Raw genomic sequence first — 121896 nt, 5'->3', positions numbered from 1 at the left:
TGGGGTGTATTCTGTGTATGCAAATTGTATGTGGACACTCGCTTATTTGCAGGTGACGTTGTGTCCAAATTTCTTTGGCATTGGTCAAGCGGTTTTGGTGAGAGGTGGAGACCAACACACAACCCCCTTTTACTTACACACACACACACACACACACACTATTTATACATACATACATACCCCACCCATCTGGCACAAGTCCAGCCTTTTTCTGGGATGTATCTAGAAAATATACCAATGTATGCTTTCAGAAATTCCCATTTTGAATGAGCAATTTCTGTTTAGGTGTTTAGGAAATCTTTAATGACACATTATACTCGCTACTGAGTATAATCCAATGTACACCAAATTACAACCATAAACATTAAATCCTCATTAACTGGTATCAGTGTCTAAAGATTAATCTTTGTTTTTTAAATATATATTTCCAAATGTGATTTAATTAGACCATTTACTTTTCTGATTAAGAGCCTATATGATTATTACCCATCTGGTCAGGTAATGACTAAGACTTTAATCTCCCTCCCCCCCTCCCTCCCTTTCCCCCTTTCTTTTTGTTAGTTAATCACAGCTTTAGACAATGTGCACACTTGTCTCTGCTTTCATTGTGTAGCAGAGGATAAAACCCTTAATACTGGATAAGGAAGTGTGACAGTACAGGTAGAGCCTTTTTTTTTTTTTTGGAGGCTCACCGTTTTGTGAATTCTAGAATCTTTCCTTATGAGATAGCTCTGAGCTGAATTTCACTGTTGAGCTTCCACTTCATTCGAAATCCACAGAATGGAGAAGAGCTATGTGAAAAGTGATTGACACACGTAGCAACCGATGCCATGTACTTTTAATTGGGGCTCACAGATGCCTGCAAACTGGGTCAAGAGCACTATATGAACTGAATGGTGTCTATGACAGGCGAAAGTATGCCACATGAACTTCTGCCTGTCACTCAGCTGCTAAACACATAGGACTGTGCCTCGCAGGCACATGTGGAAGGTGCACCCGATACACACCCATACCTTTAAACCAACACTGGGGCAGAAGGAATAAGCACCAGGTAGTAGGGGTGCCAACCTGCCCCACATAATCAATCACATGACATGGCACACGGAAACTATTTGAATGGCAACACCCATTAACTTTGGCGGGCTCCAGGCTCCTCAAATATTTCCTGGCAGGAGGCGGGGTGTCCAAGGCGGGATATAGGTTTGATGAGGCCCTAAACTACTGAAGGTAATAGGGCCCATTATATGTCCAGCTGTCCTTTGCCAACAACAAATTGTTGCTGTTTTTTGTGTACCACTGTATATAGAAATGAGCAAACCAGTGATATTTTAGGGATCGGGTTAGTAGGCAGGGCAAATTACTTACATCATAGGAGCCTACACAACACAAAACACTGTTGCTGTACAGTATGTAGGTTTTTTGTTTTTTTAATCTTATATTTTGGAAATGTACATCCAGGGTTTTTTTGTTTTTTTTGGGGGGGGGCAAGAGAGTGGGGCCCTAAGCTATAGCTTGTTTAACTTATACGTAAATCCGGCACTTTGACCCCTAGGAGTTGGCTCCTATGGAAGGAGGAAGCACCACCTGTTGAATTTCCGCCCACCACACGGATGACAAACGCACTCTGCCAGAAACAGTGACGCGCTTTGCGATAGGTTGCTTGAAATCACTCCGGGGAGGTGATTAGAAGATGACAGCTGGCGCGACCCGCAATCTCTTCCTATCGCTGCTCGGTGCGCGCTTAAGCTCTGGGGCGGCGAGAGGGGGCGGTAGTGGCAGCGGCGGGGTGGGAACGCGACTCCTTGTAGCAGGAGCAGGAGGAGGAGGACGAGGAGGAGAGAAGAAGCCACAGCTCGCCCAAGAGGCAGCCTGTTGCCCACATAGCTGTGCGCCTGCCCGCTCCTCCCTCTGTCCGTCGCCTCCCGCGAACAGCCAAGCAGTAGCAGCAGCATAGGCGGGAGGGAGGACGACAGACGGCGCCCATCCTCATGCCGAACAGGCGGAAGCCTCAGCTGAAGAAAGTACCCCCAGGGACACGAGCAGCAGCGAGTAGAAAGAAGGCAAGGGAAGAAGTGGCCCCGGGGAGGTCTGGAGACATCCTTCCCTCAGGAAAGCGCAGCCGGAGACCACCAGCCCTTTCCCGCTCGTCTCGGACTCAGTCTCTGACAAGGTGGACCTCGCCAAGATGGTTACTGTGGTGACCAAGCTGGTGCACTACCTGCACCTCAGGTAAGGCGGCCGGTGCCTGCGCTCTCTCTCTCGCGCTCCTCGCCGGCTCCTCCAACCAGAAGCCTCGCAGCCTCGGAGGCGGGGGACTCTCCGCGGTTCCCTCTCTCGCGCGCCCATTCGGAGCGCTCCGTTGACTGGGCGCACGCACCGCGCTCCAGCAATTTCACACACGAAGAAGAGCCATTGTCACTCTCTCACAAGCCTGTTTTAACTTCTCTTTTACAAAAACCCACAAATATAGTTATTGCATTTTCTCTATGCACCCCCCACCCCATCGCCCCATTCACATTCTTTCTCTCAGGCATTGGGCACCTTCTTTCCCTCAAAGAATTCTGGGCACTGTAGTTTACTCCTCTCAGATTCACAATTCCCAGCAACCCTTAACAAACGACAGAATTCTTTGAGGGAAATGTTTGTGCTTCTCATGTGTTTAGTGTGTACTCAGTCTATTGTTTCTTTGACACTTAAATGCATAATAATAATAATTGATACTAATATAATATTAATATTATTATTATTAATACTAATAATAATAATAATAATTTATACCCTGCCCATCTGGCTGGGTTTCCCCAGTCACTCTGGGCGGCTCGCAACAGGATATTAATAATAAAAAACAGACAAAACATCCAACATAAAAAACTTCCCTAAACAGGGCTGCCTTCAAATGTCTTCTAAAAGTCAGAGAGTTGTTTACCGTATATTACGGCGTATAAGACGACTGGGCGTATAAGACGACCCCCAACTTTCCCAGTTAAAATATAGTGTGTGGGATATACCTGTACTCACCGTATAAGAAATACGACCTGGCGTATAAGACGACCCCCGACTTTTGAGAAGATTTTCCTGGGTTAAAAAGTTGTCTAAATGCACCCCCTCCTAGCAATTCACCCAACACACTTCACACCCACACACTCCTCTTTTAGGGATACAGCCATTGTCACTATCAGGCAAGTCTCTTGACATAAGACTAAATTGTCAGTTCCATCCCAAACTGGACATGCCATTGGGGAATGGGGGTCAGGACTGCTGGCCCTTGGGAAGGGACAGAAGCAACACAAAACAAAAGCAAGCTGAGAGTGCCTGTGGGGGTGGGTAGCTGAAAAGATATAGGATCAGGACCCTTTTCCCTGTGCAAAAATTTCTGGATTAAATTCAAACCACTTCTTGCATATTCTTAATACATAACACACTCGTTGGAGAAAACATACAGATACCAAACTATACACTCTCTTAGTAGTCACCTGCGGTAGATCCTCTGGGTAGCAATAGGTTTTCAAATGCCTTATCAGTTGGTAAGTCCGTTCTAGGACGACTGCTGCTCTTAAATGTGAGAACTGATATTTTGTAGTGATTTTTTAAAAATAAATATCACTTGTAATGAGGAGGAGTGCAAGAAGAACTTTATTAGTGGAAGTTACAATATGTTTATATAACATAATTTATATGTTTTCATATACAAATAATTGTTGCAGGTGGTCCTAGTATAGAACCATTAAATGAGGATAGCTTCACATAGACTCAAGGGAGTGAGGTAGATTCTACACTAGCAAACTATCTTGGCACATATTTTATTTATTACTTTAAACTTTTCATCCTGATTTCTAGAAAATGTTTTCAGTGCAATCCTACCAACACCCTGTTCATTTTGATGTTTAGAGCCTGTTTGCTTTTCTCTTAATGTAATAATAATATAATAATAATAATAATACTTGGGGGGTATGTTAGTTGAAATGGATTTTTCTGGAATACAAATGATCATAATATGCATATCCTTTGAACTAAAAGAGAGGACCCATTTCAGCCTTTAAGCATTGATATTTGCACAACCGTTTGCTAATGCATGAAGTGGTAGTTCTGATTTCTTTACAAGTAAATTCTTACAAGGCAGTGGTTAACATAGCATGCATTCTGTAAGCAAAAAATGTGTTTCTGAGTGACGATGGAACTCTGTTATTTCTCCAGCTGTACATACTGTATGTATATGTTCCCAATTGCATATGACAGACAGCAAGATAGATAGATTCTGGGCTACTCATATTTGTATCCCTTACTTACTCTGATTATGGTTTAAGCCAGTAGAATAGGAACTCAGCAGTACCTGAAGTCTTTCTGTCCCATGTGCAAATCAGGCTTGTTTTCTGGTAGTGTGCTTTGGAGGAAAAATTTTCAGTATGCATATCAACTCGCTCCAGTATACCTGAACGAGTGTCTCCACCCCCATCGTTCTGCCCGGACACTGAGGTCCAGTGCTGAGGGCCTTCTCACGGTTCCCTCGCTGCGAGAAGCCAAGTAACAGGGAACCAGGGAGAGGGCCTTCTCGGTAGTGGCACCCGCCCTGTGGAACGCCCTCTCACCAGATGTCAAAGAGAAAAACATCTACCGGACTTTTAGGAGACATCTGAAGGCAACCCTGTTTAGGGAAGCTTTTAATGTTTAACAGACCATTGTATTTTAATATTTTGTTGAAAGCCACCCAAAGTGGCTGGGGAAACCCAGTCAGATGGGCGGGTATAAATAAATTATTATTATTATTATTATTATTATTATTATTATTATTATTATTAACTGGTTAAAAATGTGTTTTTCAAACTTACTAGTGATGAGAGTACCTTGAATATTGTTGGACTCTAAAGACCATAACTAGCAGGATTTTTTCTAAAAATACAGTCTCCTGTCATAAACTGGAAAGTCTCCTTAGGTTCAAACATAACTTGCCACGTAACATGAGTAGCTACTGTTGGAGAAACTACCGTAAGTTTAAAGCCCTACCGAACATTCAGAATCAGTTGTTTGGATACTTGCTTTTCTAAATTTCAACTTTCTTTATGATTTGGAAGTGTCCTAGCAAATAACAGATAGCTCAATGAGTCAGGCTGTGAGGGCGAAGTGTCTTTCCATATTTGCTAAGCTAGAAGCGCTTGCATTTTCACTTTTTAAAAAAAGATTATTATTGAAACTAGTATGCATGGTATGTTTGTTGTGCTTTAGAAGTATTTCCTCTCCCATACTTTGCTAAATGCATAGATTTGCAAAAGACTACATCTCATTTTACATTTCTTAAAAGGATTATCTTGCACATTTTAAACTTACTTTAATGACATGGTTATATGTTGAATCATTTGCAATGAAGAAATAAGGATGGAGAAATTTTGCCTGGAGCATACTCATGGCTGCTATATATGGAATGCAGGAGGAACTTACCTATGCTGAGATAGTTTTGCTTGGGTTCATATTATATGCAAAATATTGAGAATGTGTAAAAAATACTGATTGATAAATGCCTGAGTCATTAATCACTCTCAGTTAACTAATTAGACAAGCTTTGGCTATCCTGGCATTGTCAAAGACCCTAGATTGATTACACTCAGAATGTAAGGACTTTTGTAAGCTGAGTCTTGAACACAGTTGCTGAACTGAATAAACCACACTTCAAAAAGGGGAAAAGCCATCAGGGAATGGGGGTCTAGACACTGATATACCTAAACAGGGAAGACAAGTCTGATTTAATTAAACATTATGGTGGAGGCGGCCTATGCAAATGTACTATGTTACTGTGGATTAACATTTTTGTGAGGCTAAAATTTCTCTCTTGACCCGATTTTATGCAGTGCAATGCCTATTTACTGTTATGCTTCTGTGCTTTTTGACTTTAATTATTTATCCTCTTCTATTTACTGTTGTTATGACCTACAGTTACGCAATAAATTACTATGATGCTGCTTGCTTATCTGAAATCATTATGAGCTGACCTGGTAGTTAGAGAATCAGCAGTACTGATGGGAAATAAAAAACAAGAGTAGAACACAATAGTTATGTTTTTAAGGCTTATTTGGCATAGAACTGGAAGGCATAATGTTTTTCCAAGGCTGAGTAGACTAATGCAGCAACATTTAACAAACTCCAGACACTTTCCCAACATCAGCGTCTTTTCCAGGGAGTCTTCTCTTGTCATGAGGTGGCCAAAGTGTTGGAGCCTCAGCTTCAGGATATGTATATGTATATGTATATGTATATGTATATGTATATGTATATGTATATGTGTATGCACACACACACACACACAAAACCTGAGCTTACAATGGAGGGGTTCACAGTATTAATACCTGAAGAGGGTCTTGCTTCTTCCATAGCTGCAGCCTTGGATTTAAACAGGAATCAAACATTGTGCTCAGCCTGCTGCTTCATTTCATATACTGTAACTCCTCACTGTAACCTCTCTACTCTTCCTATATTATCAAAAATACATTATTCAACTAAATTATACCCAATGTGTTTTAGAATAGGACATCCAGTTCAAATTTCTTCTGTACTTCATCTTTAGGGACTGTTGCCCTTGAATCCAGTTTAGTTCTGTCCTTGATCATCTCCTTTCATTAGGTTAACTAGTTGATTAGTAAAAACAACAACAAAGAGCCTTGTGGTTCATTAAAGGCTAATGCATTTATTAAGGCACAAGCTTTCATGCATCTGATGAAGTGAACAGTAGTCTGTCAAAGCTTATGCCATATTGAATGTATTAGTCTCCAAACTGACACAATACTCTTTGTTGGTTTTTCTGCAGCAAACTAAACATGGCTACCTTACTAGGAATAGTAGAAAACTATGGGTTATCAAAGATTTTAGGTTATCAAACATTCAGCTTGAACGGCTTTTGAGGACTGAGCCTGATGGTTCTGGATTTCTCCTTATGTGTCTCTTCTCAATTCCCTTCTAGAAACTGTGGCAACTCTGGGTGGCTCAGAAACAACTTTACTTAGCTGCAGCAAATTAAACTGATTCAATTACACTGATTAACTAACATACTAGATTTGGGCTGCTATAGTTTCTGAAATGGGTGTGCTAATACACTGCTTTAATTGTTCTATATCTATATATCTATATCTATATATCTATATCTATATATTCTGATTTGCGTTAAGCATTCTTGTTCTGTTAACAAAATAATTATGTAGTTTCCAGGATTCCACTACTAATATTTCTATCTAAATTGGGTGTAAGTCAAAAATATACAAATAGTACACCAAAAGTATTTACTTCTATTTTTAGGAAGCTTCCCTGTTGATAAAAATGCTGTACACAATTAAAATATGTTTACATATAATTAAATAAATTCACAGCCAATGTGAAACAATACTTTAGAACAACGAACAAAGGAGACAGAAATGGGTAGAACAGGCTCAAATGACTAATATGAGAAACACTGAACAAACAAAGCAAGACAAAGAAGGGGCAGACCAATAAAAAACAAGACAGTACAGTATTCATAAGCAAAGTGATCACTGATGTTACAAAAGATACTTGTATAGCACATTACATAAGGACGGTGTCAATAATAGCAGGGGGTGGATTTTAAAGGCTGCAATCCTCTACACACACAAATCTCTGAATATGGCTCATTGAAGTCACTGGGAAGCAGACATGTGCAGCACTGGACTGCGATCTATAACTAAATCCACTTACCAGGAAGTAAATGTTACTGAATTCAGTATTTCTTATTACCCCTGTTGGCTGACATTATTATGTTGTGTTGTTTATTTTGTTTATTGTTTTAATAGTTTCTTGGCTGTTAGCCACCCTGAAAGTGTATTAGTGAAGGGTGGGACACTCCCCCCCCCCCAGCTCTCTTATTACACTGATTCTGAGATAAACTGAAGAGTGGTGAACCACATGTACCTATTCTCTCGTAGGGTAGCCTGGGTGCATGGAGCACACATGAGCCTCCATTCTAAGTGGGAGAGGAGTTAAAGGCTCTTTGGAATGAACATCTGCACTGAATTATATTTTTAAGACTATTTAATTGTTACTTGTATTTTCCATTTATAACTCTCATACAACATACTATATCCCGCATTTTTCCGTATATAAGACGCCCCCAATGTATAAGACTATTTTATTGGATCTTCCAAATTAAAAAAAACACCCCTCAGCACCAGCTGTGTATAAGATGAGCACCAATTTTAAACCTACTCTTTTGGTTAAAAAAACATATTATTATACACGGGGGGGGGAACTGTATATCACAGACCAAATAACACCCACTGGTGGCATAATCCACTTTTGGGCACCATTGATTTAATTAATTAATGGATTATTAAGTATATTCTGTTTTGTTCTGGTTGGAATGGTTTTACTTCTTTTTACAATTGCAGCTATTTTATTGTGGTGAAGGGTGGCCAAGTGCTTATCTTTGGATTGCCCAAGTATGCATTTATTAAAAAATTGAAAATTCCTGAACTTTATGACATACATGACGATTTTTTAAAGGACGTCACCTAGATAGATTTAATTTGGTTTCTTATCTATTGAGTATGTAGAGCAAATATTACAAATGATTATAACACAAATGATGAATCACTGCTTAGCAACCAGAGCAAACACCCCCCTCCCCTTTCTGACCACATTTAATTGTTGGTTTGACTAACAGAGCAGACCATTATGCTCTGGTTATCAAATCTGTCCTACCATTGTTGGAAAAGAATTAGGTTTTAGATCACAGGACATCTTGTCTACATTAACATTTCTTTCATTTGCATCCAAATTCAAGAGATGTTTACTATGGTAATAGCAAATTCACTGAAATTTAGATAACACAAAACTCACCAGAATCAGAAAAAACTCTCATATTCAAATTTAAAGGAGGTCTGTGGACTTCAGATAAGTGTTCAAACAATGTTAAATCTTGATTAGATATATGTGTCTAAACTAAACAAAAAAATTACAAATATATTTATAATCTCTTCAAAACAGATCAGACTGTACAGCACAGAAAAGACTGCCTTTCCCTGTGTGGCTTATGAAAACACTTCCCTTTTAAATAAATAAAGATTCATAATGAATAGTGATTAATACTGATTATATCAATAGTTTACAAGTAATATTTATAATCCCCTAGCCATTCTGATTTGGAATTCCACAGGCACTCCAGACTGCCTCACAAAGCAAGGCATGGCTTGATCAGCAGAAAAGAGCTCTGTGATATATCCCAAACAAGCGTGCTCATTTGTTGTAGCATGAGATTTCATATGCATGGGCATTCTTCACCAGAGACACAAGAGGGCACTAGCTCAAGCAGAAGACCCAAGTTCATCCCTTGGTATCTCTTGATAGGACCTATCTGAAATCCCCGAGAGCCGCTTCCATTCAGTGGACAATATAAAGCTAGATGGAACAAGGTGACATCCACACCATACATTTAAAACACATGGCTCTCCCCCAAATAATCCGGGGAGCTGCAGTTTACTCCCACAGAGCTACTATTCCCAGCACTCTTAACAAATGTTCTGGCTAATATGACTGGTGCTTCTCTTGAAGCTCTGGCTAATCTATGGAATGCTGTATGAGAATGGCTCAGGCCATTGACACAATAATCCCTTGTGTCCTCTCCCACTTGTATAACCCACTTGGTACCTTTGTGTACAGGAGAGCTCAGGGCAATGAAACAAGCTGAGAGACAGCTTCAACGCAAGTGGAGGAAAACTCCAGATCATAGCTGCCAAGTTATCCCTTTTTTAAGGGATTTTCCCTTATGCTGAATAGGCTTCCTCGCGAGAAAAGGGAAAACTTGGCAGCTATGCTCCAGATGAATACAATTGAACGCTGCCTACTCAGTGGCAGTGAAAGTGACAACCAATGCATACTTTGCTGCCTCCATTGCATCTTCATGGTGTCCTCTCGCAGAGCTTTTCCAGATAGTATGGGGCCTTTGGGGGCCTTTTACAGAGGGTCGAAGGAGGTGGTAGAACCAATGGTGGCTTTCTGTGGCTCATTTGCAAAGCGTTTTGGGGATAAAATTGCTTGTATCTGCCAGGATCTTGACGGCTGTTACAGCTGATGAATCTCTGGAGGTGTCCAGAACACTGTCTAGTTCTTTTATTTGGGATGAGTTTAAATTTGTAAGGCTCAAGGATGTGGACAAGGTGCTTGGTTCAATCCGGGTTCCATGACTTGTGCCCATGTCTCTTGCCAATCATAATTGAGAAAAACTAGTGGGGAGGGGACAGCCAGCTGCAAGAGGGGTTGGTCCTTGTCTGCTGAAAGGAAACAGTGATAAATATGGCCGTTCCTTAAGAAACCCTACCTAGATTTGGTTACAGGTAGGTAGCCGTGTTGGTCTGGGTCGAAGTAAAATAAAAAAATTCCTTCAGTAGCACCTTAAAGACCAACTAAGTTTTTATTTTGGTATGAGCTTTCGTGTGCATGCACACTTCTTCAGATACAGTGAAATAGGAGTCCCCAGGCACTTATATAGAGAAGGGGTGGGGGAGGGGGTGGGGGATCACTCAGAAGGGTGGTGGAAGTGGGTGATTGACTGACTGATAGCTGTTGAGTGATCCCCCCTCCCCTCCCCATCCCCATCCCCACCCCTTCTCTATATAAGTGCCTGGGGACTCCTATTTCACTGTATCTGAAGAAGTGTGCATGCACACGAAAGCTCATAACAAAATAAAAACTTAGTTGGTCTTTAAGGTGCTACTGAAGGAATTTTTTTATTTTACTTCTACCTAGATTTGGTCAGTCATCTGGTCAGTATAGTGGTACCTCTGGGTATGAACTTAATTCGTTCTGGAGGTCTGTTCTCAACTCGAAACTGTTCTTAACCTGAGATGCGCTTTTGCTAATGGGGCCTCCCGCTGCGCACACGCCTCCAGCGCGTGATTTCCACTCGCATCCTGGGGCAAAGTTAGCAACCAGGAATGCCTACTTCTGGGTTAGTGGAGCTCGTAACCTGAAGCATTCGCAAGGAGGATGGTTCGTAACCAGAGGTATTACTGTAATGCTAATCTCCCCTTTTTGGGCAAGATTCTTGAGTGAGTAGTTGCATGCCAGATACAGGCTATCTTGGATTAAACCAATTTTCTAGATCCATTTTCATTGGGGTTTAGGCCCAATTTTGTTTGGGAAACTTCTTTGGTTGCCTTTTCTGATGACCTTTGATGGGAGAGAGACAGAGGAATGCAGGGCCTCTGGCTTGGCCCCAGGACTGTGTGCCTGGGGCTGCACACACCTTTGTTTGTTTGTTTATGTATTGTAAGTTGCTTTGTATTATCTTTGTTGTTGTTGTTGTTTAGTCGTTTAGTTGTGTCCGACTCTTCGTGACCTCATGGACCATAGCACGCCAGGCACACCTGTCTTCCACTGCCTGCCGCAGTTTGGTCAAACTCATGTTCATAGCTTCGAGAACACTGTCCAACCATCTCGTCCTCTGTCGTCCCCTTCTCCCAGTGCCCTCAATCTTTCCCAACATCAGGGTCTTTTCCAAGGAGTCTTCTCTTCTCATGAGGTGGCCAAAGTATTGGAGCCTCAGCTTCAGGATCTGTCCTTCCAATGAGCACTCAGGGCTGATTTCCTTCAGAATGGATAGGTTTGATCTTCTTGCAGTCCATGGGACTTTCAAGAGTCTCCTCCAGCACCATAATTCAAATGCATCAATTCTTTGGCGATCAGCGTTCTTTATGGTCCAGCTCTCACTTCCATACATTATCTTAGGAAACCCCCCCAAATAAATTTAATTAAATAATAATAATAATAATAATAATAATATCCTGCCTGCCCGAAACTACCATTGCCATTACTATCTGAATGCTTGCTGGAATAGGAACATCTTTCCTTGTTCCTCCTGAACAGATTAGTGGTATTTTGGTTTGGGGTTTGAGAGAGACAGAGTTGTAAAGAGATGGAAAACCCTGCTCATTTCTCCTTTAAAAATTAGGCTGCCTCAGAAATCAAATGAAGTCATGAGTCATGTAAAATACAGCAGGTGGTCAAAATGCCCACCTACCATCTGCCAGTATTAAGGTGTAGGTGATACAGGACAAGAGCTTCATTACTCTCGTTATGTACTGCTGAAATGGTTTGCTAACTGATACTCCAAGTCTTCTCTCATCTGAATTTAACAAACTCCTGAAAGTGCTTTTGCATTGCAGCAGCATTATATTTCAGCCAGCAGATGGCAAGCAACCAATTCAGTGCAACTGCAAACTCTTTCCACCTGGAAACATCTGAAAAGTATTCTAAAATTAGTTCTAGTAATTTGTTCCTCATTACATTTCTCGCTGGAATACAGGAATTGATATTTTTCAAAAGCTGTAGGATTTCTGAGTTATGATTACAAATTGTGAGTTTATCATATAGAGAGTCAGTGAGTGTCTGGAGGCGGTTGGAGGGTGGATGGCAGTTAATGCATTGAGGTTGAATCCCAAGTCAGAATAACTGAGGGATAGGGGGTGAGCAAGGGTGGGGTGGGGGCTCCCTGGTCCTGAATGGGATAACTGTGCCCCTGAACGACCAGGTGCACAGCCTTGGGGTCATGTTGGACTCACAGCTGTCCATGGAGGCACAGGTCAACTCTAGGGTCCAGTTTGTCTACCAGCTCCATTTGGTATGCCGGCTGAGACCCTACTTGCCTATGCACTGTCTCGCCAGAGTGGCACATGCTCTGGTTATCTCCTGCTTGGACTACTGCAATGTGGTTTACATGGGACTACCTTTGAAAGGACCCAGGTGGCACCGTGGGTTAAACCACAGAGTCTAGGGCTTGCTGATCAGAAGGTCGGCGGTTCGAATCCCTGCAACGGGTGAGCTCCCGTTGCTCGGTCCCAGCTCCTGCCCACCTAGCAGTTTGAAAGCACATGAAAGTGCAAGTAGATAAATAGGGACTGCTCCGGCGGGAAGGTAAACAGCGTTTCCGTGTGCTGCTCTGGTTCGCCAGAAGCAACTTTGTTATGCTGGCCACATGACCCGCAAGCTGTCTGCGGACAAACACTGGCTCCCTCGGCCTATAGAGTGAGATGAGCGTCGCAACCCCAGAGTCGGACACGACTGGACCTGATGGTCAGGGGCCCCTTTACCTTTGAAGGTGACCCAGAAACTACAATTAATCCAGAATGCAGTTGCCAGATTGGTGATTGGGAATGGCAGCCAGGACCATATAACACCGGTCCTAAAACTCATTGGCTCCCTGTACATTTCCAAGCACAATTCAAAGTGTTGGTGTTGACTTTTAAAGCCCTTAACGGATTCAGCCCTGTATACTTGAATGAGTGTCTCTGTACCTATTGTTCAGCCTGGACACGGAGGTCTACCTCCGAGGGCCTTCTGCCAGTTCCCTCATTGCGAGTAGCAGGCAGTAGTGGGAAAGGTGGTAGCAACGGGCAGCCCAGCTCTGAAAAGTGAAGTGCCAGGTGAAAAATCCATTGCAGCAGCCACCACCTTAATTTCTCAGAATGCCTCTGAACTGAATGTTGTGGCCAAAAAGCATTCTGGGAAAGTTATTATGGTTGTGGTTGCAGCTACCTCATCAGATGTTTCTTTTTAGAGTTCTGGTATGTAAAATCACTTACTTGTTTTTGGTTTTAAATTAAAAAGGGAGGCTGGCATCAGCATCAACAAGGCCTTTAGGGCCTCTGTGCCAGAGCCCAGCATTTGCTCCACCATGTGGGGTGCTGGTGGTGGAGCTGTGTTTCTGATTCTCATTGTCACAGAGATAGGGTTGTAGACATTGTGCTTCACTCATGATGAGCAGATTGTAGGGGCTCTGTGTCAGCAGAATGAGAGCTAGCAGAGGGATAGGCAAATACATGCTTTGTCCTACCTTTTGGCAAGATGAAGTATACCATTAATGGAGGACAAATTGCCCATTGTCTTGTTTACTAATACTATAGATATGAGTGAAAATTTTGTGAATACCAACTTTCAGCTTGACATAGAGGCATGTATTCTGTGTGTGTGAGAGAGAAATTGGACATGCCTAAAACGGTTGTTGTCTGTGCACTGTACAACTCTAGGCTTGTTGTTGTTGTTGTTGTTGTTGTTTGTTGTGCAACATTCCATTGCAAATGGTTAGATATTTTATGGATCCACAGCACATCCCAGAACTCAGAAAATTCATGCAGGGTCCACCTCCTTACACTTGATTTGGAAAGTGACTTAAATGACAGTGTTTGGAATTCTAGTCCATGGAGCGAGGGCTATTTCCCCCGTTGTTTAACAGGTTCCGGTTTGAAACTATAGGGGCAGAAACAAATGAGAACAAAGGATTGTAAGAAGAGTATTGGGTGTAGTGACCTATTTGGCAGAAGTGAATGGGTGTAGTAATAAAGAGGCATATAGATCAGCTCTAGGGACAAAAACATAACAAGGAGTATAGCATAGAAAATATAAAGTGTTGATGCACTTAGAAGATGAATTCAAGGAGGATGAACTGATTTCAAGAGCATCCTCACAGAGCAGAACCAAATGCACTTGAAAAAGGGCTTTTCTTTCTTTTTGGGGTGCTCTGTCAGACAAAGCGGACCTGCAAACCATCAGACACATTGAATTTATAAAAGAAAAAAAAGGGCAGCGTGGCATATAAAACAGTTCAAAGAAGCTATTTGTAACCCTGTGATGTAAAGCAGCCTGTGGCCTCATTTGCATGTAATACTGAGTCAAACTATAGCTTGAAGAGCAAGTGCATGCAATGATAAAATCATGACTGCTTTGCTTCTCTCCCCACTCCTCCTGTAGTTGCCATGCTACTGAGAGCTAAGCCGCAGTATGGCATAGCAGTATGTCTGAACCCAAGTTTTTTTTTTTTATCTCCCACAAACAAACCACAAGCAATAAGCCAAGAATAAATATTGGTTACTCTTTTTCAGATTATGGCAGAGGCAGTGCAAAGCAGTCTGTTGCATATTGGGATATTTACATACATCTGTCATACAATCTAGCACTGTTCCTGATCAAGGGTAATACATCTTGGTAGGAAATTCCATAGATTTCTATACATATAAGATAGTCATTCATTGCACAATCAAGTGATTACTTGCTGAAGAGTGGCACCCTCTAAATTTTTACTATCTGTTTCCTCTCATCACACTTGTTTATTAAAAATAGTTACAAAAGCAACCACCAGAGTGCACCAACATACCCTTTTAAAATTATCTGTAGGACAAAAGGGTCAAGCTCCATTTATTTGTATATGTTATTTAACGTGTGGACAGAACTTTAATATTGCATTAGCTTTGAATGTGAAGTAAGTCATGTACCAGTATTAAATACAGTTAATTACAATGCATCTACAGCTAAGCCATGCAGAAACAACTGTCTAAACTAGTGGGACTTATTTTGATCACATAAAAGCAAGACTGATTGGTATCTCAATTGATTGGTAGCCTTAACTGCAAGTCAACCTTTTTCTAATTTATTGGTTTATTAATCTGCAAACAGAAATAGCTGATGAGTACTGAGATAATCAAATTTTAAGAAAAGTAGAAACATGGATTATACTTCCCCTCCCCTAATTTCCCCTGTATTACAGGGGTGCTCTTATGTCTGTACTTTACAGCTGTACAATCCTGCCACATTTCACCATTAATCTTTTATATAAGAGAGCAAAGAATGGACAGAAGTTTAAAATGCTGAACATGCAGACCTGCATAACCTCAGTGAAATTCAGTGAAGCTTCCTCCCATGTCACTTTGCTGATATGCCTCTGTTTAATTGCCAGGAGGTGCCAGATTTAGCTTGTAAAAGCACCAGAGTAAATTTGCTTCTTAAATAAATATTGGATTTGCACTACAGAGAGATCACTATCTGTCCCCGCATGCCTGTGGAAAGAGTATTAACCAATATTAATATCACAATTTTTATTGAATTCTTTTACTATCCAACAAAACATGTGTAATACAACCAGATGAAAGAAACAAATGCTCAAGTGTGCACATAACACAATTAAAGAAAATGAGGCAAGTGGCCTTGAGCAGTAGTGCAGGAAGCAAATCATGTTACTGTTAAACCCAGGCAACTCTTTACAAGGTTACATGGCCTAGTTTGTACTGATATTATGTACCTTTGCACTAAGTGTAATTTAATTAGCCAATTTTATGAGCTATGGCTACTGTGATATTCTCTGTGACCCGAAGATCTTTTAAAAGAGAGACTTGGCCCTTGATAAGTCTTTGCAGTTGTTGGTGTTAGTGTGAGCTCTTACAGCTGCCTTTACTGTTCATTCCATTAGAACTCCCAAGTACAGTATATAGACATTTGTGTGCATGGCACAGCTTTCTGTTTACGGTAGGTTGCAGATCTTTGCATGCCACCAGACTTTACATGGCCCCCTAATTCTCGGGAAACTGAGAAGATTGGGAAACTGCTGCAAGTTGGAGACAAAATTGTTGACCCCTGGTGCCTTATCTTCAGACATGGGGTGCTTTGAATTCAACCAATAATGGCATAGTACATCTAGTGAAAAAAATAATGAAAAGCTAATCTTGCTATATTGGTGCTTTTATGTTAATGACGTTCACTGTCGTTAAAAATGAACTGCAGATATTACCACACTGAGAAAGGGCACATGACCTGCTCATAAAGACAGAGAAACGGAAATTTTCTCAGAATTGAAAGGGGAGGAGGGTACTTATGTTAATGCTCAAAACTTGGGAAGGGAAGAAGTAAACAAAGACACATTTCAAATCCATTATGGCAGGCATCCCCAAACTGCGGCCCTCCAGATGTTTTGGCCTACAACTCCCATGATCCCTAGCTAAAAGGACCAGTGGTCAGGGATGATGGGAAGTTTGGGGGTGCCTGCATTATGGTTACAGAAAGTAAAAGCACTCAGCGTTGAAAGTTTTTTTTAAAAGTTTAAAATATGAATGGGTCATAGAATGCAGCTGGCTTGGACAAGGATTTGTGTTGTGCATCACCAGCAACCTCACAGCATAGTTAGGTGTTCTGGGACCACATCACTACATTTGAGATGGCACAGACAATAGCTAACTGCTACTTGACAAAGAATCATAGTGTCTCAGTAGCAGCAGCGACATGTGGTGTGTTGGGGCAAAGATGTTTACAGGCTTATTCCATGCATGTTTACTTGGAAGCAAGTTCCTGAGAGTTTAGTGCACTGTGCAGAAAATTGTAGCCATAGATACATTCCGAAAGGTGCACCAACCTCAATTGTATTTTTTAATGGTAATAAAGCACAGATACATATATCATTCTATCTTTAATGACACATTTCATCCTTGCTTTTCAAGCACACTTTAAAGAGTTAATGAATCCACCAATAAGAAAAAGTTCTTGAATATATTTCGGCATTCCTGTTACTCTCCTCTTAGTGAATTGTATGCACTGAACTTTTTTTTCCATTTCGGGGAGTGTTTCAGTTAAAAACTATGTTTTAAATTACAGAGTAATGAACAATCAAATGCATGCTTTCATCTTCCCAATATTCTCGAATAAAATCTGTTCAGTATCTGCAGACAGGAGTTTTTAATTCTGAAAGTGGCAAATATTTACTGATTCTCTTTAGGTGTCCTTCTAATCCAGGCATCCCCAAACTGCGGCCCTCCAGATGTTTTGGCCTACAACTCCCATGATCCCTAGCTAACAGGACCAGTGGTCAGGGAAGATGGGAATTGTAGTCCAAAACATCTGGAGGGCCGAAGTTTGGGGATGCCTGTTCTAATCCCTCCTGCTTCCCACTGTGCCACCAGCATGTGGTTAGGTGGTTCATCCTTTACCATTTTCAATTCTGTCTCTTCCAGCAGTCCCTAATGACAGCTCAGCTGGATCAAGCTGCGTTTGCATACTCTGACATGTAAAAACTTCGCTTTGTTCAACCTTAGTTGTGGAATCTTTTCAGATTCCTATTAAATAAAAGACAGCTTTTGCATATTTATTTTTAGAATGCCCAATCTGTATCCTGTTTTGGTTTATAGAATTGTATTGTGTTCAAAGGTTTTGTACAACAAAGGCTTGTATTTTTTCTACATTGTGTCTGTATTGCATATTTATTGTAAATTATATACATTTGATTCTATGTTCTTTCCTCCATCAAGTTTTTTTTCTTATTCACTGTAGGATGTTTGGTAACTGAGGACAGCTTTTGGTATGCAGTTAAAACAATGAAACATAGTATCAAAGTTGTAAATCCTTTCAGTGTTGTACACTACATGTTTAAAGAAGAGCTATGGCAAAACAATGTTCTATTAAGGCTGAAATCCTAACTCCCATTTACTTGGAAGTTCAGTCCTACAGAATCCAATAGCACTTACTTCTGAGTTGACATGGTAAGGGCTGTGCTGTACGATGTTTATGATTTCCTTACTTCACTTACACTGTTGGTATATCCTCCAGGAGCTCAGGTAACAGGAAAGATAATTTAAAAAGTTTGTAACACTTAATGACAATGATCACATTGAGGTATGCTTGGTGAGCAGCAGGTCAATTTAGGCTGCAAGTCTCACTGAACTTTTTGAGGCTCACTTTTGAATAACAGATAGGATTGTTCTGTCAGTCCATGGTTTTGACTGAGATGTTAATGCCTGCTTCTGTGTTTGTGTTACCTGCCTTGTTCTTACTTTTTACATAAATAGGCAAATACATATTTATTTTACTTTTTTTTTAAAAAAAAAATCCATATCTCACAGGAGTGAAAGGAAGCTCTCTCTCTCTCCCCCCCACACACAGTACTGTGCAACCCAATCAAGTCTAAGGGCAGATTCAGTCCAATCCCATCTCATATTCTATATGAATATTCATTTGATAGGGACAGGATGGGGGGGGGGACTGCAGCATTAGCAACTGCCACTCCTGTGATCCTGCCGCCTGAGGCAATCGCCTCACCTTCCCTCATGGGTGGGCAGGACCTGACCCCAGCCACTATGGTCAATTTTCAGGGATGATGGGAGTTGAGGCCCAACAATAAATTGGGAGCCATTGCCTGTTCCACATGTCTTATGGTAAGCTGAATCCAAAAACAACCCATCATTCAGCTGGTTGTATAGGAGCAAATTGTCCCAGCTGCTGTTTGTGTCTTGATTCATAAATGATGCACTCCGTTCCAAGACAGGTTGTACAAGAGCATATTCAGGAAATCCCAGACCTATTCTCAAATAACCATAATTGCAGTAGGCATCTTTTAACCCTACCATATGTGTAATGGATGACCACTAGCAAGTAACTCTGAATCTATTTTTAATGCCAGGGCTTGGTCTGCGTAGCAACAAGGAGGGAAAGAAAGAGATTTTGCAGGAGGTTTGACTAGATGACCCTCTTGATCTCTCCCAACTCTACAGGCTATGATTCCATGAATGCCTTTTTCTCATAGCTACCGTACCTGAAGCGACCAAGTGAAGACCGCTTTTCCTAAAGAGAGAGAGAACAACAAAGGATAATAACAATGGCTTGCATAATTACGCACAGCACATTCCTATCAAAAACAAAACCCAAATAGAAACTAAATTCCGCTGAATAGGGTGGTGGATTAGATGCGCCTCTGGCCTCACCCTGTAGGGCTCATCTTATGTTTTTAAAATGTACCCCAAAAGTTCCTTTGTTGCAACAACTTCTTTGAGGAATGCAGAAACTCAAAGTTTTAGTTTGGCTCCTCTCGTTTATAAATGATTCTTTACAAATGTCCGAACCTAGCAAGTCAGTGTGAGCTTAGTGCACCTGACTTAGCACAGTAGCGGGATCAATACTGGTTTCCATGTAGCGAGCAAGGAACGTCCCGCTAAAGCGGCGAGGAAACGCTGGGATGGCCGCGCGTGCCAATCATAGATAGGCTTGTGCCACGGGGTCCTGAGATCCCCGCGGTTCACCGCGCCGCAGGCGCTGAGAGAAGGAAACCTGCGAGCAAGGGGTTAAGAAGCGTTGCACGGAAGACACAATCAGTTGGGAAGGAGCAGGTGGAGGAAAGGGAGAAAAAAAGAAAAGGCAAAGCGACACTCCCGGCTGGGGTGGGGAAAGACCGGCGCAGAACATATGAGCGTAAGCATGTAGCTGACTCATGAAAAGGTCGCCCGAGAGCAAGACTCGCTTGGAAAAAGAGGCGGCCGGGGTACTTGGCCCAGGCTGCGAGGATATAATTGGAGGCGGTCCGGACTGAGGCTGGTCCTTCCCTCGCCCGCGTCGCCCAGTGCGAAGCGCAGCCTCGCCTCCGAGGGGGCGGGCCCGCGGCCAGCTAATAAGCCCCGCGGCCGGGCGAGGCAGGAACTTCGCCGGCGCTGCTCCCAGTCCAGGAACAACGATGCCCTCGCCCGCATCATGAGCCGCTGGTCTGCTTCCCAGGGGGTGGTGCTCACAGCCTATCACCCCAGCAGCGCCGATGCCGAGGCGCCGGGAAGCAGCGCCAAGGAGGCGGCGGGCGCGTCCCCCGTAAGGTAAGGAAGGGGTGCCCGCGGCAACTGGGCGGGTGGTGCTCGTGGGGGAGGACAAGGGAGGGCTGCCTGCTTGCCTGCTTACCTGTTGACGTAGGCAGGGTGGCTGGAGCCAGGTACAAAAGGCTGCCTCTCTCGAAGGGCTGCGTCAGGCCATGTGACCAAAGTTTAAAGGACGGTCAGGAGGAATGCCAGCAGCTCCACCACCCTGGGGCGCGGTTGCCGAGCGTGCAACAGGTGGAAAGCGAAGGCTAATGCCGGCTGCGATTTGTAAACCGCTTTGAGGGCTTGTTTTGTTTTGTTCTGAACGAGCAAGCGGTACAGTATATAAATTTTGTGTGTGGGGGAGAGGAGGAATGAGATAGTGTACCAAATACTACACCCAATGCAAAAGTCCTGAAATTCACCCCCCCCCCCGGCACCAGCATGTTCGATTTCTGGAGGAGAAATAACATCGTCTTGCCCTTGCACTCCGATCCTAAGCATATTTTCCTCTAAATTTTGAGTTACCTTTGATGTAGGCATTATTTATTTCTTGCATGATTAGTACGCTACTTGATGAAACATTAAATATCTAAGAGGTTTACCTAGAATTAGTCTTATTTGAATTTCTCTTATAAATGTAGTTATAAAAAATTATGTGTGAAAAGGGATTTTCCTTCCAAGTTACTACATGGATCGAGCAATGAATGGAAGGTGTTGGTGGGGGAAAGTTGAGCTACCTTATGGCAGCGGGAGGCACTAGCTTTCTTTTCATTCTCTTCTGGGACTGTCTATGGAAAAAAGAAACAGCATTTTATATTGTTAAAAAGAAGAAAAACACACACATTTAAACCTCTTTCAATAATTAATTGTAAGAATAGCAAGAGTAAATTATTAGGCTATTTTACAAGTAGAAATATCCCTTTCCCCTTGCTTGCAGTGGTGCAAACAGTATTTCCTGCAGTGTGCACTTTGGTTCCCCCTCCCCATCATTATTTTCCCCCAATGAGCTCAATACATTTTTATTACTCTGAGGTGTTTGTCAAAATACTGACTGCATAAGCTAGAGGTCATCACAGACAAGAAAGCTTACTTGAAAATAGAATGAATACTCCTGAAGGCACCTATGTGGGGTTTGGGAGGAAAGACAAGTGTGAAGTAGAACAGTTTCAACAGGATTGGGGCATATTCACTATGTCCCGATATATATGTGTGTGTTTCAAGGAAAGCGGGTTTTCTTACAATATCAGGTTTTGGTTTTGTTTGTTTTTTTTTTTAACATACTTTTTATTAATTTTACAAAATACAAAAAAACAAAAAAACGGTACATACTTAAACCCCTTTTCCACCTCCTTCCTACCCACCCACATGGGTCCTCCCCTGCCACAGAAGTATCCCATGTTTGTGAACAGTCAGAAGTGGTCCATTTTATGCTTGGATTTCTGTCCTCCTCCCCCTCCCCTGACCCCAAAGCCCCCCCCTGCCACCAGGGAGCTCCAGCAAACCAGGGCAGTACGCAGGAGGACATCCATCCAACCATCTATTGTTATACCAAAAAAAGAGAAAAATAGAAATAGGAAAAAAAGGGGAAAAAGAAAGGGCGAAGAAAAAAAAAGAAAAAGAAAAAAACAATACAAAACAGAAAAATTTTTCTTGCATTCATAGTTGAAAAACCATATTTTATGGGCTTCCCCTCCCCCCCTTCCCCGGTTTTCATCCCTTTTTTATCATCTGCAACAGTTTCTTACTTTATAAAAATACACCTTTGTATCTTATACAACTTATAAATCAATTGTTAACATTTTCATCTAATATTCAAATCACTGAAAATTCAAACTCCCATTTTCTCTTCCCGTGCCTAATTTTTTTTTCTCCCTCTATAAGCCTCCATATTTTCACATTTTCCAAAATCCATTCACTTTTAAAACTATAACTATTCTCAATTTAACCTTACATCCCCGATTACCGGCTCCACCCCCCCCAATCCAGCAAATTCCAAAATCAGCAGACCAGTTATAAACCTGTTAATCCATCCTTATAATCACAACATCACTTTCCCTTCACCCCACCCCCTGTTTACAGTCTCTTGCCATCCAGGTCACCATACAGGACCCCTGAATTTCTTCTCTTCTCTGCATATTTTTTCCTTCTTCCCTGTGGGCGTTCTGGAGTTCCAATAATACCAATCGTGCCCCCCTCAAAGGCAGGGCACTCCATCCAACTTTTTGTAGAGTAGAGTCATCATTTTTTTCATGGTGTGTTTCATTTTGTGTTGAATCATCACAGTCCTCATCTTCATCTTTTCCTTCCCCATCATTGTCATTCTCACATTGCTCTTTTTCAGTGTCAAAAGCTTCATCTCCTAGAAAATCATATTCCGCCATCACCTCCTGAAATTTCTGCTGTAACTCCTGTCGTCGTGTCTCCTCTTGACATAACTCTATTCTTGTTTCCCACATTAAGGTCAAAACAGACCGCTGGAACTCAGGGGAACACTTTTTTGTTGACATATTTCAGTCCTGCCAAGGTCAAAACTTATCACGTGGGGTGGAATATGATCACAGTTTATTTTCTCGACTCCATTTTAACAAGCTGGCTGCATTCTTCAAGTCTTGTTAACAATAAAGTTCGAACTCACATTTCACAAGCACTTAAGCCAAAAAAGAAATTCCACAAAGTCCAGAAATACAAAGTGAAGTAAAAATTGACTTATAAATCCTGATCAACTCACTGGATTGCCTGGGCTGCCGGCTCCCGAGGGAAAGAAAGGTTTTTCTTAGGCTTTACCTCATTGCTGCAGGGCAGTCATAAACCACAGTCTCTCTCCCCTTTTCACCCTGCATCAAAGGGGATATTCTCTTTGATGCCTTTGAGGGATCCTTTTGAATTACAAATCTTCTGTTTATGGCTTCGGGTTTCTATTTACTGTCTCTTTGTTGCCGTGGGGGGGGGTGGCTTCCTCTTTTCTCCCCTCTCTCCCAGACCAAATTGTTTTATAATCCAAATCGTGAGGTTACTTACAGTCTTTTCCAATCGTTTTATTTTCGGAAGAATCCAGCGCTCTCCGCCTTCGGCTTGAAGCTTCTCCCTGCTAGAATAACGTTGCCGCTCAAAATGGCCCCCGCGACTTCTACCCTCCTCGCTCCGGAGCTCTTATTAGAGCTAACCGAAGAGTTGGGGAGTCCGGATTGGGTCTGTGCCGAGCAAATTGCCCTCGGGACGCCCTTCCCGAGGTTCTAAGGGGCGCAGCGTTGCTCTCGCTGCCCTCCCCACTCCTAGCAGAGACGGGCCGTCTCGGAGACGAGACGAAACCCCGCCGATCGACGCTGGCGCTGAACCCGGAAGCCTTTGGTTTTGTAATAATGATTCTTATTCCAGGGTGGGGGACCTCAGTACTGAAGAGGGCCTATTTGTCTGACCCTCAGGACTCTTCCTGGGCCATGGCCTGCCTCCGGCTACATTCCTCACTGGTACTCACTCAATTCCTTCTTCTCCCTATAATCTGTCTTCAAACTGATCTAATGCCTCTTCCTAGATGGAGAGTCAGTCTCTCTCTCTCTCTCCCTTCCCCCCTCTCTCTGTGTGTGCGTGCGTTTGTGTGCGTATAGAAATGCCTGGCTTTTGTCAGGCTGGAATGGCAATACTGTAGTAGTAATACAAATAAATGGTGTGACTGTACCTGGAATCCTGTGTACATGTCTGGTCACCTCACCTCAAAAAGAATATTAGAGCTGGAAAAAGGGTGTATAAAAGAACAACCAAAATGATTAATGGGTTGGAAGAACTGCCCTTTGAGGAAAAGTTACTATTTTTTAGTTTAGATGAAAGGCAAGTGCTGGACCAGGTAGGTCTTTGACCTGATCCAGCAAGCTCCATTCACTTTTGCCTCTACTCCTTGCATGTTGTTGGCCTGTAAATAAATAAATCCAGATTTATTAAGGCAAGAATCTTTATTACATGAACCAAAAAGTCACAAAGCAGTGTACCAGCTTTTGAATCCCCCTTAATCAGACTAGTTGTTTAAAAAAAGGGGGGAGACCAATCTGCTGGTGGTAATCAAGCCACCTACACCTGCAACCTGTGAGTTTTAAGATGGATCATGGCAGGATCTGGTGGACATTCAAATGAGGCCCCTTCAGGTGCTTTTGGGTTTCATGTTGCACCCATGCCTCTTGAGAAGAAACTTATAGTGGTGGGAGTCCCTGTCTCTGCAGATATAGTAACCAGCTATTGGTACAGCTGTTGCCGCAAATAATCTTGATGAGATCAGCGCCTGTGTTGCTAAATTGAAATTTGGAGTTGAGCATCTGAATCCCATGAGCTTGCCAGCATTGTTACAGTGTCACTAAGCACTTCTTCTGTGGGATGGAAAGGAAGTCACTTCCTCTTGAGCTGCTGCTTTTTCTATTCCTCCCCCATACCAGATGTGCTTAATAAGGCTTCATTCCAAGGAAGCATTTGAGTGCTTTGTTTTACACCGCTTTCCTCATGAGCCTAAATTTATGTCCAGATGCAACATGAGGTTAGTTTGATGTGACATGAAGAAATGTTGTTAGGGTGTTTGAATGCTTAGCATACACTTTTTGTGATAATTTGTGTGGGATTTATTGTGAGAAGCAAGACGCAAGGGTTTCAGGGGTCGTCCCCCCCAGAAGTCCAGCTGGGTTTTCTGTTGCTTTAACTTGGTTAATCAGGTTCTAATCCCATTCATAAAACTTGAGCAATGGAAAATGAAAATGGGGCTTGTGTGTATGGAATCCGTTACGCTAGCAACTGTAAACTTCAGTGTCGTCCAATTACGGTAGAATTCCAAAATAGGGAAAACAGCTGTGTATTGCAGCATAATAGAGTTCTGCTATATTCTGGAAAAGTGCAATCAGATTAGGTACCATTTCAGAGTGTGTATGTTTTGTCCTATTGGGGAATGGCACCTCCAGGAAGTGATTTGGAGTGGGAAAATGACACAGGGTTATCCCTTTTCATTTGGCACCCCCCTCTACCCTTGTATTTGCCCTAAAAAAAAAAAAACCCATTGGGAGTTCCAATCATAGATCTCTTGCTGCCACATTTCGTTTGGTATGGCTGTTTCACATTGCCGTGTGGGATAAGTGCCAACTACTTGGTCTCCAGAAGAACAAGTGAAACAGAATTGGTGAGAATGAATCATGTATCTTATCTGATATGTCAGAGGTTACAGTGATACTTAGACCTGCAGTAAAGTGATGAGATTAAAAATGTGCTAACAAGTGTTGCTCATTGATAAGGTAGCAATGTGATACGTATAGAATCACATCTTCACTTGTAAAGAAATGTGGGTTTTTTTTGGTGCTATACCGTTGTTTATGTCCTTTTAGGATAAAAAGAATGATAGCTGATAGTTCTGAAATGCCTTTGAATTCTACGTGATTATTCTGAAGTAATTGGGGTAGGGTTGCCAGACTCAATAGAGGACAGGACTTCTGTGCCTTTAATTGCCCTGCTCTCTTTTGAGTCTGGAAACTCTAAATAGGGGACACGGGTGGCACTGTGGTCTAAACCACTGAGCCTAGGGCTTGTTGATCAGAAGGTCGGCGGTTCGAATCCCCGCGACGGGGTGAGCTCCTGTTGCTCGGTCCCTGCTGCTGCCAACGTCAAAGTGCAAGTAGATAAATAGGTACCGCTCCAGCGGGAAGGTAAACGGTGTTTCCGTGCGCTGCTCTGGTTTGCCAGAAGCGGCTTAGTCATGCTGGCCACATGACCTGGAAGCTGTACGCCAGCTCCCTCGGCCAGTAAAGCGAGATGAGCGCCGCAACCCCAGTCGTCCGTGACTGGACCTAACGGTCAGGGGTCCCCTTTACCTTTATTTTGAAGTAAATGGTTATATTGGTACATCGTGATACGAGCTGCCTTTTTGCTGTGCAGCTGGATTTCTAAGAGCCATGTGTGCTCTGACAAATAGTGGTTTGTCATGGTTTTATTCCCAGGACAAAAGTACATGTGATGCATGTGATCCTCTGTAGTCAGAGGACTTACTTCTGACTAAACATGTCTCTTGCATAGAGGAGGAAAAAGTTTGTGGAGCACAACTAGGCAGAGGATTATGTTGGTGGGCTGGGAGAAACATATTTTCCTACCTATTCATATATGAAAATGCTACATTGGCTTTTCCAGTCTCTGTTGGGGTCCTTAAAGGATCTCTTGTTGGTTCTGTGGTCTTTCCATGTTGTCCATGGGTGACCTCATCAAATCCCATGCCTTACAGTGCCACCTAAATGCAGATAATGCCCAGCTTCCTCTACCCCAGAACTGCTTCTCCAGAACTTGGGTCTCACATCTCCAACTGCCTCTCTGTTATTTCTGTTTGGATGCTCTCTCTTTTTTTGTGTGCCCAAGACTAGACTTCTTGTCAACCTCCTTGTGCTGTCTGGCCCCCACCACTGGCATTCCTATGAAGGAACGTGGCCTTGGGCTGAAAAAGGTTCACCATCCCTTTTTACCTGCAAGGAAAATTCAGGCAGAATAAACAGAAAGAACTAGAGCAGGGGTTAGCAACCTTTTTCAGCCGTGGGCTGGTCCACCGTCCTTCAGACCTTGTGGGGGGCCGGACTATATTTTGAGGAAAAAAATGAACGAATTCCTATGTCCCACAAATAACCTAGAGATGTATTTTGAATAAAAGCACACATTCTACTCATGTGAAAACACCAGGCAGGCCCCACAAATAACCCAGAGATGTATTTTAAATAAAAGCACACATTCTACTCATGTAGAAGGCGATTGGGCCGCATCTGGCCCCCGAGCCTTAGATTGCCTACCCCTGAACTAGAGGATATGATAGATAATAGGCCTCTTATGATCTTAGGATCTGTTCTGAGGGGAAACATTTTAATAGTATTTTGAGATGAATAGATTTGGTATGAAAGATTTTATGGTAACCTTTCTAATAGAATTTTTTTGCGGAAAGTTTGTCTCAATAATGTCAAGGCCAATGGCTAGTGCTATATTTAATGATGCAAAGAAACTATTATGCTGCAAGCCTGTTTCCACTTATTTATAAAAGATTTCTTACCCACTTTTTCGTGTAAGGTCTCAGAGTGCATTGCAACCATATAATCACATAACATTAAAATCCAATAAAGCAAATGAAAACAAACCAAAGAATGTGCATCGAACACTAGAGGTGGCTCACAAAAAACACCTTAACTGTCAAACGCCTAAGGTAAAGAGTTGTAACTTCAGCAAATGACAGAAACTATGAAGATTAATATTGATGCACCTCCATTGGAAGGGATTTCTGCATTTTGGAAGCTGCCACAAAGAATGCATCCTCTGTGCTTCCAGCGGTAGTTGAACTGCCACCTTAATATCTGAGAGAGTCTGTAGGGTAGGAGGCAGTCCTTCAGATATTTGGGACCTAAATCGTTTAGGGGTTAAACACCAATGTGAGCACTGTTTAGTTGGGCCTGGTAACATATTTAAGAGTAAACCCCCTTGATCTCTGCAGGACTTGTATCTGAGATGTGCATAGTATTGCATTCTTGTAATGCTGTGTGAGAAGGGACAGTGTTTGTGAAGACACAATGAGTAACCTGTTGGCCCTGCGTGCTTGAACTCTGTTCATTTGATAGCCAAATTATGCTAAGCAACCTTTTAACAATAGAACCTGGAGCCAATAGGATAATGGCATGGACAAAAACTGCTGTCTAGGCTGTCCTAACACAGAGACAGATGCTATGAAAACGAAGGGCTGAATTTCTGAACTGCTGACATTTGAATGATCACCAAGCTACTGAATCCTTGATGAAACATTTTCTTGTACCTGTTCAAACTTCTGAACAGTCTTCTTTCATTGACAATTTGTAAATTTTTTCGTCAGGTTGTTGGTGTATTTTTAACATGTGCACTATGTTTTTCACTCACTCACCAACTAATCCGTTAATGCTTTCTCTATCTAGATTTGCCTACAGTTTGCAGGCTCCTGCTATAATCAGCTGTAGATACCAAAATTTCTTGTCTTCTACCTGGCTGTGCTTTTGAACATGAGTGTATTGTAAGATGGAGCCTGGTGTCAGAGGGCACAGGTGTACATTTCCAGTGTAGCCTGATGTTCAGCTCTGAATTGCCAGCGTTCTCCAAACTTGAACAAAGATTTCAGTTGGTTTTCCGCCACTCCTGCCTTCCAATTTTGTAGCAAAAAAATAATGCCAGCTAGATGTCTTTTAATTCCACTGTATCCAGAATTATTTCTGCCCAGTTGCTGATGCATCATCATAAAATACTTTGTTCCCAACTACTGGAAAAAAAACAATTGTTTGGTGTAATAAATCTGTTGTGTAACGGCACACAACTGGTTTTATCATAAACATACCTTGGCATTGTTACTCAAAAATAAATGTATTTGATTTTTTTCCCTTTTAAGGCATTGTTCAGATCAAGTTTTCCTGTTTCCTTTTAAATTAACAATGTAACAATGGCTTCCTCATCTACAGGAAATAAGGTGGATTTTGTTACGAGCATCTGTCCTACAGATCCATAAATAAATAAACACATGTTCATAAAATATGAAGTGGAGGAAGAGGCTATAATTTTTAAAAATAAAAATAAAAATCATAGCCTCTTCCTTCACTTCATATTTTAATGATTTAAGCAAAATGCATTAGGTGAGGTTGATTTACACCACAGGAGAAAGATTGTATGGAACTTGATATAAGCCCTGTGCTCCATGTTCTTAAAAGTGTGTATGCTGAACTTGTGTAAGAGCAAAGGTGGTTTTAGGGTAGTGTGACTGGTTTGGCAGGACTTGGTACCAGTGCCATTGGGACCCACAACAATGATATAGAAAGGAGCTTGATAGGTAAGGGAGCGCTTAATTTTAGCATCACACAGGGCACTGCTGAAATTTGAGAGCTGCTGGCAAGACCAAGATCCTGGCTTGATCAGTGCACTCTCCAATATATGTGACTTCTAAATGCATTTTGTGTGAAAGTTTCTGCCCCTGTTGGCCTGAAACAAAGATTTCACCTTCAGAAGCCAAGAGTAAATATGTGTAAAATTCTGGTCACCTCATCTCAAAAAAGGATATTGTAGAGTTGGAAAAGGTTCTGGAAAGAGTAACCAAAATGATCAAGGGGCTGGAGCAACTCCACCACAATAAGAAGGTTACAACATTTCAACCTTTTTAGTTTAGAAAATTGTGTGTGGTGTGCAGCAAGTGGATAGAGAGAAGATTTTCTTGTTCATAATTCTAGAAACGAGACATTCTGTTGAAGCTGAATATTGGAAGTTTCAGGATGGAGAAAATGAAGTAGTACCGGTACTTCACACAGCACATAATTAAAGTTTTGGAATTTGCTACCAAAAGATATAGTGATGGCTGCTAATGTGGATGGCATTAAAAGGGGATTAGGCAAGTTAATTGACAATAAGGCTATTGGCCATTATGGCTGTGTACTGCCTCCAGTTGAGGCAGTATGTGTTGGACTATCAGTTTATGGAAATCACAAGGGAGGAGAAGGCTGTTGCAGTCAAGTCCTGCTTGTGGGTTTCCCATAAGTGTCTTGTTGACCACTGAGAGAACAGGATGCTGGACTAGATGGAACTTTAGTCTGATCCAGCAAGGTCTTCTCTTATGTTTACAAGCAGAGGGTACGGATTGCATGCTTGATGCTTCATAACCAATTAGTGTAGGAATCCACAGATCATTGCAATTCGATATTGGAGCATGTGTCCTGTGGCAGATGGGTTCCTCCATATACCCTTTTGTGAATGCATTGGTACGGTAGATCTTCAGTGGAAAAGTGCAACGGAAATGAGAATTTTCAGACAGATTTGGAAGTAGGTGATGGCTTTGTCCAACTATTGACGTCTTTGACATCTTGGGATGCTTCAGTTCTTAAACCCTGATCACTGTAAACTCAGTAATAGGTGGTCAGACTTTTTGTTCGGCTTGTATTTATTTGGAAGAGAACCAAAATGTTTAAATATCTTCACCGTGTTTGTTTATTTTAGTACAGAATACAACATTTGTTTAGTTTTGAGTGACAAATTTTAATTTTGAATTTTCCTTTAAGGAACATGGAAGTGTACTCAAGTGCAAATTCAGGATCTTTACTGTCTTTCTGATACCTGAAATCTTCATTGTAAAAACATTTTTTCTTTCAAAAAGCAAATATTTGAACAAGTACCATTATTTGCAAGAGTCAATGAGTAGAGGCAAAATTGTTTTCAATTGTTTGCATTGGCACTTGCCATAAATACTGTACACTATTGGAGTTATAAATTCTTTAGCTACTGAAGGAATACCTGTTAGCAAGACAAATCACAAATCTGGTCTCTATGTGCAGGGGAGGAGTTTGAGTTGCGCTTATTTAACCTTTGATACATGACCTTGCAGTAAAAGTATTTGAAGAAGCAATGTTGAAAGAAGTGTGATTAATAAGATCTGGTTTCCTTTGCAACACTTTGTGGGTCTGACAGGGATAGCTGCTTTTAATGAATTGATTTCTGGCAGACTAAGGAGATTTCCTGATAGATTATTTCTTGCAATTCTGTCCTTATCATCAAATAGCATGAAATATGAATATAGACTTCAAACTTGAATAAGGATTGATATGCATATGGAAAGCTATTGAGAATTTGTGTGTGTGTGTGTGTGTGTGAGAGAGAGAGAGAGAGAGAGAGGAGGAGGAGGAGGAGGAGAGAAAAGAAAGATTTATGTTCTTGTGTTACATGCCTTGTCATTCTATATATGTACTTACAAAATGCCTGTTGGTTTGATAGCGCCAAAGCATTCAGCTACATCCCCAGAGGTTACTGATTTGAAGTGATAACATCCTTCAGTGTTTCTGATTGTATATGCATATGTGAGGCATTGACACCAATCTATGCCTATGTGATTCCTTCACAAGTGAATGTATTTCACCTTCAAACTCCCTTCCTGTGCTTTGGTATGAGGATTTTTTAAAAAACCTAAATGATATGCTGGGAGGGAAGTCTGAGAGAGGAGGCTGTGGCTACAATGGGAAGGGAATCCCATCAGCAGTTTCTGGCAGTCTCAGGCCTTCTGTAAAGAGTTTTCTAAATCCAAAGTATTTGATCTGGAATGAATTAAGCTAATCTGGCATATTTTGAGTGTAACTGTTGTTCTGCACAATCCGTTCCCTTTCTTAGGTTTTCAAATACTGTGGAAGATGTTGGTCAACTAGTAAGGGCTAGTGTGGTGGTTTGTGTTTTTGTGGCTCTTTTTGTGTGTGTGTGTGTGTGTGTGTGTGTGTGTGTGTGTGACTGTGTGGAACCCAGTTCAGCTACTGATTGATTGTGTGACTCAAACATTGTTTATTGTTTTCATTTTATGGATCAATGGTCTCATTTGATAGTAAAATTCATGTTAAATTGCTTTTTGGGGATTGTTATTAAAAGTCTGGAATGGATTAATCTATTTTGCATTACTTTCTATGGGAAAGCGCGCCTTGGTATTGGAACACTTTGGTTTTGGAATGGACTTCCGGAATGGATTACGTTTGAGAACCAAGGCACCACTGTAAGTTAAAGAAGCCTTGTAGAAAGGAATACCTTTGTTTCTTTTTTGTATCAATGTTAATGTGCATGATAGCTGTCAATCACAATTTAATGCTGTACAAGTTGGAGAGGGGCTTCAGCTCAGTGACATAGAGTATATAACAGGGGTAAGCTAACTTTTTCAGCAGGGGGCCGGTCCACTGCCCCTCAGACCTTGTGGGGGGCCGGACTATGTTTTTTTGGGGAAAAATGAACGGATTCCTATGCCCCACAAATAATCCAGAGATGCATTTTAAATAAAAGGACACATTCTACTCATGTAAAAACACAATGATTCCTGGACCGTCCGCGGGACGGATTTAGAAGGCAATTGGGCCGGATCTGGCTCTTGGGCCTTAGTTTGCGTATCCATGGTATATATCTCCAGTTAGGTCTTGGAGTATCCCCTGACTGACAAAAACTTTGGAGAGCAGCTGCCAGCCAGTTCCAACAATACTGAGCTAAATGAGCCAATCGTCTGGCTTGGTATTAGGCAGCTTCCTATGTTCTTGTACCTGAGCAGCACACATTATTTGCATATTCAACTGGTACTGCTGATTTGCAAGAGGCGATGCAAATTTGATGCATGCATAACTAGATAATGCAATGTTATATACTGTGTTTTCTACACAGTGCTCTTCAACATCTTTTCTTCAACCCAATGCTTGGTTTGGAAAGTGGAGAAATGCCAGATTCGGGTGTATTAACATCTCTCTTTCCCTCTTGTTAGCCTTTAGCTCTTTCTAAAAAAAACAAAAGCACAATCTACCTTTAGCCCCTGGGCAATTCGGCTCCAGGGACCACGCATTCGCTCCATAAGACACACAGACAGTTCCTCTTAATTTTTAGGAGGAAAAAAGTGCGTCTTATGTACGAAAAATACGGTATAAGCTAAAACATGGTTTACAACAATGATTTGCATTTTGACATCTTTCTTAGATTGCAAGTTTCATTTCCCCACTCTTAGAGCTCTAGACTGGGTGCCACATGTGCTATATTTCATGTCTATATGCCACTTTACTACTTGCCATCATTATATCATGCATTTGCCTGTTCTCATTTGGCAGCAACCAATGATCTCAAGCGGGTATAAGTGAAAAGCAGTATTGTGGTAGAACCATTGCAGTGAGGTTTACCAGACTCTTTGAAGGGAAACTAACTGCGTGGCTGCTGGTTTTGGTGGCAGCTGTAAATTTAACATCTTTTCTGATTTGGCCCTTTGAGGCAAGTCTCACATAATTAGGGTGTGGTACAGTTCTCATAATTATATGTGTATGTATTTATTGCTTGAAGCAGCCTCATCATGCTGTGTGGAAAGCGAGCATTGGAGAGGTGGTTTCCAGCTTGGCCTTCACCTTTGTATCTTAACTAAACACATGCAGGAATTTCCACCTATCTGCATTTAATATATGAATGGACTCTAGAATAACTTAGGAATCACTGAAACTTTCCATGAGCCAGATAGGATCTCCAAAGAAGGCCAGCGGCCAGGTCCTAGCTAGCTGAGCGCCCAAGAGGACAGAACTGAAATCCAAGAGAAATAGAGCCTCAAAATGGTGCAAAGAAATAATTTTTTAAATCAAACATAGGTCTTTTAAAATACTCAATATGTTTTGGATGAAAGTAACCTTCAGGAGTATTTATAAAAGCAATAACCCTCACTCAGCTCAGTGGGGCTACGATGGCATAAATTCTACTGGAGATAGCATAGGACTAGTACTTTAAGGGATTTATATCTTCTGTAGCAGATTAAAGCCTTTGTCAGGAATATTACACTGGTTTTGTGTGTGCGTATTAAAGCCAATAGATGGGCGAATAACACTGTTAATAACTGTGATTAAAGTTGCTTTAAAACTGTGGTGGCACAGCTGTGGACTGATTTTGTAATATCTGACTGAAACCCCAATATCAGAAAGGAACAAATGTGACTTCTTATCATGACTGTAACAATCAGTTGGGACTCTGTGAAGGATTCTGTTTATCTTGCAACTATGCAAGCAACCGCTGAGGTTTACATGACAGGAAAGCCCCAGAGAGGATTTATGTACATTCCATCAATCTTTAACTGCTTAGCAGTTGGAGTGTGAATACGGTACCGGTAGTTTTATGACAATTTACCCTGAAACTGAGGCTTGTGTGAGTCAAGCAGACACTTGGGTGCTTCCTGGGTCATGTTGTGTCCACTAATACTTCTTCTGCAAACTGGAAAATGTTTGAGTAGTGGGAAGGAGAAGATAATACAAGAATACTCCCCTTGATGTTCACTGTACTTTTGAAAGTTAGTGCTGTGTGTAGATTGCTGGATCTCTACCCAGCTGCTAATGCTGTGCCATAAAGGGCCAAATTAGATGCTATGTGTAAAACTTGTGAATAGTTTTCCAGTGCTTTGATGTGAACTGGAACACAGCATGCAGGTTTGCAGTCAGGAACAGAGGAACAGAAAAGAGGAGTATTTTGTTTGTTTAGAAGTGTTTGCTGCAATACATTCCATCTAAATAGCAGGAACAGGTGAAGTAAAATTCTTATAACACAGGGAAGGAAGTCTGTGAAACTGTTTTGAGATGTGTTAATATGTATTGTGATAGATTCTGATTGTTTTGGTCTATGAACAGCTGCATTATCCATCATCAGCCTTTGAGTAATTTTCAAGATGCATTTTTGTTAATAGCTATTTAAAAATAGAATTGGAACATATGTGTTTAAGAAGATACAACTTTTGTAAAAAAATTTTTTTGCACAAGTCGTTCATTCACTAGTTGCTGATTTTCCCCAGACTTTTTCTTCAGACATCAACTAGTTTAAATTCTTGACAAATTATTTCAGAAAATTGTTTCTTCTGTCTGCCATAGTAAAGCCCAGATTCTAGACCAGCAATTGTATAGGCATTGTGCTTTGCGTGAATGCAGATTTTCTTCTACTGTATCTTCAACATTATATAAATGGTAGCTCAACACACTTGACTTCCATAAGCAAACCAGCCTACAATTAGTTATTTTGCAACTGGAAAATAGGTCTGTAACAAGTGCACTGCTATCCCTTCTGGTTCTACTGGATTAAAATTAGAAAAGGTATATTTAATGTTTTAGGGTCGTATGTCATGAGCTAGGCCAGTATTAGCTACCATTTCTTAAGTTAAACAGTTTCCATATGGATCTAGATTGCGCAGGATATGGCCATGGTAGCAATGCAGTTGGTTTTAGGTTTCCACCAATTTAGTTCATACGTATGTGTATTTTTATTTTTATTTTGTGATTAGTGAGCAACTTCCTTCTCTACCCCAGCCATTATGTCCTGCTAACTTATTGTTACCATGTTGCCTTTAACTACCAGGAATTGCTGTGAAGGTAATTGGTATCCCTTGAGCTACTGTTACATTAATCTGCACAGGACATAGAAAACCCTGTTAGCGCAAACCTTTTGTGAATGGGTTTCCGTGCACCTTTCCTCTGTGATACTGATTGGTTCTAACCTCCTAGGGAGAATGGACATGATTGGGACTCAGAAGTCATGGAAAGTTCAGAGTTTGTTTGTTTTTTCTCTTCCTGGTGTGCCTGCCTAAAGGATTGTCATGGATGGTGGTGCCATTCATGGTCAGGAGTTGCTATGTCATATTGAATTCATGGAAATGAATCTACAGAGTAATGCCTTTTTCAGTGCTATATCCAGTGCTTTTTTTTCTCCTAAAAAAATGTTTAGGAGTACTCATATTGAAATACTGCCCCTCAATGAGGCCAAACTTATATTCACAAATGTTTAGGCGTATGTGTCCCCCTGCGTCCCCATAGAAAAAAAAAGCACTGGCTGTATCAAGAATCAATCAAGCAAAGTACAAGACACTGTTGAAACTCATTAGATAGATTTGTTGGAGCAGGAAATTAAGAGGTAGGAATCTATTTATAAATTATGTAAAAGAGGATACAGTACATGTTTTCTTAGTAAGGACACACTCTAGGCTGTGACCTTTATACTTGCTTTTCTAGGAGTTAAAGGTAAAGGGACCCCTGAATGTTAGGTCCAGTTGTGGACGACACTGGGGTTGCGGCTCTCATCTCGCTTTATTGGCTGAGGGAGCCGGCATACAGGTTCTGGGTCATGTGGCCAGCATGACTAAGCTGCTTCTGGCGAACCAGAGCAGCACATGGAAACGCCGTTTACCTTCCCGCCGGAGCGATACCTATTTATCTACTTGCACTCTGGTGTGCTTTCGAACTGCTAGGTTGGCAGGAGCAGGGACCGATCAGCGGGAGCTCACCCCGTTGCGGGGATTTGAACCGCCGACCTTCTGATCGGCAAGCCCTAGGCTCTGTGGTTTAACCCACAGCACCACCCATGTCCCTTTCTAGGAGTTAGCTCCATAACTCAATGAGTAGGTGCACATTGTGTGGCAGAATGTCTTGCCTTTGCCAGTGAGGTTTACATAGAAAGCTACATTTCTTTAAAAAGTAGGAACTACAGAAACGAAAGTCCTGCCTCAGTCTGAATGCCAGGGTGAACTTCAGAATATTGAACTTGTTTTCTTCAGTTCAGCACAAGCTGTTCCAGGGGAGCTGATTCATATTTGAAGTGTTTATATCTAAATACAGCTACAAAGTGATAAACAATTCAATTCACTATTGCCCTACTCAGGAAAAAAACTAATTGTTCCTCCTTCAGGGACACCAATGGACTCCTCAATATTGATGAGATGTTTTAAAAGTACAGTAAGCCTGCAACTTAACATGGGGGTTATGTTCCGGGGATTGTGACTAAAATCAAAATCGCGTGTAGTCAAAACACATTGGGTTCAGTGGTGGGTAGGGTTGTCAACAACATTTCCCCCAGAAACCCATCCCTTTCCTGCCCCCTTTTAATTTTTTTAATTTTATGCTACACACATGAAGCAGAATTTTATGCTACACACGTGAAGTTGCAGGCTTACTGTAATTCATCCTTTGAGAAAGTTGAAACTCTCCTCTCCACTCCACACTTTATAAAATATGCATTGGTCTTCAAAGTCTAGAAATATTCATAAAAGACAAATTGCTACTTAAAATGTCACATTTTCAAATGTTAAAAGTTGTGTGAAGATCAGTGGTATGTTTCTTATTGGCTTTGCTGATGTCACTGTAAACTATGCACCATATTATAAAGTCTCTCTCTCTCTGTTTTCTAGCAGGAGATCTGGTCAATATAATATGAACCATGACAACTCTAAGAAACCCTCAGGGAAGCCCCCTTATAATCGTTCAGGTTCTCAAGATTCACTCGATGAATTATCCATGGATGACTACTGGAAAGAACTTGAAAACATCAATGAAACCAGAGGCAATAACTCTGAAGAACAAGCAGTGGTTCTGGTGAAGGAGCCTGATGGTAATTATAACTGGAATTAAGAAAACCGTTTCTCTGTTTTGAAGACTCTGTTTTAGATCTTTTATTTATTGTGCTTGAAACCTCATACCAAGATAGATTTAAGATTTGGTCAGTTGGAATTGACTGTAGTAGTGCCTCTGTAAATCTGGTAACACATTGACTGTGTAATGGCAATGATTTTCAAGGACCTAGAATTGCTGTTGTGGAGTAGACTATCCTGAGCTGGAGGAAAACCATGATACTTTAAGAAAGTACTTGCTTGAATTCATAACCTATGCATATTTTTGCCCCAATATGTGCTTTTAAAGCTTTTGCAGCAAGAGAGAATTTCCTCTTTTCTTTGTTTACATTTCTGCTGTTTTGCAATAAACTGTAACTGGATTTTGGCCACTGCTTTGGTAAGGGTAATGGGAAGTTCTTTTGCTTCTTCAGAAGTCATATCTATTCTGGTTACCATAGTACCCAGAATTGCACAAAGAACAATAATTCCTGTAGGAAGTCAGAATTATATAGTAAAAACAACAACAATAAAACAGCTTCTACATAAAATGCACTGTATTTGGAAAAAACAGAAAACAACTAAACACCCCAGTGCAAATAAACAGCCCTTTCAGTTGCCAAATGCATTTGAGTATATGGTAGTCAATAGGTTAACATGATATCTCAGACCTATTTAATAGAGTACATGATATCTCAGACCTATTTATAGTGGGTGGGGTGGGGACTGTTCTTAAAAAACACAATTGTCAGCCAAGGTGAAATGTGGGGGTTTCCTCATAATGTTTCACCACACCTCCCCCAGGCTTGCATAGTTGAGAGGCCCAAGGAATGGGCCCCTTGAGGAATCCACAAGACTTTGGGTCTGAGGGATTCATGGGATTTTGGATCTTGTGATTCTAAGCTTGCCGCCACCCTGCAACTCCTTATTTCAGTGCTTTCCATCCACCTGCCACTGTGGTGGCATGTCTTCACTTACTGGGCTGTGATGGGACCTCCGCACTCTGGAACACTAGCAGCATGCCTCTACTGCCCAAAGACAGTGGTGAGGCAGTTACATATTGCCACTACAATGGAGAGACAAGATTGTACTCTCAAATAATACTACTGTACATTGAGTAAAATACCCTCCCCGCTCCGCAATAGAGCGTCTTTAATGTTTAAAATTATGCAAAATAAATTCTGATTTGTGTGTGTGTGTGTGTGTGTGTGTGTGTGTGAATGAATGAATGAATGAATGAATGAATGAATGAATATATAATCATGTTTTCTTTGCAAGGACTCTGAAGCTGTGGGGGAAAATGATAATACCTTAGAACCCTTTTACTGAGAATGCACTTCTGTTTTCTATACTAATTTTAGCGAGCAAATGCTGAGGTTCAGGTAAATGTTTCCTAGGAAATGTTCTAAGTCAATGCCATTTCTCTGACATTAAAACACACTTCTGCAGTCCTCTCTTTTGTATGAGTAGCTTCTTATATTCCTAACATGAAAAAAACCCTTGCTAGCTATTTCTATATATAGCAAATGGCCTGCGTTTTTGTTTGCCGGGACCGTTTTGTTTTTAGTAAACAATGTGTTGCCATCTAGAAAAAATGAGGAAATGATCACCTTACTGAAAATCACTAAGGAGTAGAGAACGCAGCAGCAAGCATAATTGGATGCTGCAATATAATCACCCATTTGCAGTAAGATCACACATTAGCCTTGATAACCTCTGATTAAATTAAACTAATGAAGAGTTGTACTAAGAAAACAAGGCACTGTTACAGCTGGGAACGAAGGTCGAACTAGCAGAAATGGTGTACAAATCCATTGAATGTGGCAATTGTATATAAATTCTGGTGCTGGGCTTTCTAATTTCATGTATGAAACAGACCCCCCTCCCCCCCAAAATCCTGTATTACAGGGAATATGTATGGGAGAAGAGCCAAAGGTTGTATGAGGAACACCTTCCATGGAACTGCTTGCAGTTTTTTTTTATATACCTCTGACTTTCCTGCAGAAATCTATGGCTGACTTTGAGTATAACACAAACCCATGGGGCGGTCATGCAAATGTCATCAAATTAATTTTTCTCTTCTTTTGTCTGGGCCAGAGGGGGAATTGGAAGAGGAGTGGCTAAAAGAAGCTGGTTTGTCAAACCTCTTTGGTGAGGCTGTTGCTGACTCTCAAGAAAGCATGGTGGTTTTGGCTACACTGACGCGTACGCAGGCAGCAGCCGTGCAGAAAAGAGTGGAGACAGTCACACAGACAATGAGGAAGAAAAACAAGCAGTACCAAGTTCCTGATGTGAGAGATATATTCAAGCAGCAAAATGAGTCAAAGGAAAAAGTGAGTTCCTGGTTTGTGGCTTTTGCTTTAGCCTCACTTTTTAAAAAACCCGTATACGAACGCAGGGTATTAGGGTTAAGTAGGGAGGAGGAGACACCGTTCCACAAATCTCAACAAGAGGGCATTTCTTAATGGTTGCTTTGCTTGTTGCATGCTGCTTAGGATATGGCCGTGCTGCTGCGTTTAAATTTGCTAGGAATAAGATGGAAGTTTTGTGTTTCACTAAGAAGGGGGTCTTGCATATGTTTTGCGAAGCCTAGCTTTATTTCGTGAAGCAGGTCTTCACATGAAACAAAGGGAAGCAGTTTGTTCAAGCAGCCTGAGGTGAGGTGGAGTTCCGTCTTCCTGACTTTAAGTGCCAATCAAGTCATAGGGTTTATTTGCTGGCATGTACAGTGGTATCTTGGTTTGCGACCACAATTGGTTCCGGGGAGCCGGTCGCTCCCTGAGGCATGCTTCTGCGCGTGCGCGAAGCGCCGATAGAGCACTTCTGCGTGTGCATGTGCTGTGCAGATCGCTTCTGCGCATCCGAGCACCGCGGAACCCGGATGTAAACACTTCCGGGTCCGTGGTGGTTGGAAACCGAAGCGGTCGCTCCCCGAGGTGGTCGCAAACCGAGGTACCACTGTAGATTGTTCAGCTTTGAGATGGCTTTCAATATCCCGATGTTTTCTCTAGTTCTGAAAATGGAGAAATCCATTTGTCTGTTAGACTCCCTATTTTACAAATCTGCAAAAATATTTTCCTGTATAGAAAACTTAGAGTGGAAAGATGCACAGGCTCAGGAGACACCACCTTTTACCATTTTGGGAATGTAAGTCTTTACTCATTTATGTGCCTGAGAGCCAGGCACAGGGTTTTTATTAAACTATGAAATTAGTTTGGTACAGCTGATGCTCCATTTATTATGGATGCTATAATTTGTCAGATGATGTAGCTAGTGCAGGTATAGGCAAACTCCGCCCTCCAGATGTTTTGGGACTTCAACTCCCATCATCCCTAGCTAACAGGACCAGTGGTCAGGGATGATGGAAGTTGTAGTTCCAAAACATCTGGAGTTTGGGGTTTGTCTATGCCTGAGTTAGTGCTTCCCTTCCCTTTTTGAAGTGAAGAATATCAAGAGGTGCTTTTGTTTTTCTTACTGAATCAAAAAGTGCTGTGCATTCCTTTTTAGAGCAGTGTAATTGCATTCTCAAGCTGTGGTGACACCAGCTGCATATTAGGCTCATTTAAATGTTTGTCCTTTAGTCACATGCTGCTGTTCTGTATTCAAAATCATATATAACTGCTACAAAATTCAATTACTTACTAAAACAATAGGAAATAACGCACACAGCAATTGTGCTATTATGATTATACCTGCAAGGACTAAAGGTTCCTGTTTTTCTCTTGAGCAATTTGGTGCTGAAATGTTGCAGCATAAAACCAGATAAGGAGCAACAAATAGAGAGAAGACTAGTAATGAAAAGGCCTGAAACACTTCCCTGGACTGCAGTCCTGTGTACCTTTACTTGGGAATGTGCCCCATCAAAATGTGTACAGAAGGGCCAATTGTTCAGTTGTAGAACATCTGAATCGCATGCAGATGATGCCAGCTTTAATCCTGGTATTTCTGGATAGGACTATAGGCATGGCACTTGTCTGAAACCCTGGAGTGTCATTGCTAGTCAACATAGACAACCCTGAGTGGTCTGACACTGCTTCAGACAATTTTTTAAATATGTTCCTAAATTTGATGGGCTTCCAAATGTAGGATTGGGTGGCAAATACTTTCTTAAAGTGTTCTCTGAACTACTCTCAATAATGGACGGCAGAAAGAAGCCATCATGTATATAGAAGGTTTCACTGATTCCTCTTTTCTCTGTAGTGCAGCCTTTTCCAATTCAATGCCCTCCAGATGTTTTGGACGGCAACTCCCATCAACCCCATCCAGCTTGGCTGTGCTGATAAGGTCCAATAGGAGTGCTAGTCCCAAACATCTGGAGATCATTGGGAAGGTTGAGGAAGGTCGCTAGTGTGCTTGTATTTACCCTTCCCAGTTTAGGGTTTGGAAATCTATGAGAAAGATTGCTCTTATACTGAATTAAAAGGATATCAATATCATTACTCATGGGGGATGTGGGGAAGTGTCAAGAGCAAGAAGTGGTTGCACCTGTTCTGGCTAACCTGACCTTGGATTAATATGCAAACTTCCCTGCACTGGAAGAACCTGTTCAAGTATTAGCAGAAGCATATAACCACAGGGAAAGGGGAAGTTCTCTGCTACTTGCCTCAAGAATAGTTGGAGGCCCCCCCCCTCCCCCCGCTTTTTGTGGGAAGGAGGAAGAACTTGGCTGACTTTCTGAGGCCCAGATAAAATAAGAAGCTGGAATTGGGACTGTGGAAAATTGGGGCTTCTGAGCAAAAGTCCATCCCTCCTGCGAGGGAAGACGATCCCATCTGGGGTTAAGCTTTCCTCTGAGGCTGCTCTGCAAAGAAGGAATACATTGGAAAGCCTTCTTCAGCCCAATATTTTAACCTGGACTGGGGTGGGGGTGGGAATTAACCTTCTAATGTTCACCTCTCCCTTTGGGTTGAGCCTTACAGGATCCCAGAGTCTCATTCCTGAGCCTGAGCCCAGCAAACCTAACTGACATCTCTAGTAACTGGAACTAAAAAAGACCGAGCACAATATTTGTGTGTATCAATGTCTTTTTTTAAAAAAAATGGATACACAAAGAAATTAAATCAGAAATGTATAGTCAACAAAACTGTTTTTTTAATAAACAATGTGCTCTTATTCCAACTGTTTCATTATATATTTATATACTTGCTTGTGTGTGTGTGTTTCCCATGCATAACAAAAATGGTCCATTTCTCAATCAAATCTTATTTCCCAGTCTGCCCCCTCCAATTCTGTTAATACTGTATTTATGAGTTTCAGCATGAGCACCAGGTCTCATAACTTCATCATACATTTTTTTTAGGGCATGGGGTCTTTGGTTTCCATATGTAGTTGATTGTTAACATGAATATTAAAAATTTCCCTATCCTCTTTAGGCTCTTCAAACTTTCACATATTCAGACAGAATAACAACTGGGTTATACCTTAAGTTATATACTGCAGGTTCATTCATAGTTTCCAAATTCCAAACGTCCTTCACAGTTGGCCATCACAATATGCTTAAAAGCTGTTCTTCATGCAGGCCGTTGTGGGGAATCCTTTGTCTCCCAGATGTTGTTGGGCTCTCAGCTTCCATCAGCACCAGCCCAATGGTCACAAACAGGGGGAGTTGTAATTCAGCAACATCTGGAGGACCACAGGCTCCTTGCTTCTGAAGCAGGGATTCTCCATATATCCCTAAACCTCTGGCCTTTCAAGTACTGACTGTGTTAAAAATCTTTGTTAAATCCTGGCAATATTTTCTATAAATTCTATACAGGAAATTCACACATGAAAGCATACATGCAAGAGCATCTTTTCTGATGTCTTAAGATCAGGTGGGAGAAAAGCGTCTTGCCTGTCATTTTATTTTCTTAATAAATATTCAGAATATTTTATTTTCTGCATTTTAGGAAATTGGCAGTGAACACCAGTCTGTAAGAACAAAAGAAAACAAAGAGGAGGACACAAAAGAGGGTAAATCTTAACAAATTTTATGTATTGTTTATATTTTGAAATGTCTTAACAAGATATATTGCTGAACAGGTTCAATTTTTAAAAGAAAGCTTTTTCCAGAATATAGACCATATTCTGGAGGACTCTTTTAGACAACCCAAACACATGTGTCAAAATCTCTGCCAAGTCAAAAATCTCATCAGATGCAAGGATTTAGTCTTGTGGCTCCAATGCCCTAATTAACCATAAGTGTTCCCAGTGTGGATCGAATACCATTGCTATTTCTATAAACAGCAACCAGACCATAATAATAATAATAATTTGGTAATCGTAATATTCATAAACTCTTACAATCCATATATTGCACAATGAAAGTTGTAACTATTGTTTAATGTCATTGGCAGCAGCCAGTCCTATGTGCCAGTGCCTCCCTCTCCAGATTTTGTGCCTGGTGTTGGGACCCCAGTTGCACCACCCTAATGGCAAGCTTTAACCAATTTGTCTTTCCAAAAGCTGTGAAGGAGCAGATTAAACAAGTTAATAAAACAATTGCACCCAGCTATTTGACTAGCTCTGTGAAATCCAGTCATTGGATTAAGATGGGTATATAAATCTGGATGTTGGGAATTCATAATAAATAAAACTAAAGCACATTGAACTGAGTTGTACTGTACTCTCATAATGGAACTAGAGTTCCTCAACTCTTGGATGTATTTATGGAAATCCCAAGACACCAGAGTAATGACTTGACAACCTTACTGTATTTTGAAGCATATACAAAGGCAGCTAGGTCCATGTCTGAGAGACAAGGATATCTTAAAAGTAGGATAAGGAAGCATGGTCAGAAAAATGACTACCGGTAATTACAAAACAGGGATTTGTGTACGATAGCCATAAATGCTGGTATATAATTGACGGGGGGGGGGGGACAGGAGAAAGGTATGCTTCCAAATAAACAGAAAAACAAGAGCACTGCTTTTTATCACTAATGATAACTTCACCCATGAAGTTTGATATTAAAAATGGGATATATTACTAATTATCAATATATTTCAGAACTCGGAATACATGTTCAATAAGCAGGAGCCAAGTTGGAAATACAAAATATTGTGAAGCAGAAAGATACCGTCAGCTGAATAATATGTGCTTAGAGGAGCATTAATGAGCCTTTTCTCTGCTTGCTTCAGCCACCAGGCAGCCATTCACTAGCAAGAACAGTTTCAAAGATGGGATTGCTGCCAAACTGCTGGGTCAGCACAAGGCAGAGAGGCAGACAGAAAAGCACAGGGCTTATGCCAGTAAACTGTGCTGTAGAATCTTAGCCTGGAAAATCACCAAGCATTTTATTTAAGAATTTCATAACATCTGGTTCTTTTTTCTCCAGTGCCTCTTTATGAGCCTTTACAAATGGAGAAGTTCTGAAAGGCAATTTCCATATGCTAATGCTCTCATAGCACTGAATGAAAAGGGAAAAGCTAAATCAGCCTGTGTATATTCTGATATGTTACAGCTGTTGGGAACCTTGCTGTAAAGTGCAGCTCTGCTGCCAGGATTGGAATGGGAGAGAGATCTGTTCCATTTGCAGAATTGTCCAGGTTTTGCTGGGTACAAACTTCAGCACCTGTTTCTGGGCTTTGCCAGAGGCTCGTCAGTAATAACAAGCTAATGGTGTTGTTTTAGCAGAGCGGGGGGGGGGCAGTTGTTTTTCCAATGGCAATCAGAATTGCCTGGCATTTCAAAGGCACCAAATATTCTTGAAGTGAAATTCAAAACTAAAAGCGTGTAAGTAAAAGTTGGGAGTTTGTTTAGGGTTTAGGGCAGTGAGCAAAGTAGGGGAACAAAGTAATTTACTCACCTCTAATAATAATATCTGATAATTAGGTCGTATTTAACAAAAACTTTAAAGCTGCAGTAGTCATCACACGTGCCTCATAATTGAAAAATGATAATTTATTAACTTTGAAACTGAGTAATGCTGCTCATTAGTTGTGGTATTATCTTTGTTAAGCTAGAGATAGTTACATAATAGCAGTTTACCATCAATGAGGTTTACACGCTAGGAAGTATAGAATATTTTTTTAAACAGTACAGCAGTAAGATTATTAACTGGAGGGAAGATTCTAAAAAATTGTGATCGTCATATCGTGTCCTGATTGCAAAGCAGTTATATGCTTGTGTAAGGGGTCTGTGATCCAGCTGAGGTTCATAAAGTCTCCCATAACCTATCAGAAGGTGGAAGCATTCTGTGAGCAGATTTTCTGTTCATGAATCTCTGGAGCCACTCCATGTTTAATTCAGCACCCCACTCAAATATGGTGATGGAAGAGGGGAAAAACATGCATTTAAAATTTAATGACCATTTCCCCCATTTCTTTTTCTCCACATCTAGCATCTTGTCAACATATTGATTATGATCATCCAAGAGAAGATGTTCCAGTGACTGAAACGGACATTAACTTGGAAATATCATTTTCGGAGCAGGCAGCTACGCTCAAAGATGACCCAGCAGGCAAAGTCTCAAAGGGCAAAGAGGATGACACACTCCTTCCTGTAGGTGCTTTTTTTGGTCTTGCTTTAATACCTTTAATTCTGTGGGGGTTTCTTATTTATTTATCTTCTGCAGCACCTCCAAAATTACACTTGAGAACTTCAAGTTCAAAGAAATAGAGAGTACTACACATTCAGACATGTAGAATGTTGACATGTCTTTTAATCTGGTTTTTAAGCTTATTGTTGATTTTAACCTTTTGACTGTTTTTAGGTAGTTGTTTTTCACTAATTTTAACTGATAATCTTTTTGTAAACTGCTTTGAGGTTTTATTACAAGTGGTGTATAAATCTTGTGAAATAAATAAATAAATGTTGTTATTTGTGCATGCAAAAATAGAAGAAGAGGTGGCTAAATGGTACAGCCCAGGAACATTGTGCTTGATTGCATTGTTGGTGTCACGGTCCTTTTTTTTTGCTACTTCTGAGAAACTAGTACCACAGCCATTCTGTCTTTAAGACTTTTATTTTGCCTGATATTTACAATGTGATTCAGTATCAAGAATACATGTCTGACAAAGATTCTCCCAATGCCTGTTGTCTGTTCCTCCCCCAGCATAATAAGCGTGGGATTCCTGCCCTCCTCCCTTTGCGCTTGCGCGCTTTGGAATGTCTCAAGTCAGGCATGAACTTAAAAGGGCGAGGCATCTCCCCGCTGGACACTTCCCCGGATCCCTCCTCCTGATATCCTGTCTCAGGTTGCAGTAAGGGCTCTAGGATGCTGCCTGAGCCATGGTGCCTCTTTTCTGCGATAGTCAGGGAATGTTCACTGCTAGAACAGACCCTGACAGTTGGTAATGGGACATTCATGGAAAACGAAGTGTGAAACTGCAGAGCCTTAATCTAGTTTTCTGTGTTCAGTAATGGGCTGGGAAGTGTTCTCATATGCAACCTTCGCCATGACCACTTCCAATTTGAAGATTTATAGTTTTAGGAACTATTTTACTACTTCAGCCGTTTAGACCAGGCTTTAGGTCCTTTTCTAGGGATGAAAACACTTTCACTTGATGATCAGGTGCTCATAGCTCTAGTCCGAATTTATTTGTCCGACGTTGATTGCTTTAAAAAAAGATGCACGGTGCTCTTGGCATGTACTCAGTTTTCAAACAGGCAAAAGCCAAATCTACTTTCAAGGTATGGGCAACTCCTCCACCCCTTATTTTGTTACCCATAGAGACCGCAGCCCCACATGTACCTCCTGTTTGGTACCTGTGTACAAGTCTCCAATAAAGCTGTAATTTTAATAGTATGCTTGGGAGGGGAGGAAATTTTTAAACTAGGGGTACAAAAAGTGAATTTATTATAGCAAAAAAATACCTTCCCCAATACAGTGGAACCTCGGTTTATGAACACCTCGGTTTATGAATTTTCGGTTTACGAACGCCGTGGACCCATCTGGAACAGATTTATTCACTTTCCATTACTTTCAATAGGAAAGTTCGCTTCAGTTTATGAACGCTTCAGTTTATGAACAGACTTCCGGAACCAATTGTGTTCATAAACCGAGGTACCACTGTAATATGCACTGCTGAAATGCAGCACTAGCTTCCGCTTCCTTTTGTTGCTTGTTAGAGAGTAGACTTTAATGCTATTATTTTAAACTCTTAGAATTTCAGACTGCCAAAAGACAAAACGGGTACAACAAAGATTGGAGACCTTGCCCCCCAAGATATGAAGAAGGTCCACGCTCTGGCATTAATTGAGCTGACGGCTCTTTTTGATATACTTGGAACAGAACTGAAGCCACAAAAAGCAATAAAAATCAAAACCAAAGGTCAGTTTCTTCCATTTGCAGTGCTACTATGTTGATGTGCATTTCTATATGTGTAATCTTTGAGGTCACTTTTTTGGTTTCCCCATGGAAACTGTACTAGGTGGGGCAGAAATGAAGTAAGGTCATTGTAACTTCCCATTTGCTTTGGTGGGGTGCGCTATACATGCATCACATTGTGTATTCTTGTATTCTAAATGAAGCAATGGGCCTCTGGTATCCACTGGGAGTCAACAGAACCTGCAAACCAAATGTATTTGTTTTAAAGGGTGGTGGCTTGGCGTATGTAGTAAAGTGAGTACCGTAGGATGGATACAATCCATGCCATATGAAGCAGTTTTGCATTCCATCAGGGTTAGTGGCGACCTGTTAAGCATGATCTTAGCTCTCTCATTACAATCAATGCAACTTAATTACATTCAAGTTGTATTGACTGTAATGAGAGAGAGAGATTCAAACTCTGGCTGAAGCATGCCAAATGGTTGACGAGGCTGCAGCATGCAAAGAAAGGTAGTAGTTTCCAACCACCCTTATTTCTGGGAATATATCGCTTCTTCCTACTTTAAATCTGATGGAGTGTTTCACTAAGCTTGTCCTTAATGCTGTCACGCTTGTTTCACTGCTTGAACGTTTCATTTCTTTCCTTTGCCTATCTTTAGAAGCTTAACTCTAAAAGTGCTCTCAACCATGATTTATTTTTGTTTGTGGAGAACCATCCATGTTGATTATGATCTATAGGGCGGGATGAAATAATTTAACATTGGACTGCACTTGGAGGCTCTCAACAAAATTGTAATTTATGTTAAATCACAATATAATTGCAGTGTTCCTATTCTAGGCAAATGTTTTATGAAAATTACAGCTTTATGACCTTTTCCTGTGGTTTCTAGTTTGGCATGGGATTTCGTTCCAGTTCTGGGGTGTGTGTGTGAGAGAGTGAGTGAGTGAGTGATGGCATCCTGCATCAGAGCAAAGACAGCCTGTCAAATTTTCAAAGCATGTAATTTAATCCAAATGAGTAACTTCTTTTTCTTTATTTGCTTATAAGTCTTCAGTTATACACTCATATCATTCTCCACTCCTTATACAGGGATTCTTTTTGGACTTCCCACACAGCAGTCTATATTGGTTTTTAAAATCTGTTTTTACCTTTAATAATAGATATGGGCAAATGGGAACATTTTTGAGGTCACCAAGTTAAATGGCATAATATCAAGTCCTTTTCCTATTAAAAAAGAGGTAAAACAGCGTTGCTTCCCCGCTCCTCTGATTGAAAATACAAAAGTGTATATAGGTAATGCATGCATATATCTGTAAAGTCAACATCCTGTAAAATAGGCTTAGTTTAGTGTGAGGAAACTCACAAAAGAACAGAATTTTTATTGGGGCAAGTTGACTACCAAGACTGAGTTTGAGATTGTTGACTTGCAAATTTATGTGTCTTTGTATATATTTGAAAATTCTCCTTTAACATTTTCATTGGTTTTATTTAGTTTCACTTGTATGTTTTAGATGTGACTTTTACATTTAAAAAGTTTTATTTTTAAACTGAAGTTTTGTATATTTCCAGATTAGCTTCTAGTGAGTACAGCCCTGGTTAAACGCACTGGACTGGGAATATTTTATTTATTTATTTATTGGTTGATTAAGATGAGCCCCCCTCTGCTTTCCCTTCAATCTGAAGTTCAGTGCAGCTTATACGAATTAAAAATGTGTAGAAATAATAAAACATAATGCAGAGCTAAATTTAAAACAGAAGCATTGCACAGATTTAAAAGTAACCTATGAAATGCAGGAAACGTTTCCATTTTGTTAACTTGCCTCTATTTCTGACCTTCTCTTTAATGTTTTACAAGGACCTGAAACATGTTACCAGTTAATCAAATATCTTCTTGGGCAAAAACTTGCAGTCAGGGTTCAGCAGAGACGACAGTGCAGTAGCTAAATAATTGAAAGCAACTGTGAGTGATGAGGGAGATACAGCTGGGTACAGTTGAGTTCTCTGAGTACAATCTTCATAGCTCAGAAAATAATTTCTTCCAACCACATCAGGGTAAAGGAACCTTCCCTCCTCCACAACCTTCCATTTTTATATTCTTAAAAAAGCCGTGTCCAGTTAAACATACTAAAGCTATGCCAAATACCTCTTGAATATGGGATATTTCTTTAGGATAGCCATTTTTTCCTTTCATCCCTGGGAAATAGGGGGTCTCTGCAGATCACATATTTTAAGTGCTACGGAGAGACCCTCTTGATTCAGTCTAACTTTTTGTTCCATGTGATTTTTCCTGAGGGTATTCTGATTTGGGAAAACCCCATTGTCTTTCCATAGGAAAAGGTTCAATCCTTAGCTTCTTGGATTAGATCTGGTAGAGATGGCTGTCTGAAATTCTGGAGAATTCTGCTGCTGGTCTGTGTGGACAGTACTGAGCTAGATGGACCAATGGTCTGACTCAGCAGCCTCCTATAGATGGTTTACTCAAATGGTTTACTCTACCATCCCAACCTCAGCACCAGCTATGGTTGGTGACTGCATTACTGTGAATAATAAGGGCTGTATCCACTTGCTTCATGACTCGAAGGCAGCTTCACATGCATGAGTTCCCCTTTGCTTGGTATTCAGCAAATCCTCTTCTCCCCATAGAACACAGTCCACACTGTTCAGGAGGGCCACACCTCTAGAGAGGCTTTTCGGTGGGGAGGTGTGGTGGTACCAGGGCTGTGGATATCAGGAGGAGGGAAGAGAAACATCAGTTGTGCAAGCTGCCTTCCACTTGCACAACCTTTGGATACAACCCAATGTGGGTGGCGCTGTGGTCTAAAGTTAGAGCCTAGGGCTTGCTGATCAGAAGGTCAGCGTTTTGAATCCCCGCGATGGGGTGAGCTCCTGTTGCTTGGTCTCTGCTCCTGCCCACCTAGCAGTTTGAAAGCACGTCAAAGTGCAAGTAGATAAATAGGTACCGCTGGCCACATGACCCGGAAGCTGTCTGCAGACAAACGGCGGCTCCCTCGGCCAGTAAAGTGAGATGAGCGCCGCAACCCCAGAGTCGTCCGTGACTGGACTTAACGGTCAGGGGTCCCATTACCTTTACCTTTACCTTTACTTCACATGCTCAAAGGTTTGCATATCTTTATCTTGACAACCTTCACAACAGCCCTGTTAAAGAAAGGCCAGCATTTTTGTTCCTATATTGCAGATGAGCAGCTAAGGCAAAAACAGTAAGTTTGCCTAATGTCCTCTAGTGAGAATGGGCCCTGTTCACAGGCCACTCATAAAGCAGGAAACAGAAATGACTGAGGTTACAATCTTGTATGTGTCAGTGAGCTATTCCAAATGTTAAATGTTTGAAAGTGTGCCTCCTTTTCTTTACTTGTGGTTTGTTTGTTTGTTTGCTTGCTTGTTTATTGCTGGAGCCCCTTTCTTGCTTTAAATGTTTGAAAAATCTTAAAAATAGATACGATAATAGACAATTAATGCCAAGACAGATTGCAGAAACGTAAAAACAGAAGAATATTTCAATCCTGCTATTTGAGAAGATGAAGTGTAGCTAATTCGTAGTAGATGGATGTATGCAGCAAGAAATAATGTCTGTTAGAAAATACTCTTGACACTTCAGTTTGCATGGAATTCTGAAGTGGGTCAGCTTTGTAGGGTTCGCCTGCAACTTTTAGCTTTTAGCTAGCATGCATTATTCAAATATGCAGAGCTGGCTGATGCGGCAACCCTGTGCATGCTAACAGGAAGTAAATTATCATTGAATGCAGTGGGACTTACTTCTGGGTGAAGATGCATACGATTCAACCCCACTCTGTTCGGTGGCATTTTTTAAAAAATGTTTTTTATTTATTTCATCATTAAAACCATACAAATAAGACATAAACATTCATTTACAAAGAAATAACAACAACAAATCATAATTATACACAAGGTTTTTCACCTCAAAAAAAGAAAAAAGAAGAAGGAAAAAAAAGAAAGAGAAAAAAAGGGAAAAAAGTAAAACACAAAAAATAAAAACGATCTTCTGTTCGGTGGCATTTACTCCTTGATAAGTGTACATAGGATTGGACTGTAAATTGTCTGGATTTATTAATTATAAACTGTGTTGATCTGAACATAGTGGAGAAGAGTCTATGAAAACATTTTTCATGTTGTCATAAGCAAATTGTTTGTCTTTCGTTGTTTTATACAGAATCTGGTCTTTTTGGTGTCCCGCTGTCAGTTTTGCTAGAACAAGATCAGAAGAGGGTGCCAGGCATCCGGATACCACTAATTTTTCAAAAAGTGAGTAGGCTGGCCAGTCAATTTCTTCCATACCAGTTAGGTTTCAGCAGAAAACAAACATATAAGGCACCTATAGTTACATCAGTGCACAGAAAAGCTTGTAACTGTAAAATTTTCAACGAGAATTTTAGTTGTCGCCAAATTGAGTTGAGATACTTTCCATTTTAATTTGCAGCTCATTTCCCATATAGAAGAAGGAAAGCTGGATACAGAAGGGCTTCTTCGAATACCAGGTGTGGCAGCAAGGGTAAAGGTAAACTAATCTTTCAATTCTGGAAAGAGTGTGTTAGATTAATTACATATATATAACTTGTGTTCAGTGGCAAAATCATGAGATCCTGACATCATTTTATAATTATAACAATCGAATCTTAAAAACAGGACGTGGGTGGCGCTGTGGGTTAAACCACAGAGCCTAGGGCTTGCCAATCAGAAGGTCGGTGGTTTGAATCCCTGAGATGGGGTGAGCTCCCGTTGCTTGGTCCCAGCTCCTGCCAACCTAGCAGTTCGAAAGCACGTCAAAGTGCAAGTAGATAAATAGGTACCGCTACAGCGGGAAGGTAAATGGCGTTTCCGTGTGCTGCTCTGGTTTGCCAGAAGCGGCTTGGTCATGCTGGCCACATGACCTGGAAGCTGTACACTGGCTCCCTCGGCCAATAAGACGAGATGAGCACCACAACCCCAGAGTCGGACACGACTGAACCTAATGGTCAGGGGTCCTTTTACCTTTACCTTTATCTTAAAAACAGTTTTATATTAATCTTTGGACAACTGACTGTGGTTTTGCTAAAGCTGAGTGACTGAGCAGGAATGCGTGTGATAGAAACCTCCTTTCCAAAACTTATTTTCTTACATTGTCAGTTCTGGTTTGTTCACAAATGTAGGCTTTTTGTATGCGTTGGTATAGGTATTCTTTTATTGCATTAAGGACAGGGTGAAGGACAATTAACTCTATTCTTCCTACATGTTGACCCTTCATTACTCTGATGTTATCCTGGATTGTGGTTAGCCACCTGGGTAAACAAGCCTTTGCTCTCAGTCCCTCTGAGAGCATTTGTGTATAGGTTGGTTTTTGTTTTTGTTTTGAGAAAAACTCATCCTCTTTTTTTCTTGCACTTCATACCTGATTTTTACCACTGTGCATGTCAAATTTTAAATCCAGAGCAGATGGTTTTCATATTTAGGATCATGTGCATACTCTGGGCCTGCTAATTGTGGATTAATTGTGGAGATGGTGTTGGACTTCCAGAGGAAGAGAGGAGAACTAGCCCTGCTGTACATCAGTGAGGGCTGTGTGGACAGAGTCTCGTCTTTTAAATTCCTATCTCAGTGAAGACCTTAGTTGGAAAATCAATACAACCCAGCTGGTTAAGAAAGCCCAACGGAGACTCCATTTCCTTAAGAGTATTGCGAAAGAAAGATGTCAATCAACATTTGATGATCTCTTTCTACTGGTCCACAATAGAAAGTGTCCTTTCATACTACATCACAGTGTGGTATGCTGACCTGACATCAACGGACAGGAAGTGCCTACAGAGAATGGTGAATTCAGCACAAGATATTACAGTATGGGCTGTCCCATGAATCCACTGGATGACATTGCAGAAGACTGTTGGCCCAGGAGAGTGAGGAAAATTCTTAGGGATGATTCACACCCTGGCCAGCACTTTTTTGATCTCCTGCCCTCGGGCAGAAGATATAGAAGCCTGATTAATCACACCAACAGGGTAAAGAACAGCTTCTATCTGTGGGCTGTTAGGCTGCTGAATGAAAAGATAACAACAGGGCAACCGACTTTCGGGTTTGGTGGGTGTGCATCAGTAAACAAGGGGAATTAAGACTAAGAGAGCTGGGTGTGTGTGTGCTCATGTAATCTTACTGTATACAAGTTGTACAAGTGACAATAAAGTATGTCAATTTCAATTTCAATTTCACTTGCATAGAAATCTTCTTGACCTGGCAAAGTAGCTGATTTCAAGCATAGCTCCATTGAGATGAAATAGGCAATAATGGAGTGGGGAGGGTAAATACAATACAAATCTCTGTTGTCCAAACATGCAGAGTGATTGCAAGCCTCTGTTTAGATGGCCAAATAAGCATGCATGCAAGCTCTTTTTGGAGAGAAATGTGTGGAGATCACGGGAGCTATTCATTTAACCTGCTCTGAATGTTGAATTGCAGATACTGCACATAGGTGTCTTGTTAGCTTAGGACAGTAGTGTCCAAACTTTATTAAAAGAGGGCCATATTTGATGAAGTGAAGGGCCCTAAGGGCCAACCAAAGTTGTTAACCTTTTTTGGGGTTTGACTTTTTTTTAAAGGATTTTACCCCAGGAAATAAACTGCCATAGGGGCCTGGTTTCCCCAGCCACTCTAGGTGGCTTCCAACAGAAAAATGAAACACAGTAATCTATTAAACATTAAAAGCCTCCATGAACAGGGCCGCCTTCAGATGTCTTCTAAAAGTCTGGTAGTTGTTTTCCTCTTTGACATCTGTTGGGAGGGCGTTCCACAGGGCAGACGCCACCACCGAGAAGGCCCTCTGCCTAGTTCCCTGCAAATTGGCTTCTCGCAATGAGGGAACCGCCAGAAGGCCCTCGGTGCTGGACCTCAGTGTCCGGGCAGAATGATGTAGGTGGAGATGCTCCTTCAGGTATACTGAATGCGCCTTTGCACATCCTCTTTTGCTATTGAATATTGTTAGTGGGCCAGAGAGCACAAAGGAGATCCACTGTCAAATAGAGTATCTGTTTTGACTGTATACGTAGCATTATATAAACACAGGAAATACAAAACGTCATTTTTAGCCCTGCGCCCTGACATATAATTGACTCACACCCAAAAACTTAGCTCAGTTTTTTATGTTAAAATGTGTGCCTAGTTTTACCTTTGATGTTTTGGATAGATAAGATGATTTCATATCCCCCCCCTTTTTAAAAAAGCATTAAATATATGTGTGAAGTGCATAAAGACTTTTCGGCCTCTTGTCTCCTAGAATCTTTGCCATGAGCTTGAAGCAAAGTTTTATGAAGGGACTTTCCAATGGGAAAATGTAAAACAACACGATGCAGCAAGTCTTCTGAAACTCTTTATCCGAGAACTGCCTCAACCGCTGCTCACTGTGGAGTATCTCAAGGCCTTCCAGGATGTGCAAAGTAAGCATAACTCTTTCTGGTTCAGAATTAGGGGAGTCATTATGCAGAGCAGGCCTTTTCCCCCAGGCCCAGGGTCAGCCTTCTTACATCCCTATAGGGAACTTATGGGAGGACTCAGTAATTAAAACCCCAAAAAAACATTTCTAGAAATAACAAACTTTCTGGTGAGTCACAGGGAGAAAAAACCTGTATGGCCTTGCAGGCTACAGGATAATAACCCATGTTGTAGAATATCATGTTGCACATACAAGAATTGTGTTCCTGCAGTTCTGGAAAATGTTCTCCCCGATAGTCTTTGATGTAGAACAGTCAAACAACCACTTGCACCATTAATCATTTCTGGGCATGGCTGTTCTTCATTGGCAAGTGAGTCAATGAAATTTTCTGCAAATAGTCCATTAGCTTGCTTGAATGTGAAAACAAATACACAAGTGCCTCATACTGTTCAGCAAACAGTGGATGAATTCATAAAATGGTATTTATGTCTTTCATAGTGGAAAAAAATATTGACTCCCCCCAATATTTTATTCCAGTTGGAATAATGGCAGACAGGGGTGTTTGCCATGATGGCTAGATTATCAGTAAACATTTTAAAGAAAATGTCTACATAGAGATTTTCAAGCTTGCTGAATACTCCTAATAACGTTGTTGTTGTTGGTTGTAATTGCTGCCTTAGAAATCCTACAGAGATGTGGGGCTCCCATCCTACATTTAGCACCACAAATTACTTGCAATGCAGTAATACCAGAAGCATGGTCAACAAAGAGCATTGTGCTTCAGTGAGCTTTTTAGCATGTGAGGCTAAGCCATTCTTTTTACTGACTGTCATAAATTCCTTTCATAAATGGATGTTTCATCTGTGAAGGATTTTTCTTTGGTCTACTAAATATTGTATTAATAAGTATTACATTATGAAACAAAGTAGCTAAAGTAAGGCATTACCTGGGAAATCATGAATCCCAAAATTGGTAGTAATGGATCTTGTGGTAGTTGAGTCATGAAGCAGAATCGGAAAACAAGATGCAAGGTGAGGTGACTGCCTCATGCGGCAGGATCCACAGGGCTGTCAATACCAATGTAGATGTTTATACCTCTTTCGTTCCTGATGTTGATGTTCACCCCCCCTTTCTTACCTGTCGGGGAGTGGGGTGCCATTTTGTGGTTTGCCTCAGGTGCTGAAATGTCTTGGCTGCTTTTTACCTGTGAAGATAACCAAGAGAAATCCATAAACATTAACATTTTTTAGGAAAATGCATGATTCAAACACATATTCACAAATTGACATTTGCATGTTCCACTGACAGAACTTCCAACGAAGAAGCATCAGCTGCAAGCACTGAATCTATTGGTCCTCCTTCTCCCAGACGGAAATAGAGATACTCTTAAGGTTAGACTTATGAATTCACCATTAAAAAAGCACTTCTGCAATTACTCGTCTACCCACAGCAACTAGGGCTACTCCCCACTTCTCTTCCGCCCCAGTTGGGGTTCCAGAGCCATGCTTCTACCACAACGATAAGCCTGGATCCCTGGAATCTTGGTTGCTGAAAAGGTGCAAGTGCAGGGCCTAATTCTTGGCACCACACTTCAAAGGAGGATGTGGACAAATTAGAATGGTTTCAGGAAGGATTGTTGGGGGTATGGAAACCTTTCCTTTTAGGAGAGGTTAAGGGAATGGGGTATGTTTACCCTCAATAAGAGGACTGATATGGTCGCACTCCTCAAATATCAGAAAAGCTCTCACTTGTTCTCTGCTGCCTCAGATCTAATGGGCTTAGAGGATAGCTATCAGTTCAACATTAGGAGAAATCACTTGACCATAAGAGCAATTTAGCGATAAAACTAATTAACTAGAGGGATGTTGGACTCTTCCACACTGGAGGTTTTCAGGTAGGGTCTGGACAGCCATTGATGGATACTCTACCTCTGGATTTGCTGCTAGACTAGATGGCCTACAAGGTCCCATCCCAGCCCCATAGTAAATCTCACAACCGGTCTCTAAGGTGCTACTGGAAGGATTTTTGTTTGTTTGTTACCTTTAAGGAGTGAGTCAGCCCAGAGATAGGGTGACTGCTGGTCTTGCAAAGAACCAGGGTATAGCTAAACAAAATCTAGGGCAGCCTTGAATATGTGATACATGCTTGACCTAGTCAATCATATATTCGTTAGAAGAAGGATAGCCAGTGTGGTTTCCTACAGATGTTGGTAGAATCCAACTCCTATCACCCTGACCATTGGCCATGCTGGCTTGGGCTCATGGAAGTTGTAGTTCGTTTAATTTCATTGTACACAGGTTGTATAATGACAAAAAGGTATTATTATTATTATTTATTGGAGGACACCATGTTGGCTATCTCTGATCCAGAATAAAGATTTCAGATGCCTAATTTTCTTTTTACTGAAAGTAAAAGGAAGTTTACTTTGATTTTTGGGGAAATCACTTGTTTAGTTTAACCACTGAAGTTACTAGTTGATTTAACACTGTGCACGTACTAGAATAAACTTTTTAAAAATTTGAGCATGTTTCTTGTTTGTTTGCACATGCCTACTTTGCCAATGCTGTTCTCATTTTCAGGCACTGCTTGAATTTCTTCAAAGGGTAATTGATAACCGAGATAAAAATAAAATGACCCTAAAGAATGTTGCCATGGTTATGGCTCCAAACATCTTCATGTTTCATGGTTTGGGCTCAAAGAACACAGAGCAAAGCGAGTTCGTTATGGCGGCTGGGACAGCAAATGTCATGCGTTTTATGATTAGAAACCAGAACCTTTTGTGGACTGTAAGTTTGTTTAAAAGTGCTTATTGTCATTAGAGAAGAGCTTTCCAAATTTTTCATGTTGATGACACAATTTTTAGACATGCATCATTTCACAACATAGTAATTCAGTTTTACTAGCAGACTGGAGGTTAAACTAACCCCTTTCCAGCCCCGGGAGGAGCATGGGGAGCATTCGTGCAACATACCTACACACTGCGGCCGACACACTTAACATGTTGCGACACACAGTTTGGAAAGCTCTGCCTTAGAGAATTGTCTCAAACAGAAGGGCCACAATTTACAAATTTTACTGAACATACACACAAACACACACACAATGCACAGGGCAGTCTCGAGCAGGTCGCACGCCCTGGTGCTGAGGGGCGGAGATTGCTCCGCCGCCCCCGCCCTGCCTACCGGCCCGGCGCCCTGGCACACCGTGCCACCGGGGGTCTACCTAGATGCAGATGACTCGATTCATTCTGAGCAGCTGGATGTAAGAGCTACATAGATATACAAATTTATTAATAAATAATAATAATTTTGAGCTGGTTTATGTAAAAACAAGGTCAGCGTAAGCTATAAAACATGCCTGTTTTATGTTATTCAAAATATGGATGGAGTACATAATTCCCCATAGGAATATTTTCAGAATGAATCCTCGTGTGTTTTAGAAAATAGTTTGCATATTTTACTCATGACAAGAGTAAATAGCCCCTCCTTTGTAAATGTTATTTTGTATTTCAGAACAGGCAATAACTTATTTATTATATTTAAATATTTATATGCTGTCCTTCACTAGATTCGGTTTCATAACTATATAAAAGCTAAAAATATAAAAACACAATAAACCAAATAAAAACACCCAACAGATTTTTTTTAAAAGCTTCACTGAAGGAAAAGAGATTTTCTCTTCTAGAAATGTAATTGTTATATTATTAATCATGTTTAAGTGGTTGTAAGCTGTCTTGAGTATGGATTACACAGAAAGACAGAAAACAAATTCTAGAATGAATAAATTATACCATCGGTGCCATGTTACATCTAGAAACAAAATTTTAAAAAAAATCCTTCCAGTAGCACCTTAGAGACCAAATAAGTTTGTTCTGAAGAAGTGTACATGCACACGAAAGCTCATACCCAGAACAAACTTAGTTGGTCTCTAAGGTCCTACTGGAAGGAATTTTTTTATTTTGTTTTGACTACGGCAGACCAACACGGCTACCTACCTGTAACTATGTTATATCTAGGTTATTCCCATATATGTTAGTGTTGAAAGCTTGCTAGGCAGTCTGATTTCATGACACCAATAGACCTGTTACTTGTACAAAAACTGACCTAAGATGATTAGCTACACCTTATATGGTTTTACTATGAAGAGGTTCTGTGCAATTATATTTCATACCATGTCTTTGCAACTATCATTTGAGTCTCATTTTTAACAATATAATTCTGTTGTTGTTTGACATAAATATTGGTGTTTGATATTCCATATTTGATATGTCTTGTCATTAGAAGAATATAAACATTTGTTTATGGGAGCCAACTGTATCAATGGTGCTAGTAACAGGTTTTATGTCTGCTTAGATTCCTACATTCCTTGTGAACCAAGTAAGAAAGCAAAATACTGAAAGTCAGAAAAAGGAAAAAAAGGATAAAGCTGTGAAAAAATTGCTGAAGAAAATGGCTTATGACCGTGAAAAACACGAGAAGCAAGATAAAAATGTCAATGATGTAAAAAGTGTCAATGAGGTAAGCAAGTAACTTTCAGTAAATTAGAGTACGTCTTCTTTTGTGATTGCTCGTAGCCAAGTAAGATTGTCTTCCATAAACACGGTTTTAACAATGAGTCCGTAAGTGACTGTGGAGGCCAATTCTGGATCCACACATCCTTCCACAGTGGGGACATTGGTTTCCGGGCTGGAGTTGATCACGGTGTAGATTTGCCAAGCATGCCTTCCTCTTAGCACATTTATCCCTTGTGTCCTGAGATCGAATTTCTTCAAAGTCCATGACACCTTTGGTAAAGGCTGTTCTCCAATTGAAACTGCCAGAGCTAGTGGTAGTGATAAAATAGCAGCGCCGCCATATTTACAATTTGCCTTTTCTTGATGAATAAATGTAATTATCTGAAAAATATCTTATTAAAACAATGCCTTGCCTATTAGCAAAGAGGGGTTTATAACATGATTTAGTTTTTAACTAAGATAATCAAAATGGCTAGATGTTCTAGTTCGGAAGGCCTATGTTTACAACACTTGAACGTTCCAGAGCGCTTGCTTACTGTTGTGAAACTCATGGTTCAGTTGTACCTAGCTTTCTTGCTTCACTTTCAGAGTGGCCCTGAGCAAGGGTGTAAACTGCATACTTGTTTCAGCAGAGGAAAGTAGAAGAGCACCTCTGAAATGATTGAAGTTTATTTCTTCTGTCAGTTTGGCATCCAGATTAGCGTACCACATAATAAATGCCAATAAACAATAAAGTGATTTTAAAACACAGTCCCTAAAACCAGTCATGGAAGTATCCATAAGAACAACAGTAGAAGAAACCAAATCCATCCCCTTTCTTAGGTATGGAGTATTTATTTTTTAAAAAATGATACAAATCAGTTCATAGTCACTAGTGTTTTGGGGTAAACACTTGCTGGTCAGGTGTTCTCGATTGGTTAGACATAACTTTGTCTCTAATTAATTATATCCAGCCTGTGTTAAGATCAAGTATCAGAATACATACATGATCTGTCTTCTGAATGCAGAATCTCTTTGGATGTTTGTAACCCATCATTAACTAAAGTCATATTCACAATTTAGTGAACTAGAGACATCTTGTGGAAGAATGCAATATTGCACTGGCTCATCACGTTATAATAATGATTATTCATTATAATCTGTTGGCATATTGGGGGCCAAACTGGATGTGGTGATGGTAGACATTTTTGTTACAAATTTTTGGGGTGCTGTGCATTTAACTTTAATATATAAAATAAGAGCAGGAGATAAACCTTTCCCCAGTTTAACTCCTTGTGCTCCACCATTCCAGTTTCTGACCCGGCTGGGGGAGGGAGTTTGGGCAACAAAGCATCCGACAATAAAGCAGAAAAGGGTTCCCTTACTCTTATCCCCACTGTGGCCTCTTGATGTTAAAATTAGGCCCTACAGCTCACTGCTGCTTATGTATCTAGAGCACAGCATGCAGAATCCTCAATATTTGATCAGCTCTCTTAACTGCAGCAATTTCAAAACTAAAATTTAAATCTGAATTCTCTTGGAAAATAAAAAGTTGTTATTGTATATGGGCTTGGATAGTGCAGCATGCCATATGCTTTGTATGCAGCTGTATAGACAAGAGGGAACCTCAGGAGAGTAAGAAGATCTAGCACTTTCCTTGATTCCCTTTTCCCATTGTCTTTTAATGAGTGTTAGCCCTGCACTCTTTGTCCCTGGTCACCGCAGTACAAGTCAAGGTGACTCAGGCTGTCACCTGATGATGTAGCAGGAAAGCGAGTGGGGCTCATTACACAGCATGCCTTCAGTGTGTTGTGTAAACATCTACTGGATATAGCTGGCCTCAGTCATTTCAGGCCATCTTGGTGCTGAACAGATTATTTCTTGAGACCAGTGTTGGCCAAACTTTGTTCTCCAGCTGTTTTGGGACTCCAGCTCCCATCATCCCTAGCTAACAGAACCAGTGGTCAAGGATGATGGGAATTGTAGTCCCAAAACAGCTGGAGACCCAACACTGCTCTAGACCTATCTAGAAATGGCAAAATTCAGCTTGTCCATTAGGAATATAGAGTGATCCAGTAAGGTAGGAGTGGATCCTTATCTCTTCCACCCTGTGTCAACCAACCTGTCAGTCCCCTGGGACTAATCATAGTGGTGTCAATGTACCTGTTTTTCTTGCCCTAATAATAATAATAATAATAATAATAATAATAATAATAATAATAATTTATTTATTTATACCCCGCCCATCTGGCCGGGTTCCCCCAGCCACTCTGGGCGGCTTCCAACAAAACACTAAAATACAGAAATCCATCAAACATTAAAAGCTTCCCTAAACAGGGCTGCCTTGAGATGCCTTCTAAAGGTCTGGTAATTGTTGTTCTCTTTGACCTCTAGTGGGAGGGCATTCCACAGGGTGGGTGCCACTACCGAGAAGGCCCTCTGCCTGGTTCCCTGTAACTTGAAATCAAACTGTTGTGGGTAAAGGCAGTGCTATGAAAGGGAATAATCTGATTGGGGGGGGGGTTGCAAAGTACTGTACGTCCTCAGCTTCCTGATAAGTAGCTCTGCACTATAGGTGATCCCACTTGGACTCACCAGCTGCCAGCACCAATCAGCTGATAGGCACTGACAGCAAGTCCCCCTCAGCCACACTGGGGAGGTTCCAATGAAGGGAACTCTGCGGGTCTCGCTGTTGGATAAGCACAGCACTTTGCAACCACCAACAATTGGCACCAACATATGACATCAGTTGTTGGGCAAGTGGCTGTAGTTTGGGGAAAATAGCCTTTTAGGCCAAATTGGGACCTATATCAGGCCTGCAGGCACTAATGGAAGGCAACATAAATTATTATTATTTATTATTTATTACAGTTTCTGGAAGGAGTTGGAAGCTATTGGTTTCTTGCCCTACCAATAGGAATACTTGGTAACCCTCTACATATAGCTTCCCAACTCACCTATCCTTTATTATCTGTGGCTCTGGTCTGTAATATAAAAAGAGTTTGTATTTTCATTTTTTGCAAGCTGAGAAGTGGGTACCACCTGCTCTTCTGGCACTGCTTTCTTTCATGTTATTAAATCTAGTATATGAGAAGCCAGGCTATGGTAGTAAAAATCTTCCAGAGGTTATCCAAGGATTACAACTAATAAGATAGGTTTTAATAAAATTTTATGGAGGGTGTGTTGGATTTTAAAGAAGGAAAGAACCCTAACATTTTAAAAGCAATTTCATTTCATAATTTGATATGAGATAGTTCATTCAGAAATTGAAATTAAACTCATTTCTTCACATTTTGCAATTAAGAGTTGCATAAAAGCTTTTCTTTAGGTCTGTAGTATAATTGAAAAGAGAATTCACATTTGGTTAGAAAATCAAATATCTAATTGGTTCAGAAATGTTCTTATAAGAATATTAAGAATAATATTTTGTTTGTTTCCTGTGCACAACAGGATCCGATTAATGTGCAAATGTAATATCACACAAGCATGCTTCATAATGTGCCATGACTGTGCAAATGTGGTGGTAACAATGTAAAATATTATTTCTTTTAGCATATGTAGCAATACGTTCCATCACTATTATAAAATATAGGCGTCTGTAAGCATTTTGCTTAATTGTATAACTGGTAATTCCCACCCACCCTGCCATCTTGCTCTCCATACAATATCCCTAACTTTATTCAGTATGTGAGCTGTCCCAACTATTTGTTCTGCACTATGTTTTGAGAAGCTCCTCAAAGGCAGCTGCAAGATACTCCATTCAAATTCCATTATTGCTTTGCAGGCTGATGTTCCTCAGGGAGTAATACGGGTGCAAGCGCCTCATCTTTCCAAAGTTTCCATGGCAATCCAGCTGACAGAAGAACTAAAAGCTTGTGATGTAGTGGCCAGGTTCCTCAGCCAAAAAAGGTATAAGCATTTCTGTCTGTGTCCTTTTCCCCAACCCCCCCCTTCTTCTTCTTCTTCTTCTTCTTCTTCTTCTTCTTCTTCTTCTTCTTCTTCTTCTTCTTCTTCTTCTTCTTCTTCTTCTTCTTCTTCTTCTTCTTCTTCGTGTTGACTTGATTCTACAGCAAGAAAACAAACAAATGTACCTTGACATAATTAAGCTCAAGGGACAAGTGTATATTTAGGGCACAGTGTCGTGGGTCTCTGTGAGGGCATCTTGGGGACTATAGGATTCCCCAAATCACATTTGTGGACCTTTGAGTATATGAGTTTCTTCAAGTAATTTTGTTTCCATGCAATTCATTGTAGCGTGTAGCTCCTTTTTTCTAATCATCCCAATATGAGATGTTTATTTCAGTAAGTTAACAGATGGAGAAAGATAGCAAGATAATTTTAGCGCACTGGCAAATCTCCTGAGCTGTAGAGCATTTTCCGAAGGACATCTAGTAGCTTCTGGTTGCAAGTTATTTGGTACTCTGCTCAATCATTTTGTTGCATTTCTTTGTAGTGCAACTGTCCAGTCTCTGAAGAAAGAAGAAGTGTTTTTATATGAAGTTGGAGGGAACATTGGTAAGGCTCTTTACACTGTAGACTTGGTGCTGGTTTCAAACTTTGCTTAAAACACAGTTTGCTTAAAGCAGCTGGAATCACCTCATACAGGTGTATGAGTAATTTCTTACATGGAAACGCCCCCAATACCTATTGTTTTGGAAGTGATGTATATAAAGAATTAGGCTAGAAGCTTTCCCCTGATGTGCAGGTTTGAATGTACAGGAGTAGGTGGAGCAGGGTGAGGATTTATTGGCAATGTGTATCCTCATGAAGTGGCAGCCAATGAAACCACCTCAAGAAACAGGCAATAGGTTTGTCGGCAGCTCAGTACCCACCCACTCTCCCTTTAGCCACAGTATGGTATTAATTGGCCAACTTCAGAGCTGAGTAGGATTCTCAGCAGGGGAGATGTATTTCCCAGGGCCTAATTAATTTGATTATCATTATACGTTCACAACTGCTGGGATAGTACAAGTAAAAGATTGGTGTGCTCCTTAAGGTGAAGCATAGAGTGATCATGCTTTCAAGACAATTGGGGCCAGGAAGCTGGGGGCATGCTGGACTTGCCCATCTAGAAGTAACTTGCTTGGAGGGCGAACTTAGTATGGATTCCCTCAGTGTACCCTAAAGTGTGGCAGTTGACCACTCAGTGGTTTTCACTGCTTCCGTCTCTGAACCAGTGTGAAACTCACATAGAATTCAGCATCTGATCTGCTGAGATCATTGTGTGATTAGGCGTTGTGGTTTGCTTCAGTTATTAATCAGAGTTAATAAAGTTGTGGTTTTGTTTTATCCCTTGGTCCTCATTTCCTCTGTTTCCATAATCCGATGCATGTTGACTCAGAAACAACTTCCACTAAGCTCAATATTCTTATTTGCATACAGTCTTAATCATTTTCAAAATAATCTGCAGTTTTACATAATATATGTGTTTTCCTAACAGGTGAACGCTGCCTGGATGATGATACCTACATGAAGGATTTGCATCAGCTGAACCCAAATGCTGAGTGGGTTATAAAATCTAAAAACTGCTGACTTTTTAATTTTCAAAGAGATAACTGTGACTGATTTTTGTAAAACTAATGTTCACGTCCACCAAAATAAAAGTGTGATGTATTCATTGGATATGTCACAAATATTGCACTGTTAAGGGGCATTGTCAGTGCTGCAGTTGGCTTACATGAAGCCTTCTCTCTTTCTCCCAAGTCAATGCAAACTACTGTAGCAAAACTGGTAGGGCAGGTAGCTGTGTGATCTTAACTGATTTTGTTGCACAGGAACAGTATGTTCAGAACTTTTTTCTTATGGGAAGCATTGTGCCTTTGGTATGGTCCCATCTAATTCCCATTACTTTCATATTGCTTGTTTATAACTTCATTTCTCCAACGAAGGGTCAATTTTCTTAACGAAGACATCTGTAAAAATTAGATGTTCCTTCATTGAGCCATCCAAATTATAAATGGTGCCTGTATTCCCTATGTAATTGGGACAATAGTGGCACGAAGTATGCCACACAAGCTTACTACATGCATTTGTTTAAGTCACACAAAACCATGTACCTACCCTTTTTGTCCCCAGAAATATAGGAAAGCTAATGTGACATAATACTGACAAAACTATATTTACCCGGAAACAATTCCTGTGATCATTGTGATGAAAAATGTATTGCTATGAAGTCAGTATACCAAAGAAAATATCTGTATTACCACCCTAGATTCTACAGTCTTCTCAGTTCTTAATGAGCTGCTACAAATATAAGCATTCTAGGGAAAGGAAATATATATGGAACTTAAGTTCCATAACATATTAGGCATTTCCTTCCTAATTCCATTTTGACAATAGTGTGAAATTTTGAATATAGATGCTTCTGTGTGATGAGTGCAATACTCACACTGGGAAATCTATGCAGGTTGGGGAAAGAATAATATGTATAGTGTCTCCATGTATGGTATTAATGTGACTAGTCATATCAATGATCATTCAAGGGTCAAATATCTCCCCAATGTCTTAGACATATGCACAGATAATGTTTTCAATTCAGTATTGTCTAAAGTCAATGAAGTCCAAAGATAATATTCATGACCTTTTAATTTCAGCATACTCACGTTGAAGCTTACAGTGTAGTCGTTGAGCACACTATTGTGCATTCTGTGCAGATTAACATGGCTGAAAGTCTCACAATGAAAGGTATGGCCCTGGGCTTTGCTTAAGCATTCTCTTAACAACAAAGTTGTCATCAAAAGCGATTCACTTGTGGTTGAACAGGCATCCCCAAACTTTGGCCCTCCAGATGTTTTGGACTACAATTTCCATCCTCTCCGACCACTGGTCCTGTTAGCTAGGGATCATAAGAGTTGTAGGCCAAAACATCTGGAGGGCCGCAGTTTGGGGATGCCTGTGGTTGAACATAAAGATGTGTTTTTCTCCCTACAGTGGAAAGGGTGAGGCTAATTTTATGCAGATGAGTATTTACCTTACGTAGGTAGGGCTCACAGCAGATGTTTGCAAGGACATGTTGACCTTTGCATTTTGTTCTTCAGAAACAAAACCAACAGAAATTAAGCTTGTATAAATAAGGACAAAAAGAGGATGAAATATATTACTGCTAGGATGCAAATCTTAAGATGCCTTCCTATTTTCAACAAGTGACTATTACTGACATTCATTTTTGGCGGTAGCTATGAGCTATTGCACCACCGACAAACCATGTGCTCCTGTGTCACTGAAATTATTGTAGCTTCTCTTGCTCCACAATTAATAGGCTATCGCCTATTAATAGGTGTTGTATCCAGAAGAGTCAGATGTTCAGAGGCACAAACCTCAGTGGTATCTGAACTTGTAACATTCCCAGGGAATTGCAACATAATCTCCTGCCATAAAATGACTGTATGAGTTGTGAACATACCATAAATAACAAAACAATTTTTTGAACCCTCACTCTTTGCAATCTGGTACTTTGGTGGGATTTGACTGTTTCAGGTCAGTAAAGTAGGGAGAAGAAAGCTTGTTTGAGCAGGAACTAGCTAGCACAGGGAATCTCTGGCCCTCCTGCTGTTTTTGGACTCCCATCATCCCTGGCCATTTGTCATGCTGGCAGGGGCTGATGGGAGTTGTAGTCTGACAGCATCTGGAGGGCTGTGAATCCTGCATCCTTAAGCTGGAAGCTCCTGGAACTCTTATCTCTCCTGCTACAGTCCACATGGCTACCAGGATGGCTTTCCCTTCTCTCCTTGATTGGCATGCAGCCATAACTGGGGATTCCCAGCAGCCATCTCTGGCAAAGAGGGAATTTGAAAGGCAGAATAGTTTATGAATCTGGAACCTAGTTTAACAGGTAATACGAGATGCATAATGAAACCTTTGTAATACTTTACAGTCTGTAGTTGCTGCAAACCAGACTTAATTGCAAGGGAAATTTTAGGTATTTGAATCAGAAACAATTACTGCTGCTGGGAACAGCTGTAGCGGTCATTAAACTACAAATGGCCTGTAGATTTGATTTTTTTAAAAAATAACTTTTGTTGCAGGGTTAGTGCCATTATCTTTTTATTACTATTTGAACAGCTCTTTTATATATGTAAAATAATTTTCATAATCTCATTTGATTTATGAGGTGTATACATGGAGTATACACAACAGATACACTGACTAGTTGTTGAATCAGCTAATGGGGAAGGATGGGGAGTTACCACACTTGTGTAGATTTGTACATAAAATGTTTCAGATGAAAAATGGTGAGTCTGTGTTTTCCTTTTCTGTGTATGTGTGTTGTTGCATAGGGCACACCACCAGGTCTTTGAAAACAGAAGTCTCGGGGGGGGGGAGAGAAGCACTGAATCTAATGACACACAAATGCAGTTAGATCTTTGTATGCCATTTAATTTAATGCCTACTTCTGTATTTACAATTGATGAAAAATATTCAAACCTGGACCCCAGTGGACACCACTGCATCCTCAGACATCTACCTTGGAGCCGGGCAGAGCTGCTTGTCCCAATGTTAAAATTTAAATTGTTTCTTTTTTGTTTGCATGAGAAGTGTTGTTTGGTTTTTTGCCTGTATTTTATTTATTTTGGGCTGTGTGGGAGTGTTTTGCCTAGTGAATACAACAGGAATGAGGAACTTCGGGTTTGTAGACAGGTCTTTGCCCACCAGTAGATCTAATTTGGCCCATGAGGGCATTTAACCCGAGCCACATCCGCCTGTTAGTCAGCTGAGGTCACACGGGTTCAATCCTGCTGGCAAACCAGACCCCTGCAGAGAACAGAATTGGACTGCACAGTCATCAGTTGCTGAGCAAAAAGTTCAATAATTGCCCCAGATGATTGAAAGGTAGGTGCCCCTATGAGATGGGAGGGGAGGAGAACTGTCCCTCAGGTAAAAACTGTTCCCCGCACACTTTATACAAGCTATTAATTTACAGCACTTGGTTTCCATGTTTTTGCTATGCCTTTGGTATTTGATTCTTACATTTACATGCTCCTCCCCCTTCCTTGGGAAAGTAGCCACAGTGAATAGCAGAAGTCTATGCCCAGGTCTAAATGATGGCATGTTTGATTGTTTATAAATCCAGCTACCAAAATGCTCAGTTTCTGATTTGTTTTTGGTATACTCCATCTTCTCATTTGTTTCTGGTCGGAACAATTGTCTTGAACTTTCTCCATTTTTATTTGTGGGACTTTTCTTTACAGCCTCCATAGGTGGCAGCATTGCTCCACAGTTGAACTCAAAGCTGAAAAAGCAAACACCCGGAAATGTGAAATGGTTGAAATATTCTCAGAGTTTGTATGGAAACCCTGGCATTTATTGATAAAGTGGCTCTCCTTCAATAATGCCTGGACGCAAGCGGCAAATGTATTAAAGATACAAGATCTGAACATGTGGTTGCTAGATATCCCTTAAGTAGAAAATGCAAGAGGTGTGCATCAAAATACAAATTGGCTTGGCTTGAATAGGTGATGGAAATTTTAATCTTGCTTCAGCATTGCTGACACTTGCACCTCATTTTTGCAAGGTCCACCTAACTGTGGCAGACTTCGCCTTTTTAACCTGTCAGTAACAGTGAGAAGCATCATTCATTTTGTACGGTTTATTAATTCCTGTTACCTGCAGCATCTGTTTGTGCTGTTCAGTTAGCCATTAGTTTGCTTTATCTGACAATGTAAGTATTTTTTTTTAAGTAGCCTTGGAGAGCAGTAGTAATTTAATACTGCACAATCATTGGGAAACCTAACAATTTGGTGGTACCATTTTAAACAAGAACATTACTGCCTTGTTCTCAAACATAGAACCAAAAAAGGTGTAATGGCTTACATCCAGTTAGACTGAATTGATTATAAAAAAAAAACACCCAAAAATTAATCCAGTGCAAGAGACATTTAATTTAGTACCTGCCTTCTACAAACTACATACAGTGGTACCTCGGTTTAAGTCCACAATTGGTTCCGGAAGTCTATACTTAATCTGAAGCATACTTAACCCATAGCTACCAAGTACCCCGTTTTCCCCGGGGAAACCCCCACTTTTTATTGCCTTTTCCCGGCGGTCCCCCGTATCACTTCGTCTCCCGTTATTCTCCCTTATATTCTTCTGCCAGCGGCCATTTTTTTCTGATTTGCCCATCTATGGGCACCGAAAATGGCCGGCGACGGCTTCGAAAGTCGCGTCACCCAGGGCAGATCTGGGGGCAGGGAGCGAGGGGAAGAGGAAGGAGAATCCCCATTGCCAGCAGACACCAACTTGCACTAGTTTGTATCTTGCCCAGTGCCTCATGTCACACTCCTTAACTGTCTTGAAAGAGTTTTGTGCTTAATTCAATTTCTTTTATTTAACCCACATTTAGTCTAGAGCAGGCACCCCCAAACTGCGGCCCTCCAGATGTTTTGGCCTACAACTCCCATGATCCCTAGCTAACAGGACCAGTGGTCGGGGAAGATGGGAATTGTAGTCCAAAACATCTGGAGGGCCGAAGTTTGGGGATGCCTGGTCTAGAGAAATAAGGAAGGTACCTTAGGAGCTTGTATGTTACCCAGATGTGTAGCTGTCTACATGCAATAGATTTTTCAGTGGTTTGTACTATCTCACAGTGGACACATGGGGATTGTACATTTTGCAACTTTAGACCACAAAGAGAGATTGACAGGAGATGGACTGTCAGCCTGCAATGTGCACTGTGGAACTAAGGCGACACTCAAACCATACATTTAAAACACTGTGATACCAGTCAGGACTTCCCCCAAATAATTCTGGGAGCTGTAGTTTGTTAAAAGTGCTGAGAGTTGTTAAAAGACCCCTGACTTCATAGAGCAGCAATTTCCAGAGCGGTTGAACAACCAAAACACTTCTCAGGGAACTCTACAGCTCCCAGAATTCCTTGGGAGAAGTCTTGACTGTTGAAAAGCGGTATAGTGCTTTAAATACAGGATGTGAATGCAACTGTAGCAGACCCACCACTTAATACCACCAATTAATAAAGTGGCAGATCCACTCCCGCTAACTGCCCCCTATTAAATATAGTTCACCCACCTCATGGTACACCAGTTACACAAACTTCTACAAGTTACCGTAGATTGTCTAGTGGGGGACTTGTGTGAGGAAAAACTTAATGATTCAAAGTCTCAGGCAGGAGTTGAACAAACACAAGAAAAGCTTATTGAACAAGAGTCAGAAAATGTGTTCCTTCAGGTAGAAGTTAACTTGTTTACTTTTACTTAAAGATGTCTCAGGCTTAAACAAAACACTATAGGCACAGCTCCTCTTAAACTTCAGTTACTAAAAATCAGGTGTTACACTTCAGGTGATAAATATTCAGGTTTCCGGAATAGATGGTAAAATGCTCGGCTCAGTTTCTGTCACTTGGATATTAGAGTTAAGTGTTTTCAACACCATACAGCTTCCTTCACAGCTTAATACTTTGGTTCATGAGCGAGGGGAACTTTTCCTCAGTTACCCACTCTCTTAACTACCACACGCCTGAGGTCTTCTAAATAGTATGTGTTGTGACGTGGGGTTTGTGATTTCAGCTCTCTTGACATAATATGCTGGAGACAGTTTTCTAGTAACACTTCTTTATTAAAGTAAACAAGACTGAGGTCTGAGGAGAGCAAAGCTACATTTATAGGGACAGGGAACTAGCTAGAAAGGGATACATTTTGGAAGGAACAATATCAGGCAATCACAGTGCTGCCTTTTGGAGGAAACCAATAAGACAGAGGATCCAAATACAGCAGCTTAAATGAACCAATAGTAACTGTACCCTCTGGAACCAAAAGGCAGTTACTTTATCCTAATGCAAATTCAGACAATAATAATACAGATATAAAATCCTTTGACTCAATACACAACAGTATGACAGACCCGGGAGTCACATCACTCCTTGTCACTGGTTTGGGAGTCTTCAGTACCTAGAAGAACTCTCCCCTTCTGGCTATACTGAGACCCAGGTAGCCTGAATTCCCACAGGATCTTCCTCTCCCAGCTCAGATTCAGCCCTCCCAGGACACTCCTGTCTGTATACCTTTCCCAGACCCTCAACCTGGTCTCCCTATCCAAGCTGCGAGGTTCTGTCCTCTTGCTATAGATAGTGTGTATGTTTCACTTCACTCAGAACCAGTTCTCCTTTTCTCACTCTTTAACTTCCAATTCCAGTCAAACTGAAGTATTGTATTTCAGTTTAAAGTGTAAATTTAAACGGGGAAAACGGGTAGAGAAAAATGGGACTGTACATGTTATATTGCACATACACATCTAAATCACTTTTTCTTTACTAGTCTAGCTGGGTCCCCTAACTCTCTCCCTCAGAAACTGCTCCTTTTATTCTCCTCCCCAAAGTGCTAGCTGACTCCATAGCCAATGGGCGAGGGGTTCCCGCACTCTGGTGGAGTTTCAGTGGAACTGCATCACCAGACTCGGGTCTGACTCTGCTGTCTGTCACAGCAACCTAAGATATGTCTGCCATCATGGAGACGGGAGAAGCTCTAGGCAGCACAAGGCTTTCAGGGGGCTGATTTCATATGCTGTTGAGCTAGGCTTTTCCTTGCATGTATATCTTTGTAGCAGCAGACAGAGCATTTTGCTAATGTCATAACAATAATAGAGTGTCTCTGGGTACCAACTTGCACTGTAAAAAGCCACTCCATACACAGTTGATATTGGGGGAAAGGAACAATAGGTCTGATGCAATAGCTTCCATGAAGCTAGCAGCACCCAAGTTGGTTTTTAAAAATACATTCAGTTTTTAGGTTTCACCGTTTTAATACAACAATTGACCAGAACAAAATAGTTTCCATAATGTGCAAAAGGCGTACTTTATAAAGAGTAAGATTAGTGTCAAAGAACTAAGCATAACTCGAATGGTTTTTCATCAATTGTTTAAAGGGAAAGCAAGTCTGAGGAGTCCAGATAAACCTGACATTAGTAGAGGAGGAGTGATGAAAATCTATGTGGGTCTTTTTGTATTTTCACTCTGCGGAGTCTGGTTTGGATAAGAAAGGAAACTCAAGTGAGCCTTGGCTGCTTTATGTACCAGAAATGGGCCCTGGTGCTTTGCAGGAGGTGAGGAGCATCAATGCATCGATAAGCAAAATGGCGAGGTTTCTAATAGAAATGTACTGATGGGGAGCATGTTTAGTTTTCGGTGAAAATCATTAGTCCACTTTGTGAATCTTGGCAGCATGTATTCCCTATTGTAGTGGAGAGCTGACTGCAGCGGGGTGAAAGATCAGATACTGCTTGTTAAACCTTCTTGTTGAAGCTGTAGCTAATTAAAAGTTTCTGCCGGCAGCCAATTAGTTTGACTTGTTGGAAAAAGTACTTTGGTTAGATTTCATGCCACTTGAAGAGCATTAGCTGCTTGGGATTAGGTAGTAGCGATTCAATTGACATGGGCTGTCACCCTCCGCTCCCACTCCAAATTCAGAGCAGCCTTTTGAGGCTAATCAGCATGCATCATGTGTTTTTATCAAGGGCAGGAGCCACTTCACAGTTGCGCTACCCAACACGGCTGAGCAGAATTCTGCCTTCCTCCTTCACTCTGCCTACCCTGACAGGACGCCATGTAGACCTGCATGCCTGCACACAGCTTTCATATCCATAGCAAGGCCCCCTACTCTGCCCAATGCAAGCTGTGTTAGAAGATGGAGGTCTAGACAAGGATACCTCATCCTGTCTGCACTGCCTGTGTGTGTGCTCATGCAGATTTCCCACATGTGGGTTCTCCATTTTGGCTTTATTTCTGTTAAATAAATCGTGACATGGTGTGTAATATGTCATGTGTTGTTGTTCATCTGAGGTTGTGTATACCTAATTTAAAAACTGGCTAAGGAACAGATGGTTGTTATTATGTCCTGGGATGTAAAACCATTCTTTTCCCCATGACTTTATGCATCTGTGATTTATTGTAGCCCAAGTATTTTTTGTGGGGAATGTTTCTTTAAAGGTGACTGATGGCTGATGTAAAATCGAACCAAGTTTTAATATGCTTGGAGCAATCACCATCGTGCTTAACTCTGCTACTGGAGAGTAGGAATCTCTCTTCCAAACCTCTCTCACACCAACAATATTTCCTTAGGATGTTTTTACGTGATGAAAGGCATATATTGATGGAATCTGAGTGAAAACCCACCTCCATTACTAGGAGATGAAAAGTATCTTACGAAACATTTAGAATCCACTAATTTCCTGCCTTACCAAATCCCTTCTGCAGTAATACAATTTGCACTGACTTTTTAGCAAGAAGATGTGTTTTACAATTAACAAAATGTGCAGTTATCTTTCAATGCATAGCTAGCTGTGCGCTGAGTGCCCAGGCATTCATGGCTTTGAGCACTGTACATTACAGTTAATTGAAAAACATGATGGTACATAAAGCGCTATAACCTTCCCTGTGCTGTCTATAAACTGTAAGCAAATACATCTGGTAATATTTTATGTCTATCATGAAAAACGTTTTCATGCTTGTGTAGCATTTTCAGGCTGCGAAAGCAGGTGGAGGCTAGAGAGCATCTGGGTTGGGACTGGGGCGTTGGACAACTAACCAGCTTTTAGAAATGATGGGAGACATGGTTCAGGTCATCGGGGAGTGGGGGTAAGGTAGAAGCTAGGAAGAAGCATATAGATAGAAGTTATGGATATTTAAAGACCCCAAAGAATCAATTTTTTGAGAAATCGCCTCAGAAAATTTCATCATAGTTTACTTCTTTACTGAATGTATATCCCACCTGTTCTCCAAAAGGAGGCTAGGGTCAGGGTGGCAGTATATCCATTGCATTTCTCTCAAAATGCCCTGTGCTGGTATGCAATGATCTCTTTAGAATGGCTTGTACAAATAATATTTCCCTTACTAAAGTGTGGTTATATTGCTTTAGGAAGGCAATCAATTGTATACCTTTTATACCAGGCATCCCCAAACTTCGGCCCTCCAGATGTTTTGGCCTACAACTCCCATAGCTAACAGGACCAGTGGTCAGGGATGATGGGAATTGTAGTCCAAAACATCTGGAGGGCCAAAGTTTGGGGATGCCTATTTTATACTATGGAGGCTCCCCCAACACTTCGAAGTAGACTTCGAAGGGAGCACAGTGGAGAAGGAGAGGATGAGGAAGTCCCATTGAATGTGCCAATGTCTGTTCCACGTTTGCAACAGGAGAGTTGGATATACAACCTATGGCATCACCACCACAAAACTGGCCATATCTTTGTAACCATATGTGCTTAATACTTTCTGATAGCCATTTGTAATGGATTTAAAGTAGACAGCCACACAGTCATGTGTCCCTCTTGCAAAAACCAAATGTCCACCATGTGCTATATATCTCACCTGCCATAACAGGAACACAAATTTAGGAACCAAGAAAGCTGCCATCTATTGTTAATTCAGACTATTTGTCCATCTTGCTTAGTTTTGTCTATTGTGACTGGCATCAAGATCTCAGGCATGGGTCTAACGTCGCTTGCTATCTGGGGTGTTCTGCATTCTAAGCATGTGCTCCACATAGCTAGGCCTTTCTGTTCATCAGAGCTAGAGAAAAGTTGATTTTAAACATGCAGCAATATGTGCTGACATATCAAATATAATTTACTCTCCAGGTAAAGTGAAAAGTAGCCGCTCTTCCTCCTCCTCTTAACCGTTCACCGCTACTCTAGATTTTCAATTCCCATAATAAAGATTGTGACAACCGTAACACACACTGTATATAAAATAATTACTTTTCCTTGTCAGCTGGTATTACGTCAGACATGTTCTTAAAACAATACAAGTGAGCTTCAATGGAGCCTCTGAAAGGGAACTGCAATGAAGCAATTTAGAAATGCAGCAATAAAATGGATGGTAGTTGCTGAAGTCTATTCACTGTGAATTACCTTCAATATATTTACCATTTCTGGGTTTCTAGAGTGCTTTCCAGTAATTACATAGTTGCCTTGAAGGGACAGTACTTCCTCTATCAGCTCTTTTAAATTAAATCTACAGAGGATGTGACAAATGGTCATTTAGGCAAGCTAAGAATCCAGGCAACAATGGAGGGGGAGGGGAATGATGAATAAAGTCTTGAATAAGGCTGAGGTAGCATCTTTCCCAATGAAGGGGGGAAACTACCCTCTAGAAAACTTCTGACTCTTTAAATCACAGGTGGGGGACATGTAGCCCTCCAAATATTACGGCATTGTTTAACTCCCACCACCCCTGACCAGAGGCTGTGCTGGTTTGACTGATGGGACTTAGCGTCCAGCAGCATTTAGAGGGTCACCCACCCCTGCCATAAAGACCTATTCACTAATGCATGGTGGATATAAATGTAGTCACCAATAAAACTAGCAGATGCTCCATTTTGTTGCTGTTTTCCAGCTAAGGTCACAGAGCAATAGGCAGAAGTGTACTGAAGTGAGCAGGGGCAGGCAATGTGTTGCCCTGCAGATGTTGGTCTACAGCCGTTATAATCAAAGCAGCTCACAATAATCACAATTGCATTAACAAACAACAACAAAAATTGCAATCACTGTAATACCAAACATAGTAGCATATAAATAAAGCAAACAACTTGTGACCTACCCAGCAAAACAATGAATGCAGTTCAGTAAAGTAATAGTAACTCATTGTATTGCCAGGATACTTCCACCTAAGCACATGGAGCTTTACTCCAGAATAACAAAAAATGGATTAGCTATGCCCTGTTGGCTATCAAATGCATTGTTTTGCAACTATAGTTAGAAAGCTTCCTCCTAGTCCACTGAGAGTGATCAGTGGATGGGATCATGTCACAAATAGCTCTTTGGGGATGTAGTTCGTGGACAAAAGGGCAATATTACGTGTGTGTACTTGAAGTTAGCTTTATTGAAGGGACCTGAAGTTAGCTTTATTGGAGGGACCTGGTTTGAACAGAGATATCGGGTTCTTATCTCATTATACATGATAAGCGATCTTCAGCCATCTCAACCCTTGCTTTTTCATGCAAAACCATTTGCAGTCGTTTGCGGTCATCAACAGCTATCAGCCAGTCAATCACCCATTTCCACCACCCTTCTGAGTGATCCCCCCTCCCCATCCCCACCCCTCCCCACCCCTTCCCTACATAAGTGCCTGGAAACTTCCATTTCACTGTATCTGAAGAAGTGTGCATGCACACGAAAGCTCATACCAAAATAAAAACTTAGTTGGTCTTTAAGGTGCTACTGAAGGAATTTTTTTATTTAGCTTTATTGAGTTCAATAGAATTTTGGCCCAGGGAAGTGTGTTTAGGATTCGGACTCCATTTCCTTTCCAAACAGGATCAGTGTCAGCAGAAATGTTGAAAGCCAAATATAGCTGAAGCAAAATTATCCAGATAAGCCTAAGTGAAATTATTGGACTTAAAACGGTGTCTCTCTGTGTGTCTACGTTGGTACTTGGAGTGAATTAATTAGTATGGAAGAAGTGCTTTGAAGATGAAAAGCATTTTGTAAAGACTAAGCATTAATTTTGTCGCTGCATTGTAATCGTTCCCAGTTGTTCCACAAATTAGTTGCCTAATAAGGCTTTAATAGTGCTCATTTATCTTTTCCGTATCAGGTGTGAGCCACAGTTGTTATAATAGCTTTACAGCTTCTTTTCTCTTTACATAAAAGAGCATTTTCATAAGTGAGGTTTAAATCACTTTTGAGCCTTGTGTGTGCTATTTATGTCAATGTTTGCGCGTTGTTCATTTAGAAAAGGAGCATTTAGTAAACGTGAGTAAATATCCCAGCCAAGGTGGGTTTTTCACATTTACATTACAAACCACTTGAGCCAAAAGCATGTTAACAGCCACAGGCAGGGAAATGCCTTAAGTATTTAAATGACAGGTGGAAAAACAAACAAAATAATAATGTTGCCAACAGTAGTCTGAGCCTTTCAATAGCTGAGTGGCAGACAGTGAGCTGGAACATTCAGATGCTCTCTGATTAAGTTAACTTTATGGATCTGAATCCAGCTAACTTCCTGTTGGGTTCCAGAACAGGAACATCCTAGGATTGGCTGGCTAGCTTGCTTGCATCAGGAGAAGATGGGGGTGGATAGGTCGCGGGTTTGCACCATTATTTATTTTCTTAAGACTTCTCAACAGCTTTCAGTATTGTTGACTAGTTCCTATGGCAGTGATGGGCAACCTTTTGAGCTTGGTGTGTCAAAATTCGCCAAAAAACCGAGCATAACTCAGGTGGTGTGTCACTTCAAGAAAAAAACCATAATTTCGCGATATTTATAGTTTGAATAACAAAAATGTATAATTGTAATATATAACTGTATTTAATAAACCAAAAACTAATTATTTAACCAAACCAAACCAAAAACCCCTTATTTATCACAAAGCGCCCAGAGTTGTTGAGCTTTTTTGGGGGAGCTGCTGACCAAAGTTTTGGAGGTTTTTTTGGGGGGGTGCAAAAGTTGCTTTTGGGGGGGGATGCCCCAAAGCTGCTGCGCTTTTTGGGGGGGAAAGAGAACAGAAATAAATGACGAATAATACCTTCGCTGGAACTAACACACAGCACCAACATAGTCTGCCAAAGCGACAAAAACCCCCACACAGAACGGGTTAAAGAACGAACGCTGTTACACCCAATCATAGTCTGCCAAAGCGCCAGAAAAAACAGCACAGAAAGGGCTAAAAACCAATCTCTGGCTATCAGCAGCAGCAGCAGCAGTAGCAACAACAACAAAGGATCCAGGTTTTAACAGTGCAGACAAGCTGTAGGAGGAGCAGGAACAAATGGGGGGGAAACAACAACAACAGCGCGAATGGGCCGATGGGGCGCGTGCCAGCAGTGAGGGCTCTGCATGTCACGTCTGACACGCGTGTCATAGGTTCGCCACCACTGTCCTATGGTATCACTCTGGACCATCTCTGTTGTTTGGGAGCTGGTGGTTCTGCTTTCTCCCAAAGAGTATGCACCAGGAGGTGGTTGTAACAGAAGAATGATTGACTGCCAGGTGTGTGGAGTCAGAGAGTGACAGGTGCAGAGAATCAGTTGAGAAAGACAAGAGAGAGAGAGAGAGGGTGTGTGAGGGAGACCATAGGTAAAAGGCTGGGAGTTAGAGGGAAGTCAGGTTTGTTAGGTTAGTAAAACTACTCTTGTTCTTTATTAAATGACTTGTTATTGTTTGGTATTTCCAAACAAGGGTTAAATCCATAGAGAAAGCTGTCCTGTCTGTGCCACTTCCTCTCACCACAAGAGGAAATGGGTAACCAAGTCTTTGTCCAGGTGAAATTCAGTACCCGAGGAGCTCTGAGCTGATTGCTCCAGCCAGCACAGGGCTTTAGCCTCTCTTGGTTCAGTCCTGAATGGAGTCTGAAACTAGCATTTTTTCCCTGTACCAATAGTTTATGTTTTGTAACTAAGCAACATTTTTAATTGTTTGGGCATCTTTTGTGACTACTGTATGGAAAAAAGCACAGAAATCTGACCTTTGAAGAGTTATGTAAGTAAACAATTTTGTTACTTAATGTGTGCTATGCTAGGGAAGTGGGATAGCTTGGAAAGATCTTTTAAAAGGGGACACTTTGGGGCTCACTGGAAGGGCACATTTTAAAGGTTTCACAACCTATATTTCTATGCTTTTCTTTGCTGCTTATTTTGTGATGTTAAATCTCCGCTGGGGTTCTCTCACAAGAGAGTACTTGCCCCAAACTTGGCTTCCAAGATTTCAACATAAAAAAACAAGCTGAGTTTAAATTTTTTATGAATGTGATCACATCTGGGGAGTGATAGGTCAGCAGTTTGCTGGCTCACCTCTCATGCTGGCTTAGTATTACAATAAAAGCTGAGCCTCTGTAAATTTTGGGGAACATTACAGGAAGTGGATCAAGTAAAGTTAATATACAGTCGTACCTTGGAAGTGGAATGGAATCAGTTTCGGAAGACCATTTGACTTCCAAAACATTCGAAAATCAAAGCTCCTGCAGCCAATTGGAAACCACGGAAGCCCTGTTGGATGTTCGGCTTCCAAAACCAGTTCGCAAACTGGAACACACTTCCAGGTTTGTGACATTCGGGAGCCAAAACGTTCGGGAACTAAGCTGTTCGACTTCCAAGGTACGACTGTGCTTTGAGCATTCATCCTGGTTTGTTTGCAACACGATTAGATGATGTTGGCTGTTAATGAGCATCCACTCTTATTTGTTTGTGGAGATGCTAGGTGCCCTTGTATCAAAGCAAATGTTACCACATGCTTTTCAGTGCATTTCCCCCTCACTTTTCATTCTAGCGAAAGGTTAAATCTTTTGGGGATGCAGGTTTGTTGTGCATTTGCCTTTAATTGCCTGAATTTGCTGGTATGTGACTGAATCCCACTCAGAAACAGCACACTGTGGAAATACCCTCTGAGTCTACTTCAGGTCATGTTCATCACCAGTAATTCTACTATATTGTTGGAGGATACCTTTATTAATAATTCCACTACAGTGTGAAGAGACTACCTTTATATTTTTTATTAGTCCTTAGTTCTGTTTTATAACGCATTAAAGGCTTTTAATATTTTGCCAACAGGCCTGGGACACTTGAACGCTCTTAAATGCCACACACCCTCATTGAGAGGAAGCATTAATTCCCACAGTGAATGTTTCTCGGTGTCATTATCCTTACAGTTGAAAATAAGATGCTTAAGTGAAATTATATGAATCGTACAATTAAGCTGTTCAGAGTTAAATCTGAATTCTTGTTAAAATCTATAGCAAATCTGCTGCTTTCAATGGGACAAGGCATTACGGGGCTCGCTTATCAAAGCCAGTTTAATATTTCCTTGTCAGGTGAATAGGTATTTGTTTTAAAAGCAATCATTCCAGCATGGCGAATCAATGAGCCTCTGCAAGCAATAAGCTCGGCAGCGAGCAGAGCTGTCATAAAGCATGTGCTGGTACAAGTGTTTCAGATGTTTTATGGCCTCCTACATAAGCAGCAAGTGACAGTGAGGCAGAGCGCTTTAAGACTGGCCATGGCTCAGTTAGCCTAAGTACTAACAAGGATATTTAAATGTATAATTCTGCTCTAGTTCCATTCCATTAGAGTAGAAAATGAGATTTGGTTACTCTGCTTGACAAAGCTACTTGATCCCACTGTGCTGCCCTCAGATGAGCTTCGGCTAGGCCTCAGGCCAGCAACTGATTTTGAGTGGGCTCCACAGATGAGTACCCAGAAAGGCATGTAGCTTCTGCCTGATGGTCCTTGGATAATGGTTCTGTGCACAAATGTATTTCATTTCTCTGCAGATAGGTAAGTTACCGAATTGGAACTCAGCTGAATTAGAATGAAGCATATTAGTATAAATGACATTGCTCAGATGTAAATGGCAGAGAAGACATTGCTTGGATCAGGCAATGGCAAGATCAGCATGGAAAGGAGATTTTGCATATCGATCAGAATCCAGAACTGGTCCGTGAACAAATTGTAGACAGCTGGGGGTATGTCTTATGGAGATTGCACTTCAAAGACCCAAATTTATACATAAAAATGGAGACCATAGGCTGTTTTGCCGCTGCCACTATGAGTCTAGCAACTGACTTGTTAATGGCTCTTGCTGCACAATAGGTCTGCCAGCAGGCTATCTGTTATTCAGGTTATCTCTTAGCTATACTAGATAAACCTTGAGCTCTTGAGAGAAAGTACCGATGATGTTTAATTCACCTTCTCCGTATCGGAATCTTGACTCATAGGAAAAACAATTTTTAAGCAAAGTGTTGACATTGCTATCAAGGGAATTGATCTGTTATTCAGATGGGTGTATAACTTGGTGGTAGAGTAGATACAGCACATGTGGAAGACTTAATGTGCAGCCCCTGGCACCTTCACTGAAAAAAGTAGTTCAGGGAGCAGGTTTGATGCCAATAAGAGGAGTGGACTTCTAGATGGAGCACTAAGCTGAGTGCAGAGTGCAGTGCCAAACAGTGTGTGTGTGTGTGTGTGTGGCATTATGCAGATGCTTGTTATACACCAGTAATGGTGGAGATCCCTTTTCCCCCCCTGAAGGTCACATTCCCTTGTGGGCATCCTCCTGAGAGCTCCTTGCCAGTGGCAGGCAGGACCAAAGGTAACAGCAGTGAGTGTGACTCTTATAGCATTAGAACAGGTGCGTTCCAGCCATGCAAAAGTCTGAGGGCTGTACACTCCCTCCCTCACAGTTCAGGGGCACATGCCAGTCAGGCGAATGTACTTGAGAAGGCATGGGGTAATGCTGGGGAGGGATGTGGCCAGGGGAAGGGGGTGCCCCAGGGAGAGACCCAGGGGCCGGTTAGAAAGGCCTGAGGCATGCAATTGGCCCTGGACCCTGAAGTTGTTTCCAGAGCCATGCTGTGACACAGTGGGTCACTGTGTTAGCTGGAAGGTTAGTGGTTCAAGCCAACCCAGGGACGGCTGTGGGCAGAATTGCCGCATTGCATGGGGTTAGACTAGATGACCCCTGGGGTCTCTTCCAATTCTGAATTGCGCTCATTAGAACAGGCTGGTGCTAAATGTTAACAGCTGTACAAAGGAACTGAAATTGCTGCTCCCGAAGCTAAGCGGATAGTTTCTGCAGCTCAGCTTCCAGTAGTGTTTAAGTAAATAGTCCTTAAAGTTGTAATTCCCTTTGCTCATTATCTCAACTAGCTCAGAAGTGCTCCAATACACAAAGTTTCACAAGTAATGGGAAGATCAGTGGGTTTGTTTGTTTTTTGTTCAAAGGAAAAAATACTAAGCTAAGTAATTTAAGTGTAACAGGGAGAGTGCTTCCATGAAATGACAAGCTGCCTTGCAGGTTGTTGTGGGGGAAAGTTAACATGGCCAATGTGCAAGATGGTCTGGAGTTCTTTCTAGTTACAGGTAGGTAGCCATGTTGGTCTGACGCAGTCAAATTTTTTTTTTAAAAAATCCTTCCAGTAGCACCTTAGAGACCAACTAAGTTTGTCATAGGTATGAGCTTTCGTGTGCATGCACACTTCTTCAGCTCATACCTATGACAAACTTAGTTGGTCTCTAAGGTGCTACTGGAAGGATTTTTTTAAAATTTGTTCATATGTCATTAAAACAAGGAGTGACAGATTTTATACATTTGAGAAATCCAAGGAAAGCTGAACTGTATGTGATGGCAGCCATGGGTTAATATTAGGTCTGTTGCTGAATAGCAACAAGGAAAGTTACTGCAATTTAAAACATTGCATTTGGGTGTGTGTGTGTGTGTGAGAGAGAGAGATGAACCTTTCAATAGCCTTCCCTCTTTCGCTCCATTAACGGTGCCCAAGCTGGACTGCTCCTCCCCTTCTAATAATGTGTGCCCCACCTCTGAAACCCTCCAGCTGCCAGCAGTCGCCAGAACTTTCCCACAAAACTCTGGCTATTGCTCTTTTACCTTACATGGTGATGTTGCTTTGAGCTAGGTTAATGTAAATGGAAGTACAGTGGTACCTCGCAAGACGAATGGCCTGCAAGACGAATTTTTCGCAAGATGAATGCGTCTTGTGATCTGATGGTGACTCACAAGACGAATTCATTTTGCGAAAAATTCTTCTTGCAAATCGCGGTTTCCCATAGGAATGCATTGAAATTTAATTAATGCGTTCCTATGGGCAAAAAAAGAAATTTCAATGCATTCCTATGGGAAACCGTGATTCGCAAGACGATTTTTTCGCAAAATGAATTGACTTGTGGAACGAATTAAATTCGTCTTGCGAGGTACCACTGTACGTACTTAACTGGCCAGCTAAGGCCATAATCATAATCCATTTAGATGGGTGTATTATTATTACAGTGGTGCCTCACTAGACGAATTTAATTCGTTCCACGGGTCTATTCTTATAACGAAAAATTTGTCTAGCGAATCCCATAGGAATGCATTAATTTTTTTTTAAAAAAAATTGCCCATAGGAACGCATTAATTGAATTTCAATGCATTCCTATGGGAAACCGCGATTCGCTAGACGAATTTTTTGTAAAACGAATTTGTCTAGCGAGGCAACCTCCGCTAGAAAAATCCTTTCTTTAAGCGAAAATTTTGTCTTACGGGGCGTTTGTTAAGCGAGGCACCACTGTAGTATTATTATTATTATTATTATTATTATTGTTATTATATTGGATCTGATTGGGTGGTTTCCTCTTAGAGAGTCTACCTTCATCTATACAGAGTCACCATTTTGGAAAACACCCTCACTAACCCCCTCCCCCCCAATAAACCCTCTATACCAGGGCGGTCCAACTTTTCATACCAAGTGTGCCGCAAGACAACTTTGACAAGGAAGCCATGGTCCTCACACTGCCTTGTTGCATGCACACTGGGAGCGTGGGTGGAGCAAGGCCAAAATTAGATGTTAAGTGAGTTGCTGGGCTTTGGGAAGGCTGCAAGGCTCTGGCAGGATCCTAGAGCCCTCCTACTTCTTTTCCAAAGCTGAGAAAGTGCTAACTAGGCCTTGGGAAGGAGGACCTTAGGACGCTGTCAGAGCCATCATGCCTCCTTCCCAAAGCCCAGCAGCTTGCTTACACAGCTGTGGGAAGGCAGCACAAGGGCTGCAAGGGAGGGGTGTCAAATGTTGCTGAGGGCCACCAAAAAAAGACCTCGGGGGCTGTGGCCCATAACAATATAACGAGAGTGCTGCATTAGAATATCTACTCTGTTTATCATAGCAGTTTCATGAAATGTAAAATCCAGTGTACATTTTTGACCTCCTGGTTAATTAGTCTGATGTGAGAATGGCCTAACAGCAAGTCATAGAAGCACCATTTATGACTCCAAGCAGGTTTGATTTTGATTGGGAGCCATCCTAGGCTGCAACATGAAAACAGCACCTCTTTGCTGTGTGGGTTGATATCGGCAAACTCAATTAACAATTGCTGGAATGCAAAAGCCATTGTTGGGGTGTGTGGCGGCACAAAGATCAAATTGAGACTGAGAATTTCATCTAAATTTAACTCAAAAACAAGATTTGAAAAGCCCAGGGCATGCTCGCCTTGGCTGCGCTTATTAGCAATGACAGCCAGAAGCAAAGAAACTCGCTATATTAAATTAAGAAGAAAAGGAAGACAGCATGTTATTCAGTATAATTAATTTGCAACACTGAGAAAGTGAGACCGCTTGAGACCCAGTATTTGCTTTCATTATTGGAGAGATGCTCTTAATTAAGACAAGACAAACTGAAATGATCAATTTAATTTGTGTTCAAACTAACTTTGATGAGAAAGAAAGAGGTGGTGGTGGTGGTGGGGTGGGGATTCTAATACTAAAAAAAGAAAATGCTGTGAAGTTCACACAAGAAAAGAATTCTATAGAAATAATGTAAAAAAAAAAATGGCACCGCACAATTTCTTTGTACTTCTGAGGCCAATCTCAGAAGGATGGCCGAATCTAACTCTGTGCATGGATTCCATTTGGGAGCATATGAATCTGCTCTAGAGTGAGACTATTGATCCATCTAGCTCAATATTGCCTGTGGTATTGACTATGACTTTCTGGGGCTTCCGGGAAGAAGATGCTGGCTGTTAAACCTGGTGCCTTCTGTATGTATGTCCACAGATTCTTCTATCACTGAGCTACTATGGTCCTCTGAGCAGAACACATGCTTGCCATAGCTGCCAAGTACCCCGTTTTCCCCGGGAAACCCCCATTTTTTCTTACCTTTTCCCGGTGGTCCCACGTATCACTTCGTCTCCTGTTATTCTCCCTTATATTCTCCTGCCAGCGGCCTTTTTTTCTGATTTGCCCATCTATGGGCACCGAAAATGGCCGGCGCCGGCTTTGAAAGTCGCGTCTACACATGTCCGGAAGTGCATAGAGCGACTTCCGGTGTCAGCGGCGGCCATTTTTTGTGCCCATAGATGGGCAGAGCGACACCGGAAGTTGCATCTATGCAACTTCCGGTGTCACGCAGCTGCCGGTCCCGGATTCTGCAGTCAGGAACTTGGCAGGTATGGTGCTTGCCCATATTTGATCACTGGCATTTCCAAATTGGGCTGGGGAAAGGGCTTCAGTGTTTTTAAAAAGGTTAAGATTCCATGAACCAGCTGCTTGGTGGAGGAGGAAAAAGCTGAATCCAGCCCCTGGTGGATTTAAAACTTCTGCATGTTCTACTCTTGGATCAGAGGTGGAAACCATGCAGGGAGAAGTTGTTTGCATACATAGTTCGCTATTGAGCTGGGCTACACATGTGTGAATGATTTGGACTTTGCTGTCCTACACTGAGTTTATGGTCCTTATTTGTACAGGATCTTGCATATTTTACTGGCGGGGAATGTCTATTATACTTGTATGAGGATGCACATTTTTGTATTTCTGTTTGTGGGATTATAGGGACAACTTGGAAACTTAGCTGAGCCCCAGGCTATTTGCTGTCAGGGTAGTGAAACTTTCATTGCAGATGAGCAGTTTGGCATATTTCTTGTTTTGAGAGGCTTCATGTGGCCCACTGGGCAGAGCCAGTGATTAGCAAGGAAAAATCTGTATCTGCAGGTAGCCAATCTGGAAGGTTTTTAGTTTAAGGTGAAACTCGGCATAAGAAAAAGCATTATAAGCCTGGAAGGCAGGCAATGCGTTGCTACCCAAGAGTAGGATTCTTCTGGAAGCCTGGTGGGTTGAGGGACTGTTTAGTACAAAGAAAGTGGGTGGCATTTTAATCTACAGTACAGTGGTACCTCGGTTTACAAACACAATTGGTTCCGGAAGTCTGTACTTAACCTGAAGCGAACTTTCCCATTGAAAGTAATGGAAAGTGGATTAATCTGTTCCAGACGGGTCCGCGGAGTACTCAACCTGAAGCGTACTTAACTCGAGGTATGAGTGTAATTGGTTCCGGAAGACCGTACTTAACTTGAAGCGTACTTAACCTGAAGCGAACTTTCCCATTGAAAGTAATGGAAAGTTGATTAATCTGTTCCAGACAGGTCCGCGGAGTACTTAAACTGAAAATACTCAAACCGAGGCATACTTAAACCGAGGTATGACTGTACTTTATTTTGCTGTTCTGCTCCAAAGGGACTATACTAGTTTCCTGTAACTTTTGCATTGTGTATTTTCCCACTGTCCATTTAAAATATGCATGTATGGAATACAATGTTTGATGTGTTTAATGACTTATGCAAATGTCACTCATTGGTTCACCTGCTGATTTTTCTAATGCTATAAAGTAATTTGGCAAAGGAAAATGAGTATGCCATGTGTGGAATGTGGAATGTGTTAATGTCTTACAGCACCATGGGCACCAAAGAGCAGCTATATATTTTTAAAAAGCACATAACATTATAAAGCTGTTCAAATGATATATTAGGATTTCAATTCAACATGATCTTTGTAGCAACATTGCACAAATTCCTTAGGCAGTGAACAGTGTCATTCCCATAACTCCCTCCCTACCAGACATGCAAAGAAAACTTTGAGTCCTGCATATCATGGAAAGAGTGCATTACACAGAGTATAGAAAACACTAGCCGAGTGCACGGAAAACATTCAGAGGCAGGGAAACAATACTGTTTTCTTAAAATGTCCCGATAGCTTTACTGTGAGTTTTTTTCATTAATCTGACACAGCGATGGTGGACTTAGGCTTGTTTGTTTGGATCTGGGGTTGTCAAAACTAACACATTGGGCTTCTCCATATGTAATGTAGAAGATGCCCAAACCCTCTTCACAATACCCTTTCTCCACTTCCTGTGAAATTACTATTATTTATTAAACTTCTTAGTTGCTTTATCTTGCCCAGGGCAACACAAAGCGACTTACAACCAAATACAGAAAGGTAGCACACTTTCCTCTGCAGAGACATGCATGTGCTTCAGATGCTGGCACGGCACATGCATCTCCCTGTAGGGACATACTGAACATGAGACTACAGGTTTGAGACCAGAAACACTTAAACTGCTTGTTATAACAAAGTACAAAAAGTAATGACAGCACAAGTAATATTAAAATGGTTTCTCTATTCCAATTAATCAGGCCTGTGAATCTCACTGCCCTTCGATCAAGTCTTTGTTTCTCCCACCAAAACCTGATGTGGATGACAAATGCCTTGAAGGAAGCCAGTGATCCAGTTACAGTCATACCTCGGTTTAAGTACGCTTCGGTTTGAGTACTTTCAGTTTAAGTACTCCGCGGACCATCTGGAACAGATTAATCCACTTTTCATTACTTTCAATGGGGAAGTTCGCTTCAGGTTAAGTACGCTTCAGGTTAAGTACAGACTTCCAGAACCAATTGTGTACTTAAACCGAGGTACCACTGTATTTGCTCATGAAATTGTTCTGCTGGGCCTGTTCCAGCCACAGAGTGGAAAGGAAAAGTGGAAGTGAGGCCAAAGGTCCCAGAGATGGTCATCCCCAGAGAAAACACCCCCAGGGGAAATTACATTACCCATTACCACTGGCAACCAACACTACAAGGTGGGGTACATAAAACAGGCTATCTTTATCTCAACATGCCCATACAAATTGAACCATATCTCCATTTTGTACTTGAAGACTGTGGGTCTGTGTTAATACAATTCCATTCCTCAAAATACTAAAAAGATTTCACTTCAAACTGAGGGAAAAGACTGACACATCAAACATGAATAGCTTGCAACTTTATTCATTCCAAGGGGAAAATGTTCTTCATCTAATGTTTTGTTTTAGAAGCACACCCTGAAATAGCACCGTTTTGACTATATAACAGGCTGAAGTCAAAATATTTGCAAAAGAGCCTTTTTATTATGAAGGTAATGTGTATATATAGGATTCTTTAAAAATCTGAGGCACTTTTTTGGTTTTAAGTGGTCAGGCTCATATCAGAGTCGGATGATGTCCTGTTAATTTGTAGGGCAAGATAGAGGCTGAACTCCCTTTATCTCCAAGGCTTTGCTGAAGTTAATCTCAAGAGGTTTAGCAGTTCCTTTGGTGAGCTTCATGGATCTAATGCATCCTTTGAAACGGATGTTAGTGGTCAGGCCAAACTGGTTTAGTCCATCTGTGAAGGAAGAAAGAGGGGGGAAAACGAAGGTACTTATTCAGACCTCTCTTCTAAAAATAAACATTTCCTTCATATTTCATTTTCTGTGCAGCATTTATAAGTAGAAAGCAATGTGAGCTGAAGGTGGAATCCAATTGAGTCCTTATGCTCATGGAAGGATTTCTAATCCAGCAGATACCTCTGCTAAGGGACTAGGATGGGAGATGGCTTAGGCTACATGCCAGATATTTAATTGATAATGCATACCTTATGAAAGACAAACTTTGTCAAGTCACACTGCATTTGTTCTTGTGGTACTGAAGGTGTCCTAACTTTTTTTTTTTAAGTAACAGATAAACAGGGAAAAGCACATCTATTGTCTCCACTTTCAATTCATGGTCTTTTTCAGTTTGTTTACATTTAGTGGGACTGGGAGACACTTTTGTCATAGACATACTGTGGTTGGGGGAAAGATACTGGGGGGTTGTTCTTTCGTTCTATTGCCTAGTGTTAGTGTAGGGGTTTATGTCAGCATTACATGGGTAGGTCCTTTGTTTATTTATGTGTTTATTTATATTGATAATGCGAGAGATTAGGGGATTCTGAGGTTGATTGATTGAATGGGGGGTAGGTTGTTGGGTCAGGCTAGCCATATTGATTTGTATGTTGTGCTGTGATGTGATTAAAGGGGAACCATGCCAGGGTGAAGGTGTCCTCTCTTGCTTGTCCCTGTGCCTAGTTTAAGTTTATTGGTAAACTTCTCTAGTAAGGCGGTTTCCCATACATTTTGGTACCAGTGGTCTATGTTCACTCCTGATAGGTCCCTTCCAAAGTCTAGGTACAATATTTCTAGCTGCTGTGAGTAAGTGACTTATGAGTTCCATGTCTTGTGTGTGTGGTTGTCCTGGAAGGTATTTAATAGGGCTAGTTCTAGAGTAGCGTCTATTACCCGTTTTGTTATTTTGGAAATTTTCTGCAGCACTGATACTCAGAAGGATTGAACTTTGGGGCATTTCCACCACATGTGCAGGTATGTGCTGACTTGCCAGCATTTAGATAAGATTCCTGGGTGTATAAGCACCAGCTTCTGTGGTGTTAGGTATAGGCCTGGGTGATGTTTTAATACATCTCCCAGGACTGGTATGCGGGCCAGAGTGCAATGGCTGCTTCACCCAGTGGGGTATTGCAGGTGAAACCGCCACTGCTGCTGAATCCCTTTGCCACCAGCGCACACTGCACCAAAGGAGAAACAAGCTGCAGCTGGGCACTGGTGGCAGAGGGACTCGGGAGTGGCTGTGGTTTCACTTGCAATATACCGCTGGGTGAAGCCACCATCGCACTCTGGCCATCATACAATGGAGGGAGGAACAAGCGCCACGTTCAAACTTCTCCGTTGAGGGGCACGCAGCTTCCTGCTCCTCAGTGGAGAAGTCTAGCAGAGACCGTACCCTACCTCCACCTTGTGAAAGATGGGGGCTCTGTTATACCTCCATTGACGAGGAGGCAGGCCCCCCCAACGTGAGCCAAAGGACCGGGCAGGTGGATTTCTGTCCTCCCCTGCCCATGTGAATGAAGCTTAACAGGGTCCATGTGCTTGGCTGCCTTTGCCTGAGATGGTGGGCTGCATATTTCCCCTGGGGTGGTCAGATGCAGGGCATCTGCTCAGGCAGGCTGGACTTTGAGGGAGCCACTCTCCGTAGCTTGTTACCTCCAGGGGCGGAGAGACTCCCTTGCGCTTGGCGGGAGGACAAAGCTGCATTGACCAGAGCCCTACGAGGCACCAGCGTGAAACCAGTTCAGCTCTTCCAGCAGGAATGGCAGTGATTTCAGCCAAGCACCAGGGCCAATGTAGCTTTGTCCCTCTTTTTCAACATGCCAGACATGGAGAGGAAGAGATCTTTACTCTCCGCTTCTCCCCCCCCCCCCAGCTGGGAAAGGCATCGGACGGGGGATCAGAGAAGGCGCTGCGCCTTCTCCGAAGCCCCATCCGATGCTCCGGGTGTCTGCGGCGTGGCAGCGGGGGGGGGGGAGAATCTCCCGCCTCGCACACAGCCGGCATCGGCGCTTGCTCTCTTGGCTCGGGGCAGGCAGGCGGCAACAGCCCCGGAGCCGATAGGAACTGCCTGCCTGCCTGCCCCGAGCCAAGAGAGCAAGTGCCGCCGCCACCGCCAGTCCCCCGGAGCCTATAGGAACACATTAAGTTTCAATGTATTCCTATGGGAAACCGCGACTCGGAAGACGAATTTTTTGTAGGACAAATTGACTCCTGGAACGAATTAAATTCATCTTGCGAGGCACCACTGTACAATAACACTATTGATGACAAAAAGGGAAATAATGGAGTATAAAGAAGGGTAATTGGAGCTTTATGATATACAGGTGGGGAACTTGTAGCCCTCCAGATGTTGGTCCTGATTTACGACTGCTGGCTTGGGCTGCTAGGTATCTTAGTCCAACAACACCAGGAAGGTCACAGGTTCCCTATCCCAACTGGTCTTGTTTGCCAAACATTTGGTGGTTTAGGTTAGTTTTGATTCACTGCAAAGTGGCTGGACTACCCATTTCACTAGCAGGTGTTGTTTTTCAGATTTTTATTTCTTTACCTCATGAAGCATGGGATCCAGACAAGATAGTTCCACAGATTTTATGTTATTTATTTTTCTTAATATGCATAGACTGCTTGTTTGTTTAAAACAACAACACCCTCAATAGGTTTCCAAAAATGTAAAACAATAAAATCAAGAGATATTTACAACCTTACTTTTTGTATGGTAAAACACTAAAACAGATTAAAATTACCTCAAATTCCTAAGCATCTGGGTAGGCTTGCCCAAACAGGAATCTTTTTAGCAGGCACCCAAAAAAGATCAAGTGCCACGGAAGCCCTCCATAGAATGCATTGCAGTAGCAGTGGATGAACCGCTGTGGGAAGGCTTTCCTGACCCTCAAATGCCTGTAGCTGTTGAGCCAGTCACAGTGAAAAAAAGGCACTTGCAGTTCCTGAGTCTCCAGTGACACAGCTGGACCCCCAAACTATGAACCTGCTCAGTCCGGGGTGGGTGAGAATAATGCTACTCCATCCGGAGTAGGCAACTGAGCTACTAATCCACAGTGCCTCTATTTTTGCCAAGATTCAAACTCAGCTTCCTTTTCACCATCCATTTCACCAGTGCATCCCAGCAATGGCCCAGGGGACTGCACAATCTCTCCACGTTCAGATGTCTTGGAGAAATAGAGCTGAGTGTAATCAGCATACTGATATCATCTCACCCTGAAACTCCTAATGACTGCTTCCAGCGGCTTCCTGTAGGTATTACATAGCGCTGGAAATAGTATAGGGGGCTGAAAGGCACTCTCCCAAGGCTATGTCCTGGACTCTGCCTTGAAGGTAGATTAGAACCACTGTGATACAGTGTCTGCATTTCCCATTCCACAGAGGCAGTTCAGGAGGATACTATGGTGAATGCAGTATCAAAAGCTGATGAGAGATCAGGAGCCAGGTCACACTCTCCCTGTCCTGCTTTTTGCAGAGGTCATCCATCAGGGATGAAACACATTGAAAAACATACCCTATTTGACGATCACTGGATCTTGAGTTTGTGTACTCACCAGGATATCCTCCAACGAAGACAGGATCATTAGTCTCTGCTGAAGTGGAAGCTGCATTCGGACTGATCCCTTCTACATGCTGGCCATCTACTGTCAAAATTAAACGGTGCTTCAACTTGTGTGCTATAATCCTGTGCCACTTTCCATTACACAAGCTACCTGGAACAGCAGGTTCATAGATGGCAGAGAATCGACCTGCGCCATTATCGACATGGAACATCACCTGGCAAGCAAATTACAGAAACAATTAGGAAAACCAATTAGCTCTAGAAACAAAGCAAAACAAAATGTAATCTGCTAATTGCAAGGCTGGCTGCTATGCTGTCAGATGGGATCTGCCTTAAAGCTATGAGTTGATATACAAGGTATAAAAGCAAGAGACTATGTCATGTTTATGGTGTAGATCCTAGCCCATTAAAGGCAGTAGTGGCTTGGTTATCCTCTCCAGCTAAAACAGTGTTTAAATACTTAATCAATGTAAATGGATGAATTTGTGCTGTACTCAAAGATCCACTTGAAATTAATTTGCAGCTTTAGAACCCATCTTGGCAGGAAAGCTGAAAATTATGGGCATAATGTTTGTCAATTTACTGTTGCCAAACTAAAATGGGTAATAGACGCAAAATACTGTTTCAGCGGTGGATTTGATGATCCAAGCGTTTGCAAGAACTTTAGCAACTTGCAAAAGGTTTCTCTGTTAGCTGTACTGGAATGTGTGGCACACAATAGTTTCTATGCAGAATTTCCTTTAGAAGAACCGTGATGAGGTTTGGAAAGGCAAACAGAAATTTCATCATAAGGGATCTGGTTACCTATTCCTACAAACCTGGTTAGGTGCTAAAGTGATATTCTAAATGTGAAAGTGGGACAGAGCAGCCAGGCTCTGCCCTGCAAGTCAGAGTGACACCCATATGTAAAGACCCTATTGGGCTTCTTCAGTTGGCCTGCAACGACCTCAAAATGCCAAATGAAACCCTTTTTACACTTCACAAGAAGTACGGAGTCCCTTGGCGATACCTGGTTTTCAGCTAAACATCGTGATTTTTTGCATAGCCAGGTCAAAAATTATGAAACTTATCATGATATGGACTTCAAACCAGTTTTGGATGGTATATTGATGATATTGCCTAGCCCTGGTACTGGTATAAAGACAATATCTTGTTGTAGAGCTCCAGGTGCTTTAGACTACAACTCCTCTTATATCCTTGACCAGCAGCAGCAAATGAGGTGGTGTGGTGCTGTGCACCTGGCCTTCCAGCAGCACGGGGGCTGCTGTTTACTGGGCAGAGCAGGATGAGGTGGGGAGGAGGGGGAAGATTGGTGTTATGTAGCTCATCAGTCGAGCCAATCTGGTGCTCCCACCTTCCCACTGCCTCACCCCTCCCAGTAAGCAGCAGCACTCCACTACTGTGAAGCCAGGTATGCAGCACTGGCTCACCTCCCCAATCACTCCTGCCCATGCCTGTTTTCCATGCTTGCTAGGGCTGACAGGAGTTGGAGTCCAGAAAATCTAGAAGTCAGCAAGTTAGGTAACGCTGGTTTACATAAAGTGGTTGAAAAACAAAAGATCGTCTGACACAGTTCTCATAGCGCCATACTCACATTTTCATCTACCAACTCAATGCCAAGCCCATCCATTTTTTGGCTGCTGATCCCCAAGAGGACGCCATTTGTCCGAGTTGTGCGGAACTCAAACTCCACTTGCAAATCCAATCCTACTTTATATGCTCCAACTGAGAAGTGAGGAAGAAAGGCTGTGTCAAGTTTAGAGGCTTGGAAATAACACCAGTAATATTTTTCCACGTCATACAAAGACTCGTAATAATGTTGTTGCCACAGTAACAGAAAATACATGGGGGCACAGGTACACTGAACTCCTAAGCCCTTTCCTTCAACAAATGTTTAATTTGCCAGCAATGGAAGACTGGCTTTCAGCCTGGGCTTGATAGCTTCAGTGGGCTCTACTGCCCTAGCAAGGTAGAAGATAAAGGATGAGGACATGAAATGTTGGTATCCATCTGTCTCGAGAGACAATCTGTTGGTATCAGTGTGTCTTTAATGCCTCTGGGGGTGAAGTTTAACACCTGAATAATCCTGTCACCATAGGAACATTTCTGTTCATATAAGAGTTCAATGTGATTTTGAGAGTGCATAAGCTGAAGGGGAGGGCAGGGGAAGCCTTGCTCCATGAATGTGAATTCTGTTTCACTCAAGGGAGGAAAGTTAGAATCCAAGTCATGCTCTTTGATAAAATAAAATAAGATTATTTAAAGAGATATCAATGTTTTAGAATTGTGGGGTTTATAGTTATAACTGCACAAGTTCTTTTAAATTGCATTCTTGATATTATTTCATTCATTAAAAGAACGTTTACAAAATGTAATCATAGCAGCCGCAATCCTGCGCAAGACCTGATATTACTACTGCTGAACAAAGTACATTTCAACAAGCCTTGCACAGGTAGCAATCCCTGTGGGCCATCATAAAAATCTATATTTCTTTCATTTTGTTTCTTCACTTCTCAGCCTTTATGCTTCGATATATTCATACCTCCCTTGGCAACTGTCTTCTTAGGGGGGCCCAACCATGATTTCTGAAGAAGAATTATAACAATCCCCTGGTGCTCCATTTTGGAACAAAACCTCATATAACATTACCTGTTTTGGCAAACCCTGTTCCTGAAAAGTATGTTCCTTTCTGTGGATTGGCAAAGCACTTTCCGACATTGTAGCTGGAGGTAGGATTATCCAGGTCAACAGGAGATTCTGTCATTTGGAAATTTCGCATGCATCCATCAATGCTATAGACAACCTGAGTAAGGGTGAAAAGGGTGTTAGTACAGTGAGGGGGGAAAGTATTTGATCCCCTGCTAAATTTGCCCATTTGCCCTCTAACGAAGAAATGACCAGTCCATAATTTTAATGGTAGGTTTCTTGTAGCTGTGAGAGACTGATAACAGGAAAAACCCCAGAACGACATCTGCTACAGGACTCAGCTCCGGCATTACTGGAACACCTTGAGACCTGCTTCCTCATGGATGGATGGATGCCACTCTGGTAACACCTTGGACCAGAGAAACAGCTTGGACCACTTGAGTGATGTTTACCATGCCAGCATTGCTAGCCCCTGCAGATGGGTATTGCTTGGAAAGGAATAAGTTACTCAGCCTCAAAGGGGAGCTTAAGGATGCAGTTTTTGCACTGAGTGTACCTCAAGTCTCTTAAAGGACACCGGAAGCAAAATGCTCACCCTTTTGTTGTGTGTGGCTACACCATGTGCATGACAGTGATGTCACGGAACACATACGATGCGTGAGGATTAAAAAAAAACACACAAAAATTTGTCTTCACTTACGGGACCAATTCTTTTAGTTGTATAATTAACTGGCAATCCTCCAACATACAGCATCCCCACTACATCCAAAATGTCAGCTTTCTTTGGGCTTCTGGTCCTGTTTGTAGCACCGTCAACTAAAAGGACACCTTCTTGCTTGGTTCGGAATATTTTTATCTGGAAAAAAGATAGAAGTTTAGTACACCGCTGCTGCTGCTGCCGCCACCACTATATCCAAGGTTCCAATCCTATTCATACTGCTTGAGAGCAAGACCCATTGAACACAGTGGAATTTACTTTTGAGTTAATAGGGATATGATTTGGTTTGTGATGCAACATCCCTCATATTTGAACGAATGCTAAGTTACCTTCCTTTCACTTAATAGGATTGCGTGCTGTCAGTAGCAGATGGCGTGGTGGCGATGTGCCACTTGACTGCTGTTAGGTCTCTTCGCCGCAGCTTACAAGAAGAGAGTGGCGGAGGCAGCAGGGAGGTTGAAGTGGTGTGTTTGGACCAAGGAATCTTGCCATTGCCACCTTGCCAGTCTTCCTCTACACAACTTATGGTAGGTCAGATGAGTGGCGAGCCTCACCACAATGTCCGCTACTGTGTGCAGTGCAATCATATGCATGTTTACTCAGAAATAAGCTCCACTATATTCCCTGGGATTTGCTTTTAGGTGACTATATTTCTGCACCCTTAGACTGAAATCCTACACAGAAGTAAGGTCTTTTGGTGTCTGCTTTTGACAAACACGCTTAGGATTGCACTGTTATATTCTGAGGACTGAGGTGCTTAGGGAAATGACATTCACTTAAAAAAAAGGAGTACTTATGAAACTGGGAAATGGCATGTATTCGTAAGACATTGCATAAGCAATCGTAATAACCACAACGTTTTTTTGACAACATTCTCCTGACTTGTGGTATTCAGAGGCACCCTCCCTCTGGCAGTGGCTAATAGCTATTGATAGTCTTATGCTCCATGAAATACTAGTGATGGTGTGGAATAGTACTGTTTGGTCTTCTAGAAAGCACATTAATCCAAGTGAGCAAGCAAGCAGGTAGACAGGGGCGAAACTGGCTGAGCATTCTGCTTTCAACAGAAGCCAACCAGAAGCTAACAACTAGGACTTCTGGTGAATAGCAACGTTTGCAATACACATGACATTTATGTTTGAATAAACCCTATGAAAATATTCATGTCTCGTTTTTCTGCCTTGCTTGATTTGGATCCAGACTTTGCTCCCACTGGTGACAGCTTCCTGCCAATCCCACCTTCCCCTATAGTCCCAGGCAACGTCCAGGAATCTGCTCCAGAGGAAGGGTTGGAACAGGGGTGGGGATACTATCCACTTCTGCCAGTGGGATCCATCCCTTCAATGGGTCAAAAATGTCAGAAGTCATTCCTTTTACAGACAGCTAGGATTCGATCCAATCTCTTCCTTCCACAGTGCTTCCTCATTTGGGATCCCCCTCCCTGTTCCACACATAACCTAATTGTATAGGTGCTGACCATCATTGCTTCATACCTTGTGCCACTGGCCATCATTGATTTTCTCAGGAATCATTGTGCTGGTGTTCCCATGGCCCAGGTCATAACTGAAGTATGGAAAGCCATTCTTTATTTGAACGGTGGCAAAATCAGCATGATTGATCCGAGCCATATAGAAGAGCAACCCATTTTCAGCCTGAGTTCGGATTTCAAATTCAATGGTAAGTCTATGCATTTGGAAAAAAGAGCACAAAGTCAGGAAGCATTAATCTGTTTTATCTTTCACTCCTCGTCATAAAACTAACATTGCTAAAGGCAACATTATTTATAAGACAAACAAAACCAAGATACCCATTTCCTATTTCTGAACTTTCCAAGGTGTATGTATACAGCATTCATTCACTTACTGCTTAGACTTGATTTAGAGCTAAAGTAATATTGTCTTTATGTGGTGCAGAAAAATAAGGGATAAAAACTTATCCCTCTGCCCACAAAAGGCCAATAGATCACCTTAAGAGCAAACATGTTTTCAGTTTACTGAACTGGATAGGTGCGAGTTCTGATTAGAATGGGGTTTGCCATTCCATCATCCAAAAGCAAGTCTGGATCCAGACCCTTATATGAAAAACATAAAATAGATGAATTCAAACAATAATTAGCATCCAAAGAACATTTTAAAAATCTCATGGAAGGCTCTGAGGCTGTCTTCTATATACATAATTGAAACTGAAACTGATATTCTTAATATCAGTTTATGTGTAAATGTGTAAATTCATATTTCAAAATATTTACTGTAAAAAAGGATTCTTAATAGTGTAATCCTATGTATATCTCCCCAGAAACAATTCCCGTTGATTTTAATGATTCTTAGTCCCAAAGGATTAAGTGTCTATAGGATTGCAACTTTAAGTGCCCATGATTGCAGTTTAAATAATTCTAGGAAATTAGTGACTTCCAGGAAGAACAGAAATGTTCTTGTCTGTGACTTACTAAATATAGACCAATTAATTCTGTCTCCTTGGCACTTTTGCTTTATTATTTTTTTGCTCTGCTGGGCTTTTTCAGGAATGAGACACATATTAAAGAGCTATACTGATTTAGGAAAGGAGCTTCAAGTCTAACATGGAATTCTTGCTAAGTGTAGCATCTGTTGAGCTGAATTTTAGAAGAAGAACATTTCATATGGTCATTTTGTGCAGCATGAAATGAAGAGAAACTTGTACAGCTCCTTCAATTGTGGCTGTCCTGCCTAAAAGCATTCCCAGCATTACTCATCCCACACTACTCTATCTACCACAATGAATTTCACCACCATATCATCTCAAAATGGAACATACTTATTCTTAACTTTGGTGTCATCAAATGCAACTGCAATATGACTGTTCCTTGAGAGGCCAAATTGCTTGCCGCCTTCCAATGTAATTGGCTCCACATCAGCAGCACAGTGTTCCTGCAAAACAAAACACTGCCATCATCTCTTCTTCACTGTGCTGTATTAGTTTATCATGGAGCCCTCCCCACACACTCTTAAGGAAAGCAGGTCACATTCTGTATGACGGGTGGACCATGCCAGTATCTTAGTTTTGTAAATGGCAGAATTCACTTTGAACAACACAGGAGACGCATCCTAAAACAATGTTTCTCTTTCTTCCTGTGCTTGCCTTTTTGGTTTAAAGCTGAAGTAAGTAATACTGCAGACCCAATACTACACCTGCTTTTGGGGGCATACTATCATCATAGGTTAGGTGAGTGAAGCAAACTCAGCTTTTTATGTCATAAGCACAGAAGACAAGCCCTGCTGGATCAGCCCAATAACCCACCATCCTGCTTTCACTAGGGACCTGGGTGGCACTGTGATCTAAACCACTGAGCCTCTTGGGCCGATCAGAAGGTCGGCAGTTCGAATCCACGCAATGGAGCGAACACCCGTTGCTCTGTCCCAGCTCCTGCCCACCTAACAGTTCGAAAGCATGCCTGTGCAAGTGGATAAATAGGTAAGGTATGGTGGGAAGGTAAATGGTGTGGAAGCAGTTTAGTCATGCTGGCCCCCTGACCCAGAAAGCTGTCTGTGGACAAAAGCCAGCACCCTTGGCCTGAAGCGAGATGAGCGCCGCAATCCCATAGTCGCCTTTGACTGGACTTAACCGTCCAGGGGTCCTTTACCTGGGACACCTGAGGTGAGGAGGACCTGAGTTTCCCTCTGGTTTCTGGCAACTGGTATGCAGAAGCATGCTTCGGAATTCCCTCTCTTAAATTTTATGTGAAAACTATTTTTTTTTACATTTGACACTCTAGCTACAGGTGTAAGTAAATCAGTGCCATGTACTAAACGAACATGAATTCCATATTATATGTTTTCCGCTTCTAGTGGATATGCTATGAAGAGGATAAATGACTAGGCTGACACAAGCAATTCACAAGAGAAAAATGTTTCAGGGCAAAAACAGGTCCAAATATACATATTACAAAACATTTTGTTTAATAGCCCCGGGTAACCACTTTTGTCTGCTTTTATTCTAATTCAGTGGAGATTAGACCGCAATGTGTGGAGTTCTGTCCATAAAACATTTTCAAAACATCAATTATACATTAGCAAACAAGACATTTACACTTTAAAGAGGATTCTCCTTCCTTTTATGCTTCAGCAACATGCAACCAATCACAATGATCTGGGTATCGGCTTTCAAATGGGGGGGGAATGGGGGGGGGATAAACATTCTCTTCAAAAGAGGGCACAAAGATGTTAAAGGCACTTCCAGACATAGTGCTTTCAGAGAAACTGATGTTCTGAATGAAAGTGTTGGCCGCTGAAAATCTGCAAGTTCAGGGTGCCAGTTATGGTTTCTGCAGCTGTTCCAGATGAACCAGCAATATCTACACAGGCTGCTATTATGTCCTGAACAACCAGGTTCATTCTAGACCCCAACAAAGGGAATATTTTTTTATTATGAGGTACTTTTTGCTGCATGTCCTGCTATGAACCAGAAAGTCAAGTCTGGAAGAGCCCCGCTGCAAATGTGTGAGGCTAGTCCTTCAGCAACTGACCATTGGCAAAGGGCAATCTCACACTCCTGTACCTACAGTCAGGTCCACATCTGTTTTAACAGAGCTGCGTATATTTTTTTCTGTCAGTTGCAACTTGAAATGAGGTGTATAGATAACAGCATATACGGGCCCTCCACCATTTGATTGGCATGGACCAGGAAAGAATATAAAGATGCTTAGTGACACCAAAATTGTATGAAATACTACCATGGACCAAAAACATCCAGAGGGAGAAGATGAAAGCATTCATCTTTATTAGAAACGTTACTGGAATGGGAATGTATAGCTTTTTTAAAAGACTGAAACTTTACAGCCATATTCACCGAAGAACAGCTTCGAGAAGGAACCTTTTAATTTAATTCTTTTAGCTGAATTCTTATTGATGTGACATTTCCTGTGAGACAGGAAATTGATACCTTCAGTAGAGCAGTTTGAGCAAATGGGAAGACTGCTGTCTGACTGTCTCACACATTTGTCCGCAAAGCTGCACTACGACGGGCAGGCAGGCGGGAAGAGAAAAAGCCATTTAGTAGCAAAGCAAGAAGATAACATCACTTTGAAACAGCACTGCAGCATCTAGCAGTGTTAAATAAAACCAGGGTGGGGGAAATTGGGAAAAACACTGGGAGATACCGTCACAGTGCCAAAGTCAGCTGAAATGTTGGCGCTCTTCACTTCAGCAGCAAGCAAGTCCTAAGAAGCAGTAAATAACATGAGGCAGAAGCAGCAATCACAGAAGTTGTCTCGCTACACACACACACTAGTGTTTGCAGCAGAAAGAGAGCTACTGTAGGACTCTAATATCCAGAACCCCCAACCTCAAGTTATTAGTTTATTATTTTTAAAATCTTCCTCCTCAGAAATGAAGACTATCCCTATTCAAAATACAAACTAAGCTATGTTTATGCCTGCATTGAACCTGAAACATAAAATACAGGACAAAGCAACAGCAAACAAACTCCAGCAGTTGAAATCCTTTCCAGGAGCAAACAAAATTGTCCAATTGGGGCCCAGAGTGGCATGTGCAGCCCTGCCTGGAGCAGAAGGTTGGAGGGTGGGAGATAATGATTTCCCACCATTTTGTGCTCCACATAGGGCCCTTCACCTCTCCTGTCAGGAGCACACCATGATCACTCCAGCATCATGGAATTAATTAATTAGCTAGCTAGCTTAATCACCCACCCTTTACCATAAATACATTTAAAAACTGATAAAAATCAAAATATTTTTTTTAAAAAAAACATAAAAACATTCCAAAATGGAACAATGGAATATCAGGTCAGCAAAAGAGGTGGGTTGCAACCTCCCCCCAAAAAGAATAGCTTAACTGTAAAACGCCACGGTAAAGAGCATATGGGGACAACTATACAATAAAAATGCTAAACATGCCGTATTTACTTGCATCTAATGCTCACCTTTTTTGGCCAAATTATGTTGCAAAAATTAAGGTGCGCATTAGATTTGAGGGGACATTTACATTCACCAGTAAATACTTTTTTTTGTTTTGTTTCAAGGTTCTGAAACCTGAGGTGCACATTAGACTCGAGTAAATACGGTACTTCTGTGGAGAGGGAGTGCCATAATTTAGGAGCAACCACAGAGAAAGCCGTCTCTCAGGCTGCTATTCCCAGTGGAACTGATCAGGGGTTACAGTTGCTCTGAAAGCCATCTGTGTAGAACGAAGTTAAAAAGGCTAAGCTCGTACCTAGTACATTATGGAATATATCAGAGGTATCTAAGACATTCACTGCTCAGATGACTCAACACTAAAGATATAATCCTCAGGCTGAGGAATATAAAATGAAATTACATTGGTCTAATAAAGCATTGAGAAGTGTGAACATTCCCTTGTGTTTAAAGTTGCCTAATAACCATTTCAGTAGTAACACATTTTAAAATGGTAGCTGCGCTTGTTGCAGCAAACACCAAGTGTCTCTTGTGCCACTTTCAAAACAAATACACATTTTGTTATTTCCATAGTAAAGGCCTTTTAGAATCTAATTATGCACTACTTAAGAATACTAGGCATTCTGAGTAAAGGAGGATCCATTATATTTTACCTGAAAATGATATTTTAAGGGACAATTGATATCACCTCAACATAAAGGAAATCTTACTGAAGTATTCATCTTCATTGCTTGGACATTGCGACAGAAATAGTCTGTCTGAAATCTTAGCTATGTCAGCTTTTCAGCATATATAAAACCATTACCTTCTGAATGGCATCATTCTACTAAAATAGTAAACTGTTTAGAAGACAGACGAAAATACTATCATTTGGTTCATCAAGCAGAGTATTATCTACTCCAAAGGATAGCAGGAAATAAATCTAGGTCTATATACAAAGCATGTACTCATATTCCAGTTTGACTGGTATATGAACACAGAACCTCTCATGTTGTATAAAATAATTATGTCAGTGGACTAACAAAACCTATTATTATTATTATTATTATTATTTATTAGATTTGTATACCGCCCTTCATCTGAAGATCACAGGGCAGTTCACAACATAAAAACACAAAATGAAAGCACAAAATATATATTAAAACAAAAACAAGCCAAAAACTGCCTTACGACATTTAAAAGGCCATAGAATGTTATTCAGCCTAAAGCCTGGTTATAGAGAAACGTTTTTGCCTGGTGCCTAAAGATATGTAATGAGGCCGCCAGGCAAGTCTCCCCAGGAGAGCATACACAAAGGGGGATCCACCACAGAAAAGGCTCATTCTTGTGTTGCCACCCTCTGGACCTCTTGTGGAGTAGGCACACAAAGAAGGGCCTCAGATGATGACTGCAGGGTCTGGATCGGCATTCCTTGAGGCATTGCATTCTTGAGCTGTTTAAGGGCTTTATAGCACTTTTAATTGGGCCTGGATTGGGCAGCCAGTGTACTTAGGCCAGGATTGGAGTTCTATGCTCAGACCGTCTTGCTTCAGTGAGCTGCCTATCTGCCAAATTCTGCACAAGCTGAAGTTTCTGAACTGTCTTCGGAGGTGGTCCTACATATAATGTGTTATTACTTACTCTAACCTCTTAGATTAAGATTAGAGCTTAATCTACCCAATTAAATCAGGAATGGATAATCTGGCCCTCCAGATGTGTTGAATTCTTATCAGGCCCAGCCAGGATGGCCAATGGTTAAGGATGAAGGGAGTTGGAGTCCAACAACATCTTCATAACCATAGTTTCCTATCCCATTCATGAGCTAAGCATGTACAGTGTTTTGAATGTATTGAAGTTTAACAAGTGGTGGTTAATGTTATCATTTCCCCTTTTTGGATAATAAAGTTATTGCAAAATATGTTTTGCAACTCATGATCTTACTTCTGCAGTAAATGAAGGTTTTGCTTGCTTTTATTCTTGCTATAATATACCATTTGGATATATCACCTGTCATTTACATTGAACAGCTGAGAAGTCTGTTCTTACTACTTATGGACGTGCTACATGGCTGCAAAGGAAACTGAAATGGAAAATTCATTTTAGATTTTGTTTCAAGCAGGAAAACTATGACAACCTAGCATAAACTGTAGCATGGCTTAAAATGAAACCACCAGCTTCTGGTTGGAAATCTGGCTCAACTTGTTTGCATTCCCAACATATTATTGAACTATATGTTTTAAAAAGAACTGGAAAATGAAATATTGCATTAATAAATGCATGTTACCATTATGCCACCTTGTGGGATTGAAGGAAAATTGTTCTATATCATATTTATGAATCAATAATGCACATCTACCATCCTCTATTATTATTAAGATTGATCTCGGCTAGAAAATCATCCTTTTAGATTCCTTCTTCTTTAGACAGACCATTTTAAGGCACACAGTTAGCAATAGTTACATAGAGTAGTTCAAAATGACTGATCCATATGTTAAATGTCATGCACAAAACTAGTCCACCAGAAAGCCACATATGGACTGCTCTCAAAAGTTCTCTCTGCTGGACTTTTGGCAGCTCTATTCTTCTACTGCAGTCTGTGCTGTTCAGAGGATCCCCTTGCCCTGCAGACAGACATTTCATGGGTTCATAGGAGGGCACAGGACAGGAAAGATCTGTCCTACTCTGTCTTAGGACCCAACCCTCTGTATATAATGTGGTGATTGTAGTGGACGAGGAGAGATGTTGGCTTGTTTTTCCACAGTGGCTTATATAGGACTATCTGATGAAACTACTGTAACAAACAGGTGTCAAGCAAAGTTTGAAATGCTGACATTCTGACCTATAAGTTCTATCTTTGGAAAGTGGAAAAGAGAAGAGATTGAGTAATGAGAATTGAAGCTTTTCTTTCTTTAGATGACAGGTTCATATACAAGCAACTGAAAAAGCACAAGTATCAGATAGGTGACAATGGTAAAAATGAAGTGGTGAATTCTTTTTTGCAGTGGTATTCACCTCACAAACACAACCTGGCTAAAGTTACTGTCCGGGTGGAATTTCATCAGAATAGCCATATTTTTCTCTTGGATGGTATTCCTTATGTTGTGAAAGGCACAGGAACCCTCATAACTGCTGTGTGAAATTTGCATCTTAGGCCAGGTTTCTGATGAGGGTGAACCAAGGGTGGAGGTAGGGATAAAGACCAGGTTTCCCAGTGATATTTTGAGTATAAAATTAACTTACAAAAATATTAAATATATACTATATTCCTATGCTTTTCTCTAAAACAATAGTGATGAATGGAATCTATGTCTCCCAAGTTGAGGTTCACATTAGTCACCTCCTTGACTTGCTTGTTGTTAGGACTGTATTTGTTTGTTTATTTTTTAAAGTTCCCCTGCTTTTCATCAGCTATCCATGGATACATTGTGTTGGTTTAATTCAGAATGCAGAGAACGGCCAAAGAGGAGACAGAAAGAATCTCAAAGGACCGAAAGTTGATCCAGATTTCCATGGAATTTAAGAAGCTGGTGATAAAAGTTAAATGTTCCCCACAGTAATGAAGCAACAAGTGCTAACTGATGTATGCCTCTGTATTGATCATTCAGCTGAAAACTGGCAGCAGACTCACCATTTTGAGTTAAGCAGGAACTATGAGCGACCAGTAAGTCTCACTGAGTGGTGTAGCAAGACCTACAAAGCTACACCCACAACACTTGAAATGGATCTTATGGCGAATGCATTTTGGGGGATTCAGCTGATAAGTCCTATTAGCAGAAGGCCTACATAAAAACAACTGCTTGCACAACGGGGCTTCCTTCCTCCTCCTGTGTCCCCCCAGCCCCCCAGCCCAAATTGGCTTGGGGGAGATGTTGAGAGAACCCCCAGAACAGGGCATGGGGGATGCTTGCCCTGATGGAATGACTGCCTTAGTGCAATGTTGAATTCCTCCCACTGGGATGAACAGATCATATTAGAGATTCAACTTGCTCAGAAGCAGCAGGCTTTGTGTTCCTGTTGTATTGCCCAGAAGAGGGATACCACTGAGATGCTGAACAAAGTCTCCATAGGAAGCCCTATTTGCAAAGTGTTCATTCAGTTAGCAAATCCAAGGAACTGCTCAGGCACCGTCACCATAATCACTGCAGTTACCAGTGCCAGGTCAAACCTATGATTTTTGTTTTTTAAAAAACCCCAACTCACCCACCCAGTCACATCATAGAAAAGAAACACGCTTACATGTGAAGGTGGGAAAGGGGGTGGAGGAGGAGAGGTTGCACTTGCTGTCTTTTCTGCAGTGTCTGGTTCAGGACGGATCTCAACTGTTGCACGGGAGATGTGATCCTCATCCTCTTTTTCATGCAGTGGGTCTTGATCAGGACACTGGCCAATATCTGCATTTTCGAAGGATAATGGCTGGGCAAAATCCATTGGACTGAAGAGAGACAATGAAGTCAGTGATGTCAAACAACAGGAATTCTTCAACTGGACCCTTTCACCATGATCAATAATTTTAAAATGTGCAGTCTTGGAGGCAAGTTGCTGAGGGGATTAGGAACTAATCTGATGATGTAACACACAATTTTCTGAGATAATTCTGGATTCTCTTTATAAGGCTTTCATTTCATTTACCATCATGGTGAACTGCCAATGCATTGTGCATTGTGTTGAAGAAGACTGGGAAAACTAGGTTCAAATCCCTACATAGCCATGAAGCTTGCTCCCTTTTCCTTTGAAAATACACAAAGTTACCCCCCACCTACCCACCCGTATTGGTCAGCGCAATGGGGCTGTGCTGCTTCCCTGACTGCCCTCCAGCTATGTTGCTCCTGGGACACAGAGGGGAGGCAAAGCAGATGTGAGGTTGGCACAGTGGGGCAGTGCAAATGCATTGGGGAAGCCAAACAGCTGCCCTGGTGTGCCTCCCACTGCTGCCCCTTTCCCCTAGTGAGCATACAGGTGTCTAATTACAGGTGGAGATGAATCAGCGTATAGGGAGGAGGTTCAAAAAGTCTCGACATGGTGCCTAGAGAACAACTTGCACCTAAATATCAGTAAGACAAAGGAGATGGTGTTGGGCTTTCGGAGGAAGAGAGGGGAGCTAGCCCTGTTGTATATGGGGGGGGGGCTGTGTGGAGAGAGTCTCTTCCTTCAAATTCCTGGGAGTTTACCTTAGTGAAGACCTCACTTGGAAAATCAATACAACCCAAGTCCCAACAGAGACTCCATTTCCTTAGGGTCTTGGGTAAGAACAATGTCAAACAAAAATTGATCTCTTTCTACTGGTCCAAAATAGAAAGTGTCCTTTCATACTGTATTACAGTGTGGTACGCTGGTTTGACAGCCACGGACAGGAAGTCCATACAGAGGGTGGCGAATACAGCACATGACATCATGGGCTGTCCCCTGTGTTTGCTAGATGACATCACAGGAAACCGCAGCCTCAGGAGAACGAGGAAAATTATAGGGATGACTCACACCCCGGCCAGCACCTCAGGAGATACAGAAGTATAGTCAGCTGCACCAACGAGTTAAAGAACAGTTTTTATCTGTGGGCTGTTGGGCTGCTGAATGGAAAAAAAAATAGTGGTGCAACTGACTTCCGACAAGCACACAGAGTGCGAACAAGACTGAGTGTATGTGTGTGGGGGAGGGGGGCTCGTTTAATTTCACTGCACACAGGTGGTGTAGTGGCAATAAAGGTTTATTAATTATTATTATTATTATTATTATTATTATTATTATTATTAACTTCCAAGAGCTGATGTATTGTTGGAGCTCCATGTGCAACCTATAATTCAGGTACATAGCAGGTTCTGCTCACATTCAATGCTGTCAACATTAGTACATAGAGACAGTGCCATGTGACGCATATACACTTCAGGGAATCGCTGATCATACAGCTGCAAATCACCTGGTTCAGCTAATATGTAAACCTGGAGCTAAGATGTCATGCTATGTGTGGCCCTTCTGTGGAACTGAATTGGACAGCTGCTAGTGCTTGAGACCTGGCACAACACTGGCGAGGCCATTACTCTGTTCAACGTGTCCCTCAGCTAGTACATAACATGTGCCGGAAGATATGAAAAAGCATAGACATCAAATAGAGATCTTGTTCCACAAATTATTTCTGCATGTGTTTAATGAGTGTATAATTGTTCATTGCACACTACACAGATAGCTTTATGTTGTGGAGCAGCATACAAATATCATAAAATTTCAGCATCAAGTAACAGAGTTCTCATATATTCATTTTCAGTTCTTTTAAAATCACCATTAACTTGACTTTTCCCCTCTGGTCTGACTAGCAGACCTTTCCTCTCATCAAGCCATCTGGTGTTTTACCATGTCAGGAATAACATCAGCTACCATTGTGGTTGGTTTACTTTGTCAAAAATTAACATGGGAATTAAGAGTGTGGCATCTTTCTGATGAATATCACAAATGGTTGGGTTATACCAGGCAAATATTGCTCAGTTGGCAACTTTATATTATGGGCAACCACATAGTGTCAGAATTTAAGACTTCATTATGTAGAATACCGTGTTTCTCATATTATAAGACACATCTTATATTTATTTTTTCCTCAAAAAAACACACTATGGCTTATTTTCAAGGGATGTCTTATTTTTTTCCTCCTCTTCCTGCCGCAGCCGGCATTGCTGCTGCGCCTATCACTATGTCTTATTTTCGGGGTATGGCTTATATTCCTTGAATGCTTAAAAATCCTGCTATGGCTTATTTTATGGGTATGTCTTAAAATATGAGAAACAGGGTAGTACAGGGGTGGGGAAACTCAGGCTGGTTAGATCTCCATTCTATTTTGTTTTTTCTGTAAGCAACATAGCTTTATATCAATAGGTTGCTTTTTATAACCTGTCCAAAAAATGATACTCACACAGCATTGATGACAAGGTTCCATATGCAGCCATCAAAGGCAGGTATGTTCCTAATAGGGGCAATGTGGAATTCAGGCGGTGTCCCTCCCACGAAAAGCTTCTTAACGGAAATAGGTTGATCTGACGGGAGTCTTTGAGACTGGCTTCTGTCCTCATCTACTTGGATCACAAACAACCTGCAAAATCAATGAAAGTGACTTAATACACAAATGATGCTCCTGCTGCTGGGCCTGTACTATGGACACTGATGGATGCAGTTTTCGCTTTGTTTAAAGAGCTACAGGATGAGAGCCCAAACTGCTCTGGCTAAAGTTTCTTTAGTTTTGGCCTAATAATAATAATAATTTATTATTTATACCCCACCCATTTGGCTGGGTTTTCCCAGCCACTTTGGGTGGCTTCCAGAAGGATGTTAAAATATTATAATCTATTAAACATTAAAAGCTTCCCTAAACTTCCAAACCAATAGAATATTAGTGAGAGTAGTGTCTGGATGAGCTGGAAAAAAAAAGAGTCTACAGATCGACAGCATTACTACTGATAGAAATAACCAAGGCTACTTTTAGTGCTAAAGTATAATTTCCCATGGCCCACCAGGATAAAAAAAAATGAAAGGGGTCACATTTTGTTTGGTTCTTAATTTTTCTGGTTTTCCCCACTATCATAGTTAGTATGCTCTTGCTGAAGACCAGTGAAGACCAGTGAAGCTTCCTGAGTATGGTGGCTGCTGGAATCCATGAAAGATGCATATTATATATTTTCAAAAGCCAAGTACAACTGCAATATAGCAACTAACTTTAGCATCAGGGGGTCCTTTTGTACAAAGGGCCTATCCAGAATTCTGGACTAATAATAATGATTTCCCCCCTAAAGAAACATAATTTCTACTTTGGTCTTTGTGGTGTTGTCTTAATTGCTGTGATTTCCATCCAAAGCTACACTCACCCATGGCAATTTCCCCACTCCTTCCTCCTAACCACAGCCTCTGTTTTCTCCAAAAAGTCTCAAATTTGAGCTTCAGGAGTCTGTGTCAGAGAATGGAATAGCAATAACTCCACATTAGATGTTCTAAATTTTTGGATACCTTCTTCCCAGTAAAGCTGGACATTCTTACGCTTGCTTGATACTCCTGTAGTTGTTAAATACCTGTTCCTGGTTAGATCTCTAATAATTTACAAAGCCCTCTGCTATTGTTCAAGAGAAAATGTTTATGCACTCTGATGCGGAAGACCAGCACATGATGATATGCCTTAGTCCTCAGTGCTGTCCTATTATTATCCTGGAATGGGAAGCAATTAGTTTATAATCATATGGGTAATTAGCTTTCTGAAGAGTTTTCAAAAATGTCCTCTGCTTTTAATAAAATAAAGCTTGTGTAACAAGCAGATGAAGAGGTTTGTTCATTTCTCTTCCAGCCCAGTTTATGGGAAAATGAAGTCTGTTGTGTATGTGTTTTGGACAGTTATGAAAACTACAAGAATGAGCCTATTTCTGTATTTCTGTCCACTAGAGGGTGCTGTAAAAGCGATGATGAGCTGGCATTAGCAGTCCTTACAGGGTAGCAAATAACATAATCCTGTGTATTATATACAGCATTATTATTTGGTTTGTTAAGTGAAAGGATTTCCTTTGCATTCTGCTAGATATTGTAGTATTATCAATACTTGTCAGCTTGCATTTTGTCATTTATGGTGACATTTAAAGAAAATTAAAAACCTGACTTTAGGAATTTCAAGTTTGAACAAGTACCAAGGAGGCTGACAAAATATGTTTTTGCTTGGGAATAAGGTCATGGGTTAGAGAACGAGGAAGATTCTGAGGAAATTGAATGAATGGATTTGCTTGTTACGATATTTATTAGAGCTGCAGGGCCTCCAAGAGAAAGTGCTCTTTGACATAATAAGGGATAAAAACTAATAACCAAAGTAATCCTTTCTGGCCTCCAAGCCAGCATAGCCCATGGTGGATCCAGAAGCATTGTAGGGTGGATGGATGAGTGATTTATGCTATGTTATCAGTATTATCTTATGTTACATTATTTATATATGTTATGTTATTATTTTATGTTTTCAGTGGATGCACATTAGGGCTGTACCAAATACTTGCAGGCATAAATACCTGGATTGATGGTGCTATTTTGGAGGGCAGGTGTGTCGGTGTGTTTAAAAAGCCCTCCCCCCTACTTCGGACAGATCTTTTTCATTTTTGTTCCTTGCCATCTGCAGGACTGACCCTAAAGCAAGTGGCAGGGCCCCCCTTGAATGTTACTACATTTTTATCCTATTTCATGACTTCTAGATATGATTTATCCCTAACATATAAGACAATATTCAAACACTGCACCTGCACCAAGGCATCTAGCAGCATGTGCTTGTGTGAACGAATGCCGTTGCTCTGTTGCTGTGAGCCACCCACACCTTACCTCTTCTCTTTCCTTAGTCTCTCTCTCCTCCCGATCACCCTGACTCTTAAAGGTATAGGGCTCTCTTTTCTAGTTTGGAAGGCATCAATCCCCAACCTTCCCATAGTTTCATGTGAGAAACTTATAAAGAAGTTTCAGGTGTTGTGAATTCGGCGTGGGCGTCGTTAGGTCTTGATGTTGCTATTCCTTCTCATTGGAAGCTGTTCCTTAATATTAGTTCAAGATCCAATTCCTCAGCCACACAAATTAGATTAATAAAGTGTATTTGCAAAAAGTATCAAAGGTTAACATAGCAATTTAGATTAATGAAAATCTTAAGCGGCAATGCCTACACTAAAGCGTGACCTATGCCATAATGAAATCATCACTGTCAGAAGATGACTTTTAAATGAAAGCTGCACGGAGATTTCATTCTCCTCTCCTCATAGTTTCAGTTACTGGGCTGGAATAAATGTTCAGGGTTACAGTACCCCTATATTCTGAGTTATTACCCTCCGAGTCTTTCTATTCGGATGCTGTGTTCTCTGCCATCATGAAACTCGCCAGATGCAGGTTTGATGGTGATCCTGCGAGGGTCCCTTATCCCGGTAGAGACGTGCACTTCTAGTCGACCACTGTTCAGAAACACAGCATAATAGGCCTGCAATAGGAACCAGCATTTTAAAGGAAGCCCTTAACGCCTTCGCGTATTTATAAGATCATTCTCAAACAACGTGCCACACCCTCTCTGTATGGCAGAAAAGAACACTTTCATCCTTTCAGCTTCCAATTATTTTATTATGGATGAACCATAAACATGTCAAATCTTAGCCATGACTGACAGTGGCCTGAAATCATCACAGATTTCTAAAACGTAGTACAGTGGTACCATGGTTCTCAAACGTAATCAGTTCTAGAAGACTGTTTGAGTTCCGAAACATTCAAAAACCAAGGCGCAAAGGGCTGCCTGCAAATTCAATTGAGAAAATGGAAAAACATGCAGCGGAAGCCGTTAGACTTCCGAGGCGCGCTCGAGAATGGAAGCATTTCGCTGTTCGGGTTCCAAAACATTTGTCAACAGAGATGTTCGAGAACCGAGGTACCACTGTACATGGTGTTGCCAACTGAATTCTTTTGCTGAGAGCAAAGCCATAGCTAAGAGAATACTATTCCTTTAGATTCCACATAAATTACGGAAAGCCAGAATTTTCTACTTTAACTGTATTCACACAACAGCTGCTGATTTCCCCCCGCACTGGAAACCTCTCCAAACCAAAGCATTTCCCATCTCAGTCGAAGGCACTATCAGGAGTTGGAGGAAAAGTCAATGGCATCACTAAGGCTGCAATCTCATACACATTTAGCTGGAAGAAAGTGCCACTGAACTCTTCGGAACAGGCTTGGTTTTTTTTTATTTAAAAAAATTAACTGGATATATCAGGGTATCCAATGTGGTGGCCTCCAGATGTTTTGGATTCCAATTCCTATTGCACTCAGGCAGTATAGCCAATGGTTAGGAGATGAGGGTTGCTGCAGTCTAAAACATCTGTAGGGCTACCCCTGCACTGCCTGATCAGTGGCAAGTGATTGTTATGTAAATGGAAAAACAGTTTTTACAGAAACCGTCAAATGAACCAAAACATTGTCCTGTAGGTATTGTATTAAGTGTTTCCTGCTATGTCTCTATTTAGTTCAAGGGGTGGAAACCATAGAACAGCAGCATTATCAAGAGGAATAATGATACATCTGCGATAGGGTACATGACCCATGGTCTAGGTCATGGGTCACCAACCCAGCACCTGAGGGTGCCATGGCACCCATGAAGGCTTACAGTGGTGGCCCTGGGTAGGTCCCAGAAATAAAGTTATAGGGCAAACTCTGCAAGTACCTAATAAGTGATGTCTGAAATGAGAATGGTGTGGGCGGAATTTACCAGCAGAAGCCCCGTGCAGGGACTTCCACTTGCCCAACAGTTTTCGTTTTCCCCCAAATTGGTTCAGGGTGGAGGCGATTATCTCTCTAATTTTGTGTCGTGCCACACACTCCTCCATGACAGCTATTTTGTGATTGTCTCCTCCAACACTCTCTCAGCTTTCAAAATGTGCCCACTAGTCCAAAACGTTTCGGAGCCCCTTGTCTAGGTGTACCAAATGGACCAAAGGTATGATATGGCAGCTTAATGAGATCCCTTCCCCTTCAAACTTTGACAAGAACAACTTTCATGGAAATGTTCTGAATCTCCATCTTATTTCCCTTCCCACAAAACGTAAAGACAAAATAGCCCCTGCAGTGCAGGAGTTGAACAATATCTTTGGCCAATGAAGATGTAGCAAGCAACCAACACAGTTTGTGGTATTCTGTACCTGCCCAGTCTGCCTGCGCTTCCTCCGTGGGGGTACAGGTGCCCCATTAGTGCCAAAGAGTATGATGCCAGATTCATTTCTGGTGCTGAAGGACAAGTGGATTTCTGTTCCCACATTGAGCGAGACTGGTGGCAGCTCCACAAAACCCGGTTTCGGGAAGCTGACTGTGTAGATATTCTGCAGAAAAGAAGGGACTGGATAAGTATGACCCAGAGCAGGAAAACATTCTTGCAATAATAAACAGCTCAGCAGTTTACATTCAAAGTGCTGTGCAAACATTTGTCCATCTGTTAAATCACCCAATATCAGAAAACATTTGGAAAAGTAGATTCAGCTAAAAAGAGCTGCACAGCCCAGTCTTGTTCCAGCATTATTATTATTTTGAGGCTTTGTACACACCGTGCAGTATTCTGAGATCTGCAAGCACCCACAACCAAATACTTTCCTTAATATTCTTTTTCTTTGGCAGGGGTGGGTGGGTTGGTTGGTTTTTAAGTATAATGTGTGTGCGTCCTGAGTCACAGAAGTCAGTTTGGCAGGGAGCCAAAATTTTGGGGTCACACGGTGATGAAGCTAGTCATGGCTGGGGTCAACAAGTTGCAAGTCAGAGAGCACAGTACCTTCAAAAACCCCAGTGCAAAGAGAGATGTGGATTCTGCAGCCTGTTCCCCCCTTCTTCATCTTAGCACTTGCCCTCTTTCCCAACTGGCTGCTGTGAGTATGGTTCCAAGATAAAACATGGAGTAATCATTTTAAGATCATTCAAGGAAACATGGAAAGCAAACTAACCTCCAGTGTACAGCCTTTGGTAATGCCCACAAAGTCAGGACTGCTCAGAAGATTGTATGGCGTTCGAGAAATTTCAATATCCTTGATGCAGCCTGAGTATTTCTTTGTGTTTACTTCAGGCCTGTAAAAATAAGGTCAAAGCAGGTTTAGTTCTGAGTAAAAACAGTCACAAAAAGGCTAAAACAGTTTTCCATATTACAGTGGTATCTCGGTTTAAGTACACAATTCGTTCCGGAAGTCTGTACTTAAACTGAAGCGTACTTAACCTGAAGCGAAGTTTCCCATTGAAAGTAATGGAAAGTGGATTAACCCGTTCCAGACGGGTCCGCGGAGTACTCAACCTGAAGCGTACTTAACCCGAAGTATGGGTGTAATTGGTTCTGGAAGTCCGTACTTAACCTGAAGTGAACTTAACCTGAAGTGAACTTTCCCATTGAAAGTAATGGAAAGTGGATTAATCCGTTCCAGACGGGTCCGCGGAGTACTTAAACTGAAAGTACTCAAACCAAAGCTTAAGTACTTAAACCGAGGTATGACTGTACTGTTTTAAACATACTGACCACAATCCAGAGGACGTTAGTCACATAGTTCACAAAACCTACTGATTTCAATGGGAATAATAATAATAATAATAATAATAATAATAATAATTAATAATAATAGATGATAGCACTGTCCAGAATATTAAAATGCTAAACATTCTACCAGAAGAGTTCCAGTCTAAAGTTATCAATGACTAACTTCCCCATGATTGCAGACTTTTGCATAAATTCTGCCTCGCGTCATTTACCAAAAATACAGACCTTTCCCCTGCTTCTGCATTTAGTATCGTTATCTCTGTGTAAAATGTAGCAGGATGACAAAATAATAGGTTATTCTCCAAGAAGTGTAGAAAGATAAAGGTTAGAAAACTTTTTGACAGTTTGCCTGTTTATATGAAGTGTTTTCTTTAGCCCCAGACATATGGAAGAAGTAACATTGAGCCACTTGCCCAATTATTTAGTTGTGCTCACATCACAAAAATGTTAGCAACCTACCGTGAATTCAAAGTTTCTCCTATGTTCAGGAAGATAGCAGAGGTGAGGAACTTATGTCCCAGAAAATGGTGCTGGAGCACAACTTATGTCCCCAAATATCTTTTTTCTGCTGTGGCATTTAAAAACATTTAATTTTTTTTGCATTTTGTAGCCATCTCAGCAAAGCATAGCATGTCTATTTCAAAAGCTGCAAGTACTTTAGAGTTAATACCAAGAAAAGAAAATCTCAATTCTATGTTACTGCTAGTTGAAGGTTTTAAAGTCTCCCTGTGGGGACCAACTGAGCTTGAGAAGGAGTTCTGAGAAAGGCAAACACAATTTCTTTCCAGCTTTGAAAATTTTTCTATGTTTTGTCTCCTACATTTTCTTCACGCACTGATCCACAGTAGCAGAGCTTTTCTGCAGCCTAACAACCTGTAATTCCATCTGTCTCACCAAGCAAATCTTGCCAGAGTTTCATATCCACTGAGGCTCAAACTACATGTTAATCAGAGTTCTAAGAGTCTCTCCCCACCAGTTTTCCTTATGCTATAGCAGGCTGGGGTGGGTTGTGCCTGAGCACACAGATGTGCTGAGAAAGGTTACTTAACCCTTTCAACGCTCCTGGCATTTCCCAGCTAAAAATGACCCTCACCAAGATACTTGTTTCAAGAGAAAGTTATGGGAAAGATTTTTCTGCATCTTCTTCTTCCACATGCATTCTCATTCTCTCTCTCTCTCTCTCTCTCTCTCTCTCTCTCTCTCTCTCTCTCTCTCTCACACACACACACACACACACACACAATCCTTTGAACTTCAAGAACCACCTAATTTTGCCAACACCACCTGAATGCAGTTTTATATAACAGCAGCAGTGTGAGACTCTACCTCACTGGGCAACCTTCAGGTACACAGACTGTAATTCGGGGGCTGCCAAAAATATCTCCAAAAGGATATAATTTACTTCTGTATAAGAGCTATGATATGATTTAACTTAAATTTAAATTTTAATGTTGCATGAACCCATCTGTGGGATCCCTCTCTATTAGATGGGCATGAGGAATTAATTGTAGTTTTATAGACAATGAGCAAAATATGGAGGCTGAGGTTTGCTTTTTAGAACTCAGCAGAAGATAAACAGGGTTTCCAGGCTCATCAAGAGAGACTAACTCAAAAGGTATCTGAAGAAGTGTGCATGCACACGGAAGTTCATACCAATGACAAACTTAGTTGGTCTCTAAGGTGCTACTGGAAGGATTTTTTTTTATTTTGCTTTAACTCAAAATGAATATATGTCCCCATCAAATTTTGGTGGTATTGGGAAATTGTGCTAAATGTTTGGGGAACTGATGGTTAAAGTTTTGGTTGTGTTTTCTTTAAGGTTTTTTCTTTTTCTTACTTGCATATATACAAGCTAGTGAACTTTCCTTTTGCTTTCTTTTGTCCTTTTAAGAAGTAAGCCAAGCCAAGATTACATGATCACAGAATATTGTTGCCATGAGGCAATCTGGCCCATATTTGTATAGAAAAGGCAGCCTGTCTGCCAAGATTTTCTCACCAAAACATCACTTGCCTTAGGGGCTGGTGTGGGCTGGCTTTCTTTTTAAGAGGGAGATGAAGAAGAAAAAGAAAGAAAGCCCTTACCACCTTGTAAAATGTAAATAAAAATACCTCACATCTAAAATTGTGGAGACTGTTGCACTCCCCTCAGAAAGTCACAGAAGTTCTGTCCCCCTTTCATCAGTACAGTACACCTATGAATATGAGTTTTCTGGGGGAAGCCACAAGCTATCACCCTTGCACTCTGCTTATGGTAGAGATTATTTTGCTGGCAGATGGCTTGATCCAATAAGACAATTCTTATGTTCCTGAACATATGCAGAAAACATATATGCCAGAAAGAGACAGACCTTTTGCGTGCATTGCACGGAGAGGCTGGAAAAATCAAGTGTCCCTCCCTGCAATTTGCTGAGAAAATAAACAATCTCTTGCGATTGACACTCCATTAACACATATTTCTGCACGCGTTCTGTCACTAATTTGCTCTGTGCTGAGCAGAAACTCTTAACTGCTTATTATTATTTTAAATAAAAAATACAGCTTGTACTTCTGATATAATTAATTTTTAAAAGGGAAAGAAAAAGGGAAAGAAAACCTAACACAGCAAGATATAAACAGCTGTGTGAAGATGCTAGGCTAAGTGTTTGTTGCTGCAAGTGTGTGCGCAGCATGCGGCAAGGCTGTGTTAAGCACTGAGGAGCAGCTTGATTTGCTGCAGCAGGATCCATTGCCAAATGAACAGCCCCAGAGCAACAGCTGGAACAGATACAGACACAAATTGCTTTTTGCTTCGCCACCTGTTGCAAGCTGCGCTTAACCCATGCAGAGCACGAGGCATGCAAGTATTGCTTGAAATTTGACGGTTTGTTTTTTTTTTACCTGGATTTCATACTAGGATAAAAATGAACAGAGAAAGAGAGAGAGAGACAAACAAATACAATTTTGTTTATTATTTGCAATGGTAACATTTATAACAAACCAAATTCTTATAATGATACAGACTGTTCGGTCCGCTTAAGATTCAGGCCACTTTCTTTAAAATATAAGCCCATGTCCTATTAGCAAACCACCCACTGCCCTTGCGTAGGACTTGCATGCTGGGAAGCACTTGACCAGGAAATCCTCAGAGTGTTTCAAAAATTAACCAACTGAACCATCACCTTTCTCTGCAGCCCCACACGATGTCTGTAAATAGCAGAAGTTCTAACCAAGAAAGTCAAGTATGTTAGGCTGGAGGGGCTTCCACCCACCTTAATTCCTGGACTACCTTCTCTATAGAGGGGGAAGACACCTAGACCTGTTGGTGAAGGGAAGAGGACAGGGCACAGAGAAGATCCCTCACTGAGGGTAAGGCCTTAAGAATGGCTTGTTGCAAATCCAGCAGTAGCTGATGGGCTCTCCCACTTTTTGGGCCTGCAATATCAGCTGGCAGTTTTGACCATCACTTGTGTGAGGCCACTGCATCCTAGAATCCTTTGGGAGAGAGCAAACACTGCCAGCAATCACTGGGTCGTTCTGCCCACTGGATCGAAGGAGATAGCAAGTTGGGGAGGTCCACGGAAAAACTTCCATAATCTTTAAGTTGCACCCTCCTTGAATATCATTCTCCTCGATCAAAGGGCTGGATCGCCTTTCCTATAAGGAAAAGCTGAAACATTTGGGAGTTTCAGAAAGAAGAGGAACATTTGGGACATAACACAGGTATGTAAAATGATGGAGAAAGAGGGACTTGAGGGAAATTTTCTTCTCATAATACTAGAACTCAGGGCCACCCAACAAAGCTGATTGGTAGAGTGTTCAGGGCTGATAAAAGTTCTTCACACAATGCACAAATAACTTATGGAATTCAGTTGCACATTATGTGGTGGAGGCTGGTAGCTTAGATAGCTTTTAAAAAGGCATTTGTTCTCTCAAAGGACATTAACTGCAATAGTGAAATTGAACTTCCTTGTCCTACTTATGAGTTTCCAGACGTGTCTGGATGGCCACTGGATGCTTTGGTGACACAGCTATGTGGCACAGCTCTTATGTTAGGGTTTCTACATGACACATAAAATAAGGTCATTTATGTTGAGCTGCAGCTCAATTCCTGGTTTCTTAAAAATGACCTGTGACCTGAACAGCTAACAAGCAAATTTTAAAATAACAATAACAGTGCAATAATGGCTGTTTCGCTCTGTAGCAGCCCAGTAGATTATCTAGATCTCTCTGCCTATGCAGTGACTTCATCATTGTTATTCTTTCATGGAAACTGAGCTGATATAGGTGAATGGGTTTGCCTGTGTTGCACAGTATTGGCACTTTGTACCACAGAGATTTTTTTCCATTGCAGAAATGTTTCTGTAAACTTTGATAAAGGTTCCAGAGTTTGTTTCAAAACAGAAAACACCTATTACACTCCAGCACCTCATCAACTCATTTAGCATTAACAAAGACAGGAAAGCATATGGAAAATACTTTATGCATAATAAAGTTTACAGGGAATTTTTAAGCTGAGCAAGAAACTCTGTATTGAGTTCATATGTGATTAAACAGAAAATGAAAACAGGTAATAGTGCAATGGGTGTGGAGCTACATGTTGTGCCTCAACCACATTTCTTTAAACTTGGCTACTGCTTCTTCTATGCAAGTTGAGCCTGGAATGATAGGGGCTGCAGCGGAGAAGTTATGGGCAGGAGTAGAGGATTTCCTTTACCCACCAGTCCCCTGACACTACACATTTTTTTCCTACCAGCTGTTTCTCCACCAGTCCCAATATAATGCATTTTTGTATGTTATTATCAGTAATATATGCACCTGTATGCACATTTTGTCCTAGGTAAAAACATTTTTGTATGCATTAGTTGGCTGGGGAATCCCCCTGCAAAATTCAGAGAAGTGTGAATTTCAGTGGCTGGCTGTGTGTATTGTTTCAGAATAGGGTGTGTGGCATAAGTATCCTTTCTGTGTGCAATTATTTCATGAATCGTAAAAAGTTTAGAGAACAATTGCTGCTACTGAATTCCTTTAGTTGACTACATGCTAAGTGCCATTACCTTAGGTTTCGTCTCAGTGTTGGCAATCCACCAAAATAGATGGGCTCGTCGGCTTTCAAGTTGAGGCCAAAGTGCTTCCCTGTAGCAACTGTTGTGACGATCTCTTCCTGATTGGAGTCTATGTCTACAATTGATACATTAGCTGAGAAAATATAAAAAGAAAAGTTAAATTGGCTTCTACTTGAAAGCTACAGAATTTTTTTCAAATGTTTATAGCTACTTCTTCCTTTCTTGAGCAAACACACTTGTCCGTACCCTCTTTTCAATTAAGAGAGGGAAAAGTATGACCAAGTACATTCTGATTATACCAATGATTGGTTTTTGAATAGCCTTTTCTAGTTAAATGGCACATAACGGCTTGCTAGGAGGAAGAAAAGAGAAACCACTAAGGGTGAAAAAGCAGAAAACAGTTGAAGAACAACAAAAAAGCAAGCATGGAAATAAAAAATGCAAAAGGGGGGAAATGGATGTGTCAGACCCCAAAAAAGTTTAGAATTATTAAAACAAGACAGTTCATTGGGAGAGATTCTCCCCACACCCTTAGATATAGTGCCAAACTTAATTATCCCTATTTTATCATGTTGACTGATTGGGGAAAGATTTTTGAGAATGTACAAACTGGAATATCCATCAAAACCAAAATAGCAATAAAATATGTAATACAGTGGTACCTCAAGTCACAGATGCTTCAGGTTACAGGCAGTTCAGGTTACAGACACCGCTAACCCAGAAATAGTACCTCGGGTTAACAACTTTGATTCAGGATGAGAACAGAAATTGTGTGGTGGCGGTGCGGCAGCAGTGGGAGGCCCCATTAGCTAAAGTGGTACCTCAGGTTAAGAACAGTTTCAGGTTAAGAACGGACCTCCAGTACGAACTAAGTTCTTAATCCGAGGTACCACTGTACCACCAATGTGATCAGGTTTTTTATTCCAGTCGCTTTGCTTAAATGGGTTGTGACCCTTCCACGACTGCAGAGTATTTTATTTGGCAGGGACAAAACTGCAAAAGTTTATCTTGGTGAACATACACAGAGAAGTTTCTATATTTCAGGGTTCAGCAAGACAGCATGAATCAACTGGAGTCAAAGATTGTTTCAGCTCAGCTTTCTTATTTCAAATAGAAATGTATGAAATTCTTAAAGGCTTGATTAAACTTCCTATAGATATTTTGCCTTTGGAAATATTCTCATTGCAATTTATTTTAAGTTGAATTCATCTGCAACGTTAGCAGTCATGTAAATTAAAGTTGCCTGTCATTTATGGGGAGTCTTTTTCTCCCTGCAGAACAAAGGGGCTGTGACAATGTGCAAAAAGGGCTCATTGTGTATCGTAGACAGATATACTGTGCCATCAGTATTTTAACTCTTCACATTTGGAAAGCAATTTGATAGATTTAAGTTATGAAAGGCACCATGAAGTACAAAACCCAATTTACATTCTAACAAAAAATAGTGTAGGTTTGTTTTATGAACTCTGAACAACATCAGGGCACTGCATGAAAAAAAACATTTTTCACTCAGATGCATTTTAGAGTGTAATTTAGGTAGCTATAAAGCAGAATTATGCCTGAAAAATTAAGCTACCATTTTCAAAAGAAAATCATAAGAGACCTGTTTGACACTGTAATCAGTCACAGCTAACCTGAGCCATCTGTAATTTAAGCAAAAGAAGTTGCTAAATCACTTTCTTTTACAACTTTCTAAACCCAGCAATTTTGTACATCATCTTCTACATGATTAGATAGTTAGCTGTGCTGGATAAGATAATTAGGACGTTTATGATGTTATCACTGCAGGAACTCACCTTGTTTTAGAATTCTTGACAAGGTGAATGATTTCCATTTCCCATCATTGTGGTTCTGGTTGCCAACAACAGAAGCTGTTCCTGAACCTAGATCATAACTGACTTTAATACGCCCATCGCTGAGCTCTATGCTCATGAAATCTTTCTGTTAATGAGAAGCATTAGAAACTTTATTTAGGATGCAATCCTATGCCCAGTTTTTTTGGAAGTAAACCCCACTGAGCTCAATGAGACTTACTTCTGAGTAAACATGTGGTCTGATGATTGCATTTTGAGATATTGAAAGACAGGTGATTTTCTGGTGAAAGTAATCTCAAATAGTGACTAGCCTCCCTCCCCAACAATATCTAAGATTATTTTCCTGCCATTTCTTAATGGAGGTTTAGTTCAAAGAAGGCATCATAGGTGAAGTTAATTTGTTGCTGCCTCAGTTCCTAAGAAGGTAAATGAATAAAGTGGAAATATGTTGCTCTTTAATTTCCAACCAGGCAGTAAATTATTGTGAACGGCAAGGTAGAGTCGTTTGCATTCATCACTGCAACACAGATCTTGATAACATTAAAAAATGATCTGAAAAATAATAAATAACCTCCGACTCAAGTCTCCAAATTAATATTCTTCTTGTGTGGCTACCTCTTTACAGGATTTTGTGTCAGAAAGAAAGAAAGAAAGAAAGAAAGAAGAAAGAAAGAACCTGGAAAAGACCAGTGTGCCTTCATACACGCTTGGTTAACTCAGGTGTCTCTTTGTATCACTGCCAAAGTGCTCCATGGACTGCTTGCCTGTTTTTGCACACACACACACCCTGTGTATGTGTTGCTGGTAATGTCCACGTTCGGTAAATATCAATATTCTGACAACCCCATAACAAG

The 121896-nt window shown here is 41.3% G+C and overlaps 2 protein-coding genes across 11 annotated transcripts in view; one reads left to right on the top strand and one right to left on the bottom strand.

The window, feature by feature from the left end:
* Positions 1-19957: 19957 nt before the first annotated feature.
* On the top strand, positions 19958-67645 carry ARHGAP18 (Rho GTPase activating protein 18). 3 transcript variants are annotated; one of them, XM_088666130.1, is made up of 16 exons: positions 20222-20378; positions 31799-31875; positions 37045-37244; positions 39340-39575; positions 43131-43194; positions 45563-45723; positions 47329-47494; positions 51682-51773; positions 51949-52026; positions 54769-54928; positions 56233-56315; positions 57504-57710; positions 59277-59441; positions 63201-63325; positions 63870-63931; positions 64857-67645. In XM_088666130.1, exons 2-16 carry the CDS (start codon positions 31832-31834, stop codon positions 64946-64948), a joined length of 1935 nt encoding a protein of 644 aa, XP_088522256.1. In that variant the 5' UTR covers positions 20222-20378; positions 31799-31831; the 3' UTR covers positions 64949-67645. The 3 variants fall into 3 exon arrangements, with proteins under 3 accessions (XP_034964914.3, XP_034964915.3, XP_088522256.1); XM_035109023.3 differs by lacking the exon at positions 31799-31875 and having other exon boundaries at positions 19958-20378; XM_035109024.3 differs by lacking the exon at positions 31799-31875 and having other exon boundaries at positions 20139-20378; positions 37048-37244.
* An 18967-nt stretch (positions 67646-86612) lies between these two features.
* LAMA2 (laminin subunit alpha 2) overlaps positions 86613-121896 on the bottom strand; it is a 372327-nt gene continuing 337043 nt past the window's right edge. For 5 of the 8 annotated variants that reach the window (XM_035109029.3, XM_088666125.1, XM_088666126.1 and 2 more), the window contains 15 exons: positions 121025-121169; positions 119220-119361; positions 117064-117075; positions 113609-113729; positions 112820-112996; positions 110969-111117; positions 108055-108231; positions 105396-105591; positions 98066-98178; positions 96766-96955; positions 95255-95410; positions 94558-94711; positions 93503-93633; positions 91901-92123; positions 86613-88309 (listed from right to left, as the gene is read on the bottom strand). In XM_035109029.3, coding sequence (XP_034964920.3) covers positions 88152-88309; positions 91901-92123; positions 93503-93633; positions 94558-94711; positions 95255-95410; positions 96766-96955; positions 98066-98178; positions 105396-105591; positions 108055-108231; positions 110969-111117; positions 112820-112996; positions 113609-113729; positions 117064-117075; positions 119220-119361; positions 121025-121169 — 2244 coding nt within the window. In that variant the 3' untranslated portion in view covers positions 86613-88151. The remainder of the gene's footprint in view (positions 88310-91900; positions 92124-93502; positions 93634-94557; positions 94712-95254; positions 95411-96765; positions 96956-98065; positions 98179-105395; positions 105592-108054; positions 108232-110968; positions 111118-112819; positions 112997-113608; positions 113730-117063; positions 117076-119219; positions 119362-121024; positions 121170-121896) is intronic. The other 3 variants (XM_088666122.1, XM_088666128.1, XM_088666129.1) reach the window with 2 other exon arrangements.

This window comes from Zootoca vivipara, chromosome 3 (assembly GCF_965207765.1).
Source record: "Zootoca vivipara chromosome 3, rZooViv2.hap1.1, whole genome shotgun sequence".
NCBI classification, from domain to species: domain Eukaryota; kingdom Metazoa; phylum Chordata; class Lepidosauria; order Squamata; family Lacertidae; genus Zootoca; species Zootoca vivipara.
Note: the sequence above shows the minus strand (reverse complement) of the source record. Positions and strands in the feature narration are given on the sequence as shown.

Excerpts from the sequence above, each read along its gene's own strand:
- ARHGAP18 (XM_035109023.3), top strand. The coding sequence starts at position 20,263 with ATGAGCCGCTGGTCTGCTTCCCAGGGGGTGGTGCTCACAGCCTATCAC. Across the intron at positions 37,245-39,339 it reads TCTGGTGAAGGAGCCTGATG|AGGGGGAATTGGAAGAGGAG; the intron begins GTAATTATAACT and ends TGTCTGGGCCAG. Across the intron at positions 43,195-45,562 it reads AGAGGAGGACACAAAAGAGG|CATCTTGTCAACATATTGAT; the intron begins GTAAATCTTAAC and ends CTCCACATCTAG.